Here is a 144179-nt window from a genome sequence, read left to right as displayed (position 1 = left end):
ACCCCACAGAAAAGTCAGTCCCACCCAGACTGGCACATGGTCTGAGAGAGGGGGAGAAGTGGTTTCTGAAAGACAATTGGGGAGGTATTTCCAGAAATGGGGATGTGTGCTGGGTAGGGAAAATGGACAGGTATGAACTCCACTGGGTAAGTCAGTCGGGCCCCAGGCTCCTGAGGACATCAGTAACCTGAATAGCCCTGCAGTGGATGCCTGAAAATTTAAAGAAGATAATGGAAAAGCAGTTCACGCAGTGCATTTTATAGGAGAGGAAACTGAGTTAATTAGTAGCAGGATAAAATGAAATAAGGTTTGACATGTAGGAAATACATAATCAGTGATTGAGATTTTAGTGGTTTATCATTGTCTGGATGCTTTTGCGTACACAGGGTGGGGCAAAAGTAGGTGTACAGGTGTGAGTACAGGAAACAGTTTATTCTTGTATTATTGTGTATTAAGTATTGTATTATTTTCCACATGAACAACTGTACACCTACTTTTGCCTTAGCCTGTACATATATTTTATTAAATTTATCATATAAATTTATGAACATTTCTCAAGCATAGTCTTATCCTATAAACAAATTTCTATAGGTTCAGTATGGAGTTCAAGACTATGTAGCTCACTAAAGTGAGGACTGGGAGGATGGGTGAGGGCCTATAGCTGGGAGGGGAGGGAGCTAATGGAGTTGGAGGAGGGGGCTAGGATTGAATGAGGGGTTACAGTTAAAGGGAAATAATTTCCTTTTTCCTACAGAAAGGTGTTTATTTTACAAGAAATGGTCCTTGGGGACAGAACAAAATCCCACCAGAATATAGACCTGCTTGACTCTTCCTGGAAATTGTTAGAAGGAGCAAGAGAAAGCAGGCTTTTTAAACTGATAAATGGGGAGCCAGGACCTGGACTTGTTTCTTCCTGTTATCTGCCTAGGCTTTTACTAAAGGGCAGCAGATGTTTCTGGGTGGACTTGAGTTTGGCAATTAATTTTGAAGACCCAGTAACTCCATGAAGCTCAGAACTCTTTGCAGGTGAGACAAATCTGGGACTGTTTAGGTTTTTATAAATGGCTATTTTTGTATTTACTGTTGGTAAAGCAAATTCCTAAAATCTTTCTTGTCTCAAAATCTTCCCATGCATATGCAGGCTTGCAAAGGATTGCAGAGCCAGGGCCCAGAGTTTGGATAAGAGAACAGTTGGGGGATCTTTTTCTTCCTTCCTTCATGTATTCATGTCATCTTGATGAAGCATCTTTCCTAAGGAGAGTCAGGACCCAAGTGACACAAACAAGGCTCGCAGGGCACAACATTTAAGGAGGTGTTCACTCTCAGGGTTGGTGCCTGAGAGCGATTGGCCCCTTAGATTTTATGCCCAAGGAGCCGCCATTGCTTTGGCCCAGTTCTGGCCCTGCTTTTTCAGGCCGAGTTCTGAGTAAGGTGTCAGAGAGCCAAAGACAAGTCGGGCTGTGGTGAGCAGGGGAGCATCCCCGAAAGGAGTCACTCGATGTGTGTGTCTTTCCACAATGCCAGGGATGTTAGGGAGACCTCCCCAGGAAGCCAGGAGAGTCACATGCAGCTTACACACAGTGGGGAGCTCATGTGATAGAAGCAAGCAGAGTCAGCCTCTGATGTCACTGGCGGTGTCTGCCGGTGGAGAGGTGGGGGTGGGTTTCAAGCCAAGCAGCTACAGTGGCACCACACAATCGGTGGGGTGGAGGTCTCCCAGGGCTCCGACTGTGACTTGTGGTACAGCCAAGATTGAGCACTGAATGGTTGAAAGTCTGATTTCTTATAGCCCACCAGGGGTGGAGGTCCCACTCATATCATGTTTAGAAGGAGTCCTTATCCAACTATCCAGACTTGTGGTTTGGAGCCTTCTGAGTGCCTCCTAAGGGCATTCCATTGCAGCCCATCACCCTGGTCTTGACATTGCACTTAGCATAGCTGTCAGGGCTGACAGTGACTCATGTTGGATCATCAAAGGTGTTTAAAAAGTCCACTCTTGCTCTATACAGGCTTGGTCTCTGATCCCAGCGAGTTTCCTTCCTGGCAAGTCTATGAAGGGTGAAGGTAATAAGCCCTGAGAAGTATTAGGTCTACCTGAAACTTACGTGGAAGAGATGCAAAAATGAGAAACTTCAAGTTCATGGATTCTTAGAGCCCCTGGGTGGGAGCTGCAGTTGGTAGAGAGAAGCACCGGTATCTAAAATAGCCTGGGAGCTGCTTTCCGGTACTTGCATCGAAGTTGTCCTGGCCACTGACTGCTTTTAAAGCAAAATATTAGATGTCATGCTCCCACTGCTATTATTAGAATTATTAATATTATTGTCTAACAGGACAAAGCATATCATAACAAGGGCCACAATAACCATTTTTAATAGTACTGAAAAATATAGCTGATCTTCGCTGCATGTATAATAAATGCATTATTCCGTTTAGTCCTCACAGCAACCCTTTGAGGTAGGAAGAAGTAATATTTCTGTTCTATGGAAAAAGAAATTGAAGTTCAGAGATGTCAAGTCCTCTTGTTTCAAAAACTCGACTAAGGGCAAATCAAATTTCTTTACAAAGTCTCTTGGCTCCGTGAGGTGAGGAGGGAAAGGAGAAATGCGGCCATCTGTAGTCTGGAAACCCCCGTTTCCCTCACCCCAGCCCACCTCTCACCCTTTCTCCCTCGCGCCTGCGCAGCAGGACTGACCCGGGAGAGGAAACAGAAAGGCGGTGGAAATTGCTGTCACTTCTGTGCTATCCTCAGGGAACAGGCGAGCAGTTACTGCCACGCTGGGTCAGCCAGGCAGGCCCTGGATTTCTGTTCTTCTAGGTTAATTAGAAAGCAGACTCTTAAGAGCCAATTTTGACTAAGAACTCTATGTCCAATTTTCTCCTGGCCCTGATTGTGAACAGCCTGATCAATATTAAATCTAATTTACAATGATGGCCCCTGTGAAGCTGGCAAATGTTATGTCAACATACCGTAATGACTCCGGCTTCCTGAGCACACTTGTTAGCACGGCCGCATCTGCTGCGACCGTTCTTAACCGCCGCCACCGCTAAAGCCACATCTGCGATAACGTCCCCCAAGTTCTCCTGCTTTCTTTCCATCCACAGAGGCCCCCCGTCCTGTCAATCCTTGTTCCCTCATTTCTGTCTGATAAACTCCGGAAAGGAAGGAGAACACAATTAATTTTCCTCCCACAACTGATGAACCAAAGAAAAAAATAATTGCTACTCAGTTTTAATAATGGCAAATTTTATGAAATTTCCATAAAGACAATTTGGAAAGGAGCATGGGGATTATTTCTCCATGGGGGGCCCAACTGGTTTGCATTGTTTCATAATGTTTATGTTATTACTATTCCATGTCGTCGGCATTTGCATCCCGTTGTCTCCAGGGCAAGTTCTTGCAACTAATTTTTGAGGCACCGAATAAAGGAGCTGTAACAGGAACAGGGCTCATCTTTCCTCATCTCAGGGGAGAGACTGTGCTGGAGAGAGGCACGCGGTTCCAGCGATGTTGCTGAAAGCTGGGATGCAGCTATCGCTCACGTTGCCTGCCCTCCTGCCTAACACACTTCTTAGGCTTTTATTGTTTGTGAGGAACAATCAAAACTCCTTAGTTCTTACCTCTCAGGCTGCTTCCGACAGCACACCTCTGCTGTCTGCTCCTACCAGCAGGCCTTCCACAACCTCTTATGTTTGCCACACCTCCCCCGCTGATATTTGGCGTTTGCTGGTCCCTTTGCCTGGAAGATTGTTCACTTCCCTCCTTCCCCCCCCAAAAGGCTTCCTCACTGTCCAAATATCAGCCCTCTACCTGTCTTTTTCTCAAGGCTCCCCCACCAGGTCGAGTCTTCCCTTTATGCATCCTCATTGCTGCCTCTTCTTTGTCTCACCGGCAACTCCGTATCTGTTGGTGCAATTATGTGATAAGAGTCAGCCTCTTCACTCAGCTGTGAACTATGGGAGTGGAGTGGCCTTGTCTGTCTTAGTGAACCAGTTTACCCCTTTTTGGTGGAGCCCAGCCTGGAAGTTGAGCATGATGTTGTAGTGGTAATTCTCTCTCTACTGAAAGAGAGAATTACTGTATCTATATTAGCTCAGCACTGGTTTGGCTACTCTAACAAAACAATGTAATAGTGACCTAAAGACAGTGGTTTTACCCCTCTCTGAGTTTAAGGTGATACGGGTACTTCACAGTGTCAAGGATCTGGCCTGCTTTTCTCCATTCCATTCATTCAACACAGATGAGTCATCTGCTATATTCTAGGCATTGTTTCAGGCCTGAAGAACACAGTGGTGAATGAAAGAGAAGACATCCCTGTCTTCATGGAGCTGATATTCTAGTAGGATCAACAAGGCAATTAATTGGACATTATAAAAAGTAACATGTTCAGCATGTTATACAGGGTTAAATGCTCTGTGGGGAAAAATAAAGCAAGTGTAGGGCTAGGAAGAATTGGGGGAGAGGATACTGTTGATATTCTCAACAAGGTGGTCAGAGGATATTTCACTGGAAAGGTGGTATTTGAGTAAAGACCTAGAGAGAGTGAGGGAGTGAGCCATGAGGATACGTGGGGAGAGTTTTCAGCAATGCAAAGGCCCTCTGGCAAGAGAGTGTCTGCCTTGCTGGGAACAGCAAAGAGGCCAGTGTCCTCATAGTGGAGTGGTTAATGGGAGAGAGTGGCAGCTGAGGCCAGAGAGTTTATGCAAGGCTGGATCACAGAGAGCCTCATAGGTCATTGCTGGGACCTTGGCTTGTTGCTCTGGTCTCCTTCCTCATAATTTGCATCTGATAGTCCAAGACGATCGCCCAAAATCCTGGCATTCTAGCTAATGGCAAGAAGGGAAGGGGAACAGGTGGGCCTTTCCTTCTAGGCTCAAGTTGGAAGTTGAACACATCACTTCCTCTCTTGTATCCCATCAGACAAACTAGTTACATACATGGTCACAGTTGCAAGGAAGACTGGGATGTAAGTCTCATTCTTCATGACCAGGAACCAGCTAAAGCTCAGGGATTCTTGTATTTATGAAAAAAGGGATTAGAGATCTTTGAAGACACTTATAGACATTGCCATACCCCCTTCTTTGAAAAAGAAAAATATGAAATTAGAAATTTGTTTATCCTTTTAATTATGAGATCGGCTTTCCTTCCATCAAAGGAAACATGCAAGGCAAATCTTTTTGCTGTAAAATATCTGGGGGAAATGTGCTGAAAATCCTCTCTTGTTTTGTTGTAGAAGCTCTGTTTATAGCTCAGTGAACTGAACAAAAAGTCTGGTTGGGCTAATCAGTTAATTAAGGAAAAATATGTAGGTAGGGTTAAGCGAAACTATTTTCTCCTTTATCATAAATGACATAAATTTTCATTTTTGTGTCTCTTGCTATGTGCTATAAAAATATATAAATTCTCTCATTAAGCTGTATTGCTGAAGAATCTGGCTTTACCCACCTAAAGATTTGTGTTGACACCAAGTGTTATGAACCATGTCTGACTTAGATGATGTGGAAGGTCAAAAATAAGATTAATGGGAAAAATAATGTGGTTTATAAATTGAACTTGCTGTCAATTCAGAAATAAATTAATCAACAATGAACTTACTAGGTTTTACTTCTTTGGCCCAGAACAAAGGGGCTCTTTTTTTCCTTTAAAACTACACAAATCAAGCCCTGGCTGGTATAGCTCAGTGGATTGAGCGCGGGCCTGCGAACCAGACAATTGCGGTTCCATTCCCAGTCAGGGCACATGCCTGGGTCGCAGGCCAGTTCCCAGCAGGGGCCAGTTCCCAGCAGGGGAGGCACGAGAAGCAACCATACATTGATGGTTCTCTCTCCTTCCCTTCCCCTCTGAAGATAAATTAACAAAATATTAAAATAATAATAATAATTAAAAAACTACACAAATCATAATTTAATTCCTGATGCATAAGACAGAAATTTTCTCCAGGCTTCTCCCCTGCAGTGGCTTAGAAACAAGTGCTTGTCACACCCCAAATCAAACCACAAGTTAGAGTCATGCTGTAGTTATTCTTTGGTAGTTAATGTTGAACAAACGAAGGAATGCTGCAAGGCTGACTTGTTTTCTAATCATTAGAATCTCAAAGTTGGCATGAGGCTGAAGACTAGGCAGCCGGTTCTTAACACTCAATATCTTTCTTGGCTCGAACACATTCAGTGATATGGGTGGGACTCGTCATCTTATTCAGTGGTCTGTTCCATTGGCGCATAGCAAAGACAATTAGAACATTTTTGTTTTCTTGAGCTACGCTTTTTGTTTTCCTCCAGTAAATCTTTTTCTCAGTGTGACCGATACAAGACACGCATTTATGTACTCTTTCCCATGACAACTTTTCTTCTGAGAAGGGGCAGGGAAAACAAAAGTTGGCCCCTCCAAACTCCCTGCGGTGCCATAGTAAGTAAGGACCTCCAGGAGAGAGAGGTTGTGACTTTGGATAGTGGATCCAAGCCATTGGTTCAGCTCTGAAAATGAAGCAGGGAGGGTTCATGGCTTAGGATTTCATTACACACTTGACTTTGTCTTTGGCAAAGTCACCTACCAATAATAGTTAATTGTTACAGACTGTAAATACTTAGTATGATAGAAACTGTGCTCAGATATTTATGTACATTTTCTTATTTAATCCTCATATAACACTAATGGTAATTACTGCCACTATCCTCATTTTACAGATGAAACTAAAGTTCAAAGAGATTAAAGAGCCTACCCAAGGTCATGCGACAATATATATGTGCTTTCAACTGCTATACCGAGCTTCCTCACCTCCACTTGCTCCTGAAACAATAAATAATGTGGTACATTTATTTATGTATGGGAACCACAGGAAAAGCAGGTAGTTGTGGAAGAATGTTGCCAAAATATACAGACAAACACACAAATCCCAAGACAGGTCAGAGCTCAGTTACCATCATTAGGATGTGAAGATAGCTTGTATATGGTGAAATTTTGCAGAATCAATGGAAGTTGATTGGTCACAGAAGTGAGACTGAATTTATGGAGTTGAGTACCTTCATCATAGCAGCATGCAGGGCTTGAAAATCCTGGGAGACGGTCAGACTTTTTGGTTTTGGTCCAGATGGCTCTGAAGTTAGCCAGAGGAAGGAACTGATTTTAGTGATGTTAAGATGACATGGATTATAAGACACTTCCTGATTTAATAGCAGCATTTTAGAAAAGATGGAGATGAACAATTAATGTTCACATTAATTTTTAGGCACTTTAATGATTCAGAAATGTTAAAGTATAAAAATAAAAGTAGAGTAAATGCTATAATAAGTAGCGTAAATAAGACCCTAACTCAGCTACATGGTGAATGATTAAGGTCAAAACTTTTTAAAAAGTGGGGTGGAAGAAGCCTATTTATTGAATAGAAAAAAGAAGCAGATGGTACCAACTCCCTACTTGTCATTATTCCACTTCCGTTTCCAACCAGAGCCTTCTTCTTTTTGGGGCAGGCGATGCTGATGGTGGACCGGATGGAGGATTTAACTCTTGAACATCGAGATTAATGACCCTGGGTCTGGCATTGGGTCTCAGGGCATCGTCTGAACCAGATGGATGGGTCCCGTTCTGAGGTCTGACAGAGCAGGACAGGCCCACATGATCGGGGGCTTTACTCAGAAGTGGCGTTGTCTCTTCAGCTCTTGGAGGGCATCTAGGTTTTTGACCCAGGACAGTAAGTTTGAAGCTTCCCACAAATCCTGTAGCTTACTGAGTGGAAATCACTGATACAGTGTCTCCATTTCTGAAGGCTCCGGAGGAGAGAGGGAGGCAAAGAGACCTGACAATGGGCAACTAAACCGAGACAGTGAGGCCACACCTAGAGGGCACAGTTATGGCTCCTTCCCTGTCATCTTGACCCTAAGATAAACAGTCCAATCAAGTGGAAAGTATGCCCATGAAAATACCACGCTTTGACATCATCCTGTTGCTAAGGTTACTTCAGGGATAGAGAAGTTTCAAATAGATTATTGGTACATCGGCCTGAGGACTTTAAGCTACCAATGGAAAACATAACCATTAGGATAATACTGTAATATGTTACATTTTCATTCCATGTGGTTCAGTTTTCTTAATATCAATAACAGATTTTAGTTGTCATAAACTTAATGTTTGAGTGGGCGAGAAATACATCTCTTTGCAAGAAAATGTTGATGCAATAATTGTTAACATAAGGGGGGTAGGTTTTAAGCTCTTCTGTGTAGTTACAAGTTGCCTCCCCTCAGTGATACAAATGCTGAGCTAATTTCCTTATTTTCTAATGAGAGGAGTTAAAATGGGGAAACTAAGCTTGGGCTCACGTCATGTTTAAGACAGTGGGCATGTGTGAAGGGTGCGGGGGGGGGGCAGCTGGTTTGTTTTTACTGTAGAGGGGTCAGAGACTTGCTTGATGAAGTCGAACATTTTAGTCTATCTGTAGTGTTTTCATGAACATTTTCATCAAATGGTTTCCGAATACTTGCAGCAAAGTTTCCCTCAAAACCAGGACACCGAGGAAAGACATGGATTTATGCAGAGGCGACTTTGAACTCCTGGCATTACAATCATCACAAAAGAATAAGCCAGACTTTTAATAACAAACCAATAACCTTCTGGGACCTTTAGCTTTTTAATTAAGAGAAAGAAATAAGAAGCAAAAGCTACTGAGGGAAGAGAGAATACAAAGAGAATATGTTCATGAGTTGAATTATTAGGTTTTCCTCTTTTTAAGTTAGGAGCAAAATCTATAAAAATCACAAAGTCCTTGTTTCTTGTTCTTTTTGAAAGTGCAATCAGATGTCTGTTTTTGGCTGATTAACATCACAAACATCTTACATTTCACAAGGTCCCTAAAAGTCACCCTTAATTTAAGATAAGACATGAGAGACACACAAGCTATTCCTGATAGGGACTCAGAGGACCTGTGCACCCATTCAAAAGCACAACGAGCTTAGGCAGAACACTATGCTACTGGGTCAATTATCCCCACTGAATAGCATTTCTGCCCCCCTTTTGTGTGTCTTTTTGGAATAAGAGTGTATATTGCCCTTATTAATCCTACAGAATTACTTTTTTCCTGATCCTTAGGAAATCTAGCAAATGCAGACAGTTTCAGCGAATTAACACACACAAAAAATCTAATTTCCACTTGAGCAGCTCTGAGGTTAGGTCAGCAGCAAAAAAAAAAAAAAAAAAAAAAAAAGAAAAACCAAAAAAAACACAACCCTGCAGTAGCTTGTGTTGATGAATATTTTATAAGCTTTACTATGTAATGAAAGATGCATTTAAAAACGGGCAAGATGCTAGTTAAGAAAATGTCCTATTATTTAATTATCATGCATATACAAGTTGAGTTTTGAGTATAATGAAAGAATGAACCAGACCACAGACAAGCTAGATTTTGGGTCTTTAGACTCTTTTCATTCTTTTTGCCATAGATCTTCCATCATGGCTCCAACTGCTGACTTGTACAATCGATGAGTCAATGGGGTGATTACAGAGCTTGACCTGTGTGGCGATTATTTAGTGGCCTCAATGGACAAGAGAAATCTTTAAAAAGCTTCTCATTAGCACACCCAGTCAATGAAATTGCAAACCTCATTATTTGAGTCACAGTCAGAAAAGTACAGGCCAATATAACCCCCAAATGACATCTTGGCAGTATTTGTAGCTTCTTTTACCCAGAGTTCAGAATTATATTCACCATAATCTATAATAATAATAATTAATAATAATAATAATAAACAGCAACAACAACAATTATGGTGACAACCACCCTAAAAATAGCAGCAACCATTTATTGAGCATTTACTGTGTTCCAGCATAGTACTAAGTGCCTTATATGCATCATTTCTTCCAATATTCATGATAACTCTATGAGACAGGTACTATTATTATGTTTATTTTATAGCTAGGAAACACGAGGTTTAAGGATGCTTAGCTAGCAAGTGATTGAACAGACTCCAAAGTCAGCAGGGTTTGCTGGAATGAAGGCCCATAATCCCACCTCTTGTCTTTTCTAATACAACCATAGTTTTTTAAAATTTCTTATTTATTCTTTTATTTTACTGTTGTTCTATCACAGTAATCCCAATTTCCCCCCACCCCCAACATTGTACTCCCCTGCCCCACCTACCTCCTGCTCCCACGGTAAATCCCCACCCTGTTGTCCATGTCCATTGGTCATCCATACATGTTCCTTGATTAGACCCTTCCACGATTTCCTCCATTCCCGCCCCCTCTCTGGTGACTGGCAATCTGCTCCTTGTTTCCATGCCTCTGGTTCTATTTTGCTCATCTGTTTAACAAAACCATTGTGTCCAATGGGAAGATAACAAATGCTTATAAGAGAAATTAGAACACTAATTTTGCCATCAGCTGCACCTCCCTTAGACCTTTAGGAGAGGTGACAATGGATCTTTCTAGCCAGTGGAATTATGGGAGGTCTGCTAGAAAGAAAAGCAGATTAGTTCTGTGTCCTGAGTTCTAGCACTAGTTCCACCCATAACAAGCTGTGTGACCTCATCCATCACTGCACCTTTCCTATTCTTTGTGGTTTATTCTCGAAAGCAAGGATTATAATATTTGTTCTCTCTCCTTGCAGGGTTGTGTTAAGGAACAAATGTGATAAAGTACCTGAAAGCTCTTGGAAGAGCTTCAAGTGTTATGTAAATGAAAGGTGGTAATTAAAAACCTCCAGAGGGCAGCCTATCTCAGTCATCAATTATCATGTTTTCCTCCTTGTCAGGAAACCTGTATTTTTCTCGCTTCTTATAGATAGCTCTGTGCAAAATTTTTGTTCAGAAATGTGTGAAGAAAGGATCATCCTGACAGCTCAAAGCCTGTTTATGATAAGAAATAACCACATACAAATTGATGAAACCAAAGGCAGATGCATTCTCATGTGAAATTGTGAAAATTCATACCTCTATTTATTGGATTTTATATTTAGTTATAAGAGATGGAATATTTAACTGTCATAACATACTTAAAGCCCAGCTCTCTAAATAAGAAGGTGGTATAGGAATTGACTTATTATTAGCTGGAAAGCAGAAAAAGACTTTAGGGGGAGAAATATGAACAATAGAAATGACAAAAAGCTTGGTAAGTTCCCAAACTTTGGAAATGTGGGTGTGAGGGTAAACTTGCGAAGTTTGAATTAATCTTTGCTCACATTATATTTTTTATGAAATTCAGTTATATTCTTTTTAAAATGTATTTTATTGATGACGCTATTATAGTTGTCCCATTTTCTCCTCTTTATTCTCCTCCAACCTATGCCCCCCCCCCGCCCACCCACATACCCCCTTTTAGTTCATGTCCATGGGTTGTACATATAAGTTCTTTGGCTTCTACATTTCCTATACTGTTCTTAACCTCCCCCAGTCTATTTTCTACCTACCATTTATTCTACTTATTCTCTGTACCATTTTCCCCTCTCTCCCGTTCCCCCTCCCACGCTGATAACCCTCCATGTGATCTTCATTTCTGTGATTCTGTTTCTGTTCTAATTGTTTGCTTAGTGTTTTTTTTTTTTAAGGTTTGGTTGTTAATAGCTGTAAGTTTGTTGTCATTGTACTGTTCATATTTTTTATCTTCTTTTTCTTAGATAAGTCCCTTTAACATTTCATATAATAAGGGCTGGGTGATGATGAACTCTTTTAATTTGACCTTATCTGAGAAGCACTTTATCTGCCCTTCCATTCTAAATGATAGTTTTACCGGATAGCGTAATCTTGGATGTAGGTCCTTGCCTTTCATGACTTCAAATACTTCTTTCCAGTTCCTTCTTGCCTGAAAGGTGTCTTTTGAGAAATCAGCTGGTAGTCTAATGCGAACTCCTTTGTAGGTGACTATCCCCTTATCTCTGGCTGCTTTTAAGATTCTCTCATCTTTAATCTTGGGTAATGTAATTATGATGTGGCTTGGTATGTTCTTCTTGGGTCCAACTTCTTTGGGACTCTCTGAGCTTCCTGGACTTTCTGGAAGTCTATTTCCTTTGCCAGATTGGGGAAGTTCTCCCTCATTCTTTGTTCAAATAAGTTTTCAATTTGTTGCTCTTCCTCTTCTCCTTCTGTCACCCTATAATTCGAATGTTGGAACATTTAAAGATGTCCTGGAAGTTCCTAAGCTTCTCCTCATATTTTTGAATTCTTGTTTCTTCATTCTGTTCCGATTGAATGTTTCTTTCTTCCTTCTGCTCCAAACCATTGATTTGAGTCCTGGTTTCCTTCTTGTCACTGTTGGTTCCCTGTAGATTTTTCTTTATTTCACATAATGCAAACTTTATTGCTCTCTGGGTATTTTTATGATGTTGAAATACCCAGTGAGTTCCTGGAGCATCCTTATAACCAGTGTTTTGAGCTGTGCCTCTGATAGGTTGGCTGTCTCTTCATTGCTTAGTTGTATTTTTTTCTGAAGCTTTGAACTATTGTTTCATCGGGCCATTATTTTTTGTTTGTTTTACTGTGCCTATTAGGTAGTAAGGGGCGGAGCTTTGGGTGTTCACCAGTGTGGAGCAACCCACATGGCTGGGTTGTGATGCTGTAAGTGGAGGAGGGGTCTGAGAGAACAGTGCTTCTTGCTCCACTCTCTGCTAGTTTTCTGACAATTCCCCTGCTACCCACAATCAAATTGGGCCCTTCTGGTGCTGGTTCCTGGGTGGGTGGGTTTGTATACATCCTAGGACCCTGTGGATCTCTCCAAAGAACTCTCCTGTGAGGCTGGGAGTTTCTCCCACTGCCACCCCCAACCCCCACAGGTGTTTTCAGTCAGAAGTTTTGAGGCTTTATTTCCCTGAGCTGGAACCCTGGTTTGTGTGGTTTGTCTTGCTCCCCAGTTGTTCATCCTGGTTTATCTACATAGGAATGGGGGACTGCCAGTTCTGCCAGCCACCTCCTTCCCTGCCCTGGTCCTCCAGCTGCTGCTTTGCTGTGAGTCTTCTCTGCCTGGCTGCCCATCTCCGGCCCTCCTACCGGGCTGGATGAATATTTCTTCTTTAACGCCTTTGTTGTCAGACTTCCATACAGTTCAATTTTCTATCAGTTCTGGTTGGTTTTTTTTTCAGTTTGTTGTTGTCCTTCTTTTGGTTGTGTGAGGAGGCACAGTGTGTCTACCTATGCCTCTGTCTTGGCCAGAAGTCCCCAAAATCCAGTTATATTCTTGAATGAAAGCCCAAGCCGAATTAGGGAGGATAATTACTTCCAAGATGGTGGAATGACATAGCAAAATGTCTCAAGGGCAATAATCCTAACCTGGGCAATAATCCTAACTCTGCTGCTTACAAGGTGCTAAGTAACCTCTCTGAGCTTCGGTTTCTACACAGTTACCACATATAAACCACCCAATGTCTTAGGCATTATGTTACTAGAAAGACCAGCAGTATAACCTGTGTAATGAAGACCTAGTCAATGTCATGTTGATGTGTAAGTGCCATGAAGGTTCTAAATTCTTCCTCACCTAACTTTCTTTTAGTACCAATAATTAGGGAGATGTAGCAGTTTGAGCTTTATCTCCTCGTGTTTTGAGTTTTATCTCCTCGTGTTATCTCCTCTTGCCAAAGGTGCTCAAGGAAGGCAAATTGGATTGATTGGCTTGTTGAGAAGTTGAGATTGGATAAAGGCAAAATAACAACTGGACAGTCAGGATTTCGTGGGGAAAGAAATCTGAATTCACCATTTAAAATATATCAAGGCATGTTGAATTACAGTGTAAAATAACTGGGGAGGTCAAGTCTGTCACAGATAGCATGCCACTGAAATCACAGCATGTGCATGTCCTTAATCAGACATAAGGAATTGGTATGTTCCAGGAAAGGGTCAGGAAGTATTTGATTCACAATCATCCAAAACATCAAAATCTCAATGTAAGAAATGATATTTATGAAAAGTCTAAATTCTATAATTTATTGGCAGATGTAAGTGGGTCTACCAGAGAGCCTAAATTTAGACCAGCTGGCCCCTCATAAAGTTTGCTTTTAGTGGTTCAGGTTTAGCATCTGCCATAGACCTATGGCCCTGAAGTGCACTGCCGTATTTGTGGTTGGGATCCTGTTTTTCTCGGAGCTCAGCCTGACCGTTTCCTTACAACTCTCAAATCTCTCCTCTGTGCTGTGAGCAGAGATATATTTTTAATGATTGTGTATAATCATGCTATTTCCCGACATAATAATCTTAACTGGGTCTAGATTAACTGCAGAAGCAAATCCAAGTTTTTTTTTTTCCAAGCCATCCAAATCCTTCTTCAGGCAGCCTCACGTTACCTGCCTGCCTCACCCTTTCCCTCCAGCCTCCTGAACCTTCCTCTGCTCCAGCGATGCTGAATGTGCAGACACGGCTCCTTCAGCTGCCAGTCTCCCTCCGACAGGTCCTCTACATCGTGCGTTCTTGAAGCCTCAACTCAGAATGCTGATCCTTTGTAAGATGTTGACCCACCTCCCCCGACTCCACAGCTGACTTCAGTGCTTCTTTGGGTGCCTCAGTCCCAAATGCAAGCAGCCTTCGCTGTTTCGTAATTGCTTTTTTGTTGTCCTTTTATTTCCTTTTGTCAATGTCTGCCCTCTAAACTTCAAGCCCAAGGAAGGCAGGACTGGCTTCCCATTTACATCCCAGATCCCGGAGCCCTCGGCAGCACCGGGCTCTGGTTACTGGCCCTCCTCTCTCTGTTGCCCGCAGGCTGGCACCTTTCCCTTGTTCTTTTTTTCTTCTGGTCTTCATCTTTAAAGGGGCTTGTTAACGCCTCAGCCAAGTGCTAACAACAGTTGGAAGACCAGCTCTGACACATTCTAAACTATTTTTTTTGAAGAGTGTGCAGTCTTCTGATGGAAGTACTTGTCCAAAAATTCACTTCCGGTCTGATTTTGTGTGACATTTCCCATCATGTAGAACATGATTAGCTGTCTTTTCGAGTGCTCCTTTAGGCCAAGTCTGTTGCTGAGATTTAGTTGAGTCCAATGTGAGTCAGAGTCAAGCATGTTTGCTCACACATGTGTATTCAAGGAGCAGGGTATGACTGGTAAGAGGCAGCCCAAGTTTTAGGGCTGAGGTCATTTTCCAAAGCTGATTTTCTTAGTGTTCAGCAAAGTGGAATGCAATTTTAATTTGCAAGGAGAACTTTGGCTTCCGTGAAATGTAACTATCAGCTTTTTCTCAAGCACTTCTTCACAATGAAGCCAGCGAGGTCAGAATGGAATAGTTAGAGACACAAATTTAATCAAAAGGAGGCCCCAAACAAATGAACAAGTCTGTCCTGAAATTTTATTTTACAAAAGGGGAAACAAAAAAGTAGAGCAACTGTGCTAATTTAATGACGTCCGAATACTCACTTAGTACAAATGTAAGAGGAAAATATCACAGGACTGTCCATTTAAAGATATTACAAAGCCAATTTGAATAAAGTTTTAGCTCACCAAGCAGACAAAGGTATCAAAGACATTTATCTTCTTGCATAAGATTCTTTATGTGGAAGATTCAAATTAACGAAACTTTTTAATTGGTTCACTTCTACTGTGCAACACGTAACAAGTTTATGGAGGCAGCAATTCATTAGACGCTGCAGCATCAGACCAGAGCATCAACTATTTATAATTCAGCCTGCCATTCAGACATGTGGCCACATCAGAATGAGATATGAAAATTCTCCAAGTGGGTAGATTTTCATTAACTATTCATTTCCTTGTGTAAAGCTGAGGACTATAGAAATCCTTCTTTCACCTCAGTTTTCTTATGTAAAATAATAGATATAGGTAAGACTGCTATTCAGGTACCCATTGTGATTGAGAGATAATTCCAATGCACACAACTGTACAATACAAAAGCTCAAAGATGATATGATTCTCCATCCCCTGCCCTCTTTCTCTCCGTCCTTCAATCCTCTGGTCCCTCTGAAATGTCTGGGGTAGGGTTCAAAGGGATAGAAGATAGCATAGTGTTCTCATTTCTGATTCTTTCCTGGGACATGTGTTTGTAGGTACAGAGTTGGGAGGATTAGTTGAGGAATATTTAGCCATGTATATAAATGGGTCTGTGGCAGTAAAGGACTTTATTGACACTTGGCAAATGGTAACAGAACCCAGATGAGGGAGACATTGTTTTGCTAAGGAGTAACCGTGGAAACATGAGTTTGTTGCATTTTTTCCTATGATTTGTTTTTTAATGGAGCAGAGAAACAAAATAAATAAGGCTAGCTAGAATATGAAAAGCTAGGCATTATAAAAAATCGATAGACATTCACTAGAATTTAGAAACAGTATTTCTTTTACTTAATCATTAGGACTAGCTAATGGCAGCTATTGTTATATCTTTTTTACCACGCAGGAACAAAAGTCTAAGGGTTACGACAAAGGGGGCTGGTATGATTAAGCCTGGTGGTACCATTAGCCCAAGAGGATCAAAGCTTTTCTGGAGGGATGGGGGCATGAGCAGGTCTCAGTGTGAAGGTTAATGGAAATCAGGGTCAGCATCTCCCTTAGATAACGCCAATATCCGCAGCCCACAGACTTCATCACGTGACTTTTTTCTTTGAAGGGATTGTGGTGAGTTTAGGTGAGGGTTCTTTTCTTTGTTGCACACCCAGCTCTGCAGCTTGGATTTCTCAGAGAACCGCTTACCTGTGTCAAGCACACAACGTGACGACACGTGTTATGTCCAAGAAAGGTGCCAGAAGTGATGCAGCAGGGGCTAAGAGAGTCCTGCTGCTTTCTGTCCCAGCCCACCCTTCGTGGGCACGAGGTGGTTCATGGGCAGGGCTGTCTGACTCCCCTTGGAGGTGTAGCAATTGGATAATATTTATTGTAATTAAATATTGATAAAGATTATAATAATCAGAAGCAAAATACCTAGTGTTTATTGAGTAACAACTGCATGCTGAGTCCAGTGTGGAGTTTACATAGAGTATCATGTCATTATATTGAATCCTTATCATCACCCTGGGAGAGCATCATTATCTACCTCTTTCTATAGAAAAGCGAGGTCCAGAGATCTTGGGGCATGTGTCTAGGTCACCCTGTGAGTTATGGGGAAGGAGGGATTCAAACCAGTCTGCCATCATCCTGCCTTGGAGTGCTGTAGCAGTTGCTAGCTGTCTCTGCTTAAATGCCGTTGACCCTCCAGAAACTCACCAGCACAGCTCCCCTTTACTGTTGGCTTCCATCATCTCTCTGACCTGCAGTGTTCTCTGGCTCTGCTGTTTGGTTACAACACCGGGCAGGTACTAAGGAGTTAATGCCCCCAGGGGGAAACCTCAGTCACAGAGGGTTAGAAATGGAGAGGTTAGCCCCTGTTTCCTTGCCTTTCAGCACTTCTGAGGTGTTTTCTACACGATCTCTCTGAGAGTCCTCAGTGGTATAGAAGCCAGTCACCCACAGGGTAATCTCTCATTAACTCACTTTTTTCCTGGCCTTCCTCCCCGCTTTCCCTCTCTCGCTCTTCCCCATTTGCTCCTGGTGGTTCTTGAGACCACCTCCTAAGTGGGCCTTCACCAAGGACTCAGATGAAAACAACTCCCTACCCCTTCCTTCTGCTGTTTGATGACACCATTATGCAGTACTGAGACGGATGAGAAATATTGATGGCATATCTCCGAAGATCCTGGGGACTCTGAAACCCAGCAGTCCTTTTTGGGTACAGCCAGAACAGGGAGTTTTAGAACCACACAGACATCTCCCCCTTGTCAGTACAGTGGTGATGTGGCAAACAGTATTTTCCCAAGTGTTTACACGGGCCTCTAAGCCAGTAGTTTCCAGAATTAGACCTTCAAGTTGACTCATAATGTAGGGGCAGCTTAGGAGTAATAATACAAAGTTTAAACATGACCAAGTGCTACATAAATGCTCCCCCAAATCAGCGAGACTGAGTTAGAAGTGGCATGAAGAAAAATGGGCTTGCTACATCTCATTAGGGAGGTACTGCTAGATTTGCATTTTCGTTTACTACTCAAATGCTGCCATATTATAGCTGAGTCATGACTTCGACTTCCTGTAATAAATTGAAATGGGATTGGTAAACAGACATCTAGAATACCAGGGAATTAATGAGAGTCTAAAAATGGTGCTGGTAATCAGCTAGGCCTTGCCTACGGAGCAGAGTGCTGGTAAGCCTACAATTTCCTTTTGACTCTTTGAATTTCTCTTATTTAATAAATAGAATAAATTCAGGTGGTATTTCATTAGTTGGGATAAATGGATATATCTGTAGGGAAAAAATTTGGTCAAAAACCAGAAGACCAGAGGTATATAGAAATCGCACCAGCATCCTGATGATAATGAAAACACAAATAACTTCTCTGATTCCTGGTTTTATCAGAGAAGGAACATTGTCAACGTTCAGCCTCGTATTCCAAACAGGATGTTCCTCCACTGATGAAATAATAGCTCATTTGCATTCAAGATGATAGCGCAGTTTAAAAGCATCCTTTCCTTTTCAGTTTGCTTCCCTCTTTCAATTTCATCAGGTTCACAGTTAGTTATAAATGAGATTTATGGTCTCAAAACATCATCTCATTTTCTTCCTGTCTGCCAACAAGTTGTTTAAAATAAGTATGATTTTCCTAATATTAATTTTGAGTGTCGGAAATATACAATTTGGCAAGGAACATCAAAGAAATATACAATTTAGCAATTGCACCATTAATGCTGCAATTTAGTGACAAAACACCCCTCACTCCTCAAGTGCCTTTTGCTGTATTTCTTCATTTCAAAGGATTTATTGTATTATTTCCTTGGTTGTAATGGCCAGGTTCGAGTGTAATAGGCTTATTTTGATATTTTCTCCACAGTTTAAGTTATTTCAATAACAGCTAACTCTACCTTTGTGTGATGCTCAGCAAACAAGAAAACAGTGGGTGCCCCATTTTGCCTTTTCCTCAGCACCTTCATGGGGTCATTTCATTATTGACGCGTGTGTGTGGCACCTTAATGCTGACTTGGAAGAGAGTCCGTTCTCCTTTTGTTTGAAGAAAACTGTGGAGAAACCTTGGCCATCCACTCTAGTTAAATTTTTTTTCAAACCACCATTACCACAAAAGCCTGAACTTGTGGGATGTAAATTCAGTAATGACACGGATCAGAAACAAGTCATGGAAAAATGAGCCTACGTTCAGGCTCAGGTAGCTAAGCAGACTGTGGTGCATAGAATGCCCTGGTGGTAGCTCTCTTCTGGTTGAATTGGAGTGTGGGTGGAAGTGAACATTGAACATTGCTTGCTCCAATTCCTGCTTCTTCGTCTTTTCCCAAACATCCTACTCCAGGCTCTATGAATCTTACAGAATTTGACTAGTGTGTGATAACAACCACAGGCAGAGATACCATAAACTGGACTCAGCCATTTGTAATTGGAAAACAGATGTAGTGTGTCCATGCAGGAGTCTGGTTTGGGGCTTACATGAGGGACAGAACAGAGCGATGTTAATCCTACTGCCTGGATCTATGGGCCTCTTGCTCATGCCCTGAGGAGTTTCAGTGGCAGGAGTGAACGGTGTGTGCTGAGCTCAGGAAGGCCAGTGTAAATTTCTCCGCTCCTGCTGTAGCTGGCAGACTCCTAAGGATCATTTCTATTTTTATACGTTCAAAATTTAGAGCAGTTAAAATTCTATGGGCAACAAAATTAGGTATTTAACTACCCTTTAAATAAATTGGACAGCTGTAGGATTTCTTTTTAATGTAAATAAGACCTTATGAAAGATTTTAACAAAGAAAAATTTGAATGCTCTAATACTTGTCATTTCTCCACATTCAATTTGGTTTTGAAATCAGTCATTGATTGTAAACAATAATGTTCTCAGAACCAAGGGCTAGTAACTTTGTGCGGCACTATGGCTCAGAAACATCCATTAGGAGAACCATGCAGCATCACCGAGCTGTGGGAGGAGAGCCTTCATCCCAAGAATTTCATCCCAAGAGCCTTCATCCCACTCTTTGTGGCCAGTGGAAGCAGTCTCCTGCCTTGTGTCTTGTTTCTACCCTTGACTCCCAGTGTGTTCTCCACAAAGAAGCCACGGCGATTCATCTAACAAGGTCAGATCATGCAACTCTGCTACTCAAAGCCTCCAATGGCAGTAGGCAAGTGAGTTGCCTTCCAAGTTATTGCAGGGACAATATTACCAAATGTTTTGTGGATGCAGATCCCGTGATCTACAGCTTTCCAATCAGAGTTGTTATTTTTCATCTACTCGAAACCCAACTATAAGTCAATGACATATATTTAAGTTTTTGATGACAGGATGCAACTTATTATTATATTACTTAATGTAATGCTGTATAACAATGCACTATAATGACATACATTTGCAGTATTTGTGGCCTAAAACAGTACAAGTTTATTTCTTTCAAAAAATTATTTTGTTGTCATTCAAATATGGTTGTCTGCATCTAACCCCTGCCACTGCCCCCACCCCACTCCTCCACCACCCAGCCACCCCCACCTCCCTCCCCTGATTATTTCTCGCTGCCCCAATCCTTTAAGTCTGCTCCTGGTTGGGTTGCCTTCCATGTGGTCAATCAGGAATCCAGGCTCCTTCACTTTTGTGGCTCTTCCCTGCTCTAGCTTCTTGGATCCTCTCCATTAAGTCAGGGTGTGAAGAAAGAAAAAGGGGAAATCAGGCTACAAGTTTTTCTTCCCACATTCCACAGGCCAAAACTTAGCCACTTGGTATTATACTTGACTATAAGGGATACTGAGATATGCAGTGTGTGCCTATGAGGAAGAGAAAAATGGGTTTGTCGTACCTATGTGTCCTTCTTTCTCTTACTTAGTAGCCTTTTACACTATTTCTCATTTCCCAGTTGTTTAGCCATCATGGTTGGATGTTGTAATATATTCTTGGGTAGGTAGCAAAGGGAAAGAGTAAATCTCTGGAGTCAGATACACTTGGGTTGACATCGTAACTGGGGCACTTACTAGCTGTGCACCTTCGTGTAAGTTATTTAAGCTCCCTTACAATTAATTAGCTTTTCCATCTATTCAAACGGGTATACAATACCTCTCTTGTGAGATGACTGGATGAGAGATGTGTGAGAGGTCAGAACCGCAGAGGCTAAGAGCACAGACCCTGGAGCCAGCCTGCCTAGTTTGAATCTTGGCTGTGTCCCTGATTTCCTGATGATCTTGGATGAGCTTCAGTTTCCTTAAGCTTTAAAATGAAAATTATAATACTATCTATGTGGCAGAGGTTCTGAGAGAATTAAATGAACTAATTCATGTCAGGCACTTAAGATAATGCCCCAAAACAGAGTGAGTGGTACACAAGTGTTATCTCTAACCCGATAGCATCTGGTGCACCTCATAGGATCTTGGTCAGGATAGTCTCTCTAGGCTTTGCTTGACATAGCTTTCTCTTTTCAGCAACCGTTGAAGGCTAAAAAACCCAGTGAAACTGCCTCCCACCCCGGCCAAAAAAAGGGCACTTCAAGAGTAAGACTTCAGGCATATTAGTGGGATGTCAAGGAGCTTTGTGTGGAAAGCCCTGCTGAATCACCTGCTGCTGGGTTGCTTTGGGGTCATGGAGGAAATTTCTCAAGAGAAGACATTTATCCAGGGCTTTTTAAAGTGATTTGAAAAAAAACGGGTAATGGGAGGTTAAATAGCATTGGACTCATTACCAATTTGGGTGCAAAGAGGAGAGGGGAGGCTATTTAGGGTATCAGGCTCATCTAAGTAGAAGATTACAGTCGGAGAAATTGTTTAAAGAGAAATATAATTAGAATAATGGGACAACGTAATGGGAAATCAATGCTATTAATGTTACTGCTAATTGCTGCATTAGAACACTTATCCAAATCCCTTCTCCTTTAAACTAAAAACATGAAATTAAGTCACCAGAGTAGACAGCTTGTGTAGAGGGACTCAGAGGTCTTGGATTGCTCTGGAACAAGTCTGCCTGGAACAATTTGTCATTACACCTAACATCAACCTGGACCCTCTGCATTTCAAGGAGAGAACATGCATGGGAGGACCATATTTTTACTCCGTTCATATTGGTCCTTTTAGGTCTCATGGGCTGTGGCCATTTGGAGTGTCCTAGTGCTATTCGAAAAGGACTTTTTACCTCCTGTTTTTCAAAGTGTTGGCTTGCCCAATGTGGGTGCTGTTGATAATGTCACAAAAGCTAGTATTCTTGAGTGTGGTGACTGCTTGCTTGGACCTGCTGGGGGTCGTTTGGGGTGAAATGGACAGAGCAGCAGTCCTGGCTGAGGGGATGGCAGAGGACTGACCCTGAGTCTGAGGGCATGTGACAGTGCAACCATCCTGCCGAGTGGGGTTAAAGGCTCCATGTGTGGGTTCGGGGTGTCCAGGTGCAACACAGGCTGTGTCTCCTCGGTTGCACCGCGAGTTTTAGTTGGAGCCCAGGGAGTATCATGCGGGGGAGTGAGAGCAGTCCCTAAGGACGGCGTAGAGGGGGAGAGCCAGGGACCAGGAGCAGGAGTAGGGATGGAGTTTGTTTTCTTTGTAATTGTGGGAAAACATACATAACATGAAGTTTGCCCTTTTAACTATTTGAAGTGTATAGTGGCATTACTCACATTCACAATGTTTTGTAACTATCATCACTGTTTCCAAAGCTTTCTTTATCAACCTAAATAGAATTCTAACCATTGAGCAGTAACTCCCCATTTTCTCCTCCCTCCAGCCCTTGATAACCTCTAATTTACTTTCTGTCTCTGTGAGTTTGTCCATGTTAGATATTTCAAATAAGTGGATTTATAAAATAATCTTGTCTTTTTATGTCTGGGTTATTTCACTTAGCATAATGTTTTCAAGGTTCATCACGTAGCATGTACTAGACTTTGTTTGCTTTTTAAAGATGAGTAATATTCTGTTAAAATCAATGATAAATGTAACATATTTATATGGCACATTTTATCCATTTCTTGATCAATGGACATTTGTGCGATGAACATGGGCAGACAAATGTCAGTGTCCCTGATTTTATTTGGGCGGGGGGGCATATCCCTAGGAGTGGACTTGCTGGTTCCTCTGGGAATGCTAAGCTTAGCTTTTAAAGGAATGACCAAACTGTTTTCCTGGAGTTGTTCTTGGGAATTGTGAAGCTGGTGACAGATGTGCGGAGGTATGGATGAGGACTGACACTAGGGAGTGGCCCCCAGGAACAGAGCAGAAGCCCCAGTGAGTGGCCTGTCATGCACAGAGTTTGCATCTCTAGCACATCCTCAGGGGTAGTCTGTGACCCAGCGCTGGCTTCATCTGGACACTGGTTAGACGGGTAGCACCTCGGGGCTCACCCCACAAGCATTTGCTTGTGCTTCTCTAACTCACAGGTGCATGGGTGTACCACCTGGGCGCCTTGCTGATGTGCATGTTCTGAGCGGAGTGGTCTGACAGTCTGCATTGCCAACACTCTCCCAGGTGATGCTGGGTTTGCTGGTTCCTGTACTGTAGTTACATCTTGAAGAAGTGAGTGTCATTAATGTCTGTGTATTGGAGTCACCCAATAAGCTTTTCAAACATCCCAGTACCTGGGCCCCACTCTAGCTGTTCTAATTTAATTGGCTTGGGGTGGGACCTGGGATATTTAGCATTTTAATAACATTACATATGAGATTCTCTTGTGCAGCCAGGGTTGAGAACTCCTTCTCTGGGTTTGGACATTGTCCTGTGTCTTGTACATGTGATCTCCTGCCCTCTTTCCTGTTCTCTCTTCAAACTCTTATGCTTAAAACTGACTCAGATTCCCAATTAGTAATTTCTCTGGTTCTTGTTTATCATTTACATTGCCTGCAGATTAATCTCTCAAAAGCCAGGTCTGAACGGACTGCTCTCTTGCAAAAACCTTCAATGATTTCTATTGCCCTCCATGAATAAAAAAAGAACTTGTACCTGTTTTTTTAAGGCCCTACTCGGGGTGGCTCTAAATTACTTCCCCAGCCGTATTTCCCTCTTGACTAAGTCCTATATGTTAGGAAAACTAAACTGGTTTCAGTCCTTTGAGTATACCGTGAGTTTTCCTATCTCTCTGATTTTGCTTGGGTTGACTCTCCATCTGGTTAATCTTTTCTACCTATCTACCAATCAAGGACTATCTCTATTTTAACTTTGTGAAAGCCCTCCCAATTATTGCAATTGATATAATCCTTCTTTCCCTCTAGCATTTATTTGTTGCTTGCTTATGTAATTTACTTTTTCCCCTTCTATTTCTGAAATTTGTATTCTTCTCTTACCCTCCTTACTGAATTGTAAACTCTCTGGGGGGCCAGAGCCTTTTCTTTTAAAAAAATATTTTTTTAAATTTAGTTATTGTTCAAGTACAGTTTGCCGTCCCCCACTCCTATCCCAGCCCACCCCCCATGCTCCCTCCCATTTTCACCCCCCTTAGTTGTTCTCCATGTGTCCTTTATACTAGTTTCTGTGAATCCTTTCCCTTTTCCCCTGATATTCTCTCCCCTCTGGTCCCTGTCAGCCTGTTCTGAATTTCAGTGTCTTCGGTCATATTTTACTTGCTTGTTTGTTTTGTTGTTTAGGTTCCTGATAAAGGTGAGATCATATGGTATTTGTCTTTCACCGCCTGGCTTATTTCACTCAGCATAATGCTTTCCAGTTCCACCCATGCTGTTGCAAAGGGTAGAAGCTCCTTCTTTCTTTCTGCTGCATAGAATTCCATTGTGTAAATGTACCACAGTTTTTTTTATTCATTCATTTACTGATGGGCATCTAGGTTTCTTCCAACTCTTGGTTATTGTAAATTGTGCTGCTATGAACATTGGTGTGCATAGGTTCTTTTGGATTGGTGTTTCAGGGTTCTTAGGATATATTCCTAGCAGTGGAATTGCTGGGTCAAAAGGCAGGTCCATTTTTAGTTTTCTGAGAAAATTCCATACTGTTTTCCATAGTGGTTGTACCAGTCTGCAATCCCACCAACAGTGAAGTAGGGTCCCCTTTCCCCAAAACCTCTCCAACATCTGTTGTTTGTTGCTTTGTTTATGATGGCTATTCTGACAGGTGTAAAGTGGTATCAATTTGCATCTCTCTGATAGCTAGCGATATTGAGCATCTTTTCATGCATCTCTGGCTCCTCTATATGTCCTCCTTGGAGAAGTGTTTGTTCAAGTCCTTTGCCCATTTTTTTAATTGGGTTAGTTGTCTTCTTAGAGTGGAGACGAGTAAGTTCTTTGTATGTTTTGGAGATTAAACCTTTGTCTGAGGTATCATTGGCAAATATGTTTTCCCAAACAGTTGCTTCTCTTTTTATCTTAATACTGTTTTCTTTAGCTGTGCAGAAGCTTTTAATTTTGATGAGATCCCATTTGTTTATTCTTTCCTTTATATTCCTTGCTCTAGGGGACATATTGGTAAAAATGTTGCTGCATGAAATATCTGAGATTTTCCTGCCAATGCTCTCCTCTAGGACTTTAATGGTTTCATGGCTCATATTTGTCTTTTATCCACCTTGAATTTATTTTAGTGTATGGTGTAAGTCGGTTCTCAAGTTTCATTTTTTGGCACATAGCTGTCCAGTTCTCCCAGTACCATTTGTTGAAGAGGCTATTTTTACTCCATTTTATGTTATTGCCCCCTTTGTTGAATATTAATTGATTGAAGAGAGTTGAGTTCTGGACTCTCTGTTCTATTCCATTGGTCTATGTGCCTGTTTTTATGCCAGTACCAGGCTGTTTTGATTATAGTGGCCTGGTAATACAGTTTGATGTCAGGTATTGTGATCCCTCCTACTTTGTTCTTCTTTCTCAAAATTGCAGCTGCTACTCGGGGTCTTTTATGGTTCCATATAAATTTTCAAAGTGTTTGTTCTATGTCTGTGAAATATGCCATTGGTACTTTAATAGGTATTGCATTGAATCTGTAAATTGCTTTGGGTAGTATGGACATTTCGATGATGTTAATTCTTCCAATCCATGAACACGGTATATGTTTCCATTTGTTTGTGTCTTCCTTGACTTCTTTCTTCAGTGTTGTATAGTTTTCTGCATACATGTGTTTTGCCTCCTTGGTTAGGTTTATTCCCAGATATTTTATTTTTGTTTTTGCTATATTGAATGGGATTTTTTTCATTCGTGCTTCTGCTGATTCATTGTTAGTATATAAAACTGCCTTTGATTTCTGAATATTGACTTTGTATCCTGCTGTTTTGCCAAATTCATTTATCAGGTTGAGAAGTTTTTGGGTAGAGTCTATAGGATTTTCCATATACACTATCATGTCATCTGCAAACAATGACAGTTTTGTTTCCTCCTTTCTGATTTGGATGCCTTTTATTTCCTTTTCTTGTCAGAGCCTCTTCTTGTTCATCTGTCTTTCCTGCTGGGCTTTCTGCAATGCCTTCACATAGTGGGGATCCACCCAGATTGGTTAAATTGTACTGACTCGGGCAATTTGCCTCCACGTTATTAATTCTAGTTGGACCTCTCTGTCATTCCCTGACATTTTAATTTCACTGTCTGACATTTTATAGATCCTTAGGGATTTTATTTGAATAGATGTTTCTCAGAAAGCACCAAATGTTCTTCATGAACACACGATAGAGCTTCCACAGTGTCTTCAAAAGTATTGATATATAATGTTTTTAATTGTTTACTCTTTGTTCGATTTTGTTAGCATTTTGGCTGCTTTGTGTCCCGAGACAGTGTGGTATCTGGTAGGAAGTCAGGGGGCCACATTCATTTCACTCGGAAAGACTCGTTTTGTCCCTAAAAACTTTGGGGAGCAGCCACAATGAGCCCTGGTTTCAGGAAGCCCATCCTGCTCCAACTCCTCCTCAGTGATCTGGTGAAAACCTCTGCGGTCCTTAAGTGGGTGACTGAGCTCGGAAGGTAATGACGTTTCCTGCAATTAAATTATGTCCTGTAGGAACAATTATAAGGGATCCCCTCTCATGTGGCACAATGAGATATGAACATATTCTAATGGGCTAATTATTGTAGTTATCAGTTTTAGCCAAAAATGTCAATGTGTAGGATTTAATTAGTCTGTCCTAGAACTATCCGATAGCTTCTTAGTTTAGTCAGCCTGTCAGCATTTTCAGAAGTTGGAAGGATGCCAGGAGCTATCGCCTATAGACTTGCATACACTTTTTAAGCATCCAGAACAATTACTGGAGCAGCAGGTGAAGTTTCCAGAAATAAAATCTAAGTTTGGCGGATGGCATAGTTGTGACCAAAGGGATATTTAGTCAGCAGAAAGTGTAAGAAAAGCAGGCCTTGACATCCCACTGTTCTTATTTTTCCATTGTAGGTCTAAGGTGATTCAGATGTTGTGGTCTCTGATTTAGACTTTGGTTTGTAGTAGTGGAAACTGGTTAAGGTATATGGGACACTGAGTAATGCACAGAATGCAGGACATTTTGAATAGATCAGCCATTCCAGTAGGGGCCCAGGGAAATTTCTAGGGTATAGCTGATAGGGACTAGTAGGCACCATTTTCAGAATCCTGCCGGTGGGATGAATATGTGGCAAATAGTTTCAGTTCTTTTGTTTTTTCAGGGAAAGAAAGTTGGGTCATGGAATGGGTTGGATAGTGTTTACTCAAAATTCATATCCAGTCAGAACCTGAGGATGTGTGACTTTATTTGGAATAAGGGTCTTTGCAGATGTAATTAAGGTAAAAGGTGGAGATGTGAGGCTGTACTGGAGTGGGGTGGGCCCTGCATCTGATGAGGGTGTCCTTATGGAAGAAAAGGACAAGACAAAGAAGGAGGAGGTGCTGTGACATGCCTTGTGCCTCAAGTAAAAGTGGAGCCCACCCTCAGATTTTTACCAAGTTGCAGCTGGTAACACTCCAAGTCTTTTGGGCGAGAATTGGTGGTGGTGTGGGTGACCAAAGATACAGAAAGGCAATGTGTAGGACAAAGGACTTGTGTCAACGGTCAGGACCTGTGGGTCTGAAATGAATGAACATTTACCCCTGTAAGAACTGAAAGAAGCTTGGATACAACGGTGCCGCCTCATTCCCTGACTGGTACGTTGTGACAAATGTGGACTGAAAATAATCAAAACAATAAATTCTAGCCTGTGTGAAGAGAAGTTGTACTGAGCTGAATGGAAATGGCCAATCTTACTTGGGTAATTCTGTATTCCGTTCCCTTTAAATTACTAGGCATTTGGTGGCCAGAGAGGTATCTTTGCATTTATTTCCTTTGCAGGTTTAACCATGACAACAACAACGACAACTTATTGAGGGCTTCCTGTGAGCCAAAAACCATGTTAAATGTGTTACACATGCATCATTTTATTTACTCCTCGTATAACTCAGTGTCATTGATACTGTTAGTGCCTCTCATTCTAGGGCATGCAAAGACAGGTTTAGGCATGTTATGTAACTGCTAAGTGGTGCTATCAAGACCCTGCAGTCTTGAACTCAGAGCTTAAATTCTTGAGTAATTGTTTAGCTATTAGGTATACTTTCATTGTAAGTACATATGACATTTCATTAAAGAATTAAAATTTTTCCTTGTGTTTATAATTTTCCCTTCAAAAGCCCAGAAGCCTGCTCATGTAGCATATTCCAGGGAAACTTTCGAATGTCAATGGAATGAATCAGAACTTTCTTTGTGCCATGAAGTGTACTGTCTCCTAAGCTAATCTCTTTCCTACTGGGGAATGTGTATAATACAAACTGGTTTAGCTAGACTGAAAATCAATCATCAAGGCCACTGATGACACTAAAAAGAAATCAAAAGTAGTTAGCATACAAATGAAAGTGATTCCCTATACCTCTAAGTGGGACAAATTTCCTGAACCACGCCAATAAATCAAGGCTAGGAGGCTCAGTTATAAAGGAAGATAAATTGAACAATTTTCCTGTTACAAACAAGCTGTTTTGTACTATGTATCTATCAGTTAGTTGTTCAGGTTTAATTTAGGAATGTACAAATAAACACAGCCAAATATATTTAAATAGACTTGCATTAAAAGTTGCCAAGTAATGCTCTGCATCAACACAACCAAATTAGTTCTGCAATCTTTCAAGTGCCTTTTGTGTAACTGTAATTAGGAATTCTTCCAAGTAAAAAATGTAGTCTGCAAAGGATCCCCTCCCGCTTTTTTTGTTCATTCCTTGAGGTTAAATTTTTGTTGTTGTTGTTTGTTAATCGGGGGCTTTTTGAATTTGTGGGACCCACTGATGGAGCACACTTTCTCAGTTGTGTTGAGTGACTTCCCAGCTGGCTGGGGTTTTAGAGTCAGATGAAGCCAGACAGACATTGCTGCTTCCGGTTCCCCTCCTCCCAAGAAGCTACTTGACGGATGGGCCTCTGGACTCTGTCAGGTATGGAGACAATTTGTCTCAGGACTTTGGGGCTGTAAGGCAATAGAAAGGACACTTTTCTTGACTGGCTCTAGGTTCTTTTTTAATCCACTCAGAGCTGCACCAAAACACACAAGTGTCCTGGGAAGGCCAATAACATGGTGCTTAATTTTTTAGCATAGCTTCACACTGGTAATATCAAATAATTGTTCAATATCTTTTTAGAGATATGGGGATGTTGGAAGTGGAGGACCACTGGTGGTCGCTTGGAACTTCTCTGTTGTGCCATGAGATCTAACCAAATGTGTCTCCTACACTGAGTAGGGGATGGTGCCCTGGGGCAGAGCTGAGAGCATGGGCTCTGAAATTGGAATGCCTGACTTTTAATGGTGGCTTATTTGGTTTGTGACCTTGGGCAAGTTACTTAATTTCTATGTTTTAATATCGCAGTTACCTCATCTGTAGCGTGCATATAATATATTAACTAGCTTATAAGGTTGTTTTGTAGCTTAAATGGGACAATCCATATAGAGCCATTTATATAAGTTCTGGAATACAAGGGTCTTACAAAACAAATGTTATCTATAATTATTAGCCTAACTAAGTCCTGGAGTTAGTGCACATGATTGGTTTTACCTTCCTGGTATAATTTCCCTTCTTGCAAATGTATGTCTTGCTTTTTTGCTGGGCAGTCATACCTTGCCGAAGCTTATGACTTGGTGTGGGTGGATGACTCTTCCTCTTCTTCACCCCCAATTTCAAAAGTGGCCTTCTGATGTGGATTTGAGCCCTCAGCCTATTCCATTCCATCATGGCTTCAGTGACTGGGTTAGGGGTGGGCTTGTGACCCAAGTGGACCAATGAAGCTCTGTTCTGGGACTTTGGTTGAGTGTTGGAAGGAGAAACTCATGTTGCTAGGATGCAGAATATAAGGCTGGATGTGCCAGAGGTCACTAAGGGAGTTGGGTCTACCTGAGAGAGGGAAAAATGGAGCAGAGAGATGGAGTGAGCAAGAGATGGAATCTGGGAGACATGACTGGGTTCTTGAACTCTTGAAGCTGGACTTACCACTGGACTTTTCAAACATTGACACCAGTCACTTGTTACCTCTCTGGGCCTCCATTTGCTCACCTGTGATATGGATGTAAGAGTATCTTCTATACCTATTCCATGAGGTTGTTGAACATTGAAACACAACGACGCTTTCTATTATGGTTTATAAATGGTAATATCAGTGTGGGGGAACTGAAAACTGTTGGTCAGTCATGCTATGGGTCACATGTCACATGGGGTTTAATTTGGCATCACCAGAGTTCAACAGAAAAGCCAGCAAGGTCTTTTTTTTCCACTCTGAGTCTTGGGCTTTGCAATCTATATACACATATGCAATATATACTATATAAATGTATATATATGGTGAATGGGAGCCTTATATTACTTATATGGACAGAAATTCTTGTTTAGGCAATATGTGTTAATTATAAGAACCATTGTTATCATTTCCTGAATATTCACTTTTTGTCAGGCCTAGGGCCAAGTACTTAATTGCATTATATCACTCAATCCTCATGGTGGCACAACAGAGTTTGTACCTTTAGCTTATGCATTTTTTAGATGAAGAAATTAAAGCAAGTAATTGACAGAATCAGGATTTAATCCCAAAGCCTTTGCTTCTAAAGGTGTTGTTATTCTGCTCATTTTGTGCATTGGAGCAGACATTCAACCGGAAGTCAGGAGCTCTGGTTTCCATTGTCCTATCTGCCTTTAACCAGCTGGGTGGCCTTGAACAAGTCAATTGACCAAATGGGCCTTTATTTCACTATTTGACAGGGGAGGGGCTGAAGTAGATGACTCCTGAAGTCTGTTGGAGCTCAATGATTTTATGATTCTATGTATTTGGGCTTGGGGTCAGGAGTTCAAATTTTCTGTACCATTGTAAGGTCTAAATCTTCCCTTTGGGGGGGATGTATTTTACCAAGAACATCAGTCATCAAGCTTTCCAACTGCAAATTAGGAATAAAATAGAAAGGGTAGTTTGTAGGTGGGGTGAAGGAGGAGACTATCCTCTTGTCAGATATTTATAAAATGGCAAAATTTGCATTGAAAGTATAATATTAGTAGTAAAAAATTAATGATTAATGCCATTTTATGTTTCTTTCACAAGTCATGGTAGATAATGAACAATGATAACACTATGCATGATTGCTGATCCTTGTGACATTCAAAAGATTCAAAATTTCTATTCCACATACAAGACTCAGGGCACTATATTAAATTCAGACTTAGGTATCAGATTTAAAATTCAAATGCATATCCTTTTTGCATATCTATTTTGACACAGCATCACAAATTACTGAGTGTAATATGAATTAAAGATGGACTTTTGCACAATGGGGGGAAACATTAAAGAAAATCCTATTTAAATTTAAATCCCTTTTTCTCCTTTTGAGATATTTTCCCCCATATTTATTCCTCAGTAGATCTGCTAATTATCAGAAGTATTACTGTTTAAACAATAATTTGTTTATTCCCATTTTATTATTTTCTACTGGTAGCAACTGCCAAGAAACAATGTTGGTATTTTGAATCACAATTAGTTCACTGTGATTTTCTTAAATGGGAGAATTTTTAAAGTATTTTGACCTATCTACATTATGCTGTTTACCTAACATACACAGTGTAGCCAGAACTGAAATTAAAAAGGGACAGAGTGGCAAATGTGCTTCTAAGTATATTACAATAGAGCCAATGAAATGTGCAAAATGACAAATTAAATTTAGTGTTCAGGTACACTGCCAATTTGTTTGGGGGGTAAAAAGCAGCACCCTTTGCTAACCCAATAATAACTAATCAGATTTTAATTACATGATGTGCAGCCTGCACTGCTTAGCACATTTATGCAGAATAATCATTGGGGCATCTCAAGCCAAATGGTTGAAAATTTCCATCTTCTAAACCATGGGTATGGTTCTCTGTTAATCATTTTTAGACCCTCTAATTTTTTTTTTGCAACCTCATTTCTTCTATGACACTAATAATTTCCTTTGGGTTTTTCTCTTTTAATAGAGAGGAACAATGTGCTATTTTGTGTAAATTAAGGCAATGCCAGTATTTGTGCTCAGACCCTAAAATTGTTTATCTAGTACTGTGGAAATATTCTCTCTGCTTTCATCTACCATGGAAGCTCCTTGAGGTTAGGGGGGCAGCTTGTTATTACAGAGATGGAGCCTGACATTTTGGCCTCATTAACGTGGTGCTGTAACAAATCAAGAGAACTTCAAACCTAATTTAGCAAAACAACCAAGTCTGTAGAAAAGGGCAGGAAAAGAAAATCAGAGGTGCTCTCAATAAACTTTTATTATCAAACTTTAAAATCTTTCTTAAAATTGCCAGAAGCTTCTAGCTTTTGTGCTTGTACTTAGGAAGTTCCACTCACAAATTCTAGCAACTGACCACATGAGGCTCAGTAGAAACGAACTCCAGAATTGCATTCACTTATGTGCTCCTTCAATTCCTTGAGGTCCTTGTTTAGCCTTCAATAAAATCAACCCTGAACTAATCAATGAGAAATTGCAGAGAATATGAATCTTGCAAAATCAATAATTCATATAATAATTACACAAACATATTAGAGAACATGGTAATGCATCCCAAAGCAAATCCCAGGGAGCATGCTCTTGAAATCTTTAAAACTCAGCCAGATATGAAATTTTATGTGCTTTGCCCTGGCTTAGGGTAATCCTGGAGTTTTTTTAAAAAAGGAAATTTGTAAAGTTATCTTCTAATTTATGCAAGTTAAAATATCAGCACTCATAACTCCATTTATTTATTTATTTATTTATTGTTGTTCAAGTACAGTTTTCTGCCTTTTCCCCCACCCCTCCCCACTACCGCAGTCCTCCCCACCTCCTTCCCCTGTTTCCACCTGCCTTGTTATTGTTCATGTGTCCCTTATATTTGTTCCTGTAAACTCTTAACATTTTCTCCCTGTATCCCCTCCCCTCTCCTCTCTGGTCACTGTCAGCCTGTTCTCAATTTCAATGTCTTTGGTTATATTTTGCTTGCTTGTTTGTTTTGTTGATTACCTTCCATTTAAAGGTGAGATCATACGGTATTTGTCTTTCACCACCTGGCTTATTTCACTCAGCATAATGCTTTCCAGTTCCATCCATGCTGTCACAAAGGGTGGGAGCTCCTTCCTTCTCTCTGCTGAGTAGAATTCCATTGTGTAAAGGTACCATATTGATCTACTCATTTGCTGATGGGCACTTAGGTTGGTCCCAGCACTTGGCTATTGTAAATTGTGCTGCTATGAACATTGGGGTGCATAGGTTCTTTTGGGTTGGTGTTTCAAGATTCTTAGGATATAAGAATATCCTAGCAGTGAAATTGCCAAGTCAAAAGGCAGTTCCATTTTTAGTTTTATGAGAAAATTTCACACTGTTTTCCACAGTGGTTGCACCAATCTGCAATCCCACTGACAGTGCACTAGGGTTTCCTTTTCTCCTCATCTTCTCCAACACTTGTGTATTGATTTGTTTATGATGGCCATTTTAACCTGTATGTATGAAGTAGTATCTCATTGTCATTTTGATTTGCATCTCTCTGTTGATTATTGATGCTGAGCATTCTTTCATATGTCTCTGGACCCTCTGTATGTCCTCCTTGGAAAAATGTTCAAGTTCTTTGCCCATTTTTAATTGGGTTGCTTGTCTTCTTAGAGTAGAGCCTTGTGGATTCTTTGTATATTTTGGAGATCAAAACCTTGTCTGAAGTATCATTGGCAAATATATTTTCCCATATGGTTGGTTCCCTTTTTATTTTGTTGTTTTCTTTAGCCATGCAGAATACTTTTATTTTGATGAGATCCCATTTGTTTATTCTTTCCTATATGTCTCTGTTCTAGGGGAATATCTGAGATTTTCCTGCCTATGTTCTCCTCTAGGGCTTTTATTGTGCCACAACTTATATTTAAATCTTTTATCCACCTTGAATTTATTTTTGTGTATGGTGTAAGCTGGTGCTTGAGTTTCATTTTTTTTTTGTGCATGTAGCTGTCCAGATCTCCCAACACCATTTGTTGAAGAGGCTATTTTTGCTCCATTCCATGCTTCTACCTTCGTTGTCAAATATTAATTGGCCATAGAGACTTGGGTTTATTTCTGGGCTCTCTATTCTCTTCCATTGGTCCATGTGCCTATTCTTATGCCAGTACCAGGCTGTTTTGATTACAGTAGCCTGGTAATACAGTTTGATATCAGGTATTGTGATCCCTCCCACTTTGCTCTTCCTTCTCAAAATTGCTGCAGCTATTCAGGGTAGTTTATGGTTCCATATTAATTTTTGAAGTGTTTGTTCTATGTCTGTGAGCTATGCCATTGGTACATTAATAGGTATTGAATTGAGTTTATAAATTGCTTTGGGTATTATGGACATTTTGAAGATGTTAATTCTTCTGATCCATGGACACGGTATAGGTTTCCACTTGTTTGTGTCTTCCTTAATTTCTTTCTTCAGCGTTGTGTAGTTTTCTGAGTGCAGGTCTTTTACCTCCTTGGTTAGGCTTATTCCAAGGTATTTTATTTTTCTTGTTGCTATATCAAATTAGATTTCTTTTCTTATTTCTGTTTCTGATATTTCATTGTTGGTGTACAAAAATGCCTTTGATTTCTGAATATTGACTTTGTATCCTACTGTTTTGCCAAATTTATTTATTAGGTTGAGCAGAGTCTATAGAATTTTCTTTGTACACTATCATGTCATTTGCAAACAATGACAATTTTGTTTCCTCTTTTCCAATTTGGATGCCTTTTATTTCCTTTTCTTATCTGATTGCTATGGCTAGGATTTTCAATACCATATTGAATAGAAGTGGTAAAAATGGACAACCTTGTTTGTTAACAATCTTAGTTAACGAGATCTTAGTTAACCTGATCTAATTCCTGACCTATTTATTGTTTACTAGCATGCTACTAAATCTCCATGAGTTTGAGTGTTTTTGAGTATTTTCCTTGAGGTTGGTTTCTGGTTTCAGTGCCTTGTGGTCAGAGAAAGTACTTGATATGATTTCAATTTTCTTCATTTTTGTTGAGGCTTGTTTTGTGTCCTATCATATGGTCTATCTTTGAAAATGTTCCATGTGCATTTGAAAAGAATGTGTATTTTGCTTCTTTGGGATGAAAGGCTTTATGTACTCCACTTAAGTTCATTTGATCTAGGAAATTGTTGAATGCCACACTATCTTTGTTGGTATTTTGTTTGGAAGATATATTCATTTTTGACAGTGGGGTGTTGAAATCCCCTACTGTAATTGTGTTCCTGCCAATATCTTTCTTGATGTTCTCCAAGATTTTCTTTATGTATTTAGGTGATCCTATGTTGGGTGCATATATATTTACAATGTTTATGTCTTCTTGATGGATCCTTCCCTTGAGTATTGTGAAGTGATTCTCTGGATCTCTGCTTATGGCCCTTTTTTTGAAGTCTATTTTGTCTGATATGAGTATTGCTACCCCGCTCTTGTTTTCCCATTCTTTTGCTTGGAATATTTGTTTCCAGTCCTTCACTTTCAGTCTGTGTAAGTCTTTTGTTCTGAAGTGGGTCTCTTGTAGGCAGCATGTGTGTGAGTCATTTCTTATGCATTCAGCTATTCTATGTATTTTGATCAGAGCATTTAATCTATTTATGTTTAAGGTTATTATTGATAGGTACTTATTCATTGCCATCTTTCTGTACCTATGTTCCTCTCTCTCACTCTTTTCCTTCCTTTTCTTAAAGCAGTCTCTTTAGCATTTCTTGCAGAGCTGGTGTATTCTTTTAGACTTCTTTTGTCTAGGAAGCTCCTTATTTGGATTTCCATTTTAACTGAGAGCCTTGCTGGGTAGAGTAATCTTGGTTGCAGGCCTCTGGTTTTCATTACTTGGAATATTTCTTGCCATTCTTTTCTGGCTTGGAGCCTTTCCATTGGGAAGCCAGCTGCTAGCCTTATCAGGAACATACATACCCTTGTATGTTACTTCCTGTTTTTCCCTTGCTGCCTGTAAGATTCTCTCTTTGTCTTGGAATTTTGCCATTTTAATTATGATGTGTCTTGAAGTGGGCCTCTATGAGTTCCTCTTGATTGGGACTCTCTGTGTTTCCTGTATTTGTGTGACTTTTTCTCTCATCAAATTAGGAAAGTTTTCCATCATTACTTTTTCAAACATATTTTCTATTCCTGCTCTTCTTCTTCTCCTTCTGGTATCCCTATTATATGGATATTGTTACATTTCATGTTGTCTTGCAGCTCCCTTACCACCTATTCATTCTTTCTGAGTCTCTTCTCCTTTTCACATTTTCTGTGGCTGTTTTTTTCCTACCTTGCCCTCCAACTCACTGATTTGATCCTCCGCTTCATCCAGCCTGCTTGTAATTCCTTCTAATGTCTTTTTCAAAACTCTTTTTCTTCCTTTTTAATATATTTTATTGATTATGCCATTACAGTTGTCCCATTTCCCCCCTTCATTCCCCTCTACCCTGCACACTCCCTCCCCGACAATTCCCCCACTTTAGTTTATGCCCATGTGTCACAGGTTCTTTAGATTCTATATTTCCCATACTATTCTTGCCCTCCCCCCTGTCTATTTTCTACCTACCATCTATGCTACTTATTCTCTGTACCTTCTCTCCTCCTCTCCTCCTCCCACTCCCCTGTTGCTAACTCTCCTTGTGATCTCCATTTCTGTGTCTCTGCTCAGAAATGGAGATCTAGCTGTCCTCTTGGTTTGCTTTTGTTTTAGGTGTGGTTGTTAATAACTGTGACTTTGCTGTCCTTTCACTGTGCATATTTTTCATCTTCTTTTTCTTAGATAAGTCCCTTTAACATTTCATATAATAATGGCTTGGTGATGATGAACTCCTTGAATTTGACCTTATCTGGAGAAGCACTTTATCTGCCCTTCCATTCTAAATGAAAGCTTTGCTGGATAAAGCAACCTTGGATGTAGGTCCTTACCTTTCTTGACTTGGAATACTTCTTTCCAGCCCCTTCTTGCCTGTACGGTCTCTTTTGAGAAATCAGCTGACACTCTGATGAGAACTCCTTTGTAGGTGTCTGTCCCCTTATCTCTTGCTGCTTCTAGGATTCTCTCCTTCATTTTAATCTTCAGTAATGTAATTCTGATGTGCCTTGGTGTGTTCCTTCTTGGGTCCAACTTCTTTGGGGCTTTCTGAGCTTCCTGGACTTCCTGGAACTCTATTTCCTTTGCCAGATTGGGGAAGTTCTCCTTTATTATTTGTTCAAATAAGTTTTCCACTTGTGGCTGTTTCTTTTCCCCTTCTGGTACCCCTATAATTTGGATGTTGGAATGTTTCAAGATGTCCTGGAGATTCCTAAGCCTCTCCTCATTTTTCTGAATTCTTGTTTCTTCATTCTTTTCAGTTTGGTCATTTCTTCCTCTGGTCCACTCCCTTGATTTGAGCCCTAGTTTCCTTTCCATTACTATTGGCTTCCTGTTCATTTCTCTTCATTTCACTTAGTTCAGCCTTCATTTGTTCCTCTAATTTGTGACTAAAATCAACCGGTTCTGTGAGCATCCCGATCACCAGTGTTTTGAACTATGCATTTGATAGGTTGGCTATCTCTTGGTCACTTAAAAGTATTGGCTCTGGGGCTTTGATTTGTTCTTCTGTTTGAGCCATAATGTTTTGGTCTATTTGCACCTGTTATGTATGAGGGGCAGAGCCTTAGGTGTTCATCAGGGCGGGGTGACCCAATAGCTGGGTTGTGATGCTGTATGTGGGGGCAGGGTCAGAGAGGGGCAATGGCACTTGTTCCACACTCTTGGATTTTGGTCCCCTCTGCTGTTTCTCACAAGCAAACTGGGCCCCCCTGGTACCGGCTCCCAGGCGTGTGGGCCTTTTCACCCTCCAGGAGCCTGTGGGTCTCTTCAACAAACTCTCTGTGAGCCTGGGATCCTCTCCCGGCACCTCGACCTCCAGAGTTTTTCCAATTGGTGGTTTTAGGCTTTAATTCCTGTCGCTGGAATTAAAGGTTTCTCTCACTGCTCACTTCTTCACCTCGTTTATCTGCGCGCAAATGCGTGACCACAGTCAGCCAGCCACCTTGCACCCCCACTGGGTCCGCCCATTGCCACCCCATGCCTGGGATCTGCCAACGGCCACCTGAGCACCTGGGTTGGTCCAGCCTGCTTTTTCCTGCGAGACCCATTCCACCAGCCGCTGACTCTGCCTCTCTTACTGGTCTGGCTGAATGGTTCATTGTTGTCGGACTTCTGTACAGTTCAATTTTCTGTGTTTTGGTTGCGTTTTTGTTACTAAAACTTTGTTGTCTTTAAACTTGGTTGTGCCAGGAGGCATAGTGTTTCCACCTATGCCTCCATCTTGGCCAAAAGTCCCTTCCAATGCGTTTTTTATTTCTGAGATTTTATTGTTCATTTCTTTCTGATTTTTGTTTATAGTTTCTATTTCACTTTTCATGCTGATGTAGTTCTCACTCAGTTCCTTCTAGTTGTCTGTGAGTTCCTTGAGCATCTTCATAACCATTATTTTGAATTCTGTATCTGAGAGTTTGGTTACTTCCATTTTGTTTAGCTCTTTTAGTGGGGCATCTGCCATTCCTTTTGATCGCATGTTCTTTTTTTTGTCTCCCCATTTTAGGCAACTCTTTTTGTTTGTTTCTGTGCTTCCTGATGTTTTGCTTTGCTAGCGGTCTTTGTAGGGTGAACCTTTACGGTAGGAATTCTGTGGTGGTCGGTGGTGTGGTCTCTTTGATCTCCTTGTCTGGACCCTCTAGGTTTGCCCTTTCTTCTGTTCATGTGGGCTCTTTTGTTGTGCTTTAGTTTTTGTTGTATCTTTTGATAATTTCTTCATTGGCGGGTTTTCTCCTCCAGCGAGTATGATGTTTGCAACTCCTGCCTATTTTTATATGTGATCAATGGCAGGGGGTAGGCAAAATGGATTAAGACAGTGGGAGAGTACTTTATGGGATTTAAAGTACCACCAAGTAGAGAAGAGATAGGAGATTCTTTGGATAAGTATAGCATTAACTGTGATATTTCAACCAACTAGCCACTTTTTATAAAAGGTGAGAGATAAGACTCTTGTTAGAGGGGAGGATGATTGTGAGCTGAATCCAGAAAACAGAGAGCTTGTGCAAGGTTAGATGGTGAGATATAGAGATATAGTGAGATTAAAGGATAGAAGGTAGGCATAGTGGGAGAGAGAATGGAGTTAACCACAGCAATAATAATGCTCAGGATTACAGTGAAGTGGGCTAAGATCAGGGAGGGTTGCTGTGTAGTGTGGACAATGGTATGGAACAACAATTATTTATAATAGTACTGGAACAACAATAATATAACAAGAAATATATGACTTGGATAACCAGAATAGAAAGTACCCAATGAAGAGTTGTGTGTTATTGGAACACGGGTGAACTGAAAGAAGGAAAATTAAAGCACAATAAAGAGAGAATAAGGAAAACCTGTCAAACAATGCAATTAAACAGAGAAATAAAACAAGGGAAACTACACATAAGGAAGAGAAGTTAAACAAATACTAATAAAACAAAAGTGGTAAAAATAATGAAAAAAAATAATACACATAAACAATAAAATGCCAGCTCTAGGGATGGCAAAGTAACATTTATCTGTTTCTCAGTTTTTATGCCCTCCATTTCGATCTGTCTCTGGACCCTTTGTAATTCCATGTCTTATTGTCTCACTTGGGGGAAGAGAAAAAAAGGGGAAACAAAAGAGAGAGGAACCAAACAGAAAAGAGAAAAAAAAGCCTCCTGCTGACTTCAAACCTGTTCGTTGAGTTCTGCTCGTGTTCCTAGATGCCACAGGAAGAGGGGGGCTGGGTTTCGCTTTTCTCCATTCCTATGACTTTGAGAGGTTGGGGAGAGACCAGGTCTGAGCTGCAATATTCAGTTTCTGATCTCAGGGCCAGGTCTTCCATAAGCTGCCAGGCTCAAATCAGCCACTTAGCTGCTCACAGTGTGAGACATTCTGGGTGCGTGTTTCCACACTTGGCCACTTAGTTTCTGGACGCATGCAGCTGAAATCACCCTCGGGGTGAGCCAGCTGCTGCTGGAAAGTTCCTTACAGAGTAGATGCCTGCCGTTCTTTCCAGCACATGGCTTTTCACACAGCCCAGCTTTCCAACCAGTCCAGAGACTATCCGAGTCAGGGTTCGACACGGCCCATCTCCTCCCTTTTCCAGGTGTTGCCTGGCACATCAATTTCTTGGGTGCCGGTGTCCAGTCCAAGCAGATGTGTACCACCTCCGAGTGTCTCCCACTTCATCTCTACTACCCCCAGGAATGTTGAGCATCCAGGTTCCTCCTGGTGCCGGGGTACCCTCCTTGCTCAAGTAGGGGAGGGAGCCTGCGACCTAACTCTCCTCTCTATATCCTGTGGCAGGTGCCAGGCTGGGGGCCACAGCAGCCCAGATCCCCACACAAATCCCAGGGACCCTACCATCTCAGCACAACCTCCTTACCATCTGTTTTTCAACATCCTCTGCAATTTTTGGCCTCCAAACTTCATATAAGCTGGGATCCCACTGGCTGTTCACTCTGTTCCTCAGACGATCGGCTACGTGTTCCAGCTGGGCACAGGGAGAACTGGGCTCCACTCCCACCTACCTTGCCACCATCTTCTCCTACCTCACAACTCTTTAAGAGGAAGCCAAATTGTTATTGAGTAAAAAACTTAACTGAATTTTGAAAGAGGAGACCTCTTGGTCCTAGATGTGTGGTCCTGTCGTGTACCTGAAATACCATGTCTATTCTCCTCCTAACACACTTCCTATAGACAGTCCTAGTAATTGCTCATGGCTGCATTTTAATGATCTGCTCCAAAATCCCCCTTCCTGTGGGTCTAGTGACTCACCAGCAAGAGTCACTAGACTCATTTTTTTTCTCATCTCAAAGCTGTGGTATCATGAAGAGAGAATTGAATTGGAGCCACAAGACTGGAGTTTTAATTATGACTGTATGAGAAGCCCTTCGGCTCTCTCTCTCAGACTAGTTTTCTCATGCCTAAATTGGGTACTTCAACCATGCCATGTACGTAAAGTAAAATTTTGGTANAAAATCCCCCTTCCTGTGGGTCTAGTGACTCACCAGCTCGAGTCACTAGACTCATTTTTTTTTTTCTCATCTCAAAGCTGTGGTATCATGAAGAGAGAATTGAATTGGAGCCACAAGACTGGAGTTTTAATTATGACTGTATGAGAAGCCCTTTGGCTCTCTCTCTCAGACTAGTTTTCTCATGCCTAAATTGGGTACTTCAACCATGCCATGTACGTAAAGTAAAATTTTGGTAAAAAGTGCTTTTTAAGTAGTTTACCTTCGGTACATGCAGGACAGTTTCTGCTGGAAGCCATCCTGCCTGTTTTTAGTATTTAATACTTTAAAAAATAGTATTAAAGATAATAGGCTTTAGGTGCCCTACATTACTGGCTTCTTATCAGACATCACTGAAGGATATCAGATGTCCCCTTGTTACTGGTTTGTCTTAGTTTAAACTGTCCTTACGCTCACCTGATTTTCTGTATGGCATTCAGAATATATGGATCACTGCCACTGCCAAGCAGCTGAAAATAACAACAATGGAAATCAAGTCCAGCTTAACATGCTTCTCAGGACTGGTGACCATGAATCTGCTGAAGAGCAGGTAAAAATGGACCATCAATTTTCTCTCAGTGCTTCCAGACTGCTCATGCAGTCAATGCCCTCCTCACCCATACAACTCAAGAAATGATCCAACAAACATATATTGACCAGGAGGTCCTTGTCAGGCTTTCAACTATAGGCTCTGCAGTAATATGTCTGGGAGAATGGCAGGGTGCTCTTGTCACTTGCCATCAACTCACTTGTGATCTTGGCTTCTCGAAGAGGTATGTCACCCACTTGAAGTGGAACTCCAGTCTGTACTCATGGGAGGAGGTCCAACATCACCTGTGAGGGGCCTTTTCCTCCAATCTCAAGGGACAAATCAATAAACTACAGCTTGAGCTACATCAACAACTTTAGGACATCAAATGACTCACTGAGCAGGAGGTCTTTCAGACCCTGCATGAAAACTTACAATGGCTCGATCCAAAGACTTAGTTTGAAGGACTAAATTTGTGTGTCTGGGTCATGGGGGCTATGGGATGCCTCCTAATCATTGTGGTCTTTTGTGCCTTGAAATGCATATACAAGTTGTTTTCCTGGGATCGTATATGCAAAGAGCAAGTAGCAGGCTTCATTGGACTTATTACCATGTCTGCCATAACAAACAAAAAAGGGGAGATGTTGGAAGCTGTCCTGCCTGGTTTCAGGGACTGTAGCCTCACTAATGGACAAAAGAATCCCATGGCTAGGGCTGAGTGAAAAGGCCATGGAGCCATGAGACACTAAGGGGACAGAACTATCCTACTGGCAGGGGCATAGTCCCTGCCTCCCTCACTTTTCTCTGCTTAGCCCCAGACGGATGACTGGTTAGCCAATGAGAGGTAAGATTCCTCAAGGGAGGGACAACCTAAGACAGGCACAGTTGTAAAGGGCCATTGGGGAAAGGACTTAGGGGTCTATAGAGAAGGGGCAGAAAGACCCTCACCCCTTGGCTTTGTCATAGCCTGAATTCTCATTCTATCTATAAAAACTCTCCAAATCTCTTGGCTACTTTGCCACACTCCCTTCCCCTGAGCCCCCAGCCTGACTGAGTCTGAAAAGAATGCCAGAAGCAGGGGCAGCCTTATACTGGAATGAATGGCTCCCAGGGGCAAATCTGGCCTGAGAAAGAATGTACATTTTGTCCTTTGAAGCCTGTTCTGCCTAGCATAACCTTGTTGATTACAGTGGCACTAGTACCTTTGGTTATGCCACCATAACAAACAAAAAAGGGGGAGATGTTGTGGACCATTGTGTGTGGTTTCCAAGACTGTAGCCCTATGTGAGAGATCCCTGAAAGGGGCTAGTAAGTCTCCCTGGAAAAGTAGGTAAAAACGCAGGTGGCAGACATGACCTGATGCTAACAGTGAGGGTTCCTGTGAGAACCCTCAGGCCTGATAAATTCATTGTATACTTTGAAGCTTGCTTGGTTTTGTATAACTCTGGTGATATAAACCAGATGTTTAAGTTCAAGGAATAAGGAGTAAACTTGTCACATGAAACATGTCTTAAAGACTCTCTGGCATCAGCATGACTAATACACCCTGACCTATGAGGAATGTCTCTTTTCTTTCAATTGTTATCTATAGGTAATGCCTGTTTCTGTATCGCTAGCCTTTTGACATTGATTGATGAGCTATGCATGTATACACCTACACATACCATTCCCATTAAAAAGTCATATTGGAGAGGGGCTTGGGGTATTCTCCACTAGAGGGATTGCCACCCGCTTTCCTGCTGGAACAGCAAGATTGTGTCTGGGACAATTTATTTCTCACCTGTGGTGGATGGGAATTTTCTGTGGGCCAGATTTCCTTTCACAAGTTTCCTGATCTGGAATAACTTACCCTGGAGTAGACAAGAGTCACGGTGGAGCCCTGTGATGGTTAGTCTTATGGGTTAGCTTGAATGGGCCAACAGATACTCGTGTAACTGCCTAAACATTATCTCTGTTTGAATCCATGAGGGTGCTTCTGGAAGAAACTAGCATTTGTTTTTATCCATTGAGGACCTGAAAGGAACAAAAAAGACAAAAGCAGGTGAGTCCCCTCTCTCTGCAGAAGAGAGAAATCCATATCTTCTTGCCCTTGGACAGCAGATCCCCTGGTTCTTGGGCCTTCAAGCTTGGGTTGAGTTTCCCCACCAAGTTTCCTGGTTCTCCAGCTCATTGGTGGCAGAGCATGGTCTCTGGAGAACATGCGGGCCCAACAGCATTCATTCATTCTACTGATACCTATGGAGTAGCTGTAATGCACAGGCATATACTATATACTGGGACACAATGGTGAGAAAAACCAAACACAGAACTTATAGTCTAGCAAGTGAGAAAGACTTTATCATATAACTGTGGATAAAGGCAAAATTGAAACTGTGATAAATAGAACATGAGGGAGGGATATGGTACCCTGAAGACATATAATGGCAAGTCTAAGAGATGCTATTTTACTGGAGTGTATTCCCCCTTCCTGTAAGCTCTTATTAGGGGGCAAACTCAGGCTATTGGGGAGATATAAAGTACTCTTATCCTTTAATTTAGAAATGGATAATATAAATTTGACCATTTATATATTCTGCACAGAATAATAGTTTTAGACCTCACTGATTCTGTAAAATTTTATTTTGCCTAAACATCTTTAGAGGATTATTTGAGGTTTGATGGCACAATAATTTTGAGTGAAATGGATTAAAGAAGTCATCAAAGCTTAATATATAAAAATTTAGACATAAAACACATTTTATTATTAGAGTAAAGAGATGTGCTTGGTTAGTATGTCCATCAAGGCAGGCAGTGCCTATAGTGGTCTGAGCCAGGACTTCAGGTCAGATGGTGTCTGCACTGCCATCGGCTGATACAGGAGCTAGGTATTTGCCTGTGGGCTTTTGCAAGATTGAAGTTGAATTTTCACAATGTTAAGTGCCTGAATTCTGTATACCTCCAATTATATGTGACATTTAAAGGCACTTTTGGATATTCTATTTTGGGTTATATACAAAAAATTGGGGGCATATATATCTTTTAGGGAGGGAGTGGGATCTCTTGAACTGATTTCATAGTAGGAAGACAAGAGGAAGTTTGTTCCTTTCCACCTTGCTGAAAGTATGCATCCTGAGGGGGGTGGCTGGTTTCATTGCAATTACCTTGCAGAAGGTAATACCTCAGCTTAATACTCCAAATAACGGCTTTCACAACGATGCAGGGTGGTTCTCTTAGTCTGCATACTGACTTATAGTAAGTTATATTTTACAAAGAAAGGCTTTTTGCTAGATCTTAGAGTACTGAAAGATGGTATCAAAGCAAAGTTTTTAAATATCCAGAAGGTCATTCTATTGTAAACATCCATAGTTTTAAAAAAACAACAGTAGGTACTAGGGTAATAAAGAGAAGCTTTAAAAATAAGACTAATTGAATCTTGAGCTAGAAATAAGAAGGGGTCCAAAATGTATACAACTATAAAACTAGAGCTTCTTTTTTTCTGTCAATATATGTTTTTAATTCATTTGGGACATTCTGTTTTTTTCTGTCAATATATGTTTTTAATTCATTTGGGACATTCTGACCCATTATTTTTTAAAATATTTTATTTATTTATCTTTAGAGGGGAAGGGAAGGAGAGAAATATCAATGTATGGTTGCCTTTTGTGCATCCCCTGCTGGGAATTGGCCTGTAGGGAACTGGCCTGCAACCCAGGCATGTGCCCTGACTGGGAATAGAACTGCGATCGTGTGGTTCACAGGCCCGCGCTCAATCCTCTGACCCATTATTAATTCAAATATTTCCCCCCTACACAGTTTGCTTTCTCTTCTCCACTGGGGACTAAAATTACATGTATGCTTCATATTGCTCCACAGGTAACTAAGTTTCTTTCATTTTCTCCCCCTCAGACTCTGTCCTTTAGACTGAAGACATTCTATTGATTTGTCTTCAGAATCTCTAAGCCTTGTTTTCCTTCTTGCTCCTATTTCCTGTTAAGCTCATCCAGTTAAATTTTTATTTCAGATATTTTACTTTTCATGTCCAAAATTAATGTTTGAGATTTAAAAAATATAGTTTGCACTTATCACTTAAGATTCCTCATCCTCCAACTCATTATAGCATTCTTTCCCTTTAAGTCCTTAAACATTTTTACTGTAGCTGCTCTAAAGTTCTTGTCTGCTCATTTGAACATCTGTGTCATCTTGGGGTCTATTTCCATTGACTACACTCTTTTCCTGATTATGCATCACTCTTAATCATATGTCTATTAAGTTTTAGTTCTATTCCTCACACCGAGGATGGTACATTTTAGGAAATCTGGATTATAATGTCTTCCTTTAGTAGGTGTTGAGTTTTGTTTTTGCAGGCAGTTAAAAGTATTGACTAATTCTTTTGCTCTACTATGTGTGGCTTTATTCTTTGTTATATGAGTCTATTTAATTTTGTATATAGTCATAGGGTGTGGCCTTTACTTCATGGTCTGATGCTTACTCCTAATGGGAGTTCATAGGATTTATACTGAATGCCCAGGCTCACTCAGCAAAGAATTTCCATTTTGGCTGGGCTAGACCTGCATGACCTCTGTTATCTCCATTCAGATATCTTCTTAAAAATGCCTTTCAAGTATCTCTTTAAAAATCATGGCCAGCCTCAAAGCAGGAAATCATTTCAAGGTCTCATGAAGTTTTACCCTGTACAATCTAGACATTGACCAAGAATCTACAATGAAGCCTTACTTTACTTCTGAGCCTCACATTATCTGTGTAGAGCCCTTTTTTCAGTACTCTACAAAATTGCCCCACCAATTTCAATCGTCTTAGTCACCCGGAACTCCACTTCAATCATTGCTTCCTCAGCGAGGTAGATCACCAATCTCCATTTGGTCTCACTTTGTCTTACCTTGCTCTCAAAGAAACTAGTCCTGTGCTAACAGCTGTTCAATGCCTTAAAACTGTTGCCATATATACTTTGTTCACTTTTAGAGTTGTCTTCAGCAGGAAGCAATTCTGCTACTAGTGATTCTGTAATGACTGATACAAAATTATTTATCTAGGTTCTTTTGCTTTAAATTTCACACAAATTATGTATTCCTTACAGTTTTGATACATTGAGACTCTGTCTAATATCACTGATTAAAACTATCCATCCAAATGTGAATTTTATTTGAAAAATAAATTTTGAGAAAAATGAAAATGATGATTTTGACTTATAAGTTTAGACTACTATCAAGGAGGCTGTCCAAATCTAAGTATAAAGAGAAGTCAGACAGCATTTCCACACAACAGGATTTTCAGGAATAATTAATAAATTAGCCAATATCTCTAAGGTTTTAAATTAAATTCTCCAAATTTAAGTTATGACTTCACACAAGTGGCTACATTTTGGGGATTCCATGTAATATAAACTTCAAAAGTAAAACATTGAATAGTGAATGAAGAGAAAACTCTCATCTATATCTATCTATCTATCTATCTATCTATCTATCCCCTACCTCCCTCTCTTTGTGTATCTTGGTAACATTTATTGAGCCATTGAGCCATTCAGTACTCTACATACCATCTCATAGTTAATCTACACACAAAACATTTAAGTAAAGTTTCTAGGATTGGTAATAATCTTGGCTAAGTCAAAGATCAATTCCAGACCATCAGGCTCCGAGATACTGCTGCTGTAAGTGCTTCAAGTAATAGGACAGAGGTGGATGCTTTTAAAGAAAGGTAGTGACTTCTGAAAAAAATTTCAGTTTCACAAGCTAAATTCTTGAGTTTTACCCTACCCCTGTGACGTGGTGTTTTGCGGATCCACTAGTAGGGTCACTCTCAATAGAATCAACTAAATTTATTCTCGTCTTGTGTAAAAATGACCCAAAGTGTAGGTGAGGAGGGATATTTGCCATATCACAGGTTATTGATTTCTTGAGGTTCTAATGTCCCATCTTCAACTACATCTTGCCTGTTAGGAGAATCTTTCATGGTGTAATATGTTATAAGAACATCTCGTTCGAGTACAAATATCTGGCCCTAAAACTCATGGCTGATTCCTTGTTTCTCTTACGCTTCCTCATCTTCCATGGTCTCACAGCTGTATCTTGATTCATCCTTATCTGTAATACCAATCATTTCCATAAAAAATAAAACAACACTACATTTCACTTATATACCAAACACCATTATATAATAATTTTTTCCCATCAAATGAGTCAATGAAGATTAAAACATGAATTTATTTAGGGAGTTTTGTGGCAGTTATTTCTCTGAAAAAAAAGGATGGATTCACAGTTACCATTGGGTATGATAGCAAAAAATTTTCCATCGCTCATGTCATGTGGTGAAATGGTACCCAAGAGTTCATGCTTAGGAAGTCTCCCACATATTCAGTTTACGTTTTCCTTTGTGTTTCAGATTGTTCACTTCCTTTGCTATTTCTCAAACTCAACAGCAGAAAGAAAACAGTGTTAGATGATGCTTGAAAGGTGAGCTGAGTAAATACAAATAAAGATGAAAACAAGCAAATAAAGGAGAGTTCCTGGAACAGTTTGCTGTTAATTTAATAAATAATGTGGAGTTTGTAAAAATATAAACTGTATGGTACATATTTTCCCTTAAATTAGTTAATGGAACTCTTTTTATTCAGAAGGAAGTTGGGGGTTGATATAATGTCAGCTGTAACTCTCCTGGTTTGCTCAGATTTGTCTCAGTTGGTTCTCTGGAATTCTATTAAAACCTGCTTTCTATTGAGAATCAAAGATATGATCTGATGTTGAAGCAACTTAAAAAGAATTTTGCCATTGGAGACCCTAAGAAGCAGAGGGTAGGTTTTATTCTTCCAATTGAACCTCTTCCAGGGCTGGGACCACGTCTTCTATTGCTTTTCTTATTTCCCCACAGTTCTCAGAACTGGCCCCAGTACGCACTTGGCACTTAATAAATATCTTTTTTATTGACTGACTTTCAGACTTGGAAATGTAGAATACTGTGAGATCAACAAGGGATTATGCACAATGGGAGAAACAGCTCAAAAATGAGAGTTTCTCCTTGTTCAGTTTTGTGTCTTTTATTTTCCAGTAAGTTCTTTGTTTCAGAAGAAACTTTTAACTTCAGTGTACTTTAATATATACTTTGAAGACATATTTTATACTTCAGATAGCAAACCCTGTTAGTTATTTCCTTTTAAATAACTTCCTATTTGTCCTTGGCCTGTGAAGATATCTAAATGCATTTAGATACTAGACAAATTAATCTTTTCTTGGTAGATGAGATGCTTTTTAGGTAGATATCTTTATGAATACAATAGATATCTCATAATGAGATGTTTTTGCTATTGAAAACAAAAGTTTCTGTACATTTTCAATGGGATTTGAATATTCATCAGCACATTTTTTAAATATTATTTTGTTAACCTTTATATACTAGGGGAAGGGGCATTTTTTTTTCTTTCAAGGAACATTAAATTACAGAAGAAATCAATTGAGAGTAACATCATTAAAAGCCAACACAGTATTATACTCATTAACTCCACAAGATTAAAAAGAAAAAAACTTCACATTATCAGTATAAAGAGAGAAGTGGGGGTGTAGGGGCTGAAGACTCTGTGTCCTTCTCAGTGTTTTTCAAAAATTTTCATTCAAGAAGCTCCAGTAGCAAAATAAAGCAATTAATGGTAGATCCTAAGGTCTGCTGTCCCAACTTGAATTTTGCATTGTAGACCAAATAATAAAAATAACATTTGTGAGCAGTTAAATAACATGATGTTAGTCATCAAGTTTTCAAATACAACCGATGTTGCAGTAGAGTGAACCGTGTTTACTCTGTGAATTTGGGTATTCTCTGGCATCATACCTTGCACCGCTATAGAATACAAATTCTCTATTGAAAAACATGATGCTTTATGCCTTCTGTAAACATTACGGCAGGGAATTTTAACTCTTCTTTACATTGTCTTCTCCATTACATTCTGAGCTCCTTGAGGTCAGAGATTGGATCTCATTTTTTCCTCTGCATTACCAGAAATGAGTTCACATCATAGTAAACAACACTGTGTGGTATTTGTTTGCTGGGTAGAATTAGTGCCTATTTTACACTCAGGCTGTGAAAGGTCAATTCAGACTGTGAGCATCTTTGAGGAAAATGACTCTGGTGATAATTATCAACTATTCCTCTTACTTGGTTTGTAAGAGGTGCTGTGGTTTAAGTGAGAGTGAAGTTGGAACACTTGTCAGGAAAAAGTCAGTGTGACTGAACATACATTCTTAGAGCAGTTGGCTGGGGCATGGTTGAAACCATCTGGAGGGCTGTGGGGGCCATGGCATGATCAAAAGAGGTTTGCCTTCTCATCAGTTTTATTAACAATAACACACAAATCCTTAGACTGAAAAAAATATTCCAAGAGTATATTCTGCTAGTGTAATCTGCTAGGGCTGCCATAATACAATACCACTGACTAAATAGCTTCAACAATAGAAATTCTTTCTTACAGTTCTGTAGGCTAGAAGTCCAAGATCAAGGTGTGGGCAAGTTTTCTTTTTTTCTAATGTCTCTCTCCTTGGCTTGCAGATAGCTGTTTTCTCTCTGTGTCCTTACATTGTCTTTGCTCTGTGTGTACACACATTCCTGGTACCTCTTTCTTTTCTTAGAAGGACACCAGTCCTTTTCTATTAGAGTATTACCCCTATGACTTCATTTAACTTTAATCACCTTTGGTGCTGTCTCCAAATGCAGGCACACTGGGAGTAGAGCTTCATCATAAAAATTATGAGGGGACACATTCAGTCCAGAACAAAGTGTTACTAAGAGTTATTTACAAATCAGCTCTGAATTGAATTGTTGAAGGTGGTCATGTTACTTGAGGTTCCTAGAGTCCAATTTGTATGCTATGTTGAAGCTGAGGAGCCACTTATATTGGTGTGCCTGTGGCATCTATGTTTTTACCAGCATAGACTCAATTCTCCCTTCATACTTGATGGCATTGTCCATCATAGTGCTCTGCCCTCCCCTGGCTTAGTGTAATCACGTGACCTGAGCTAGACCGGGTAGACAATGCCATCCTGAAATTGCATGCCTCAGTGTAGGGGCAAAAGTGAAAATGGCTGCATCTTATTTTTCTTGATAGCAGTTAGTCCTAAAGACACTCCATTCTTTCCCGCTGCTTATCATGAATGTTTCTGAGTTCTTTCCAAACACATTGGTTTTTCTTTTCCTTCCCTTTCAATAAATTTCCTCTCTCCCTCACTATAATTTTTGTTGAAGTTACCCAGCATTTGTTTCTGTTTAAAATAATAATAATAAGAGTTCTGACCAAGATGGAGGCATAGGTAGAAACCCTTTGCTTCCTCTCACAACCAAAAGGAGGATAACAACCAATCTAAACTCAATAAACATCCAGAAACACCAGAAAATCAAACTGCATGGAACTCCAACAACCAAGGAATTAAAGAAAAAATCAACTAGAACAACCAGACCTGTAAGGTGGACCCCGAGGGGCAGGTGATTCAGAAAAACTGCAGTGAGATGGCTGAGGGGCAGGGCTGACTGCAGAGCTCAGCAGAGCTGCGCTGGAGGGACTGACTTAAGGGGGAAACTGAGACTCAGAGCTGACTGTGGGCTGTGGCTGGGGTTCTGGGTGGGAGATACTTTCAGTCTGACCCAAGAGTCTGTTGGAAAGTGCACTGGAGATGAGCAGGCGAGCTGCATTGTTCCCTCTCTGGCCCCACCCCGACAGACAGTGTGGCAAAGAGGGTTGCTCTGCCTGAGTGAATACCTGAGGCCCCGCCCCTTACAACTCATCAGGTGTGCCAAGACAAAGAAATATGGCCCAAATGAAAGAACCTCGGCAAAATCTCGGAACTAAGTGATGAGGAGATTGCCAACCTATCTGATGAAGAATTTAAAGCCCTGGTAATCAAAATGCTCACAGAATTGATTGAGCTTGGTCAAAAAATGAAAGAACAAATGAAAGATACCCAAAGTGAAATAAAGCAAAATATTCAGGGAACCAACGGTGACAAGAAGGAAACCAGGATTTAAAGCAACAGTTTGGAACAAAAGGAAGAAATGAACATTCAGCTGGATCAGAACAAAGAAACAAGAATCAAAAAAAATGAAGAGAGGCTGAGGACTTTCTGGGACAACCTCAAACGTTCCAACATCCAAATTATAGGGGTGCCAGAAGGAGAAGAGCAAAAGCAAGAAACTGAAAACTTATTTGAACAAATAATGAAGGAAAACTTCCCCAATCTGGCAAAGGAAATAGATTTCCAGGAAGTTCAGGTAGCCCAGAGAGTTCCAAAGAAGTTGAACCCAAAGAGGAACACACCAAGACACATCATCATTAAGTTACCCAAGATTAAAGACAAAGAGAAAATCCTAAGAGCAGCTAGAGAAAAGGAGACAGTTACCTACAAAGGAATTCCCATAAGGCTATCTGCTGATTTCTCAAGAAGGGGCTGAAAAGAAGTATTTGAAGTCATGAAAGGCAAGGACCTACATCCAAGATTACTCTATCTACCCAGAAAAGCTTTCATTTAGACTGGATGGGCAGATAAAGTGCTTCCCAGATAAGGTTAAGTTAAAGGAGTTCATCATCACCTAGCTCTTACTATATGAAGCATTAAAGGGACTTATGTAAGAAAAAAGAAGATCGAACATATGAACAGTAAAATGACAACAAACTCATAACTATCAACAAATGAACCTAAAAGAAAAGAAAAACAATGAAAACAAAAACTAAGCAAACAGCCAGAGCAAGAACAGAATCAGAGAAATGGACATCACACAGAGGGAGTTCAGTGGGGAGGGGGAAGGAAGGAATAAGGGGGGGAAATACAGGGAAGAAGAAGCATAATTAGTAGGCATAAAATAGATGGGGAGAGATAAAAAATGGTGTAGGAAACAGACGACTCAAGGAACTTATATGTGCAAGCCATGGACATGAACTAGGGTGGGGGGGGATGCTGGAGGATTGGGGGGCAGAGTGGAGGGGGGATAAAGGGGAAAATTGGAAAAACTGTAATAGCATAACCAATAAAAATACTTTAAAAATAAAAAACAATAAAACTGTACTAGTTCCATGATGTTTACCATTGTTACAAAACCCTAATCTCACCTATTTAGAGGCATTTGGGGGGAATTTCTGAAATTGTAGACAAGATGCTTTGTTATCAGCGCCTCACCAGTGTGGTCTGGGATGACTCATGGTGTCTGGATGCTGCTGTTACATAAATGAATAGATAGTTTTTTAAAAAGATTTTACTTTGGTCATTTTGGAAAATTCCTGCATTGTTACTGTTTTTAATGTCATTTGGTTCTGGTCTAATTCTTAGTTTCTGTTGTTCTTTTGTGGAAATGCTCGGAATAGGAAGGTCATAGGGTCTTTTTCTTGGCCAGAGTAGGACCTGGATCAAACGTTGGAGCACCACTGTCCTAGGGGGATGGTCAGTACGTTTCCATCCTTTGGAACCTGACCCTAAATATGTTTAAGGAGGGAAGGAGTGCACCATGTCGTATACAAATTCTGACAAAGCAAGGAAAACAGAAAAACCAAGTGGCAGGTGTAAAACCATTCTACTTAATGAGTAAGCAATTTTTCTGGGGACAGTAAAGAGCTAAGGCAGTGAGATGCCTTCTTTACTTTGACACAGACAGTGTCGAAGCCCTCAAGGATGCTTCGCTTCAACAGCTGAGGAGATGGCCACATCTTAGCCAGGCAAGGCCAAGCCCCACGTGGGAAGAGAGCAGGTTCTTTGTGCGGCTCTGAGAGCAAAGGCTGCTATAGGCATTTGCAGTGGTGGGGAATACCAGTGTGGGCAGAGCTTCAAAGAGAATCAGAAACCACTAGTGTTTATTACAAACAAAAATAGAGAAATAAAGGAGGCTTTGACATTAGAAACATCTAAGCTCTAAACCGTTAGAACTTTTTATAGTTAATTTTCCCTTCAAAGCTTTACTTTGAAAATAATAGAGAGATTTTGCATAAAGTGCTTTATGGGATAATTTTGTTTCAAAGTCTTGAATGTGTGAAGATAAGACTGTGGGTCTAGTGCTGTTATAATGATACTGTTGCTACCTGAGGTCTCTAAGCAAGGTGCAGACTCCTGGGGCTTGGAAAAGCTGAGAAGAGACTACAGTTCCAAAGTGTTTAAAGCTACATATGATGGTAACAAAAGACAAAGGTTGGAATTAATCATTGTATTCTGTTTGACTTTGGGTTTCTTCTCCTTAAGACAGTCTTCTCAAAGTCGAATATTAGCTTTACTTCTTTTGTTTTCAAATTCCAAATGATGTTTTAATAGTAAGTATTTATTTCTGTGAAATTGCAAAGATTTTGCTCATGTACCAAGTACAGCTGAAATTTTAGAAATTTGCTTTTGAAGGCAGAATTTCTTAAAATGGTGAAGAAGTTTTTGAATAGACTTCTTGACTGGCAATTTCTGTTCCGTGAGAAAATAGGCCTCCTTTGTCCAGGCTATGTTTGAACATTAAATTTCTAAATCTGCACCTCCCCCACCTTCCCAGTTTCTTCAGTGTTCTAATTGAATTTATTGATTACCATTCCTCAAGCCCTTCCAATCATTTTGGAAACACCCAATTTTCAATTAAAATACAATCTACTTGAAATACCTAGAGTGGTTTCCATTTTCCTTCGTAAACCCTGGCTGACGCTGTGCATATGCGAGCATAATATAGCAGAGTATACAGCAAGAGGAAACTAGGTGTCTATGACGGGCTTGTCTTGATTTTCTATTTTGCCTAGGGATACTGTGCTTCTCTGTTATCAGATGGGGTCAAATGAAAATGATATGTGCAGAACATTTGAGTTGGGCCTGCATGTGGCTAACCCGGAACAACATTCTTAAGGGAACTACTGCCATTTTATATCTATAGGCCCAGATAATATTAGTGTTTTTGCCTTGCAGAATAATTGAAATTAAGTTTTATCCTCGAGGACTCTCCAGCATTGTGTGAGAGACAAACAACATCCAGAAATTTCCTGGCTATTTAGTAGTTGTTTTATTAGAGTTGGGTTGGTATAGGACATAGATTAATTAGAGGAATAGAATGAAAGTCTGGTCAAGGTAGGTCCCCAGGCTTGTGTTGACAGAATGGCTGGTGGGATGTCTGCTTCTATTATACCATGTTTATTCTTCTGGGGGTTGTTCATTTAGATAAAGAGGATGACTTTCAATGGTAGATACAGGGACTATTATTTTAATCAAGAGTGTACTAGTACCTATGGGAGAATAAACTGTTTTTGATTGCAAAGACTTAATATGACTTTTTTACTGCTGTATCCTTAGTAACTAACGTGCTTTTAGGTATTCAAATCATCTTACAACTGAATATTGAATAGATACTATGACCCAGACTTTAGGAAGGCTTCATGAGTTCATTGGTAGTAATAGGAAAAAAGAAGAAAATAAAACAAACAACACATCATTAGCAAGACAGTATTCCTAGAGTTATTGGGCTTTGAAAACATTTTAAAAAGTCACCATCTTTTTATTGTGCACTACGTATAAAAACCCTGTGGGAGGCTGGTAGTGTGCCAGCTATGGCTTTTATTTTACCTGTTAAAGCAGATTTATGGAGAGCGCAGAGAGGCTCAATAGCTAAACACTGTGATTTTAGTCTAATTGGAAAAGAGAATTTAATTTTACTGAAAATTAAAGGGGAATAAAGAGGGCACTTAAACTGAAATTAAAAAGTAAAATAGTAAACCACTTTAGTTTATTGTAATGTAGTTTTTCTTGATAATTTGCATTATGTGATCATATTTATAATCTCCTAGAATACATTAAATTTTATGGTTTATTAGAATACAAATATTACATGACATAAATTGATAAATAGATTTAAAAGAAGAGCGCTAGATAGATTTAAAAGAAGAATGCTTTTTAAAAAATTTGTATGTGAAAAGATTGAACTCTTTACCTTGAAAGGGCTTTAAAAATTAGGTCACCTTCTCCATTTTCTTCATATTGATGGAATACAGGTCATCGAAGTCTAACTTTGTTTAGCTCTTCTTGCTCCATTTTGACACAGTGATAAAGAACCTAATTACTAAACTACTCAGCTAACAAAGATGGGGGAATCACCTTCTTAAAAACGGAAAAGCACATTTTCAAGTGCCTTGAGAGTCCATCCAATTCTGGACTTGAAATTTATCCCACTTAGAGCCTGGCCAAGGAAGCCTGCTTCAGGGAGAGCGTGGCTCCTAATAGTTTGCCAGCCTGGGTGTTGGAGGGTAAGGAGGATAAAATCTTCTGTACTTGGCTTCCTATTTCTTGGAAAAATGCTTTACAAGAGCAGGGACAATGTCTCTGAAGCACTTATTAAATATTTACTGAATAAATGAAGAGAGCTTGGCGGCATCATCTGGTATGGGAATCCTGATCTCTCGGAGCCCATGTTTCTGTCTTCCTGTCCCTGAATTTTGCATGTCATCTGGACATGTGACTGGGACAACTTACTTAACTTCTCTCAGGTTCAGGTTCTCCATCTGCAAAACGGAGGTTCTGATATTATCTCCCTCATGGGGTTAAAGGGAATAGGGTTAAATACCTGAGGTAATTTGTCAGAAAGATTTAGTGTCGGGTCTGGCACGTCACGAGCACTCAGTGAATGTCACCCATTGGTGCTGTTATTGGAAGTGCATCTCCGTGTTCAGAGACCTGGGAACTGACATGCAGAGAGACTAAGTGACTTTATCAAGGGCATTCAGAGCCAAAAGCAGAACTCAGTTTTTTATGGCTTCTAGCCCAGTTCACCTTCCATTATATAGATGCCAACAGTTCTGGGTGCATTTCCTTGCAACCTTAATATTGTTTCTGTTAGTCCAACTGAGAGGTCCTAGACTTTCTGCTGTTCCAGCCTCTAAACCCTAAATCCCAGCACTCCTTTATTACCCAAAAGGAGTAAAAGTTGTTCATCAGAATGAGCTAACATTCTTGGTGCTAAAAATATGGTCTTTTCACTGTTCCCCAGTTTCCCTTCAATGAATGCTGGATACGTCTCTCTTAATTCCCAGCAAAAAATTCTTTTTTTTTTAATTGAATCTTTATTATTTTTTTAAATTTTATTTATTTATTTATTTATTTATTTATTTATCTTTAGAGGGGAAGGAGAGAGGGAGAGAAACATCAATGTATGGTTGCCTTTTGTGCATCCCCTGCTGGTAGTTAGCCTGCAAGGAACCGGCCTGCAACCCAGGCATGTGCCCTGACTGGGAATCGAACCGCGATCGTCTGGTTCACAGGCCCGCGCTCAATCCACTGAGCTACACCAGCCAGGGCCCCAGCAAAAAATTCTTTATTCTACTTTCTGTGTTCCTTACCTTTTCTCTGGTGGTCATCCTTCTCAGTGTGTCTTCCTTCTCTGGCCCTTTAAATTTTGTCATTCTTCAGAGCTCTTTTCTTATGATTTATACTCTCCTTATGATCTTGTGGATTTTTCTAGGTTGAAGTAGTTGACCATGTCCAGATTTTATCTTCAGCTCTGAATCATGCTCTCCTTGCCTCATATACTAGACTGGCATATTTAGCTGCCTACTCTGTGGTCACTTGGATTTCTGTGGCAGAGACAGGCTATATGCTCATCCAACCTGTTCTTCTTCCCGAACACACAGGAGGACTACAGTTGCTAGCCTCTCTCGCATTTTGTTTGGAGTCCAGTGAATGAGCATGGGGTTGTGAGAGAAGATGATGTGTGTGGATTTCACACACTTCTCCCTTCTGTCCTCATGGCTGGAGGCAAAGTTCTCCAAGCTGTTAGGGTCACAAAATGGAAGGAGCCTGGATTCCTAAATCACTCCTTCTCAGGAGAGCTGCCTAAACTGCATTGAACTGTAATATGAGCAGAGAGTAAGAGTTTGTTAAACCACTGAGATGTGGGGTCTATTTGTCACCACAGCAGAGCTTGACCTTTCTTCATTAAAACATTGTCTCTTAGGCACCTTGAGCTCTGCAGGTAAGGCTATTTTCCACCTCAGTTGGTGGTACTACCTTCTGTCAAGGCACCTGAACAACAGCTCTCTAGCTCTCAACAAAATCCAGTTAATAACCAACTCCTGTGGGTTTTAACTCTCATATTTTTTCTTGGATTTTTAAAAACCATTACCCTGATTGAGGCTTTTGCTATTTCTTACCTGCTTGTTGACTTGAATAAATTTAAAACAAACCAGGAAGCATCCTATTAGAATAGTAGGTTATCATGAAAAGGCATTCCCAGCAGGGAACATAAGAGAATGTGGTGACAGTGTAACAATACAGTGGATGTCTGGAAACAAGTCAATCTCCCAATCACTGGTGGAGGAAGCGGGGACCTCCCTGGCCTTTGCTCTGTGCCGATGATGCCCATAGTCAAAGAAGAAAGGGACCCCATGCAATGCACAGGTGGACAAGTGCGGTTTAGTGCAATTAACCAGGGACATCTGGATACTTCCTACCTACCGTCTTCCACTTTATCTTTTTATCCAGCCACACGTGCCTTTGAAAAGGGGTCGAGATGCCAGCTGCATACTGAGCGCAAATCAAAGCTGGAGCGACAGTCTGGCAGGGGTCTCCTGGCTCAGCTTAACCTTACCTGGGAGAGTCAGTTAGCTCAAAACACTTCTCATCCCCGGCGATCCGTCCTCGCGTCTCCTGCAGAGTGGGGGACTGTAGTTGACAGCTTCCACGCTCTGCTGTCCGTTCAGTGAGGCTCTCTTTACAAAAGCAGCCCTTGGTTCTATGAAGCTACATTCCATCTCCCACAGAAAGGGAGCCTCTCTTGTTTAGAAGCCTCTTCTCTGAGGACATTAAAAAGTGGTCCTGCATTTTCTTAATTTCTGTGGCAGCCCCTCTTCCTCAAAATGTCAGCCTGCATTACCTTGGAATATTTTAAAAAATGATTAGAGTAATCCGTGTGTGAACGTAGGATTCTTCTTTAAATAATTGTTCTGTAGTTCATAGCTTTGGGCTTCCTTGAAAATAAAAAATATTGTTTTTACTAAAACCTAAAATGGCAGCAAGGACCGTAGCTGCATTTTTTTTCGGTTGCATCAGTTCATGCTCAGTTCTGTAGGAGAGCTCGTGATGGCTAGGGAGCTGCCTGTCTGTGCAGTGACTATGTTTTCCCACCTTGCGTAGGCCTTTGGGGACAGCCTTTGCACCTAGAACTGTTTCCCATACAAGTATAAAGTTGGCGACATTAGTCATTCTTGCTACTGAGTTTCTGCTTCTGGACCTTTTCCTCCCTGCTTTTTTCCTAACTCAGACCTGGACCATAGCCTGGTCTTGGTTTCCATATGTGGCCTCCTTCCTTCTCTAGCCAAACTGGCCAACTCTGACAGACAATGACAACATCTACACTTCTGTGGGAATGATAGCCATTCTGCAGCCTCTTCCAAGCATATTGGTCTTTAAAGCACTATTACCAACCATGAAAGAGATGGTTTTCTCCCATCAGAGAAAATTAAGGCAAAAAGAGTACAGGCATGTGAGGACCTTTGTAAGAAGAATATTCTCTCTAAAATCTCTTCATAACCCATGACTAGGCTGGCTCCATTAGCGTTTCATTATCTGTCACAGGGAAGGTAGGTCCAACATTATCTTTCATCTCCTGAGAATTCCCTGTATGTGAAAAGAGCAAAGGCTTAAACATTGAGAATGTAAATGGTGAAGAATGTCTCTGTTTTCTTCTTTTCTTACAATCTGTATGCAGTGTGCGAGGAGGGACCCCCCAAGATGGGAATTATCTTTTGGAGGGCAAGCGTCCTATAGTACAGGCTTCCCCCTCTAGGTGAGTGTTCTAGGAACCCATGAGTGTACCAGCTGGCATTGTTGCAAGAGGCTGCATTTGGCTTCTGTGAATTTTTTTTAAGACTCTTTCAATGCGTTTGCCCATTTCATGGTGGGTGATTTACGAATGCACTTGCCCACATCATGCTGAGTGTTCAGCAGTTTTTGACCAAAAAACAGCATGACCCCAATGCCACCCTCCCAATCACCTGATCTTGCCCCGAGTGACTTTGTTGTTTGTTTGTTTGTTTCCCTGGATGAAGAAAAGTCCTCCAAGGGAAACATTTTGCTGATGTAGAAGAAGTAAAAGAAAAAATGTCAGAAACACTTAAAGGCATCAAAGTAGATGAGTTCAAAAACTGTTTTGAGCAGTGGGAAAAATGTCTCAATAAGCATATCACATCAAATGGAGAGTACTTTAAGGTAACTGAAATTTAAACATGTGAGAATAAATACACATTTTTTTTGGTAAATAAATTCCATTTTTTGGTCCCCCATATGCAGCCAGGTAGTCCCCAACTTGCACACTTTGGCACACACCATTCTCCATTCATCCCTTCAGGTACTTCCCCCATGAGGCTCACCCTGGTGCCTCCAGCTGGAATTCCTTTTTCTTTGTGTCTTGGCTACAACATTCGGCAACCCTTGCGTGTTTGTAGTCTGTAGGTCACAGGCACAACAAGGTCTTGACACTTAGCAAAACTCAGTGCAGTGGACAACTTGTGTGGTTTTACAAACTCTGGGGCATTAAAATCTTGATCACTGAAGGTAGGTGGCATCCACCTACTTTAAATTTCTCTCTATATGGCCCTGGCTGGTGTAGCTCAGTGGATTGAGCTCGGGCCTACGAACCACACGATCGCGGTTCGATTACCAGTCAGGGCAAATGCCTAGGTTGCAGGCCAGTTCCCAGCAGGGTACTCATGAGAGGCAACCATACATTGATATTTCTCTCCTTCCCTCCCCCCTCTAAAGATAAATAAATAAAATATTTATTAAAAAATAAAATAAAATAAATTTCTCTCTATATGACAATGTCTAAAAAGGTCTCTTTATCTTAGAACTTTATGAAGATAATAGAAATGTTAGCTGCTTTGGAACAATATGGGATACAAAGAAGTAAATAATAACTGAGCCCATAGTGTGCGATGAGAACTATGTGGAGCTAGCAGGCAAATTGTTTACAAATAATTCCATATTATACGTGGGATGATTCTGATGTTGGTCAGTTTTGTCCTTGCTAAAGAATTGACCAACTGCTCCGCAGTGTCGTCAACAGATTTCTATTTTGTGTGGATCATTATTTTTTCCTCTCTGTGCATCCAAGTTCTACCAGCTCTTGGATCCTTTCTGTGTGTCCCTCATTGTTTTGATCCCATATCTGCACTAAATGCTGCTTTCTGCTCTCAGAGCCCTTAATGCTCTTTGCAGAAAACCTATGGTCCTTGATTCTTTGTTTGACTTACGTTTTGCAAAATCACCTTTCTGTACTTTGTTTTTTTGCAGAGGAGGGAAGACTTCCCCTCCATGCCCTTGTATTACAAGAGCAACTTCTTGATTGGGACCTGAGCTAAAACTAGATTTTCCTTTGGGGAGACAACCCCACTTCTCGTCATCCCCCAGGAGACATTGAGGTACAGCTGCCAGGGGTGTTGTGACTTAGCTGCTCCATACCCCACCTCCTGTGGGGACCTTCTCACGATGGTACTGTGACTGTGCCTTATCTCCTCTCCTAGAATGTGACTTTTTGAAGATGTCAGCAGCGTCTCATTCAATTTGTATCCTCCACGGCTCCTACTAATCTAACATAGGGTGGGTGCTCATGAAATGTTTAGTGGATTGAATTGCATTAGCTATTACCCTAAGTGCACAAAAATGGGTGCTAGAGCTCTAAAGAGCCTTAATTCACCTCGTGGGGATACATGGAGATGCTGTCAGACTTAGTTTATACACTCCAGCACTCCATGGGTAAAGTCCATGCCAATTAACAGATGAGCTTCTCCAATGAAGAGAAATCTCATGTGCACCTTAAGGCTGATCAGTTTCTTATCTGCTGTGTCTCAGTGATCACAAAGCACGAAGACCCCTGGGACTCTGTTCTGTTGAGGCAAAGGCAGGTGTGCTGGGAAGCTGTACATTTGCATACAAACACACAAAGTAGGGCTGATTTTTGCAATTACTTGCAAAGGCTGCCCATGTTTTCCAGCATGTAAGCATCTAATTGCATTTTGCTCCAACTAATTGCCAGCTCAAAATTTTAGATTAGTGTGTACACCATACTTAATTTTTTGGGTTGTTGTTATTAATAACTCACTTAGCTCAGTATGATGAAAAATACCAAGCTGAAATTTAAGACTTGAGGGTTTCTCCATGAAGAAAATGCTTTCAGTAGGGTGGTCAGGAAAGTGTGAGGAGAGTGGCAAAGCCAAGGGCAAAATTTGAGACAAAGATTGCGTGGTTGTTGTGCTCCTCTGTTGGTTTGCTGGTAAAGGCTAGATGGAGAGGATTAGAAATGGCCTTTGGAGTCACTGCCTGTGTTTTGCCACAAGGAGGGGCCATGGTTACAACCATGGTTGTGTCCTTGACTATGATACAGCAGCCTTAACTGCATGAAAAAAGAAACCTACTTAAAAGAGCTTTTTAAAAAATGTGCTACAAGTCCAGAAAGAATGGTACTGTCTTTTGTGAGTAATGTAAACATACTGTGATATCCTTATGTTATTAAATGAACATTATAAAGCACAACAGAATCACAGTCATACACACTCACACAAGGACAAGCTACAATGTTGGCTGGAAATAAAAAGGGAGTCGCTTTTTCACATGTTGTCACGAAAAGGTAACTGGTGGCCTCAGAATTCTCCTGTTTTTCTCAGCAAGACTTATTCTCCAAAGGACACAATGAAACTTTTTGTCCTTCTAAACACAGAAGTCAAAAATATATCCTTGAAGCTCAATTTAGTCACAGCAGGCCTGCACATGTATTTACCACTGGGGAGACTTTATTCAGAGATTGTTAGAGCCTGTGTTGCTAAATGAAGGGTCAGAGGGAGACTGAGGGTCAGAGAGGGTCTTAAAAAAACATTAATTAAATAAGATGCTCCCATCATCGCATCCCTCTGCATTCAGCCCCTGCCATCGTTGGAGGGGGCATCTGTCTGTGCCAGGCACGGTACTATAGGCATTGGCCACCCCAGGGATGGCACTCAGCAAGATTCCTGCTGCTGTGGAGTTTCTTGACAGGTAGAGAGCAAATATTTGAAAAAATAGAGATGTAAGTAAATAGATACATATAAGCTATGTTAAGTGCCATGAAGGAAAAGCACAGCAATTAAGACCGCACATGCATCTCATTGAAATGGGGGAAGCTCAGCAAAGCCTCTCCAAAGAGATGACATTTAAGTGGAGAATTATAGGATGAATAGGATTTAGCCAAAGCAGGCAGAATAGATATTTCCATACCGATGAAAGAGCAGGTGAGAAGGCCCTGCAATTTGATACATTAGAGGGACGGCAAGATAGCTTTTGGGTTGGAGTTTGGTGACCAGGGGGGAGTGGCTTGAAATGGGGCTGGGAAGATTGGCAGAGGCAGGACCACACGGGGGCCCGTAGAGCATGGTAGAGAATTTAGAGGGTGTGCTGGAAGCAACAGGAAGCTGCTGAAGAAGAGAAGCGATGAAAATGAATTTACAGAGATCCCAGTGTAGAGAAAGGATAGGAGAGAGGCAGGAATAATGGTCAGGAGAAAATGTCCATGGGGTTGGTGAGTGTGCTGGTCATTTGCCTGTTTGTTGTCAAATCCATTCTCCACCCTTCCCATGGAAGACAAAGTATGTTTCCCAAATAATCTGGCCAACTTGCTTTTGGGTGGGCTGAACCCATGGGAGAGAGGGGAGGGAGACTGCAGAGCTAGAGAAAAGGAGAAGCCAGGGTGTTTTGTTTTGTCTCTCCCTGCTTGATGGGGCATCCCTAGCCAGGCTGGTCTTTTGTGGTGTCAGGGGCTCCCGGACAGCCCTGTTGGACAGACATGTTGGGCAAACTCATTGGACAGTCCTGTTGTCTGTGGGCCTGGATCCTGCAGGGTTCCTCCTCCTACCTGGCTTTCCCATCCTTAAACTTCAGGAGCATCATCTCTTCCCGTGGTTCCTCCAGTCTTGGAGGGAGGTGACAGTGGCTCCCCATGATTGCTAATCTCTGGGTTGCATTATCATCCCCCGTTGCACTTTTCAGCTCTTCCAGTACCTTTCTAATGAGCTCTATCTGTGAAATTTCTTCCAATCAGAGCTTGGACTTTGTTTCCTTGACTGGATCCTGACCTATGCAATGAGCAACAAGGGTAGCTCATTGGACCGGGGACAGCAGTGGAGAATGAGCATATATATGGACTTGAGGTGGCTCTTGCAATCCTATGTGAGATGAATAAGGACAGTGGAGAAGTAAGACAGATCAGAAGCTTTGTGGTGAGTTTCCCAGCACCTTAACCAGGATTAATTTCTGGCTGAAGTCAGCTGCTGTGGACTTGACTGAAGAAAAGAAGTGGACATTGGATCACCTCCTACACACAATGGACATGCCCTGAAGCCCTCGTTAGTGGCTGAGAGCTGGTCAGCAATCACAGACTCCCACCTTTGCAGTCTAGTTTTTAGAGCTGTGGATAATTTTCCCAGGACTATAGAACAATGTCTGACTACAGCCCATGCAAGACTCTGTTCCTTAAAATAAGGGAGGGATGATTTCCTTTTGTTAAGAAATGATTTCCCCCCAATTATTTCCTTGCTTTTCTCTCCTTTTTCTTAAAAGATCGATAGCCTTTTTTGTTTCTTTTGCTTTTTAAAAGGAGGCTGTTCTAGTGGTCACCATCTGTTCTGCTGACCCCAGCTCACTGTGGCTCCCGCTCTGGCTCCTCCTGACTGGCGGGGCTCTTGTCTGCACTGACACACTCCTCTGTCTCTCCTTCCCCTCTTGTCCAACTGAAACACTGCAGGACTCAGGGCTCTGTGTAGTCATAAGGCGTGTGGGCAACAAAGTGGGGAAGAGCAAAGCATCAGCGACATTCCTGCTGTGGCCTGTGGCAGCTGTGCCCATCAGGATGGTGACAAGTCATGCTGCTTCTGTGGGATAGTTCAGGCTGCAGAGGAAAGTATTTAGGAAGATTTGAGGAGTTTCTCTTAGACCAGATTTCTGTGGCCCCAGGAGTCTAGAAATAACTACAAGGAGATTAGTGCATGTGGGGTGGTGTAGGTGTGGGTGGTGTTAAAAGACTCCAGTGTTTCTCAGGCCTGTGGGTCTGTGAGTGGCTCCCTCCTCCCTCCCTCCCTCCATCTCTCCCTCCCCTTTCCTCCCCTCCCCCAATTCCTCCCTCTCTTCTTCCCCCCACTCCCTTTTTTCCCCTCCCTCTCTCTTCCTCCTTTTTTTTTCTTCCTGTAGCCATTCATCCAACACGAATTTTGAGCACCTATCATCTGATTATCAGGGGCGTGTGCCAGGTGCTCTGAAGTGTATGAAAGAAGTACACCGCAGAGATTTGATCTCAGAGGTTGGATGCGACACAGACACACATTTGAAAAATGAAATGGCAATAGTGGGGTAAACGTAGGATTAGGGATCAGAAGGGCTGTCCTTTCATCTTAGTGGTGCTTTTTATTACCTATGGTCTAGGGCAAGTCACACAGCCTCCCTAAGTGTCAATTCCTGTGTAACATGAAAGGGTTGAACTGAAAGATTTCTCAGTCACATGATTTTCCTGTGATTAACAGACATAGTTATAAGTGATCCAGAGCAGTTGTTCTTGAAGATTTTGGTCTCAGAATAACTTTCTATCCTTAAAAATTATTGAGAGCCCCAGAGAGCTTTTGTTTTGTGGGTTACATCTATTGATGTTTACCATATGAAACTGACATTTAATACAAAAATGGGACAATTACAAAATATTAATTCATTTCACAGTAATAATAATAATAATAAACCCATTACATGTAAACATAAAATTATTTTCATGAAAAATCACGACCAAGCACTCACAATTGCCTCTTAGGTACCCATTGAACTTGGCTTCACCAAGTTTTAATCAGGCTTGTCTCTTCTCTAGAGGCTCCTGAATTTTGACTTGCCTCCAAGTTTGAGCTCAAGTTGAAGCACTTGGGTGCAGATTGTTCCCCCCTTAGCAGCTCATTCTGAGAACTGGCCTCCTTCTCCGTCCATCAGCTTGCTTTCCCCACCACAGTCCCTGCTAGCCTTGCTCCCTGCTCCCTATGTGGGGAGCCTTTTTTTTTCTGTTTGATTTTGAAATACTTACAGGTCTCAGGGTCAAAGCGTTTCCCTCACTATCATAGCCTTTCCAGACAATATCTCTCCTTATCGAATTTAGTTTTGTTTTTATTTGGCATTTTTAAAACAGAAATATTTAATGAGAAGAGTGACATTGTTTTACATTTGTGCAAATCTTTTAAGTGTCTGGTTTACTATGCACTTCTGCAGTCCATCTGTTGTGACATGTTGCTTTGTGTGAAGTATGTGGAGAAAATCTGTCCTCACCTGCCTATGTATTTGGAGAAGGGGGACCCCCAGGACTCCCTGTCAGTGTGTCAGGACCCCCCGCGTACATGTTGAAAACTTCTCTGGGATTGAGGGGGAGTAGAGCTGGATGTTGACCTGGATTCTGGATTCTGCAGAATAGATTTTAGACTTGTAAAGACGGGGCATTCCAAGCAAAAAGAGCAGTGTGAGGAACCACCAGAAGGAGAGAGTGAGCAACGTTGGGAGAGGGTAAAAATAGAGTACGGAGAGAGAAAGTCTGAATCCACATGTCGCTCAAGTTATGGAAGGACTTAGAGCTTTAAATACCCCCTCCAGCACCAGAAAGTTTGGTCTTAATCCTTGAAGTCATAGGTGTCCACTGGAAAGTTGTATGAATATGATGACCCAAGACAATAACTACGATGATCATGTTTGGTGGGTTGGGAAAAGGAGAAATAAAAGTGAGAGGTCCAGTTAGGGTGCTGCTGCAGTAGTTCAAGTGCGAGACAGTGAAGATCTGCTGCAGAGTGGTCCTGTTGGGACACGGAGGGGAGGGTTGGCAGAATTTATGGAGAGCAAAGAATGAAGGGGCGTAAGACGTCAAGTGAAATTCTGTATGTTGGGCCAAGTGATATGCAGAATGAAGGTAAAATCTGTTTTGATAGAGACGGGAAACAACAAAAATAGTTTGAGGGAAGATGAGACTTCAGGTAATTTTGATATAAATTAGGAACTAAAATTCCAAGTCTTTCTATGGTTTATAAGATCCCTAATGTCTGGCTCCTGCCTAGCCCTGTGCCTTCCTCACTGCACTCTGCCTCATGCACTGTGCTGCAGCCACAACAACGGCTTTCTTTTTCTCCATGGCCAAGTGCACTGCAGCCCTCTCTTAGCTCTGCTGGGAGTGCTTTCCTATGCCCTGCCCTCCTTCCCCTCTCTTCCAGCTCTGTCCAGGTACTTCACAGCATCCGGGTTTATTTCAAATGTCATCTCCGACAAGACACCTTAGCTCTCCTGTTAATATCTTTTCATGCTGCTTTATTTTCCTTCTAGCTCTTACTATTATATAAGTCGATCTTGATTTTTTGTTGTATTTATCTGTTTATTTTCTGTCTCTCCCCACTAGAGTGTAAGCTCCATACAGCAGGACCTGTTATATGGTGTTCACTTTTGGATGTCCAGGTGGTACATAGCAGGTGCTCAGCAAACATTTGTAGATCATGGGAGGTACAGCAAACTGTAGAAATCTCAGGGTTTGCTCTTAAGAGTGACACCCAAACATGTGATTTTGGAAGTCATGCAGAGAGGGTAGGAACTTGGAGTGTAGCTGGGGCTAGAGGAACAGAGGACATCTGCTCTTTCTGACAAGGTGGCAGGATGCTCAGGGCTTGTGGAGTTGGTGTTGCCAGGAGACTGAGAGACACAGGAAGCACTACCATCAAACATGGAGCACAAGGATGAAGTCCTACTGATGAAGTAGAAAGGATGTCTATTCCTGTAGTCTCTTCTCATCCTACAGAAGCTCAGTTTCAATTTCAATATTTTTGATAGAAAAAGTTGGTTAGCCCCACTAAGCACACGTCTTGGATCCCCACCTCCCACATCCTGTTCCAGGTTACTTTCTGTACACACTTTTCTGGACCTTCTAGTTCATCTTTTGCCACCTTTCCCTATCTCAGCATTCCTTCTAAGATTTCCCAGGTGCCCCTTGGTGAGCAGATGGCTGTCTATACTTTTGCCATTCAGATCACCCGATTTGGGCCTGGAGCTGTTAAGAGGACAGATTGTTCCTTTTTCCGTGGAGATGTGTTCTTGCTGCTTTATTGAAGGACAAACAGAAGTTAGAGAGTAGCAATGTCTAGAAAAGAACCCAAGTTAGAAGACTATGGAGTCCAAAAAAGCTCTGACAGAAAGCAATGTCGTGAAGACTTCAAGATGGACTGAGAGCCACTGTGGACTAGCTGAGAAGCTGGCCCTTTTCAGACATATTGATTTTTCAACCAACATACTTAATGTTTCATTTTCTATTTTAACCTCCGTGATTTTCAAGTTACAGACTGTATTGTGGGGAATTGCATGCAGGAGACTGTGGCAATAGAAAGTCTTTCCACAAGATTCAAAGATTCAGCGATCTGTGGTTGGCAGAGTAAAATGACCCCTAATAACATTGGCCCTTGTATAAGTCCCTCCTGTTGAGTCTGGGTGGAACCTGTGACTACAATAAAGTATCAGTTCTATGTTTATATTATGTAGCAAAAAATATTTTTCACATGTTATCCAGATCACTAATTAGTTGACTTAATCAAGAGGGAGATTATTGGGGAGGCCTGACCTTATTGAGTGAGTCCTTAAAAGGGGGGCTTCAGGTAGCTTCTAGGAGATACAGGGGCCTCCAAGGACTCCCAACAAAATAAGCGGGGCCTCATTCTATCAGGAACTGAATTCTGCCAGTAACTCTGAGTGTGAAGTTGAATCCTGAGCCTGAGAAAGGAACGAAAGTCCAGCTGACCCTTGGTTTCAGGCTTGTGAGACTCTAACAAAGGACCCAGCTGAGCCACCCACAGAAATGGTGAGATAATAAATGCATGTTGTTTTAAGCTGCTAATTTTGTGGAAATTTATTATGAAGCAATAGGAACCTAATACCTATTCCGATAAACATTTGTATGTTTAATTGCCTATCTTAACTGAACCTTGCAACCTTCCTGGATTTCCCCATGACTGTGAATCACAATGGTAATACATAAAAGCAGGCTAACGATCAATACAGTTCTCCAGCATTCCCACGTGGGAACCCACACTGGTTGTCTCTTTCCTTAAATGACTTAAATGATATCATTTTAAAAAATCACTTAGATGTGGATAATTTATCTTCTGCTCCAATGTTATTTCGTTAATATACCAAATCTTAATCATTTTTTTAAAAAAAGCTATGCAGGTTTTTTTTTGATATCTACTTACCCCCAATTCTTTCCCCATGTTTATTCTACACAATACCACATCCACCTTGGTCAAAGTCATTGTTCTCTCTGCTCAGGACTCCTCATTGCTCTGCTTCGTCTGTTTTTCCTAATGAGCCACACTCAGCACAGTAGTCAAAGTGACCTTGAAAAAAATGTAATTAGATGATCAAATGATGTTATTTCTCACTTTAAACCTGTTAGAAACTGAATGTTTGTGTTTTCTCCAAATTCAAGGCCTAAACCACAATGTGACTTGAAGAGAGGGTCTTTATGAAAACAATTAAGGTTAAATGAGATCATAAGGGTGGGGGCTGTCTGTCCTTATAAGGTTAGTGTTCTTATAAGAAGAGACCTCAGAGAACTTGTGCTCTCTCTCTCCCTCCCTCCTTCTCTCCCTCCCTCCCTCTCTCCCTCCTTCCCTCTCTCTCCCTCCCTCTCTCCCTCCCTCTCTCCCTCTCTCCCTCCCTCCCTCTCTCCCTCCCTCCCTCCCTCCCTCCCTCCAGGAGCACATGACACAGAAAGGGCAAGTGTGCACACAGTGAGATAGTGGTGGTTTATAAGCCAGACAAAGGGCCCTCACCAGGAATCAAGTTAGGTGGCACCTTGCTCTTGAACTTTGCAGCCTTCAGAACTGGAAGAAATATATTTCTGTTTTATAAGCCACCCAGTCTGGGGTATTTTGTTGTGGCAGCCTGAAATGACTCACGCAGAGACGTTTGGTGGCTTCTCATTGCTCCCGGGGTGAAATCAGGGCTTTTCATCATGGATTCTCTCTAGTCTCATCATTAACCTTTCTTATTGCCTCCAGTCACATTTCTTATCTCCTTCTTGAACATGCCAAACTCTTTCCCACTGTGGCGCCTTTGCCTAACATTTGCCTCTTGGCAGATGTTAGTTCCTCATAGAGACTGTACCTATAACTTTTTCTTAGTAGAATTCTCTCTTTCTCCATTGTTTGCCAACACTTAAAATGATGTGATCATTTGACCATTGACTTCTTGTCTGGTTTCCCCAGTAGACTGTAAACTACATGATGATGGGGACACATCTCTTGTAGACACCATAGGATCCTAGTGCCTATCTTGGTGCCTGGTGCATAGTAGGTACTCAGCAAATATTTATCGAATGAACAAAGAGTTGACATCTGAGGGGTGTTGGTTTGGGTATATTCCACATACCCGTATTTTTTGGACTATAAGACACCCCACCCAATTTAGGAGGGAAAGAGGGGTTCATCTTATAGTCCAAATGTAACTTACCTGGCTCACTGGTTGGGGGCGGAGGTGGGCAGTGGCCTATGTTACTTACACTATGAAATATTTTACCACATTTTTTGCTTCAAATTTTTTTCCTATTTTTCTCCTCAAAAACCTAGGTGTGTCTTACGGTCCGGTGCAGCTTATAGTCTGAAAAAATCAGTAATCCCGGAAAGCCAGAGCCCTATATCCTGCCAAGTGCAGTGGGGGGTAGCCTTTGCTGTTGACATACACTCATGGTGCTACATGAGGGAAAGCGATGTTGACCCAGCTTCAGGCCCTTGGTGATGAATACAATATGTATTTCTCTTGGAATACTCACCAACTCTTTCTTTTGAAGACGAGAATGGCACAGGTGGTTTTCAAACAGTTCAGTCACCTCACCAGTGATATTTATGGTATAAAACCAGCTAGGTAACACACTGAGTAGTTTCTTCTTTCACTGCGATCTCCTTGAAAATAATTTTAACAATATGGTATGACAAGACTGTATGAAAAGGTGATTTCCATTCATCCCAATTTCTCTTCAGTTTCCCTAAGCCAGGTTTTATGGCCTTGAGTAATGTTACTATGTTTAAAACATCTTTATTTTTATGTTTTCTAATGAATGCTCCTTAAGAATTTTTTAAAGGCCCCTTGTAAGTGCATTTGTCTTTGAAAGTATTTGAGAAAAAACAGAATGCAAGTATTAGGTTTCCTCGATGGAGTATAAGAAAGTAGGGGTGGGTTGAGGTGAGGGAAGAAAAAAACCCCTAAATTGTTATAGGATAAGATTTCCAAATTTGGATATATGGAAAATTATATTTTAAGTATTCCACTTAAGCTGTTTCTGCAGAAAAGGTTGCTTTTTTTTCGTAGTGGGAACCCCACTAGAATGAAATGCAGTTGCCATTGTATATCACATGTTTTCTTTCTCTCTGATGGATGAGAAGGGGCATGTTGGGCTCTCCTTTTAAACTTTCTTTGCTGTAGGGGAAGATGTGCTCTCTCTCCTATATTACAGTTGAGAACTGCCTCGTATATTCTTTTCTCATTGGAAATTTCTCCATTCTAAGGGGGTATGTTTCCAGAGCACTCAGTGAAGCCTTGGTAGCTGTACTGAGGCTACCATATGCTGGCCCACTAACCATATGCTGCCCACTAACAGAGGTACATGAATGTTCTCCCAGGAGTCCGAGAGAGATACTGCTAAGGATGCTGTCCCACTTAGCCATTAAAGCTTAGTTTAAACTGTACCCTTTCCATAAAGTCTTCCCATGTCCATGTGTCCACTTCTGTGCATCAAATTCAAATGACTAAAGGTCCCAGGGAGAAACATAATTTGGTAATCTGGGCAGCAGGTACGAGACAATAGAGAGTGGTGGGGCAGGTGGACAGAGGGTGCTTGGCTCATCCAACAATACTCAGTTATTTTTAAAAGGTCCGATTTTATCTGAGAAGCACTTTATCTGCCCTTCCATTCTAAATGAAAACTTTGCTGGATGGAGCAATCTTGGCTGTAGGTCTTTGGATTTCATGACTTGGAATACATCTTTCCAGCCTCTTCTTGCCTGTAAGGTCTCTTTTGAGAAATCAGCTGACAATCTGATGGGAACTCCTTTGTAGGTGACTGTCCCCTTATCTCTTGCTGCTTCTAGGATTCTCTCCTTCATTTTAATCTTCAGTAATGTAATTATGATGTGCCTTGGTGTGTTCCTTCATGGGTCCAACTTCTTTGGGACTCTCTGAGCTTCCTGGTCTTCCTGGAAGTCTATTCCCTTTGCCAGACTGGGGAAGTTGTCCTCAGATAAGGTCAAGTTGAAGGAGTTCATCATCACCAAGCCCTTATTTTATGAAATGTTAAAGGGACTTATCTAAGAAAAAGAAGATAAAAAAGATGTATACTAAAATGACAGCAAACTCACAATTACTAACAACCACACCTAAAATAAAAACAAACTAAGAAAACAGCTAGAACAGGAACAGAACCACAGAAATGGAGATCACACGGAGGGTTAGCAACAGGGGAGTGAGAGGAGGAGGGGGGGGAAGGTGCAGAGAATAAGTAACATAGACGGTAGGTACGAAATAGACAGGGAGGGCAAGAATAGTATGGGAAATGTAAAAGCTAAAGGACTTGTGACACATGGACATGAACTAAAGAGGGGGAATGTGGGAGGGAGAGTGTGTGCAGGGTGGAGGGGAATGAAGGGGGAAAATGGGACAATTGTAATAACATAATCAATAAAATACATTAAAAATGGAAAAAAAAGCTCTAATTGCTGGCTGGATTGGATCATTGATGATGGATGGTTATTTCTAGTCTACAGCAGTTACTAGTCTTAACTCACTTCCCACTTAGTATTAATTCTAGCACATTAAATTTCTATGGCCTGTGCATAGGGGTGGTTTTTTCAACTGCACTGTAATAACTCCAGGGAAAGGAGTTTTGGCTCATATGCTTGTTATGTTGACTGGAATTGGCCTAGGAGCTGCCCCAATGCCTACCATACTTCCTGCAGCAGGTGCTCACTGCTATTTGTTGGTTGCTTGGTTGACATACTGGTGCCCATGAGTTCATGCTGCATGTGGCTGCCCCAGCTTGCCACGGTGCACAGTTTCCCTGAGTGTGCTCTGCTTAATGAAGGGCTGCTGGATGCAGAGTTTTATGGTCAAATAATTTTGGGAAAAGCTGAGTTCAGCAAGGTTAAAGTTTAATAGTTTTCTTTACTGCAGGTTTTTTTTTAATAGCCTTAAAATGTTAATGAGCACCATGCATTTTAAAAAGGGGTATGATTGAGACTGTAATTGGTGCTCTCAACCCCATTCTAAGAACTGCATTTCCCAGACTCCTTTCTCCTTTGCAACTAAAGTTCTGAATGAGAATTCAGTTTTGCCAATTACATCCATTCCTGTGAAATTTGGAAAGTGAAAGCGTCACTTTGGAAAGTGAAAGTGTCACAGTAGTGACAATAGCAGCTTTCAGACTTCTGTACTGTGGCAACAGCGATGGGCCCTTGAGCTGAATAACCTGGGGCAGCCTCCAATTTGGGCCGCTCTATTAGATTCTTTTTCTGCAACACTTAAGAGTGGTTCTGTCTCTTGCACTGAACCTTGGCTGATACAAGGGACATAGGTCTATGTCTGTATCTATATCTACATCATCTATATCCATATACCTCTCTATCTATATCCATGTCTGTCTATATCTATATCCATCTATACCTATATCCACATCCATATCCAGCTGTACCCATATCCATATCTATATCTACATCATCCATAAACATATCCATATCTATATAATCTATATCTATATCTATATCTACACTATATCTCTATATATTTCATAAGGCCTATGTTGCCTCATGACTTTACCATTTACTGGGTTGGGTATGTGCCATCCCCTTTGAGCCTTGAGTTACTTTTCCTCATATGAAATGTAAGACCAGTAATTCCTGCCCTCAGACCTCACAGGGTTGGCATGTGAATCAAGTGAGATGATGAATGTGGAAATGGTTTGGAAAGTGTAAATTGTTAGAGAAATGCAAAGCACCATCATTAGTCACACTGCCATCTATGAGGATGAAAGTTAGATTCATGTTGTGGGAACATCTCATAAGGATTGCCTGAGTAGTCTATGGTTCCTTGAAAACATTGGGGGTTTGCTAGATTGATCAGATGGGAGCAAAGACACCACCAGCCTTGCAAAATAGACAACAAACCAAGGGGAACAATTCCCCAGCTCCCAAGGTAGCCTCTTTAACGATGGATGAACACAGACTTCTCTCTTTCCCCTGTCTCCTCCAAATGAAAGCCTTTGGGGGAAATATTCTGAACAGAATATTTTGCAACTTCAAAATAGACCAAAGGAAGTACAGCAAAATATTTTCTTCATTTGCTTTTTCTGTTGGTAAGATGGGTCCTTTCATTAGCAGATTGAGTACAAACAGCCCCCGCAGTCTGCTCCAGTAATTTGCAAAACACGATTTACATAAATTTAAGTTTGTAATCTCGTGGTTATATTACTGCATTAAAATGACAAATAATATGACACATGATGAGGTTTCATATGTTGACATGGCAGCTGACTGTTACCGACAGCTGCTCCATTGGAGGTGTCTCTCACATATATTTTTTCCTTCCTCAGGATTCGGATATTCACAAAGTCTCCCAAATTCTGATTTTTTAAGAATAAATATATCCCTTTGCCTCAGAAACAGAAAATTTAAAGTCAGGGAGTGGATACAAATCATCTGTTTTACTTAGGACTCTGAAAAAATATGTATCTTAATGTAAGCACTTCAACTCAAGGAACACCCGCACACAACTAATGTGTGTAGGACCCTGTTAAACGGAGTTGATGAATGAAGTCCAGGATTTTAGAGAAGCAAGCAAGGGATTCTAGAAGTCATGTGGCTCAAAGTTTCCTTTATGATTTCACCACAATCTGAACTCTTATTCAGCCAGATGTCTCACCCATAATAAAAAGCACCTCCATCTTGGGGCATCACATACACTAAGTGCTTACTAAATACCTGCTGTGGGAATGAATGAATTTGACTGTTTTTTAAACTTTGCATTTTTGTCCATACCATTGGTAACATCTGAGGTATTTGGATTCATAGTTAATGTCTCTTCTCCTTTCTTCTTCCCTCCCTTTCACCTTTCTTCCTCTCCATCCTTTCAGACAGGGAGTGCCCACAGCATGTCAGGTGATGCTCAAGATAACAGGAATAGATAGGATAGAATACTCTCACACTGTACTCTTCTTTTTCTTTCATTTGCTATATTTGAAATTGCATGCTTAATGTCCATCTGCTATTCTGAACTATAAGCTCCATGAGGGCAGACAAATGTTCTATTTTGTTCACTGCTATATCTTTCATATCTAAGACAGTGCTCTGTTCATAGTAGTTGCCCATTAAGTATTTATTGAATGACTTGGACCCTTCTAGGACTGTGCACTAACCTTCACTGTCCTACCTGCCTTGTGCCTCCTTTAGCTCCTGACGCTCCCTGCTGTGCCTGTCAATTGCTCTGGCAAAATCACCACTGACCTTCACGGAGTGAATTTCAATCGTTTTTTTCACATTTAAAGGGCTGTTCTATTGCAGTTCACCCTAATACAAGGGCTCCAGATGGTAGATCCTGAAGATTCTGCCAGATGTTGGAGGGGGAAAAACCTTCATGTCCTTATAACTGATTTAGGAAGCAGGAACATATACATGACTGGGTGAATAATTATGCAAGAGAGGAAAAATAAAGAAGCATATACATGTACAGAAGTACTATAAAGGGAGTAATTGCTATGAACTGGGGTAACTGGGGAAACATTAAGAATAAATTGAACAAGGTCCTAAGAAATAGATAGATTTCATTTAAAAAAGCAGAGAGAAGTCCAAGAGGTAAGGAAAGGCTCCCAGAATCATTTTTGGTATGACTCGTGGGATGTAACATGGGAGAGATGAATTCAGAACCTGAGATCATTTACTATATATGCAAGGCTTAGGATTAAATTTTAACCTGTGCCCCATAGAGAATTGTTGAAGGTACGAGAAGTAAAGCTGGAAAACACACGCCAGCTGTGTTTTCGATAGAACACAATGGTTGTGGGGGGACATTTATCCACCATAAACACCCCCTCTCCCCTCTCCAGTTCCTGGATTTCTATATTTCATGTTGTTTTATTCCCCTTTAGTAAACAGCTTCAACTTTCCCCCCAACTTAAAAACTGCCACCCATTCAAACAATCAAATAAACAAGCCCTTCCTTACTCCTTATCTCTATTTAGCTATTTCCACCTTTGGCCAAGTTCTTAAAAAAAATAGCTCATGTACTCTGTGTCCATTTTCTTACTTCTTAATTATTCCTTAGCCCACTGCAATCTGCCTCCTGTCCTAACCCTTGAAAAGTCTCTTGTCAAGACCACTAAGGATCTTCTAGCTGTTCTTTTAAAGGGCCAGTTTTCCATCCTCACGTCACTTGATATTGCAGGTAATGCTTCTGTGCCCGTTTTCTTTCACAAAGCCTCTCTTGCCTTGGCTGCCAGGACACCCTTCACTTCTCTTTCATTATACATCTCAGTGCAACCTCAGGGTTCTTCTTCCTCCATATGCCTTCTAGATATTGCTGTTTCCCAGGCCTCTTTTCTTAGTTCTCTTTCCTTTTTTAAAGAAATGGTCTGTGAAAATGTAGGACCATCCAGTGGAGAAGTCCAGGGGCAGTTTGATAGAAAGGTCTGGGTTTTAGATAAAGATGTAGGGCCATGAGCATACAAGGCACAAGTGAAGACATAGGATTGGGGAGAAGGTGTAGAGTGAGAAGCAACCCACGGGAACCCTGTTTAAGAGGTAGGTGGAGGGAAGAGGGCTGTGAAGGAGACTGACACGGGACACCTGAAGACGTAGAGGGAAACCAGTGGACACGGGTGAAGTGGACATGGAGGAAGGAGAGTTGCCAGAAGCTGAGACTGATACAGATGCATTAAAATATATCTGTAAATGACTGTACTTTTTAAAAGATACATTAAATAAGGCCTGGAGAGTATCTGTTGGACATGGGAAAAGCTCACTGGGGAGGGAAGTTCCCATGTGGTAGAGACAGGGGCTTGTGTGTGAATGGGGGTGGGTGGAGGAAAGTAGAAACAGTGTAGACTGCCTCTTCTACAGCTGTGGCTGTGAAGAAAGGGAGGCATTGGGTGGTAGACAGAGAAAGATGTTTTGTTTAAGATGGGAGAGAATTGCTTTATGAAGTTCTTTCTTTCCAGGCAAAGTGAAAGGTAAAAAGCTATTAATTTTATACATCACCAAGTTCACACAACCAGTCAATAGAAACAGACAGGGAAGCGCAGAGATCCATATTAAGGAAAGCAGAGTATGTGAGATTCCAAATTTTCTTGTGTTGTGGGTTCATTTCTATTCTTTAAAATTAATATATGTGTGGTATTTCATTTCATTTCTTCACAGCCATATATCATAATTTAATTTTTTCCTTGATATAGGTATAAATGGAAAAGCTAAGGCATATTTATGCATAGAGGGTCATTTCTAAGTGCATGCACTAAATATTAATATCCCAATATCTTCCTAGTTTGTGAGCCAAGCAAGAAATGCATTTTTCATAGGAATTAATCTTTTTTTTCTGAAGCAGCAGGCTATTTGAGTGGGCTCTTTATGCTCAGAGAAAGCATTATTATTATTACATTTTCCTGAAGAAGAGACATTATTTAGAAAACACGAATAGCACAGGGACTGAGTTCTATATTCTATTTCTGATCCATTCAGAGAGATGGTGTCCAAATCCAACAGATGTAGACACAACAAATACTAATGGAATGAGGAGCTCAGTTTGCTTTTGTCGTTTTATATTTTTTCTTCTCGCAATAGCATTCTGGGTTTCCTCTGAAACATTGTCCTTGTCTTCCTTAGTGCCTGGAGATCAGTTGGGGCTGACTTTACCTGTGGCTCAAAGGCAGATGGCCCAAACCAGGCAAAGCAGAGTGCAAAATTACCTGTTCATAATGACTGATTTGGAGGTAGCCTCATGGCCCAATCCAGGCCAAGGAGGGTCCTGTTAAAGTTTTGGGTGGGATTATGGTGACGTTGCTCTGTAACTACGAAGATCTGAGTGTGGACCTGCCAACTGCCCCTCTGTTTCCTCAAGGGGAGGGCCCATCTGCGGATAACGTTAGCCGAGAGATGGAGAGACTGGGCTCCTGGTGACATCAGTTGAGTCTTTGCCTCCAGACATGCCTAGAGCATTAGCACTGTGCTTCTTTTTTATTCATGCAAGTCAGTAAATAACCTTTGGAGTTGGAGATCTGTCCCCTGCAGTTGCAAGAGCCCTGACAAAAATGCTCGCTTGGTGCCCCATTCACATGTGACCTTATGTAGTTCCAACCCCGCTGGGTAAGGGTTATTAACTTCATTCTATAGATAAAGGTCACAAAACTGCTGAATGACAGAATCTGGATTGGACAGTTTTAAGTTTTGTGCTTCATCTATTATACCATAACTCTTTTTCACAATGTCTCTCTTTAAGTTTTTTTTAGGAGGAATTTGCAGTGATTAATGCTATTGCCTTAATTCACCCTACTGAACTCACTATTAATGTAGTGGTGAACACTGATTTAACACTTAATTCTGTCCTCGATTCTACATTTAGTTTGTTTGCACTTCCTATGTCCTTTATTTATTTTTCTTTTCCATGTGTCAGAAACTATCTTCTAGACCCCTATTAAAGTTAATAGGCCCATAAGACAATTATTAATATAGTATCCTATTATCATTTAAAACATGTATTCTTTAAGTTGGGTGGGACTGAGTCTCAGGGGATCTTCAGGGTGGGGCAAACAGTGTTAGCCAGGTTGATGGAGTCTCAGATATGGCATCTGTCTGCCAGCTCTGTGGCTCTGTCAGGGGAGGGTTCAGAAAAGGGACAATGGACATCCTGTCTGGAAGAAAGCTGGCCCAGCTCTCACCTTGATGTCAGACCCTTCACTTTTTTCCTGTGTACCACTGGTGCCTTTCAAGCTGCTATCCTGGTATTGGAACTCAGAGAGAGTGAGTCTGAGTAGGTGAGTCTGTGTGTGGGTTCTTTAAGAGAAACTGCTTGGGACTCCAGAAGTTTCTTCCACCATCTGCATCATCACTGGATTTTCACAGCCAGAAGTTATGGGGACTTATCCTCCATCACTGGAACCCTGGGCTAGGGGGCCTAGTGTGGGGCTAGGACTCCTCATTCCTGAGATATCCCTCCTGTTGTTATCCACTACACGTGGTTGTGGAATCAGCCTGTTCTATGTCTCTGCCCCACCTACCTGCTCATGGGGAATGACAAAAAATCAGGTGTAGGAGATTGCAAAGCAGGGAGAGGAGCAAGAATCTAGGGCATGGATGTTACAAAGAAGGAGGGTAAGGACTACATAAAGAGAATATCTATAAGCATACCCAGGCTCTAAAATGGTGGACATCTTTGCCATATTGACTTTCCAAATGATCATATATATATTTTTGCTCTCGACAGTGCTTGTTACAAAAGCCACATTAAATAACCTTTACAATTCAACATTCCTCTCAATTAGCACTGCATTCCCAGGCAAAAGTATGGCAATATGATCACCACCCTATTCCACAAGTTAGGACACAGCAACTCTTGTGCCTCTTCTGTTGAGCTCTGCACTCCTTCACATTAAGCACACCATGACACCCCTGTCATGTCATCTTATTGTGTCCTTTTTTTCCTACTTAAAACCATAAGGTTTAATGGGGCACAAGCTTACAGTTTAAGTAGTTCTTTGCTGGCAAATAAACAAATACTTCAAGTTCATAACAGATGCACAAGTCCACTTTGGGAGAAATGCATTCCGGGCTCAGGTACATCCTGAGGGTTCTTATAACCACATTTGCTCATCTGTTCATGTGGTGTACACCTGTACAAATTTGGAATGGGCTTGAGTATAGTGTGAAAGAGTCCCAGGTTCAGAGCAAACTTCCAGTCTTTGTTTACTTCTCTGAATGTTGCAGATGGTTTCTTCTCAACCTATTAAAAAAATAGAATTCTTAGCATGTCTCAAAGCCTCTGGTGCCCATGGTGAAAGTATTAGAAACAGATGCAAAGAAATCAACCTTGATCAAAGAGCACGGATCTAACCTGCAAGGACATTAAAGTAGGCAGCAAAAGGTAGATAAAGGTCTTCAGCATTTTTTGTTAAAAACTGACTATTTCTATAAAATATATGTTTAAAAAAATACCTGATCATCAAGTATATGAAAGAAGGAAAGAAAATACTGGTGGCCAAAGACTGTTTGAAGGCTAAGGGCTATTTCTTGACTTTCCAAATTGTGTAGCAGAAAACACGTTAAGTAGCATAGAAAATGTGGGAAGGCTTGGGTTTTCATTGCTGTTTTTCAGCATATACGTGTGCTCTTCTTCTATATGTGGGATAGACAGCAAGTTGTTATGCATTATGCACATAAATTTGAGAGCTGAAAGATATGTATGATTGGACTTCAGTTCTGGCTTTCACTGTAAGAATAATGAATGTGGGGTTGCCAGAGCTATGCTCCCTTTCCTTCATGGAAAGACAAACAGAATTTTCCATGAATAGCCCCAGGAGTGTATCTGAGTTGCTTCCCCGTGGTGCTGTAAAGGTTTGACGCAGCAGTCCTGGGGTGTTCAAACCCTGCTCGTTCCAAAGAGAGGTCTCGCTCTCAACTGGCTATTGAGAGACATCCTCTAAGACCTTGCAATATCCTATTTGACAAGAGTGTCAGTGTTTACCTGTGGTCTTGAACCCCACCAGATGGTTTATACTAACGATGTGATTTATGGTTGAAGTCTTGGTCCCTCTCTATCAGTTTAACCTCTTGAGACCCTGGAGGCTGAGAAATAAAGGTCATCCACAAGGGTGCACCATGCCTGCCTGATTGATCCCAATGGTACCCTGAACACTAAGACTCTGTGACCGTCCCTGGTCGACACTAGTCTATATGTGTTGTCACACCTTTTGTTTTTCCTGGCAGAATTAGGTGCTGTCCATATAATTTCACTGGGAGAGGACAAGTGGAAGCTTGTGTCTGGTCTCTGCTGATTTTAATTTGTTTCGTTTTACTCTAGTTAACCATAATATTGAGTTACTGGCATGACTATTGCTCTTGCGAGTCCTTCTAATGACTCAGCAAGCCTAAGGATAGACCCTTGACAACACCCTTCTTCCAGTGGGAGGGTCTGCTCTTACACTCACCTTTGCAGCTCGTCTTTTTAATAGCTCAAACAGTGGGAACGTACATGCTGGTTATTTGGCAACCAAATCTGGCTGGTTTACCCTGCTTACAAGGCTCTTCTCATTGCTAACCCCTTCAAAAGGGAGAACAACAGAGACACAAAGTCCCGTTTTTCAGAGCGTGGCCCCACAGTGAATGTAACTGAGCTACAATCCAACCAAGGCTTTCTGCAAGATGCTGAAATATTGGGAGAGAATCCCTGGCTTTTATTCCTATGCAGTCTCTCACCATGATACATCTCCTAGCCTCTTGAAGATGGCAGCTTTCAAAAAGTCATTAATCTGCCACCAGGAAGAGACATGCATGTCTCTTTTTGTGACCTATGCATCATGTTTCTGTAGGGAGGTGTCAATCATTATCAGACTCATTAAAATCACCTTCAAAACAAATGTCAACTTTCTTCATTGTCTCCACAAACTTTCATTAGACCTAGACTCCAATGCTGAGAAATTTAATATATCTGTCCTCTTTCTTTGGGAGAGGGAGGACAGTTATATTAAAAACAAATAACAAAGCTGACAAAGCTTCACAGGTGACACCTACGCAGAGTCAGCTTTGAGACCCATGCTCTCTCTATTGTAGGTGGATGCCGACCTTGGCTCTGAAGTGTGGTGGGCTGGTAGGACCCATGTAGCCAGAGTAAGGGGACAGAAACTTAAAGAGTAAAGGGAGAGATCTAGAAAGCCCACTATAACCGGCTAAGATAATTAGTTTGATCTTATATGTAGGTTTAGGGGTTTTCAGTGGTCTCAGGAGTCTGTGTTTTGCTCAACTTTTCATACCACTTGCAAGTTCTTGCTGGTTATACAGCACGTAATGGACCATCTCCCTTGCAAGTTTTCTGCATTGTCTTCTCTCTCTTATTCTACCCACATCGCTCTGGTCCCTCAAACCCAGCTCAAGTTTAGTGCCATCCAGAAATATGATTGGCCCGACTAGATTTGGTTATGCCAAAACCCCTTATTTACTCTGTGCTCTATTCACCCCAAAGTTAACCTAAATTCTTGTAGTAAACATAGTTCTGTTCTTGAAGGTGGTCTGTGGAGTCAGTTTTGGTACAATGACCCTCTAGTTTTCTACATACTTTCAACATGAAATTGCACATATGTATTTCTGGAAAAGTTTTTAGCATACAAATCCACTCAAATCATGTTTACAAACCCAGTAGCCTTTCCGAAGCCATACATAAAAGTTACTTGAGTCAAGATTTTCCCTGATGCAAAAATGTCTTCATATAAATGCAAAACAGCTAAGATTATTTTTAAAATTACAATAACTTAAAGGTTTAAAAATTACAGCAGTAGCTTATCTGAACAGAAGTCATTGATACTTAAAAAATCCCAAATGGTTTGTGAAACCTGTAGGTGAAATGAATGTCTCTCTGGATACACAGATCTTTTTTTTCCCAGTAGAATTTTGTAGGCATGACTGGTTTTAAAAAAAATGATCAGGGATGTAGGCTTAAGGAAGGGGCAGAACTAAAGCAAAAGCAAAGACAAGGATTCAAAAGATATCAGTGAATGAACAATTGGTAACCCCCCATGTTGCTATATTTTCTTCTCTGCTTCATCCTGAGATTTTTACCCAGTTAATAAGGGGATGAGCTGGGACTCCAGCAGTGTTAGCTCTGTTCCATGGCTTTTTACAATTTACCACAACTGCCCTCAGCAGAGTTCATTAATCTTTGAAAATTTTCTTTACATGGTAGGCTACTAGATCTTTCTACTATTGCAGGCACCTCTAAACCAACCTGGCAAAAACTGAACTCATCCTGTCTCTTTGCCTCCAAACTTGCTTCTCTTTTATGACCTGTTACTAGCACAGTCATGAGCTCAGATGCTTACCATATATACTTCAGTTCCCGTTTGACCCTTCATTTTTCCCACTCCTGTATCAATTCATTCTCGCAGAGTCTGCTCTCACCATGCTTCTCAGTCTCTCCCCTTGTTTTCCATGCTGCTGCCACCTTTGCTCAAGTTTGTTTTATTTTATTTTTTATTTTACATTTTGCTTGTGCAACTGCAATAGCTCCTAACTGGTCTCCTAGCTTCTAAGTCCTTTTCTTCCAACCTCTCCTTTCCAGTAGAGAAACTATATTTCTATTCCTCTGACACCTGGACTATCCTTTTCCTGCCTGCACATTGTAAAATTCTACATCCTATGAAGACAGTGACACATAGCCTTTGTTCTTCTTTCTTCTGTGTCCTTTGTTCTGTCAGCTGATAGTTCTTTCCCTAACAGACACTGGGCTTGTTCATGTGACTTGCTTTGGACAATGGGACAGCGATAAATTTAAGCAGATGCTTAAAAAAAGCATGTGTTAATTTCTGCCTTTTTCCTCTTTTCCTTGATCCTTTGTTTATTCTCAGTGGACATGTCCGGGGAATCCTACTGGAAAATGAAACACATGAAATAGAGAAGTCAGTACACGTTGATCCAGCCAAGGCTGTCCTGGACTGGCCATCCATCATCTGACTGAGATGCATACTTTAGCCATGCTGAGACCAACAGAATCATTCAACTAACCCTGAGACATGTGAGAAATTATCCATGGTTTTGAGTCCAAGTTTGAGATACTTTGTTATGCAGCCATAGCTAACTGATACATAGGCTATCCTTCTTTCTGAAGTACTCCTGTAATACTTTGTTCATACTATTATAATAGCATTTATTATGGTCTGACTGTCCTGTAGGAATGAGTGAGTCCCTTTAAATCAGAGGCTGGATTTTTATATTTCCAGTATCTGAAACATAACCTAAGTACACATTAGGTATTCATTAAATACTTATTTAATAAATTTAGAAATATAAATAAATGTACACTAACTCTCCACTACCCAATCTGTTATGAAACAACAGATTTAAAATGTGTACTTTTGGCCATTCAGTTCAGCAAGAGCATCTTAGTCAAGTCTACGCTTATATGTGGGAGAAAAGGCTTTCTTTGTGTATTTGAAAATTAGTGTTTGTTCTTAAAAGTTATTTCCTTTCAAGCCTTTTATTTGTTTTTTTTATATTAATTTTATTTTTTCAATTACAGTTGAAAAATATTATGTTAGTTTCAGGTATACAACAGTGATTAGAGATTTATATACCTTATGAAGTGATCACCCTCATAAGCCTAGTACCCATCATAGTGATACACTTACATGGTTATTACAATATCATTGACTATATTCCCTATACTGTACATCCCTGTGACTGTTTTTGTAACTGGCCATTTGTGCTTTTTAATCCCTTTCACCTTTTTCAGCAAACCCCCCAATCCCTCCCCCATCTGGTGGTCATCAATTTTCTCTATGTTTGAATTATTTTTTGTTCAGTTATTTTGTGTTTTGAATTCCACGTTTGTGTGAAATCATATGGTATGTATCTTTCTCTGTTGGATTTATTTCAGCTAGGTCCATCTATGTTGTCACAAATGGTAAGATTTCATTCTTTTTTGTGGCCGAATAATATTTCATTACATTTATGTTTGTTCATCTATTGATGAACACTTACATGTTTATCTTGGCTATTATAAGTAATACTACAATGAACATTGGGATGCATATATCTTTTCAAATTAGTGCTTTGGATTTCTTTAGATAAATACCCAGATGTAGAATTGCTAGGTCATATGGTAGCTCTATTTTTAATTTTTTGAGGTACCACCATACTGTTTACCATAGTGGCTGTACCAATTCACAATCCCACCAACAGTGCACGAGGGTTTTCTTTTTTCCACATTCTCGCTGACATTTGTATTGTGTTTTGATTTATTGATGGTAGACATTATGACAGGTGTTAGGTAATATCTTATTGTAGTTTGTATTTGCACTTCCCTGGTGATTAGTGATGTTGAACATCTTTTTATATGTCTATTGATCATCTGTATGGATAAATTCTCTTTGGAGGATTCAGGTCCAGTTCAGGTGTCTATTCAGGTCCTCTACCCATTTTTAAATCAGATTGCTTTTTGGGGGGGTTGAGTGTAAGGTGTATGAGTTCCTTTTAAAATTGAGTGAATATTTTCTCTCATTCAGTAGGTTGTGTTTTCATTTCGTTGCTGGTTTTCTTTGCTGTGCAGAAAGTTTTTAGTTTGATGTGTCCTATTTGTTTGTTCTTTCTTTTGTTTCTCTTACCCAGTGAGACCTATCTAAAAAAATACTGCTAAGAGCAATGTCAAAGAGTTTACTACCTATGTTTTTTTTCTTCTAGGAGCTATGGTTTCCAGTCTTACATGTAAGTTTGTAATCCATTTTGAATTTATTTTTTCATATGGTATAAATAAGTGATCTAGTTTCATTTTTTCCATGTATCTGTTCAGTTTCCTCAACACCATTTATTGAAGAGATTATCTTTACCCCATTGTATATTCTCCCCTCCTTTGTCATTATTTGACCAGATAGGCATGGGCTTATTTCTGGGTCAAGCCTCTTGTTGTGAGATTAAGTGCTTTTTGTCCAAAAGAAGAAGCAGTTGGTCATTCAGGTTCAATTCACGGCTTGCGACCTACCAGTGGGAGGATGTGTGCTGGACTTCAGATTTGGAGAGGATGACTTCCAGGGTAGACAAAGTGCAGATATTTAGAGGAAAGAAAGAGGGAGGTGATAGCGTGTGAGTGATTTTTACACTGTCTTTTCTTTCCCTTCACTGTATTGGTGGTAAAATATGTATGGCTTCTTAATCTAACCATCTTTTCCCTTTTGGCAAATCCAAATTAGGTTTCGCAGAGAAAACTCTATAGGCCGTACTAGTTATTTCCATGCAGAGAGGTAAAATGACTATATTTTTGAAAAATTTTCAGCATGTTTGTGCATATATTTGTGCAAAAAATAGTTACTTTATAAAAGAAGGTATACTTGTACCTTAAATACCAGTCTTTGATTTACAAATATATTCTACAGTTATTTCCTAATCAGTGGCCACTATGTCATGTATAAAAATATACATATATTCATATTTATGTATAATATATACACTAGGCTTTTTGGGGGTTCATCCTCTCAATTTTACTCCTTCCCCCAGTCCCACAACCTGCCTAGTAGAGTGTTGTGTGCTCAGTAGACATTAAGTAAATTCATCTGCCATTTCTCCGCCACCCCCCTTTCTGCCTCTGTTTTCTGAAACGGTAGACATTCCTATCTCCAATCTCCTTGGTATCAGACTTGGCACAATATTTGCTATACATAGACACTTGGACACTGACTAATGGCATCATCTAGAGAAGAACAAGTAGCAGATTTGTGAATTCAATTTCTGTTCAGCCTTTTATTGTCAGGGCTAATTGCTTGTTTAAGTAAATGCATCTGAATTGAATAGCAGCTGAAGATGTTTTGGGATAGTAGGAGTGTTGAATTTCACGTGCGAAGAGCAGGACTAAGAAAATGCATGTTAATTTCTGGAAAAATTGTAATCCATGCAGGGGTCTTTCCTTAGAGAAAGAAATTGGTTTTGGCAACAGGCAGACAAAATCAAGGGTCAAAAACCGCAATGCCTGCCGCAATTGGACAGGTAATTGAAATGAGTCCAGTAGGTGGCGACGATGGTGAATTTACATTGGCAACGGGGCCGCCCTCCTTACTCTGATGGCTGTAAATTACCTATTGCAATGTGGGGGCTAGACGATCCACTTTTTAAAGCCAGTCTAGACATCCACATTTTATTTAAATGGGAAATGTGTGCTTTAATTGTTGACAACTAATTCCAGAATATGGATTATTCTTGTGGCTATTATTTTGCTTCTTTTCAGCGCAACAGAAACAGTCAATGGGCTTTTCGGTTGTTCTTTCCTCACTATAGAAATTAGCCATTCCCTTTTGGCCTGACAGCTACATCACAGAGTGTAATGGGAAATTATCTAGGGAACGTCTGAAGCTACATTCCGAGTGAGCAGAATCTACTGAGCAGAAAAATCTCACCATAGGACTGTCTTTGAATCTATTTGTTTCCTGTAAAAGGAAGTACTTCCTGTCAAAAATGCTGCAACCCATATTGGAAATGTCTGGGAAAACACCAGCTTTTGTGAATGGGGGCTAACTATCTAGTGACATAGGGACTCCCTTGACTCAGTGAGAACTTCTTCATGGGAACAGCTGAGGCCCAGGTAAAACAATGCCAGATCTTAGTGGCTTCACAGAACCTTGAAGGAGCCATAGCAAGGGACAGTTGAGTGAACTCACATCTCACCCCAAAGAAAATACCTACCAAATCCTTTTTGGTGAATTGTATCTACAGATTGGTACGTTCAAGATGAGCTTTGGGGTATACATTTGCACAATGTTGGTCTATCAGTTCACACTCATGCAATTTATCAGCTGGCCAATAATCATGACCCTGTGCTCCCTGAGTGTCCTTGTTAGAACTGTCACGCTGATCCTCGTTCTGGACCCCTTAGATCTCCTCCGGGACCCAGACATGAAGGCTTAATGCCTGTCCCCGTACTGCAAAGGGCAGGAATCTGTTCTCTTTGCCTATGTCCGAGCCATAACAGTTCTAAATATCTTATTATCATTTTGGAACACTTGAACCAGAATGCCAGGCCTTCATAAACAGCAGTAGACTTCGATATTGGAATATTGTATTCTTACTGCTTTCTTTCCAACAGCCATGGCTGGAGGGGAGCTCGAGGTAAGTGGGAACAAACAGCTCAAGAAACACAATGTGGATTTTACTAAAAGCTAGAAATCCTTTGTTTCAGTCCCAATATATACTGGGTGTCCTAAAGCACATTTCATGGGTTTTATCTTACATTTTTCTATTATTGGAAAATTTTGACTGTCTAATTTTAAAACAGATTTTTTTCTTCTGCAAATATGCAGGCTCATATAACCTGTGGTAGCTGAGAAGCAGTGGGAACATTCCCCATGTTCCGTGACCTCAGAGTCACACTTTAAGCCATGCAGTGGTCTCGTGTTAGTAGAATAAAACATGTATGAGTCGTGACTAGCTGCAGAGTCAGGAGTGGGTATTTTAGTGTTTTAATAACCTGGCTCTGTTAATTTTGGTCTGCTGTACACGTTTCTATTTTTGTCTCCGGTGAGAACCACCAAGAAAGGTGTCAACCAGAATACTGCAGATGTTTTTGTAAAACTGTCATTTGCAAAATTAAATGTCCAAGACAGTGATCACACTTTTACACTCATACAGGCCCGTCACGTGCCTTTCCACCAATGACCACGCAGGAGCCTGGGCAGAGAGCAAGGGTGAAGCAGGCAGTGGAAGAGAAAGGAATGAGGAGACGGAGCCTGGCTTTCACAGACAAGCCTTTTCTCTAACTGCCCCTTCTCTGGCAGCCAATGGGGCAGCAGTGGCAGGTTCTGACCTTGGCCCCTGTGGTTCTCCCGGGAAGGAGAAGCCGAGTCAGCAGAGAGAGAGGAGCAGGACCAAACGGACACAGAGAACACTTCTCATTCTGATCAGTAGCAAGATCACATAATGCAGTTTGGAGATTGTCAGCAGTTAAATTGTGTTCCCCAAAGTCATGGGTTGAAATCACATCCCCCCAAGTGCCTGAGAATGTGACCTTATTTGGAAGTAGGGTCATTTGGAAGTAGAGGTAATCAGTTAGTAAAGGTGAGGTCATACTTGGGGAAGGTGGACCTTTCATCTAATATAACTGGTCTCTTTATAGAAAGGGGAAATGTGGACTGACATGCAGGGAAACACACCTTGTGAGACTGGGCTGATGTGTCTACAGGCCAAGGAACACCAAAGACTGCAGCCAAACACCTAAGAAGAGACGAGGAAGGCGCCCCCCCTACAGATTTCAGAGGGGGCATGGCCCGGCCTACACCTCAATTGCAGACTTCTGGCCTCCAGATTTGTGAGAGAACACATTTCTGTTGTTGTAAGTCACTGACTTTGTTTCAGCAGCCCTAGAACACTAACAGAGAGACCATGTCTTTAGCACTGTGGCATGAGGCAGAATTTTCAATTCAAGGGTCTGTTACAGTCACATCTGGATTTGGGGTAAGAAAATCTGTTGACTCACTCTGATGTTTTTTCCTGCCTGTAGAACTTACATCAGAGGGGCCTGGAAGCTCAGAGATTAAGGATAGGAACCTTAGGATCATTCTGGGGTTCAGTCACTTAGGGGCTGTGTGGTCTTGGGACTGTTACTTAGTGTCTTTGCTTTTCAGGTTCCTCATCTGTAAAATGGGGATAATAATAGTGTCTATCTCATGGAAGTAGATACAATTCATAAAGACGGAGTGAAGTAAAGCATTACTCTATGTGTATTCAATAACTGTTTGCTGAGTTCATGGTGTATGGTGCATTTACAGTCAAGCAGAAAAATATGTTAAACAAGAAAAAAAGGAAAAGATAATTACAAACCCTGACAAAAACTCAGGAAGAAACCAGGGGGTCTTGAGAGAGGGAGTTGAAATGGGTGAGACCTACTTTAGATAAGAAATTCAAAGACTCCTATAAAGAGGTAAAATTTAAGCTGACACCAAAAGGATGAACAAACAGTATTAGCTGGGTGAAGAGTTGGGGGAAAAGATCACAGACAGTGGGAAGCAGCCTGTGCAAAGGCCCTGAGGTAGGGAGACTGTGGTATGTTAAAACACTGTCTGCTTTGTAATGGGTAGATGGCGGTAGCAGTTTTCTATTGCTGCAGTTGCAAGTTACCACAAACATAGGGCTCAAAACAACACCCATCTGTTACCTCACGGTTCCTGAAGGTCAGAAGTCTGGGCACAGCTGACTTCTCTGCTTAGGGTCTCCCAAGCTGAAATCAAGATGTCAGCCATCCTATAGTTCTCATCTGGGGCTCAGGGTCCCCCCCAGTGGTTGGCTGAATTCCCTTCTTTGTCACATTCTCCACATGGCTCCTTCCATCTTCAAGCCAGCACCAGCAGGTTAAGTCCTTCTCAGGTTTGGAATCTCTCCGCTCTGCCTACCTTTGATTTTAAGGGCTCGTGTGATTTTATTGGACTCACTTGGATAATCCAGGAATCTCTTTCCATTTTAAAATCAGTTGATTGGCCCTTTACAGACTCACCACAATGTATGCCTGAGCATGCTGCCTCATCGTGGAATCTTCTTCATGGTTGTCACTCTGCTTACCACATGGTATATCTGTGGAGAGGATCTGATGATGGAGGGCCTTATGGGTCATGACAGAGTTTGGAATTTAATTTAATGACAATAATTATAGCAATTACTAGTATCATATAATTACCAGGTATGGCACCTGTTTATTAGCATTAAGCATACTGCCAAACATAAGCATAATCTCGGCTGATCCTCCTAACCAGCCCTTTTGGGAAACTTACCACTGTACCCAATTTACAGAAGAGGAACTGAGGCTTATGACTTACACAAGATGGACCATCTCTCAGTGAGTCCATATTTAAACCTAGATCAGTCTGGTTCCAAATTCTATTAGTATTTTTATTTTAAATCCTCCTTATTTAGCATGCTTTTAAGGTATATTTTGTAGTGTTTCAATAGGAATTTTTCTATTGTGAAAAAAGCATAATTGCATCTAACTGGATGTTTTCCTATTTGAGTCTCTTTCTCTCTCTCTCTTTTAAATTGATTCTAGGGAGAAAGAAAATCAATTTGTTCTACTTATTTATGCATTCATTGATTCCTTCTGGTATGTGCCCTGTTAGGGATTGAACCTACAACCTTGGCATATTGGACTACTTGGCTAGGGCCCTGTTTGAGTCTCTTAACCATGCTTAAGGGAAGCTTAGTAATTCTAATCAGTAGGTTGTAGCCCAGTACTCATGAAGATATGGCTTCTTTTATAAGGTATCCAGCCAGGTGAAAAATAGAGACATTTATTGAAGAAGACACAAGATACAAGAAACTTTGTACACAGGACAATGATGCCTCAGTCCCCTTCAAAGTAGGTGCCTTGGGACCTCACACAGTTCTCCCAACTGCCATCAGCTTCCCTTGTGGTATTTTCCCGAATCTCATCAATGATCTGAGATCTCTTCCCTTTCAAAGGTGATTTTAGTTTTGGGAAAATTCAGAAGTCACAGGGCACCAAATCTGGGCTGTAGGAGGGCTGAGTCACCTGGGTGATTTGATGTTTCACCAAAAAACTGAACCAGACATGCATGAACTGGTGCATTGTCGTGATGAAGCTGCCAGTCACTAGTTGCCCATAGTTGTGGCCTTCTGAATCATCCAAATAGTTTCTGTGGAGGAAACTATTTGTGGAGGAATGTTCAAGCTTAATACAACATTTGATGCAGATTTGTTGCTCTACTTGCTCAGTCATTTTAAATGTGATGGCCACACAGTACACATGCTCACTCAATAGCATCTACTGCTCCCTGACTAGTACAGTGAAGTCATCATTGTTCACTCATAAGTATTCCACTCTCCTTGGCTGCCAGGTTAAATCATGTTGCACAAACCTATAACCATTGCTGGACCTTTTCTGGATAGACTTTGTATATGAAAGAGTTTTAAAGAATTTATAGAGTTCAAAGACAAGAACCAAAGCTCAGTTTTTACGATTTTTCTCAACATTTAGTTGGTTGATTTTTAATTTACATGGGATCAATATGTCTTTAATATTATCTCTTGGTTTGCCTTTGGGTATACCTTGATTTTTGTTGAAGGTATTGAACTTTGAAAATTTCCTTTTTTTTCTTTTTTCTCTCTCTCCCCCTCTCTTTCTTTTTATTGTTGTGCAAGTACAGTTGTCTCCATTCCCTCCCATCACTCTTTCCACCACAGCCATCCCCACCTTCCACCCTCAATTCTACCCTCCCCTTGTCCCTGTCCATGTGTCCCACACACATGCTCCTTGACAAAGGAGGCAGGAAGCATGTACCAGTAACCAGCATTTAATAATGAGGCCATTACATCCACATTCTAATTTTTTTCAGGGATGTTATTTATTACCCCTGTGTAAAAAATTATTTATTGATTTGAGAAAGAAAAATTGATTTGTTGCTCTACTTCTTTGTGTATTCATTGGCTGATTCTTTTTTTAAAAGATTTTATTTATTTATCTTTAGAGGGGAAGGGAAGGAGAGAGGGAGAGAAATATCAACGTGTGGTTGCCTTTCATGCGTCCCCTGCTGGGACCTGGCCTGCAACCCAGGCATGTGCCCTGACGGGGAATCGAACCAGCGACCCTCTGGTTCTCAGGCCAGCACTCAGTCCACTGAGGCACATCAGCCAGGGCTCATTGGTTGATTCTTGTATGTGCCCTGACCAAGATCGAACCCACACCTTGGTGTATCAGGATGATATTCTAACCAATTGAACTACCTGGTCAGGGCCCATTATCTCTATTTAGATGGCAGTTAGAAACTCAGCCATTTTTATGAATTGTTTAGAACTAGCAGAATCTCTAGTCCAGGGGATTACTTGTGGCTAGAGAATACACCTAGCTCTTATCCCATGGACCTCCTTGTTCACCTCTTGGTACACCCTGCCAAGGATGAAGTTCTAGAGATCTGACTCCATGCTGGTGACAAGAAGTGCCTGCTCACATACTCACCCCTACACCCTGTCAACTGCCCTCACATAGTGGTCCTTCTATTTAAGGGTCTTGTAGACAGGAGCTACAGAGGATTATAATCGCAGAGTCTACCTCCAGAGGCTAGATAAACCTTTTCCGAGGGCTTGGGGGAAGGTGAACTCTGCTGTTCTCTAGGAAAGCAGGTAGAGGTATTATATGGGAAGAGGGAATCAGGGAAGCCCATAGCCCACTGAATGGAGCAGCCTGGGTCCTGGGAGATTGCCTGGGGATGTACTTTGCAGAAATCATCTGGCCCTAATCCCCAGGTACCTGCTGATTCAGGACAGCTTGTCATTAGTTAATATTTCAGTGTCCTTTGGGTACTGCTTCCCTATAGCTCTGGAAACACTTGCTCGGGGATAAGCTGATAGAACTCAGGGCTCCAGGAGAGAATAAGAAACGCATGTGCCCTCGAATTGCCAAAAACGATTTCTTTGCAGCTGCAGTACAGAAACAGACATCAACACGTTTAAGCCATGCAGGAGGGGGTAGAATTCCACCCAGAATGCAACTTTGTTTGCCAAGTTTCTTGCTAGTCTTTCCTATACAGGGGGTAGGAAGCATTCCCAGAAAGAGAACGCCGAATGAAGTTATAACAACCTAAAAAAGGCAATTCGAGAGGGAGCAAGATCTTCAACAAATAAAAAAGTGTAAATGGTAACATTCCAGCAAATTAGCTCCTCGAGAAGCCCTGAGGCAGAACTGTAAGCCATTATAATTAAGGATTTGGAAAATATCAGTATTTAATTAGAGCTTCCTTTCTTGGTGAAATGCTGTTGTTTTGCTGTAACTTCAGGTGTAAACAACTAAACATACCCATTTCAAAAATGTGTTTTGTTGCAAGCCTAGAATCTATGCTAATGCTAATTTGCTTATCATGGCTTCCTGGACTGTTTTTGCTGTTTTGTTTGTTTCTTATCAGAGCTGAATTTTAAGAGCAGTTTTATCTTTAGTTCCCCAAAGCAGCCATCTCCAGTTCCCAGGCTGTTATAGACACTTATCCACAAACATTCGGGAACATCCTAATAATTCAGTCCTACTTCATAAACCTATCAACTTCCCCATAATCTAATAAGCACAGTCCCTCTAATATTTAATGCATATGGTGGCTGCTGTTTTAGGCAAGGAGTTTTAAAATCCATTTCCAAGGTAATCAAATATCTTGACAATAGCAAAACATCTCGGCTTTATCCCTTAACAATGGCTAACGGTTTAGAAATTGGTTTGTACCACTTGAAATGATGATTTAAAAAACCAAAACACAGCCATCACGTAGGTAGTACCTAAGTTGGTCTGAAGGTTGTGGGTTATTGTTAAGCTGATTAACATAGGTAGTACCTAGTGCCTGACTCACAAGCAGCCTTAGCTCTCCCTTCTGTACCCGTAATTCCTGACAACAGATAAACCTTTATTCTGTTGCCTATACAGGGATGCATGTAGCTCAAAATGTTTTCCAGCCGTGATGGAGAAGATGAGGCATTATCAAGACTAACACTACAATTTAACGCTTCAGAGGAGCAGTGTATATCATTACTCCCTCTGTAGCCAAGCACACTAATTAATATTTATTGCTCCTGTCAAGCCAGGAGCCACGGCCAATCCATTCCTGTGGCAGTTCAATGGGAGACTGGACACCATATATCTCCTTGGCAGACATGTTTGGGTCATCAGCAAAGACGGGAGCCCCATTCCCCAGTGAGACATCGTAAACTCTCTCCATTCTCTTGCAAAATTAAACCATTAATTTATTCGTGTTAATTTTTATCCTTGTTGGGGATTGCTGTAAAATAATGAGTGAGGGGAGGGTGGAGAAAGGATAAGAAACAGCTGCATGTTCAGGATCAGCTGCCTAACATATTTATTAGAACAAGGGCTTTTAGAACCCACAACCTTTGTTTTTTGTTTTTAATCAGATGTCCCTTAAAGGTTACAGATGTGTGGGGGAAAAGATGATTATAAATCCTCATGAAGTTTAATCAAAAGTGGCAGACCACCCACCGGTGAACAAATTATTAAAACTATTTGATATAAAACTTTGCTCAGCCTTGTCAACAGAAGTCCATCATCAACAGGTCGCTGGCAGTGGAATTAATTAAGTGAGGGCGAAATAATAAATTAATTCTGGTATTGCACCTACAGCAAGGAATTTGGCACCCAGAGCAGAGAAGTTTCTACTGAGGCCGTGAATCATTCTATAGTGCATCTGAGTAAACCCAGCATGCTGTGGAAGAGAGTTTACTCAAAAATTTAATTAGGAGAACATGGAAACCACACCGGAGAAAAGTAGGGCACCAAATGCTGCTTTATTTATTTTATTTTACCCTTTTGCTAATTCTACCAGGAGCACCTGTGTCATTAGAAACCACATGACCCAAGCTGCTAAGCTTTTGATTAACAGTAGGAATACCTGTGAACTTTTCACTGAAGCTCATCTAGGCCATTACACTCTTCCTTTGAAATAACCACTCTTCCCTTGAGGACGATAATATTCATGATGGTAATGGCGAAGCAACAATAGCAATAATGATACAAGAGCCAGCATATGTTGGGCCGGTATGATGCCCCGGGTACTAAGTGCTTTACATACATTATCTCATTTAATTCTTACAACCCTCTGAGGTAGGAATTATTAGTTGCATTAAACAGATGAGGAATTGAAGTGTAGAGTTCTGTAACCAAGGTTACGCCTGCATAGTCTCTTACACTCCAAAGCTGTTCTTCTGTCTACTGCTCTTTCTCCAGGACGCTGTTTGGAGGGCAATGGGGATGTTTTGTGAAGAAGTAATTTACAAGAAATAGAACCTCCACTGTTGCCTCACTGCCTGTCCCTGGCTCCCGCGTGGTTCATGTTTCACCTTGGCAGTGTTCTTCATGTCCTGATCTCTGACCTCTGCCTCCTGTCTCTTTTGACAGCCAGCATCTTCTCTCTCCAGGGCCCTTGATGCCTCAAGGTTGTCTTCACCGTAATTCACTTGTGGTGAGTCCTCTCTTCTCTGCCCATATCAGGATGCCATTGGAGCCTTCCATTCTCTTATTCAGTTTCTCTCTTACTCAGGGCCAGTCACATATATTAAGTGGTGTCTGCAACATTGTTAATTATCCCTTTTTCATGGGGTGGGTGCATTATTGCAGCACCAATAACCATAACTACCTTACAGTGTGCATGAGGGCTTACCTCTGCTATAGACTTTCCAAACCAATTTAGTGATTTAAAAACATTTTTGGGAGGATGGGAATCCATGATGACTTTTACAATTGCTAATACCCTAGTATGAAGGGCGGTTCTTAAACCTGGGTCAATGCTGGGAAGATTGGACAGGCTAGCAGCAGTTCAGGTCACTGCATTTTAGAATTACATAGAACTGCCCTGGCTGGTGTAGCTCAGTGGATTGAGCATGGGCCAGCGAACCACACGATCACAGTTCGATTCCCAGTCAGGGCACATACCTGGGTTGCAGGCCAGTTCCCGGTTCCCAGTGGGGGACACACGAGAGGCAACCATACATTGATATTTCTCTCTGTCTCTCTCCTTTCCTTCCCCTCTAAGATAAATAAATAAAATCTTAAAAAAAAAAAAGAATTACGTAGAACTTTCCACTCACTGGGCTGGCCAGCCACCTAATGCCTCAGCCTCTGTTTCCTTATTGTAAGATGAGGAGATTTATTGCCCCATTCACAGTATTGCCATAAAGATGAAATGAGACGACATAGGTAAAATGCTCCGTACTGTGTAAGCACTCATTATTATTAGACATTTTGCACGTGGTTTTCAAAGGGTGGTCTCCGGAGCAGCAGCCCCTGGGGAGGCAAATTTCTGGGCGTTTAAATAAGCCCTCTCATGATTGTGATGCTCTAACGTTTGGGGACCACTGCTCTACATACCAGTGTTTCTCCCTGGTGAGAGTTATTTTTGACTCCCGTATAGCTGTTTTTCTAATAAATGTCTCCTGCTTCCCCATGCTGTTCTGGTGAAAATTGTAGGATCCTCTGGGTAGGGGCTAATTCTATGCTCTGTGGATTGTCTGCCTCACTTTTTACTCCTAATAATTACTGCTAATAATAATAATTAGTGAACACTTTTCTTTGACTTGATTACTGCTTTATGCTGAAGAAAAAACATCCTTTCAATTTTTCTTCCCTTTTTTGAAGTCTGACAAATGACTATTACCATGTTTAATCATTCACCTGTGTGAAGCAGATTTTTATTTACATCTCTCATGTTTGTTCTTCAATATCTTAGGAGAAACATCACATTTGTATTAAATTTTAAAGAGGACTCTTACTCTAAACCAGGGTCAGTGGCTTTTTTCTTTCCCTCATTCGCCATATTTAATTCAACCCTGGAAGACTGGTGCACATGTCGTTTCCTCCTCATCCCTGCTTGAATGCTGATTGAAGCATTTTGAATTAATTTCATTAAATTATTAATAGCTCATGATTGGAAAACATTCCATATTGAAGTTTATGTTTCATCATGCGCTGTGCACTAACGTGGGAGATTTCATGCACGTGAATGGATGCGCTTCCACCGGCTAGGTGAGGTGTTGGCTCTGGACTCGCCACAGGGAATTCTCATGAAGTCAAAATTTAATAGTGAAGTGGATATTTTAGTTTTTATTAAGTCAGGACCGTTTTCTGGACATCGCATGATGAGAATTAGATCATTTATTCAACAGAAATGTGCTAGGCACTCAGAATCACCAGACTAAAGATAAAACGACAAAGGAGAAAGGCTTGTAAATGTGAGCATATGACAAGAAAATCGACCTCGTCTTCCCTGGGAAGTAGTGTTTGCCCTGAAGTGAGGCATGTCTATGGTTTGTTTCAGGAAGCTGGGGGCATGGTCATGAGAAGGTGTATTTCAGGAAGAAGGAACAACATGTGTAAACGTCCTGTGGCAGGAAGGAACATGGCATCTAAGGGGGTGCTGGGTAGAGATCCATATGGCTAGGGGTCAGAGGACAGTGGCGAGCCATAAGGAATTTAAAGCAGAGGAAGATGTGATTATACATTTAGGTCTCAGAGAGATCACTCTGGTTGTAGTTTGGGGTGTGGGTTGTCAGGAGATCAGGATGGATGTGGTCAGAGCAGCCAGTAGGCTATTTCAGAAGAGAGAGCATAGTAGGCCTGGATTGAGATGGAAGTGGCAGAATGAATGAATATTCAGATAATTATGAAGTAACACTGACAGGATGGTGATGGGTGGGGGCAGAGAGGTGATTCTCATGGTGGTACTGTTAGGTGAGTTAAGAGAGTCCTGGAAGAAAAGTAGATTTGCCAGGGATTCTCCTATCCCCCTTTGGGCTGTTGCATGTGGTGAGTCAAGGGAGTATTGGGTCTGGACGTTAGGGTCTGGAGCTCAGATGAAAGTCAAAAGGGGGGGAAGGATGGGGGGGTGTGCAGGGTGGAGGGGAATGAAGGGGGGGATAGAACAACTGTAATGGTATAATCAATAAAATATATTTTAAAAAAAGAAAGTCTAAAATGGCATATGTGCATTTGGTCTTATTTGCTTTATGTGGTGACAGAGCCACAGGCATGGATGAAAAGATGGGTCCTGGATTTCACCTTTAAGGAAAAACAACATGTAGTGCTAAATAGAGGAGAAGACAAGAAGGGGTGGCCAGAGGGAGAGGAGGAAATCAGAAGAGCGAGGTACCGCTGGAACTAAGGAAAGAAAGTATTTCAAGAGGGAAGCAGTGGCCAACGGAGTTAAAGAACACCAAGGGGAAAGGCCAGCGAAAAGGTCTGCTAGATATGGAAGAATCCATGATTTGGTATATTTGACATTGGATATTGGGAAAATAATGAGTGACCATGAATGTAACAACAGTCTCTGGAGAATAATTAAGATATTTTTGTTGAGGTTATTCCTTCCCCCCGACCCCATGACCTTTGGGCCCCAAGACAGAGGAGAACAGAGAAGAGGACCCACTGAGGTACAAGGTAGTGAAGGACATGAAAAAACAGGCTTTGGAGGCAGACATCAGGGTTTCAATTCTGACTCCGAACTACCTAGCTTTAGAGGATTCCTTTATCTCCCTAAGTTTTAGTTTCTTTATCTATAAGGTGAGTATGACTACTTGACAGGTTTTTGTGAGGATTAAAGAGAAATATATCAAAAGCTTAGCAAGGTACCTGGCCCACAGTAAAGGTTAAAAAATATTCATTCAATATATGAGTGACGGCTTTCAAGCAAGTGAATGATGAAGAGATACGCATTTCATATATTTCAGAGGATGGGATGACTCTGTGTACAGCTTCATAATCTGAAGAATGGCTAAATACAAAGGATGTTCATTTCCATTGCTTTTAAACGAGATTTTTTATAGTGTACCATAGTGCTCTGTCCTCTGCCCCAGATAGTTTAACTTTTTAATTAATGTCTCCGATGAGGCTGTAACAACAATTTTATAAAAAATAGAGATGATAGGTTGATATGAACAGGAAAGTTATAGTATGTGTTATATGTGACAATAAAGATTGAAATAAGAAGAAAACAAATGGTCTGAATAGAATCAGATAACAATGAACAAAAACATCTACTCTTAAAATTTCAATTTTTATTTTTCCATCACAATAGACGTTCAATATTATTTTATGTTCAAATATATCTACTCTTGAGTCGAGTAAAGCAACTCGAGTCTAGTGTACACATTCAGGACACTATAATTCATATGACCTTTTATAGGAGGTTGAGGATTAAATGGACAGTGAGTTTTATATAAGGCCACAGTTGAAGGCAGCTGCCGAACCAGCTGTGTGGACACTGCTGTTGTCAACACAAGTCAGCTCCTCTCTGCTTTCTGGCACCTGTCTAGTCTACGTTTCCCAGTTGCCCTTGGGATAGGTTTTTGCCAGGGGAACATGAGAAGTAATGTACTTTCCTTTTGGGCCAAGGTAGTTAAGAGTGTTAATTAAGTCATCTCCATAATTTTGCTTTTCCCTTGATGTAGGGCTGGATCGGCGAGGTTCCCTCAGGCCCCAGGAGGTGCCGAAGTCTGGGTCCATGAAAGACTAAGGGGTAGAACTTCCCCCCTTACTTCCCAACCTCATGCCACCTGCCAAGAAGCAAAAACCAAACCATTCATGAATTAAGCCAGGAAGGCTGTAACAACAATTTTATAAAAAGTACAGATGATAGGTTGTTACCATGAGCACCACTATTATTCCTGACTCAAAACAAGAACCCAAAATATAAACAAAACTGCCACAGTCTTTAGTTATAGTAATAGGAACATGGCTTCCAGATTAATGGCAAGTGATATTCTGGAAGAAATTTATGCAAGAAGATACTATATGACTTAACTAAGTTTTTTTTTGTAGTCTCTTCGTAGAGTTTTAGACAACATCTGTAACCTAATTTTTGGTTTGTGGCTTTACATGGCAGGACATGGACATATTGGACAAGTTCTTGACATGTAGTAGGCACTAAATAAATTTTTGTCAAATGAATAAATGTTGAACTGTATACATTCAGTGACATGACCACCATGGAAAGGTGGTAACCTGAATACATGACCTATTAAGAATGTTTGGGGAAGCTGGGATTGTTTGTCTGGGAGAAAAGAAGAGAGGATGGGTATCACCAACTGTTAAAGGCATTGTTTTGTATAAGAAAAATCATGTTTCTGGGACCCTATTAGATGGATCTGGAAAGAACAGGTTGAAGTTAGAGTTGGCATTTCTGTTTAGTGTACAAAAATGAAAACTGGTGGAATTTCCTCCTAAGTCAGAGAGTTCAAAGGAGAAATGATCCCTTACTATATTGGGAATGTTTAAGCAAAGAGTGAGTGATCATCCGTTGGGGGATATTATGGAAGAAAGTGAAGCACGAATGAAATGTTGGAGGACATGCTCCTTGAGACCCCTTGAAGCCATGCTTACCTGGTTCCACCTTAAACTTCATCTAGGAGTGGCGTTAACAAAGGCATTGAACGCGGAGTCCTCGGGTTGGCCACGCATAACTTGTCTACAGTGAGAGCAAAAGTCCCTTCCATCTTTTAAGGAATAGTCACTGTTCAGTTCCTCACGGAGCAGAGATTGATGGCATTCAGCTGCCATCTCCAGCTTGCCGACTGTGACTCTGCCTGATAATCTTCTCTCATGAAAAAAATATTCAGAGGAGGACTTTGTTTGATAAGTGGTCCTGAACCACTGTGGAGAATTTTTAATGGAAACTTGGTTGATGTGAAATCTATCACCACATTAAGTCATATTGTACTGAGTACCCACAGAATGCCAGGAGCTGTTTCAACTACAGGTGTCTTCCAGAAGGCTCCCTCATAAGCTGTTCAAGTCAGCTCTGCCACTGAAGTTGACAAAGAGTGTGGCCAACTTCACACACGTGCCATAGCTTGTAGGAAAACATTCACAAAACAGGGTCACTGCAGTTGGAGTTCTTGAGAGGGATATTGTAAAGGTAAAGGGGAACATGTGTGAAATTGCTTTGAGTTTTAGATGAAATAAAAGAAACCTTGGACAGTAGAGTCAACATTTACTCCACCTATTATTTTAAGAAAACACTTGGAGTATGAAGGACGGGCCTGATAGTTTCATGACCTTACCGGATAAGTCTTCAACTAAAAAGTTAATAGAGTAGAGATAAAACATCCAAGATTCCCTATCGTGCCATGCTAATATGTGAAAATTAGTGTTCATTACTAAAAAGCAATGATTTGTCTGAGGGTGAGTTGGCTGAATAGTTGGTATTTAATAAAACTCATAAGGGATAAAATTAGGAGCTTCGTTGACATTTCCATCTGGTACAATTGTGAAGAGACACAGAAGTAGGAGAACACACAGCATGTCATATATTTCCCTAAGAATGGGTGTAAATTAAAAAGAATTCATGTGTTGAAGTTTGGTGAGAATTTGTGGGAAATATTTAGATCATTTCCATGGGGCCCCTGATGCTCTGAGGGGGCTGTTAGTCTCTCCAAAACTTTGAATGCCTTAGTATGTTCTGCAGATACTTGCTGAGTAAACACGAGGAATGAATGAGTCGAAGTTTAAAGCAAATTCTTCATTTTCTTTGCAGTTGTCATGCATCCTCTTTCAAATACCACTCTGGAAGGAAAAGCTCTAATTTGAGAGAAACACCAGATAGTTAGACCTAATATAATGAGAACAGCAGGACTTGAGGCTCTCCACAGTCTCCTCATTTGCTCTGCTAACAAAGGCTTTGCCTCCGTTCAGGAAACACCTCTCACTGAATGTGTCAGGTCCTTTGCTGGGCATGAAGGACACAAGGGAGGTATGACACAGAGTCTGTGCTCCGGAGAGGAACTCACAGTTTAGAAATACTGTGGAAGATTTATCCAATGCCTTAATACTGGGCTTAGAGTAAATTGGAGTCTAGATTAACCAGGAACATCCTGCGAATAGTTACTTAGCATTGATTATCCATTTCTCAAATCTTTCTCTTTCTCAAAAATATTCCCTTGGGCTGTGAAGTCCCAAAGTTCTCATGAAGCCCTTTTAGGTACAAAAATAAAATACTTCCAAAGATGCTCTTTATTCACACTGCCCAGTGGAGGGCTCTGCATCTTGGGCTGATTTAAGTACTTTTTTTCTTCAGTGGTTGCTCTCTCCAAACTAAAAAGCATTTTCAGCTGTATAGACTGAATTGTGGCCTCTCAAAATTCATATATTGAATTTTTAACTCACAGTACTTTAAAATATTACTGAATTTGAAGGTAAGATGCTTAGCAAAGTAATCATGGCTAAATGAGGTCATATGAGTGGGCCCCAAACCAATATGACTGGTGTCCTCATAAGAAGATGAAAAAACACCAGGGATGCTCAAACTCCAAGGAAAGGCCACGTGAGAACAGAGCGGGAAGGTGGTCATCGGCAAGCCAGAGAGAGAGCTCTCAGGAGAAACCAAACCTGCCAACACTTTGATCTTGGACTTCTAGCCTCTAGACCTGTAAGGAAATATGTTTTCGTTGTTTAAGCTGACCGTGCCTGATTATAAATTGGTGCAGCCACTGTGAAAAACAGTTTGGAGATTCCTCAAAAAAACCTGAGCCTCGATCTAGCTTATGATCCAGCAATTCTACTTCTGGATTTTTGTCTGAAGAAAATGAAAACACTAACTCGAAAAGATATATGTACCTCTATGATCATTGCAGAATTATTTACAATACCCAAGATATGGAAACAACCTAGGGGTCCATCAATAAATGAATGGGTAGATAAGATGTGACACATGCACACACAATGGAATATTATGCAGCAATAACAAAGAATGAAATCTTGACATTCATTTATGACAACATGGATGGATCTAGAGGGTACTATGCTAAGTAAAATAAGTCAGACAGAGAAAGACAAATATGGTTTTACTTATATGTGGGATCTAAAAACAAAATAAACAAACAGAAATAACAAATGAAAACAGACCAAAGGAATGGTTGTCAGCTGGGAGGATGTGAGAATGGGTGGAAAAGATTAAGGGAAATATAGTCAATTATACTGTGGTAAGTGTACATGGTAACTGATGATTGCTAGAATTAGTGGGGTCATCACCCTGTAAGGTATAAACATGTCAAATCACTATCTTGTGCACCTGAAATTTATATAACCAATATAGGGTTGTATACCAACTATATTTAAATTTAAAAAAGACTCGAATCATTAAACAAAAAAAAGCCACACAGTCTGTGGTATTTTTCTATGGCAGCCTGAGCTGGATATGAGAGCAGCTGTTTCTGATACTGCTTCTTTTTAGGTCAAATTAGCAGTGATTCCCAAATTCCAGGCTCTGCACATAGGCCCTCTGAGTCCCAACCATTTTTTTGTGCCACTATGATCAAAATTCTTTAATTTTTTTCCAGACTTGCCATAAGATTTGAAACATTTCAAAACTTAAGAAGAAGAGAAAATCCATTTTTCTGTCTGAATGCTGCAAATGTCAACTGTAAGAAAAGGCTTGATTGTCACATTGTTCTCTCCCCAGGAGACAAGGATGGAGAACTTGACCGAGATATAATGCTGAATCCCTGCAGTGATTTTCAAGTCTCAAAATGTGGTAAAGAAAGTGCACTGGTGGGAGCAGTGATGGGGCAATATTGGGTTAACTTAAAAACTCTGGCATTAGGAATGGCCCTGCAGGAACTTCCTAACGACAGGTGTAGTCTGAGGCAGAAACACTGATAGGCGTGCAAATGAAAGAAATGACATGAAATTGCATTTCTTAAGGAGGAAGATAACACTTAGGAACATTAAATGATTTAATTATGCTTGAAAGAACTTTTTGAGCTAAAAATGTAGCAAAAGCAAAGTGTGTCAGGATATAAGTTAGAGAAAGCAGCCGTAGGAAAAGTTCTGAAAGCAAAGTATGAAAAGTCTGTAATCATCCATGGCCTTAGTGAGGGTGAAGAGGACTGTCCATTTTGCTTTTTCTAGGGCAAGGGCCTGGAAAAANTGAAAGAAATGACATGAAATTGCACTTCTTAAGGAGGAAGATAACACTTAGGAACATTAAATGATTTAATTATGCTTGAAAGAACTTTTTGGGCTAAAAATGTAGCAAAAGCAAAGTGTGTCAGGATATAAGTTAGAGAAAGCAGCCGTAGGAAAAGTTCTGAAAGCAAAGTATGAAAAGTCTGTAATCATCCATGGCCTTAGTGAGGGTGAAGAGGACTGTCCATTTTGCTTTTTCTAGGGCAAGGGCCTGGAAAAAGAGAACAGTAATTTTGTGTATGATTGAGGCTTAACTCTCTTTATGGAAAGAAATACTGCAAGTTCTAAAGATTACTCAGCTTAAGAATTCTGAAATACATTAATATATAGCATTAAAGTTAATCAATACTCATTCTGCTTTCCTTAAAGACACACAGATAAAAATGACCACTATCAGAACCCAGACATTGTTGATATGGTAGCAAATACTTTCTGTTATTAACACCTGAAAGATTCATATAATATAACATGTCTCTCACATATATGTGGACATTCCGTATATACCAGTTAGGTACTGTATCTTGACTTTGTTTGGATAAAGGTCATGGGCATATTCACCTCCAAACATTTTTCTAGCAGTGAACTAACATGATGAACAGAAACTGTGATGTAAATAGATTCTTAAACCATGTCTACACCCTGCAGTTTCAGTTCAAAACTAAACAGAATACTAAATTGTCTATGTGGAAGGGATGCAGAGTCCCCCTGCCCGAACAGTTCCTGGTATGGTACACATTTTCTTTTATGGTGCCAACCAGCGTCTGACTTGTCTTTTTGCCATGTGATGAATTAAAAATGCATGATCGGGATGCTGGAAAGCTCACTAGCTTCTGGAAAGAATCCCCTGGACACTGCCATTCTTCCAGTTGATCCTTTTGCCTTCCCCGGGTTGGCAAGTTCCAGCTCTGTCGCCCACTGCTTCCATCCATCCCTAACAGATGGTTCTTTTTCCTAGTCAAGATCCAATCTGGCGATTTACTTTAATACGCTTTGGCCTAAAGAATACCCTTGACAGACGAGCTAGCACTGCCTCCTGAAGCAAAATTTTGCAGAGAAGAAGTTAAGGAGACATGTGCCATCTAGACTGCGTTCCCTTTTATGCTCCCCATAAATCAGAGTATTTGTCAACAACAATTAAAATGTAGTTTCCCTGGTAATAAACATTGCAGGGAGGGACAAATCAAGTTTCATTTATTCTGTCAGAAACTGAAGGCGAGCGCTTCATATCATTTTGTGGATAATCTCGGAGGAGTTAACTAAGCACAATTACAGTCTTGATTTTAATTAAAACTCTGGGTACCTTTCAAGTTCCGTTAGGGAGATGTCTTGGGTCTGCTTAGCTGAGGTCTGCACCACGAAGTTAATTTGACACAGAACATATTTTTTCAGGAGGTAACTGTCGCAGGAAGCTGTTTGTTAAGAGCAGCCTCTCCAGGGCCTGAGGGCCCCACAAAAAGTAATGGCTGCTTCTGAAGCAGCAGCTTCGCCAGGAAGTACATCTGCATAACCGTCCCGGAGGCCCTCCCAATAATGTCATTAAGATGGAAAAATCAAAGGAAAAGGCGCCCAAAAGGTGCCGTTAAATATGTTTCATTACTCACTGTACACAGAACAACAACAGAACGGAGCCATGGAATCATTTCAAATCACAATAAAAAGCAAAACCATCCCCAAATACTCGAAAGGGTGGCAGAGGCAGAAGTTCGGAGCTGGGAGCTGGTGCCCCAACTCAGGGAGGCCGCCGTGGAAGGGCCTCGTTCTCACTGCTGCCCGTGACCCTGTGCTTCACGAGTGGGCCAGAGTCTCTACTGTGAGCTGTTTGTTTTTATGTTACTTGACCGGGGGTTGGCTTCTACGCTGCTGCTTTCTCCTTGGCCTGTTTCTCTTTCTGCATCGTGACTACAAACCAGGCTGGAATTTGGCCACACTTCAGTTTACAGAGTGATATATTGTCTTGCTTTTCTAGAAAGTCTGTATTTTGGCTGAGAGGGGTTTCAACTTATTTTTGCAAAGTAATGAGCAGGACAGCTGCGCGGGTGCTGATGTGTGTGGGACATGCACGTGTGTGCCTGCGTGTGCATGTGCGGTGGGTCTCGTAGGGGAGACGTCACATCCACGGCTCCTCTTTTTGATCCGCACTATACTTCTCCCCATGCGTCCTAACCTGGATTTCCCCCTGCTTGAGTCTGAAAGGCAGATGGGCGTTTTGAAAAATCATAGCAAACCTGAGCTGCTGTTGGTTGGCCTTTGGAGACCATCTGGTCCAGCTGGTCTGTTAACTCACAGATGGTGAGGCTAAAGTGGAGAAGACAAGTCACGGAGCCTCTCTGGACCCTGTAGTCACACGTACTCATTGTCACCTTTGACTCTGACCGGTGCTGGACTTAGATGTCCATGTTGAAGCTTTTCACTTCTAAGCCAGTTTTTGTCCATTCAGTCCGGGTCTGTAAAGTTTGCACGTTTGCTGGGTGCTGGGTCCTTTGCATGGTGGTGCCCCTTTATCCCCATGGCGCTCTTATAAGATAAACCCTGTTATTAATTACGTTCCAGTTGAGGAAACTGAGGTTGGGAGACGTTCTAGGATGTGTTCAAGGCCCTCCATCATGTGCATGGAATGGCAGGGGTTCAAATCCACGCAGCCTGACCTTGGCCCAGAGCTCACAACGGCCCTGCGTGCTGTCCTTGGTGCACCGAGCCACTTGTGTGAAGGTGCTACCGAACCTAGAGCCAACAGGAGCATGGGAGAGGGTGCAGCTGTGTCTCCCAAGTAAAGCCCCATTTTCTTAAGGTGGACAGAGTGTGTTTTGCAGTAAATAGTAATAATATTTGTTTTAAATTTTTTTATTGAATCAATCTGACATGTAACCTCGTGTGAGTTTTAGGTGTACAGCTTTTCACCTAGATACATTCATGTATTGTAATATGATTGCTGTTGCAGTCATATTTATCACATTACGGGATTATAGTACAATGTTATTTTCTAGATTCACTGTACTGCGCATTCGATTTCTGTGGCTCACTACTCATTACAAGTCTGCACCCTTCAACACGAGCACCCTCATCCCCCTCCCACCCCCAGTCACCACCATTCTACTCTCTGCTTTTGACCTTTTTTGGATTCTACATATAAGTGACACCATATAGTACTTGTCTTTCTCTGTCCAACTTAGCTCACTTAGCACAATGTGCTCGGGGTGCATCGATGTTACCACAAATGGCAGGATGTCCTTTTTCATGGCTGCGCAATATTTCAAGTAATGGTATTTGTTGTTAATAACTCAAAAGTCAGCTACAATGGACATCTTAAAGAGTGTACCTACCGTGCATTGACCATTTAGTATATATAGCCAATACTGTTCTAAACTCTTGCCATAAACCATCTTGAATGCTCATAAAAATCTTCTGAAGAAGTGAGTGTTATAAACCCTGCTTTTCAGATGAGGACATGGAAATAGAGTGAGTGTAAGCAGGTTGCTCGAAGTCACAGAGCTACTGAATGGCAAAATCAGCACTGCAGCCCAGGTCGTGCCCAAGTCAGTGTGACCTCATGGAGGAGAGCAAGGGGCACGGTTTGTATGAGTAAAGCCTAGGGAGGAACTGAGAACTAGTGGGCTAGTACGGGGTTATAAACGGGAAGGGTAGGACTCTATGTAACAGGTCCTCCCTCAAGGAGACCCATTCTCCTCCTTCAGCTCTCTGCTCATTCCTGTCCTCGTGATACCCTCACAGCATGGGGTCTCAGAGAGTAGGAGGTCAATAATCACCTGTTTAATTAAAAACCAAACCACACAAAACTGGACTACAGATTGGCAGCCCAATGTGTACCTCATCCCTCCAAGCCTTGACATTGGTCCCTCATTGCTAGCCCTCCCTCTCACCTTGCTGCCAACATCCCAAAGGGGATTTTTTTAAAAGCCACAAATAATGTGTCTCTCCTAACTTTCCCAAGCTTCCACAGATTTATTTATGTTGCTATCTACCCAAGACTTACTTGGAAATGGTGGATGACTTCTGCAGATATGGAACTGCCCAGTAAAGCGCCAGCGTCAGTACCCTCTGAGTTGGTTTTGACAATGATAAAGAAAATACAATACCAAAAACAAAGATGAGACAGACCAGGTCCAATTCAGGCCACCCACAATACAACCACTGCCATACCTTTTAGGTTTTCCCTGGTTAATTTGATAGTCAGAGAACAGGGGGCCAGATATCAAGATGGGTAGGTGAAAAAAATAGATTTTAAATGTCATCAATGCCCACACATACACACATGCACACACAGTGGTAATTCTGTGAGGGAATGGAGGCATGAATAACCTTACTGTTGTCATCATTTAGCAATATATCCATGTATCAAATTACCACATGGCGCCCTGGCTGGTGTAGCTCAGTGGATTGGGCGTGGGCCTGTGAACCACACGATCGTGGTTCGATTCCCAGTCAGGGCACATGCCTGGGTTGCAGGCCAGTTCCCGGCAGGGGACACACCAAAGGCAACCATACATTGATATTTCTCTCCCTCTCTCCTTCCCTTCCCCTCTAAAGATAAATAAATAGAAATCTTTAAATAAATAAATGTATAAATCATCATGTGGCTCAACTTGAACTTACACTTGTCCTATGGCAATGCTCTCTCAATGAAGTTGGAAAAAAAGTACCACAATAGGTATACACTGCCACCTTTTGAGGGACATTTAAGCTACTTCTTAGTGTCTATGTGTTTGTTGTTATTATTAGAAAGCTACCAGGGATATCCTGTATACACACCTTTGCAAATTGATGTGACTTTATCTATGAAGTAAATTCATACAAGTAAAAAAAAACAGGTAGGTCACACTCCAGGTATTAACATGCAAGAGTTTTCTTTAACTTGTTACATTCATCAAATTAACTAGGCCTTAGTGAGTAGCAGAAACTGCACATAGCCAACAAAAGGAAAATTTTACAAAACATCACCTAAGCAGTGATTCTGGAATATTCAACAACCTTTGGCCTTTCGGCAAAGTCCTTCATTCTTTTGAAGGCCTCTTTTTGTCCTTTGCACTTACAACAAATGGCTTGAAAGAGTTCGTGTAATTCCCTGTCAATCTCTCCCTCTGAGGCTCAGTTTTCTCACTTGTAAAGGGGCTGCTATTGTCTGAATGCTTGTACTCTTCCCGTGGCCCAAACTTAAATGTGGAAATCCTGGCAGCCTATGTGGTGGTATTAGGAGGGGTGTCTCTGGGAGGTGCTGAGATCACGAGGGTGGAGGCCTTGTGGAGTGAATGAGAACCTTTGTAAGAGACCTCAGAGAGCTCCTTCCCCACTGTTGTGGTGTAAGGCTACAGTGAAAAGATAACCCACTAGAAAGCAGGTCTTTACCAGACACCAAATCTGCTAGCAACTTAATCTTGGACTTCCTAACTTTCAGAACTGTGAGCAATAAATCTCTGTTGCTTATAAGCCACCAAGTCTGTGGTATTTTGTTATAGCAGTTTGAACAAATTAAGACATGAGCATAACAAAGCCTGTCTTCAATGTTGCAAGAATTAATAGCAACAGCCATAATAAATAATAGCTCATGCTACTATGCTGATATATTTATATACCTATTTTTAATAAAGATTTTATTTACTTATTTTTAGAGAGAGGGTAAGTAAGGGAGAAAGAGAGGGAGATAAACATCAGTCTGTGGTTCTTAGGTGGTCCTTACTGGGTTGCAGGGCATATGCCTGCAACCTAGGCATGTGCCCTGACTGGGAATCAAACCTGCAACCCTTTGGTTCACAGGCCTATGCTCAATCCAATGAGCTACACCAGCCAGGATGATATATTTATATCTATTAATACCAGTGTTTATTATCTATCTGTCTATCTAGCTAATCATTTAATCCTTATAATAAACCTGTGAGGTAGAAATAATTTCCTCTCTCACAGATAAGCAAACCCAGTTCATTAATTCCTGGCCGTCATACACTGAGGCAGATCTGTGAACCCCTAGGGACCAACCATCGCTGCAGCCCATAAAGGCCTTTGGGGCCCAGACTCGCGCTCAGGATAGAGTGGCACCTGCAGACATTCCTTGACTCTGAATCTGGATGCCAGTGTGGTTTCCCCTGAAAAGTTGGGATCTGGAAAATCAATCCGCGTTTAAGAAGAGCATATGATTAGTAGTGTTATATTGTGGCTTTACCTTCTTCAGCTTGGCTTGTGATTACCTAGTCACAGTGATGAAAATGTCTATGGGCAGCCTGTTAACTCTTGCTCAACTTCTTTTCTAAAACTGATTTTAGAGAGAGGAAAGCAGAGAGAGAATGGGAGAGAGAGAGAGAGAGAGACATCATTTTGTTGTTCCACTTATTTACACATTCATTTGTTGATTCCTGTACGTGCCCTGCGGGGGGATCGAACCCAAAACCTTGGAGCATTGAGACAATGCTCTAACCAACTTTACTAACTGATATACCTGGCCGGGGCTTACCCTTTTTCAACTTCTGGCATTCCGTAGCTGCTCATCTGTTGAAATAATGCCCCACCCTGGCGTTTGGATGAGCCCAGTGTGGTTTTAAGAGCAGAGGATGTAAAAAATAATCCAGGCTGACATGGTGTGCCAGACGACCATGATAGATGATATCATTGTCATCAACACGGTACTTGGTTAGACTTGAAAAATCCCCTAGCTTCCTGCTACATACAGTCGAGGTTTGCCATTTCACCTCTGCAGTGTTTATCTGTATAGCCACAGGATAGCTTCCGTCACAGGCGTATAAATCTCTGGCCTCAAAGGTCAAAAACCACCTCACCATCACTTTAGATCCCTCCTCCAGCATTCCTCTCCCTCCCCATGAGTTCCTGGGCCCTCATCATTTCAAATCCCCCGAAGAAATGGAACATGCAGCCATTCCAAAGAAAAAAAATATGTATCGTTGCAAAGGTCAAAGCAGTAAACTCCAATTCAAGAGAATCTAAGAAGGATTACAATTCTGATCCCCCTGTCTGGTGACAAACCCCATCTACGGAGGAGAAAAAGGCAGGGTGCCATCAATCCACTCTAGTAGAGAAGGCAGGAGGAGTCATGAACTTAACTATTTTGGTCCCAGAAGGACTCACTCCAGGAAATCTCTAAAGGATGCACTGTGAGCTGACATGGCCACAGCTTTGCAGAATTTTTTTTTTTTTTTGTCTCAGTCCATTGGTATAGCCCAGAGCCTGGCAGTAGCTAATGAGCCTCTTTGAAATGACTTCTTTGCATTGTGGAAAGAAGCTCACTGTGGATGGAATGCCATCTCCATTTCTGAACAGAGATGAGAAAGTACCGCTGAGTAATAGTGAGTTGTATGAGACGGGGGAACTCAAAGTGGAGCATACATTCCATTGCCCTCAGTGGGTGTGGATTGAAATTTTAAAATCGAACTAACCATCATGGCTTTTCTTATAGGGCAGGTTGATTATTCTTGCCCTTAAATAATACCTATGTACAATATATCTGAAAGTGCCCCTTTATTCTTATAAGAAATGAAGAGAACTTTGTTAGGAAAGCTATGATGAAAAGAATAAAGTATTACTACACTTTCAGGAAGAATTGCAAATTCATATTGAATTTGAGTATGAGGCAAATTAGAATATATAATATAATGTGAGGTTCATAGCTTATGCAACATGAGGTTGGAATTTGAAACTCAGGAACAAAAAATGTGGGGATGATGGATTGAAGAGGACATTCTTTGTAACTGCTAATTTTCACAGTCTGAAGTCTCAAAAAATTGGGGTGTGAGGGATGTGTGTCAAAGTTTTTGAAAAGGGAAAGTGTTCTAAGCTGAACATTTTATAATGCATTGGGTGGATCAGAACTCGTTACTTAGGTTCTTGATACTTGTAGCAGCTCCATGTGGGAGCTTGTTAAAAATGCGGGCTCTCAGACCTACTCCTGAATCAGAATCTAAATTTTCAGCAAACTCTCCTAGTGACTTGTATGCCCATTAAAGTTTGTGAAGTACTGATATGGTCAGTACTTTGTACGAGTACTTCGGAATTGTTAAGTGATCATCTCTTCCTCCAACTACTTATCAAATCCATCTTGTAGCAAAACCACAAAGAGAATGAAGGCCCATATTATCTGCAAATAGTTTTCTTCGAAAGAAGAAAGACAAAGGCCGAGGCGCTCTAATAAAGCTTTCCCTTGATGTTTCACCTAAGACTTCACCCTGTGTCAGCAAGTCTAGTCCTAAATAGAAATTGCATTGTCAAAACACAGAGGCCGTGCCAAAGCTGCAGCAGTTACATCCACCGAAAGCTGTTAATTGTACAACAGGCTAGTTAGGTTCGTTGTGACCTGGAGGCCAGCTGTTGGCTCTGTCAAGGCAGGGTTCCTTGGGAACATATCTTTCCAAATGACAAAATATAATTAACATTTAAACTATTAAATGAACTGTCAAGAACACAGTTATCATTATTACCATCTCTCTCTAATATATATATATATATATATATATATATATATATATATATATATATATATCTTTTAAAAACAAAGTTGGGCTACTTTAAAGGCCAAATTCAGATATTCGATCTCTATGGTGTTTCTGGCCTGGGTTTTTTCCAGTAAAAGGGCTTTTCTAAGTTTCTGTTTCCTAGAATCTGTTAGAAGCATGTGGAGAATATGGTCTGTCTGTGGGGAATTGCTGAGAGCAAGTTTTCGTTAAGAGTTTCCGATATGTCCCTTGACTGCACCCAGTGTGGCTCAGTTGGTTGGGGTCATTCCATGAAGCCAAAGGTCACTGGTTTTGTTCCCAGCTAGGGAATATGCTAGGGATGCAGGTTCGGTCCCTGCTAGGGCTGCCTCTAAGAGGTAGCTGATGGGTTTCTCACATACATTGATGTTTCTCTCTTTCTCCCTCCCTTCCTCTCTTTCTAAAAATAAATAAAAACTTTTTTTTAAAAAAGAGTTACCAATTTGCTTACAAGTTCAACTTTTAGAGTGTATTTTTTCAGATTCTCGTTCTCAGATAATAAGAAATATAGAGGAAGAATCCATAGTGCCATCATCACAGTGTACATGGAAAGCTGTTTGGCCTTGTGGATTGTCTTGTTTCTAAAATTTTGATACTTGAGTGTTTATGTCTCTGATATAAAACTGGGCCAGGCTAAAGCTAAGAACAACAAAAAGTGAATAAAGGAGAACAATGACCAGGGAGAGGTAAAAATAGTTGCAAAGAGGAAGGAATGACCTGATCTAAAAACTTGGCATAGTTTAAAAATTTATTCATTTTTCTAATTGTTTATTAAGGACCCTCTATCCTACATAGTCTGCTAGCCATTGAGGGTATTGTAATACATAAAAGATATGGTCCCCACTCTCATAGATGTAACAGTCTAGTGAGCCCTGGTGGAAGCCCATTAGTAAAATATGTATTGAGTTCTTACTCTGTGTTCTGCACTGACTTGTTCCTAGGTACTCAGGAGGAATGCCAGAGAAGTAAGACACAGTAAGGCTTCTTAAGAATTCTTATCATTTACCCTTTTTCTCTTTTTGTTCCTCAGCATCGGTTTCCCTTTTTTCTAGTAGCAGCACACCCCTTTTAAATTTTGAGCAAATTTTACCCATTGGGTACAATATGGAAGGATTGTGGATTGAGGCTCTCTGATTTCCCTTATAAAGAGTAGGTGCTGGTTAAAGCACAGCCAGTTGGATGTTTTCTGTCTGGAATTTCACTCATGAGCAAAATTGGAAAAAACCTGATTTGCTGATTCCTTCTCACTGATGGTAGCCTGAAGAGCTAGTTGTCAGGGTGCTGGCCTTATGTATGCTCTTGGAATGTTTCCAGTTTCTGGCCTTTCCAAGCCAAGTCCTCCATCTGGGAGTTCCTCCATATATTTCAAATACAATCTCTTTTGCTTAAGTTAGCAGAGTTGGTTTCTGTTTTTATAATCAAAGAAGCTTATCAGATGAAGAAATTAGTATCAGAGCAGGGAAATAGATTTTGGGTAGGGAAGAAAATCCTAGTGTGTTTTGACCATAGTCCTAGCCCTGAGGGCTTCTGGTTTACCAAAATTAACTCTACAAATGCTAACATTAATACACTACTCTATTTTCCTTATTTCCATAGGATGTTTCCATAGGGTTTCAGAGGTCAATAAACTTGAAAGGGGAAAGATATTAATAGAAAAATAGAAGGAGAGAGAGAGACAGGAAGAGAGAGGAACATTGTTGTGTGTCTTAATTTTTATTTTTCATACTGAAACTGTTTTTGAAGTTTTGTAGGAAAAAGACATGCCTCTGGCATAATGTATCTTGTCAACTGTGAAGAGCATTATCAAAGAATGAAAAAAGCACCCCTCTGCTCCCTCCCAATTTATAGCCTGTAGCTTCTGGGTGATGGCTCACCTATGAGAGACTTAAAAAATAGAGTCAGTTTCAAGACTCTTCAGCCAGTAAATGACATTTCATACAGAGGGATTTCAATCACCCAAAGGCATCTGTCTTGATGGCTCTATTAGTGGACAGTAAAATTATCAATGTTTATCAGGGGATGAAATATTGGCAAGTCTATTCTGTGTCTTACTGCCTGAAAATTTCTATTTTTTCAAGCAAAAAATATCTGACAAGCAAATCACATATAATGACATATAGAGAGATTTCGTTGCACAATCTCTGTTTCTAGATAGTTTAAATCAGATTTCAGCAGGGAAAGCTAGATGCTGGTAAGAACATTAGTCAGTGTTTTTAAACAATGAGCTTGACCTTCTCTCTCCAAAGATGCACAGTCATTAAAGCACAATTAGCCAGGAACACTGCCCAAAGCTAACATGTTGCTTCACGAGTGCACACCAATGCACACTGCACTGTTGAAAACTCGTCTTCTCAGCCTGATCTCTGGACATGCTGCTTTGTCTTTATCTTGTTTTCTATGGAAATAAAACACAGGTGTTTCAAAGGCCTGATGTTCCTTTCTATATTGCTGGATACCTTACCTGAGAATGTCATGCCTGGGACCCACTGTCCCCCTCCCCCATGCCCCACTTCTTAACCTATAGAAGTTTCCCATTAGGGCCCAGAATATGGGAGGACTAACATCATGTTGTAATCACTAATTTTAACTTTTCTCAGAAAGGTAGCTTCGGGCAGTGTCCTAGTCAAGTAGAGCTGTTATAACACCATAGTAGACACTAGATGGCTTATAAACAACACAACTTATTCCTCCCTGTTCTGGAGGCTGAGAAGTCCAAGATCAAGTCACTGGCAGATTCAGTGTCTGGTGAGAGTCTGCTTCTTCATAGACAGCTATATTTTCTCTGTGTCCACACATGGTAGAGAGGGAAAAGGAGCTTGCTGGGGGGTCTCTTTATAAAGCACTGATCCTATTCATGAGGGCTCCACTCATCTGACCAAATCATCCCCCAAGACCACACCTCACAATATAGTCACAAGCCACACGAGGACAGCTCAGTCAAAGATGAATCACATACATGGATACACAATGGCGGTATACCATACAGGTGGAGGTGTTTAGTAGGCTATACCGCTTAGGTTTGTGTAAGTGCACTCTAGGATGTTTTCACAGTGATGACATTGCCCATAAAGCATTTCTCAGAAGGTATCCCATTGTTAAGCAGCATGTGACTGCACCATCACAGTGGGGGTCAGGCTTCAACATATGAAATTGCAGGGGGGAGAGATGCAAACGTTCAGTTCTTAACAGGGACATAAAAACATTAATAGCTTCTTGTGGTGGAGTTATATGAGAAAAGCAGCCTGAATGATCAAGAAAGATGGGTGTGAAGCAGCTTTTTGTATTTTGGGTGACAGGGAAGAGACCTTATCCTTTGAGAGATATAGAAATTATTTTAGGTGTAGCTTTTAGGCCTCATCTCCTTGAGGAGAAGGGTTGGATTTAGGTTTGCTTATGTCAATTTGTGTCTCAAGGACTGGGATTATGGGAAATGAACAAAGATGTCCACTGCCAGTACATCCTTAGAGCATTGAGGGGCGGGACTATGGGAGGTGAGTGATATTGCTGAGGCCAGGTGGTGGCGAGGAGCAGTGGTGATGGGACACGCAAAGTTCTCTGCACCTGGAAAAGGAAGAAAAGGAATTCACCTCTGGAGGTTCTCAGCAGTCCTTGGACAATTGGCAGGGATATTTTAATGGGGAAACACTGGGCTTTCCATCTATAGAGCAGGTGTAATCTTGAGTGATTATTTGCAACAATGAAAGAGACGAGGTTTTACTTGTACTGTTATTCGTTTGGAGCATTTCCTACCAGTGATATTGAATATTTAGAAATTATATTTCAACTGATAACTTACATGTTCTTCCAAGTAGGCTAAAACTTTTAACATCTTTATGACAATTACATTATAATTCACATATAGTAGGTAATTCAGGAAATAGTATGTATTGCCTAATTTGATAAAGCTCTGACTAGGCAGTTTAGAATTGGGTTCTATCCTTTCACAAGTCTTCTTGGTGATTCACACAATATTGGCAAGGGGAGGAATTCAACCATCGTCAAATTGAAGTCTTGGTAGGCACCATATTCTTACCAAGTATATGTCATTCATTGGTCGACACTTATTTATTCATTGATTAAGCATTTATTGAGCACCTAGCATATATCAAGCACTGTGTAGGATGCTGGAGTTTCAAATATAAAGATGGTGTGATTTCTTTTCTTCAAGAATTTTCAAATTATTAGGATGGAGAGCCACCTAAATTGAAAAATCACATTACTTTGTGGTCAGTGCTTTTGTGGGAGTATGTGTAACATGTTGATGGAGGAAAAAGACTCAAGAAACTCTGGCTGTTGTAGGATGGGCTTCACCAGGGAGGTCAGATTTCAGCTCAGTATTTTTTTCAGAATGGGTCATTTGTTAGGGAGATGAAGAATAGGGCAAGTTAGGACTAATGGCTATAAAATAACCAAAAAGCAAATACTAGGCCACTACAGTCAGTGAGGCGGCGTGATGGTGCAGCTCTGAGGTTGTGCCTGTAGAGTAATGGCAGAGAAACACACTTAGGCAGGGCTCACCCAGGCAGTTCTATTGCCACAGAGTCTGAGCAGGCAACAAGACTTTTGATTCAGGAGGGAATACAAGGTGTTTCTCTGCACTTCTAGTGGCCAAAGTTTTTGGAGTGATCAGTAAAGGAAACATGCATTACCTGAAGTTCCCAAATGTGCACCTCTCTGTAGTGACTAACAGCAACAGATGTGGTTACAGTTAGTTTGACAAATGCTATTTCCAGGTGTTCTCAAAGAGATGCCTCAAGCAAAAGAATATAACTAAGGATTGCAGTCAAGATTCTGGCACCATGGACAGGCTTGATAATGATATACATATTATATGCATTACATAAAGTCATAGATTTGGGAATATTATTTATTTTAGTGTCTTTGAAGGGATGGAAGTGAGGGACATACATGGAAAATAGCGGCTTGTATGCCACATAGGGAGATAAAGTTCATTTGCACCTCATTATTTTCCAAACAGTGCTCCGCATCTGTGAGATGTTTGTGTTTATTAGGATTGCATCCAGCTACAAGTAACAGAACACCTACAACACAGTAGCTTGATGATAAAGGAGCTTAATTTTCTCATGGGAAGTCCCAGTTTGGTTCATGGGTCAACGATGTCAGCAAGGAAAACAGGCTCCTGCCTTCTTCTCATTCTGCCATCATTAGCAGGGGAGTAGGTTGGCTGCCTTTCCTCCAGCATTTGTCTTTGTTATAGGCAAAAGAGAAGAAGGGAAACTTTGGTCTGTTCCACATTGACCGGATTGTTCCTTAGGCACACCTGGCAGCCAGGAGTCTAGGAAATGAGTATTTTTATTTTTCCAACTTCTACGATGGTGGAACACAGGGGATAAAAGGACTGGCATTGATGATGAGTGAGCCAACCTATAACATCAGAGTCAGTTCTCCAGGAAAAAAGTGAAATCTTGTGTGTTGGTCAAATGCTCACTTCCTCACGGAGACTTCCATGTACACTGGGGTAGGAAAGTCTCTGAGAGATCCTGCAGCAGGGAAACCTGTTCAAATATATTTAAGCAAATGGTGCTCCAAGCTATTTAGCCACAGGACATATTCTCAATGAAATGCCTTTTTACAGTGTAATTTGGGAGTCACTGAGGATTGTTGTGAGAGTAACCTAAAGCACAGGTGGCAAACACAAGGCCCACAGGTCGAATCCATTTCTCTATCTTGTTTTATCTGGCCTGGCTCCTTGTTTCTACCTGGCAGCAGCACTGAGATCTTGCTTAACTGTTAAGGAGTAGTTACATTTGTACAATCCAAAAATTACACTCGGCCCTTTGAAGGCAACCGTGAGGCTGATGTGGCTCTTGGTAAAAATGAGTTTCACACCCCTGACCTAAAGTGTGTGAAAGGTGAAATTGAGGATGGTAAAGAATGTTGACAGAGAGCTTATTGGGAGCTACGTCAATAATTCAAGCAAGAGAGAATTGGGCTTTCTAAGGCAGTAGCAATAGAGATGGAGGGAAAAAGAAAGATACAAGTGATGGAATTAATTTCCTGAGGGAGAATGAAACTGATCAGTACTGGAGAGTATAGAAACAAACAAATAAAAAAAGATGGTAAATGAAGGTCTGAAGTTTCTAATCTGAGCAACTAGGAGGATTTCAGTGCCATCAAATTATAGAGGGATTGTTCTTTATTTCAATATCTGACAGTAACCAGAGAGGAGTGGGGACAGGGATAACAGAGGATAATGGGAGGGGGGCATCAAGGAACATGTATGAAGGACATATGGACAAAGCCAGAGGGGATGGGTTCAAGAGTGGGAGGCAGGGATGGGTGGGGTGGTGGGGCACGTCGGGGTGAAAATGGAGACAATTGTACTTGAAAAGCTGCACACACACACACACACACACACACATATATATGGAAAGCAATAGGAGGAGTAGGTTTTGGGAAAAAAGTACAAAGTTCAATTTTGACTGTTGATTTTGGGAAGACTTGTCAAATATAATTGACATTAATATTATTATACAGCAAGCAGGTTGAAACTTTCACCATAAAAATAATTTTTTTAAATTTATTTATTTACCTTTAGAGGGGAAGGGGAGAGGGAGAGAAACATCAATGTATGGTTGCCTTTTGTGCATCCCCTGCTGGGAGTTGGCCTGCAGGGAACCGGCCTGCAACCCAGGCATGTGCCCTGACTGGGAATCGAACCGTGATCCTCTGGTTCGCAGGCCTGTGCTCAATCCACTGAGCTACACCAGCCAGGGCCATAAAAATAATTTTATTTAAGAACTGGAGGAGCAGAGTATCCATCTAATTCAACTCTCCTTTAGGAAGGGAAAATGCTGAACTATTTGGATATTTATTTATCCTTTCATTTACATCTGCTTAATTGAAGAAGGATTTATCAAGGCTGTGCCATATATGAGGTGCTGTGTTAGGAGATGGACAGGGGGGTGTAATCTATATCGGGTTTAGAACATAAATACAACACAAAGCATAAAGCCCTCTGAGTCAGCAAGATATGAGGGGGTGCAGAGGTGGGGGAATGGCCAGCTTGGTGTTTGCACCGCGTCTTCGCAAAAGACTCAAGGGCACTGTTTCAACAGGCCAAAGTGGAGAAAAGGGCACTCAGAGGCCTATTTTCCTAAGTTTTTGACTATCTTACTAAATCATACTATTTAATCTTTCTAAAAGTAAGTAGTTGACACTCATCCCTAGAATGTTAAGCTCTGGTAGAACGGGCATGTTACCTGTTTTGTTAACTGCTCTATCCCACCACATAGGAAAGTGCCTGTCACACAGTAAATCCTCCAAAAGAAGAGTGTTTTTAAAGAGTGAATGAATTAATAGATGGATGAAATACCCACCTTTTGTCTTTTTTTACTGCACTTGGTTATATATCTATTATGTCCTTTTTGGAAGACATGTACATGTCTCCTTTCTTTTTAATGAAGTTGAAAGAATATGAAAAGTAAAAGAATGTGGACCTGGAAGTTTTACTAGTCCTTGTTGACAGGTTTTCAGGGAAATTTCAATTTTCTTTCCATTTTCACATGAAGGCCAAGGAAGCCACCGAGTCTGTCTTGTCTATCGCAGCATTGCTAGCATAGAGCACCGTGTTTTTGTAACGAACTGTTGAATGAATGAATGTGTGAGTGAGTGAATGAATGAATTAATAAAATAAATCAACCACATGAAGAGTCACTCTTTACCTTTTAGTTCAATAATGGAGAGTGAAGTATTTAAAATCTTGTTGACCAATTCAATACCCCAGTACCATTTCCCCTGATAATATTAGACTAGCCATGGAACATGATTACTTTAATTTCCCAAAGTTGGAAGAAATCATCAGAAACCTGTCAGAGGCACCACCCAGTGTCAAATTGGAAATGTAAGAGGCAGCTGTAGAACTTGCATATCTGCATAATACATGTTAATGAATTTGGTTTACTCAAAAGAGGCACATTGACTCAAACAGTTCGACCAAATGCCTAGCTCCTACTTTTGCTGTATTTTCTCATTGTTATAGAGTAACCCATGGGCTCTCTGTACCACTCAAGAAAGAACTACATTGCTAATTTTATGGCAATCTTATTCACTGTGGGAAAACACAATAGAAATTATTGTGTCTGTAAACATATTTATAGTCTTCGGCTTTCAGGATGTTGTTTTTTTTCCTTTCTCCTTATAGTTGTAAGCCCTAGTCCTGGGTCTGGGTTGAGGATAGGCACGTTGACTACGCCATGGTTCTAGCTTCTCTGAAACAAATATATTCCAGAGAGAGCTGAGAGATAATGGCCAAATGTTTATCAGTAGCTGAATTGTTTTGTTGAAAATTAAAACAGCTTTTAATTTTTTTAATGATAGACATAATTTATACTTATACAAAATTTGGGCAATGCAGAAAAAGCAAAAGTGAGAAAGAAGGTGAGTTTTCTTACATCTAACACTCAAGCCAAAGAATGTGAGAGTTTCCATTTCTCCATACCTTTGCCCACACTGAGTAGTGTCAAATTTAAAATCTTTGCTTAGGTGATAGGTTAAATCATTCTTGAAAACTTGAGAAAGCTGCTGACTACAAAAACACTGAAAGGTACAGAATTTTCTGGTAATGTGGTTTAAAAGTACAGGATCTATGTTTGCGTCATGGGTTTTCTGAAATAGGCTTGTTATCAATATTCTTTCCTATTGGATGCATTAATAATAATAGTAGCTAACATTTATGGAATATTTATTTATTATTACTTCTAAGTGTCTGGAAGAGAGTGAACTATTATTATGGAATATACTTTATAGATAAGGAAACAGGCACAGAAAGGTTGAATAACTTTTCCAAAGTTATGCAGTTAGGAAATATAACTATATTGTTCATTTCATTGTTCTTTTTTGGTTAAAATACGGTTGTCATGTTTGATAGCTAATGTATAGACAGGAAATGGAAGATGTGCTTGTTGAGTGTTGAGAAAGAAAGGAATGCAATCTTATGATTATATTGACAAAAGAATAGCTCCAAATTACTAAGAAAGTTAAAGGGAAAATCAGGAAGGGTGGTATACCTAGAACACAGGTGTATAAGCATATTCATTTTCTATTGCTTCTATAACAAATTATCACAAGTTTGGTTGCTTGAAACAACACAAATTGTCATATCTGCAGTTCTGTTGATTAGAAATCTGACATGACTTTTACTGGGTGAAATCAAGGTGTTGGCAGGGCTGTTTCCTTCTGGAAGCTCTAAGGGAGAATCTGTCTCCTTGACTTTTGCAGCTTCTAGAGGGTGCTGGGATTCTTTGGCTCATGGTCCCCTTTTTTCATCTTCAAAGCCATCAATGCTACATTCAGTTCTTCCCACATCACATCACTTTGATGTCTTTTCTGCCTCTTTCTTATACTTTTGAGGACCTTTGCAATTGCAAGGGGCTAGCCTGAATAAATCAGGGTGAGATCCCTATTTTAAAGGTCATTTTATTAGCAACTTTAATTCCATCCATAATATATTCACAGGATCCAGGGAATAGGTTGTGAATATTTTTGAGGGGCAATAATTTTACTTACCACAATGGGTTCTAGAGCCCGTCCTTCCTTCCCTCCTTCCTTCCTTCCTTCCTTTCTTCCTTCCTTCCTTCCTTCCTTTTTTCCTTCCTTCCTTCCTTCCTTCCTTCCTTCCTTCCTTCCTTCCTTCCTTCCTTCCTTCCTTCCTTTCTTCTTCTTTTGCTAATTAAACAATTCTTATGCATTCCTGTATGGTTGAACTTTGGTTCTAGGTGCTGGGGACTTAACCAATCAAGGCCCTGCTCTCATGAAGTTTACATTCCAGTAAAGAAAATGAACAATGATCAAGGGAATATACCTGTGACAAGATCAGGTAGTGGAAAGTATTCAGAGGTAAAGGGAAGTAAGGAAGAGGATAGAGAGTAATGGGGGCTGGAGTAATGGGGCAATTTTTCTGAGGGGTCAGGGAAGGCTGATCTCTGTGGTCAGAGATCTCAGACATGAGCATTCTAGGAAGAAGGAATGGCAGGAGCTGTGGCCATGCTGTGAGCAATATTGGCATTTTGTAGACAGAGTACTATGGTCAGTGGGTCTAGGAGTCTAGGATGCAGTGAATGAGGCAGAACTGGGTAAGAGATGAAAACAGTGAAGGAGCAGTAACGAGGCCCTGGAGAGGGCAAGAAACTGGTTCTGGGAGGTATAGAAATCTTGATCAAAAGAATGACTGATATGAAATGATTTTGAAAAGCTTGCTCTGTCTACTGTATGCTTAAATACCTTTCAGAGAGTCCGAATGGATACAGGAAGACCTGCCAAAAGACTCGTGTAATAATCTAAACGGAGATAATGATGTGTTGAACTATGATGGTGAGTCGTGGAGCTGGTAGGATTTCAGATTCAAGGCAGGGCTTCCTTTGGGTAATCGTGGGGTACGGAAGAAAAACAAGTATCAAGAATGTATCATATGTTTTTGGCTGAAGCATCATGTTAAATATGTTTGGCATGCTCCTACATGCCAACATAGAGATGGGAAACATTAGGAAGGAACATATTTTGGGTGGTGACAGAATTGAGAGAAATCTGGATGAATTAGCTGGGGATTGTAACAATTCTTCACTTCTATGCTATAGCCTGCTGCTTTCCTCAGCGTCACTTCCCTGACAATGGGGACAATAGCAACCAATGCCCATTTCTAATGACTGCAGAGGGCTTAGTTGAGCATCTTGAGCAAGGTGAGAGCTTAATGGTTGGCAACAGGAGTTTTGGTATTTATCACCATCATCATCATTGTCATCAGGTTAAATAACCGTGCATCAGAGTGTCCCGAAGTATTCAACTTACTTCCAAGGAATAACATGGTGGGAATATGTTTCTAAAAAGGACAAATGATAATGTGGAGCAACTGGGCTTAATGTTGATAACACAATACCTCCTGATATAACATTTTTTAGACATCCAGATGAGCTTACACTCCTTTTCCTGTGTTTTAACCAATGTTTGTATTTTACACTCATTTCCAATGAATCTTCCTGACTTCTATCATGGTGTCCATCCTCTCTGCCCATCCTCTAGGTGCTGTTAATTAGATACTTTGAGTCCCTTTCTTGTGATGACTTTTAGGTCTTTCATATGTCACCTTATTCTGAAGCAGTTCTTTTTTTGTGTGTTTTTTTTTTTGTTGTTGTTGTTGTTTTTACATTCAATTCTCATAGAGAACACCCTGAAGGAATGTGATGATCGAGTGTCAAAAGATGATCGAATTCACGTGATGGTATTAGGCGGTGAGACCTTTGGGAAGTTATTAAGTAATGAGGGCAGAACACTCATGGATAAGACTAGTGCCCTTATGAAAGAGGCTCCATAGTTGTTATCAAAAAGCCAGGAGAGAGCAAATGTTGCCAAGGACGTGAAAAAAAGGGAAGCTGTGGGAATTGTTGATGGGAATGTAAACTGGTGCAGCCACTATGGAAAACAGAAGTTTCCTAAAGAAATTAAAACTAGAACTACCATATGATCTAGCAATACTGCTTCTGGATATATATCCAAAAGGAAGCAAAAGCATTATCTCAAAGAGATAGCTGTACACCCATGTTCATTGCAATGTTATTCACAGTAGCCAAGATAGAAAAACAGCCTAAGTGTCTGTCAATGGATGAATGGATCAAGAAAATATGCTGTATACAGGGTCTGGCAGAAGTAACGGCTGCCTGAGTGTGGTTGGTAGGGTAATAATATGGGTATAATAATTTATAGTTTTAATTTGAACATTTCACCTAAAATGTCATATAGTGTTCTTGAGTGTTATATTATTATGTTAGAGAACTACATGCTTATGCTTTTTTAATAAAAGACATTGTAATAAAAAAGAGGTGTTATTTTTGCCAGACCCTGGAAATTCAGTGGAATAGTATTCAGAATAAAAAATAACAAGGGAATCTTTTCACTTGCAACAACATGGATGAATCTGAAGGGCATTATACTGTGAAATAAGCTAGACAGAGAAAGTCAAATGCTACATGGATCACTAATATTTGGAATCTTAAAACTAACAAAAAAATCTAACAACAAAAAAAGGGAGTTACCAGGAACTCAGGGTGGGAAAACAGGGGAAAGTTGATAAAAGGGTACCAATTTTCAATTATAAAATAAATAAGGTCTGAGTTGGATCTAATGTATAATGTGACTATAGTTGATAACATTGTATTGCTTAATTGAAATTTGCTGTGAGAGTAGAACTTACTTGCTCTCACCAAAAAAAAAAAAAAAGAAGTAAATGTGAAGGATGGATGTGTTAATTAACTTGATGGGGGGTTTCTTTCACAATATGCTCATGTCAAATATCATGCTGTATACTTTAAATATCTTAGAATTTTATTTGTCAGTGATACATCAGTGAATCTGAAAAAAACAAAATAACAAAACAAATCAGAGAAATCTCTTGCCACTTCTGCCATGTGAGGACACAGAGAAAAGATGTCTTTTATGAAGCAAGAAATAGGCTTCTCACCCCCAGACACTGAGTCTGCCAGTGCCTTGATCTTGGACTTCTCAACTTCCAAAGCTTCTAGAAATGTGTCCACTGTTTATAAGCCACCCAATCTACGGTATTGTGTTAGAGTGTCCTGAATGGACTAACACAAGGTCTATTGGCTACAGATTCTAGCACCAGAATACCAAGAAGAAATACATAACACAAATGAGATCAATTTAAACACAGGCTTGAGTAAGGTGTGGGAACCACAAGAAGTAGTGCAGTAACCTTGTGCTATTCATAGTGTCTTTGTTAAGACCCCCAGGTCTGAAGAGGTTAGGAGGGGAGATCAATTGTTGGTTTCAGCCCATGAATACTGAGCAGTCAAGAAACCAGGGAAATAAATGTCCTGACCTCACCAGCCTCCCACCCCTACATCACACATGTCCTGTCCAGACTCCCCACTGACTCACCCAGCTGGAAACCAGAGGGTGCAGGAGTGCACTGATGGGGTCTGTACCACAAAACTATAGCATTACCAGGCAGGGAGCAATGTGGAGGAGGATTTAGTGTGTCTGGAGGGACTCAGTCATTCAGTAAAGATCTCTGGCACAATGCCTGCTTTGGGATTTCTTTACTGAACACCTGCTCTCAATACGAGCATCTGCTGCAGGAAGAAGCTCTTTCTATCTTCCATCCCCCCACCTGAACACCTGGACTACTACCACTATAACATTGGCCTTCAGCCCTCATTTATCTTTTCTCCTCTTCCCTCCATCCCTCTTTAAAATGGATTTCTTTTTTTATAATGTATTTTATTGATTATGCCATTACAGTTGTCCCATTCCCCCCCCCCCCTTCATTCCCCTCCACCTGGCACACCCTGTCCTGCCCACATTCCTCCCCTTTAGTTCATGTCCATGTGTCATAAGTTCTTTAGCTTATACATTTCCCATTCTACTCTTACCCTCCCCCTGTCTAATTTCTCCCCACTGTCTATGCTACTTATTTTCTGTACCTTCTCCTTCCTTTTCCTCCTCCCACTCCCCTGTTGGCTAACCCTCCATGTGATCTCCATTTCTGTGGCTCAACTCCTGTTTTAGCTATCCTCTTAGTTTGCTTTTGTTTTAGGTGTGGTTGTTAATAGCTGTGAGTTTGCTATCCTTTCACTGTTCATATTTTTTATCTTCTTTTTCTTAGATAAGTACCTTTAACATTCCATATAATAAGGGCTTGGTGATGATGAACTCCTTGAACTTGACCTTATCTGAGAAGCACTTTACCTGCCCTTCCATTCTAAATGAAAGCTTTGCTGGATAGAGCAATCTTGGGTGTAGGTCTTTGGATTTCATGACTTGGAATACTTCTTTCCAGCCCCTTCTTGCCTGTAAGGTCTCTTTTGAGAAACCAGCTGACAGTCTGATGAGAACTCCTTTGTAGGTGACTGTCCCCTTATCTCTTGCTGCTTCTAGAATCATCTCCTTCATTTTAATCTTGGCTAATGTAATTATGATGTGCCTTGGTGTGTTCCTTCTTGGGTCCAACTTTTTTGGGGCTCTCTGAGCTTCCTGGAATTCCTGGAAGTCTATTTCCTTTGCCAGACTGGGGAAGTTCTCCTTTATTATTTGTTCAAATAGGTTTTCCACTCGTTGCTGTTCCTCTCTCTCTGGTACCCCTGTAATTTGGGCATTGGAATGTTTAAAGATGTCCTGGAGGTTCCTAAGCCTTTCCTCATTTTTTTGAATTCTTATTTCTTCATTCTTTTCTCTTTGGTTTCTTCCTTCTGGGTCACTCCATTGATTTGAGTCCCAGGTTTCTTTCCATCACTATTGGTTCCCTGTGCATTTTCCTTTATTTCACTTAGTGTAGCCTTCATTTTTTCATCTAATTTGTGACCAAAATCAACCAGTTCTGTGAGCATCCCTATCACCAGTGTTTTGAACTATGCATTTGATAGGTTGGCTATCTCTTGGTCGCTTTAAAGTATTGGCTCTGGGGCTTTGATTTGTTTTTCTGTTTGAGCCATAATGTTTTGGTCTGTTCAAGCCTGTTACATATGAGTGGTGGAGCCTTATGTGTTCACCAGGGCAGGGCGACCTAGTGGCTGGGTTGTGATGCTTATGTGGGGGAGGGGTCAGAGAGGCAACAATGGTGCTTGCTCCAATCTCCCTCGAATTTCAGTCCCCTCTGCTGCTTCTCACAAGCAAATTGGGCCCTTCTGGTGCCGGTTTGCTGGGTGGGTAGGCTTGTGTATGTTCTAGGACCCTGTGGGTCTCTCCAACAAACTCTCCTGTGAGGCTAGGAGCCTCTCCCGGCACCTCAACCCCCGAAAGTTTTTCCAGTCAGTGCTTTTAGGCTTTATTTCCTGGTGCTGGGGCCCTGGGCTGCATAGTCTGTCTTGCTGACCATTTTTGTCTGGTTTATCTGCATGCAAATGTGTGACTGCAGTCAGCCAGCCACCTTGCACGTCTCACTGGGTCTGCTCATTTCCTCTCTGCACCCAGGGTCTGCTAGCTCTGTGCTGCCTATACTCCAGGGTCTGGCAGCCACTGTCTTTTCCTTCCTCAACCCCTCTCTGTAGGCCCCTGACTCTGCCCCTCTTACTGATCTGGTTAAATAGTTATCGAACTTTCATGCAGTTCAATTTTCTGTCTGTTCTGATTGTATTTTTGTTCCTAATTCTTTGTTGTTCTTAATTTTGGTTGTGTGAGGAGGCACAGTATTTCCACCTATGCCTCCATCTTGGCCAGAAGTCCTAAAATGGATTTGTTTAATTAAGCCTTCAAACGAAACCCTTTCATCGACTGTCTCCATTCAAGTATCTAAGTAAATAAATAAAACTAGGAAATTCAATACATTCAACTCCCTGCATCTTTGTTTCCATGTACTTTGTCTTTCGATTATACTGTCTCTACGTAATCCCCCAAGAGTGCCTGGGTGAGGTCTGGTACCGTCTCTGATACTGTATTCAGAAGTTAGTATTCCATAGAAGCTAATGAGAAATAAATGAATCTTAAAGGTGTGCCATAAAAAGCCATTTTAAAATGTGAGCTTCAAGTGCACTTCTAAAGCAGTTACTTAAGAAGATAGCATTTTTAAAGGAACACTGCCATGTTAGTTCAGTTGAGCATAATCCATAGACCTTTAAATTGTGCTGTTAACAACAATAGTTGTTAACAGTGTCCCTGATATAAAAATACCCTTAAGAAATTTCCAACATATGCAGTGGCTATGGCTATGTAAAAATCATTTCCAGCCTTCTCACTCCAGTGTTATGAACTTAATAAAATGCTGACATTCTTCTGAGAGGGACCTGTCGAGTCTCCAAAATAACAAGAAACAAGCATTGCTATTTTAACTCCAAAAGGAAATCAGGATTATTTCTAGGGCTTTTCCAGATGGAGACAGTGTGAAAAGAATTTGTTTTGGAGATGGAATTTTGTTTGGAGTGGGCCCCCTGAACAACTCTAGGGGAAAGAGAGAGAATGGCATCTGAGTGTCACATTGTGGCAGAAATAACAAATGCAGTCTCAGAGGTAAAATTGGTTTTGTGGTCAGACAGAGGATGTCACTGAGTATGGTGTTTGAGAGGGGGAAGATTTAGCCCCTCACTGACTTCTGGCTTCAGAGTTTTTTGGGGGGAGGGAGGAATGACCTTGGGAGTAGATGAGATTGACATTCTTTTTTTTTTTAGATTTTCCCCCTTATATATTTATTGATTCCAGAGAAGGGAGGGGGAGGGAGGGAGAGAGAAAGAGAGAAAGCAGGGAGAGAGAGAGAGAGAGAGAGATGGATGTGAGAGAAACACCAATTGGTTGCTTCCTGCATTCTCTCCAACCCAGGACTGAATTGCTGCCTAGGTATGTGCCCTGACTGGTAATTAAACCCATGACCTTTCAGTGCATGGGATGACGCTCCAACCAACTGAGCCACACTGGCTGGGCGGGACTGCCATTCTTGATTCTCTTTCCTGAATATAGGAAATGTGGGGAACAAGGATATTGGAGACAGAGACCCAGCTGTGCAGACTGACAGTTCAAAAATAATAAGGATAAAGAACACCACACTCAACAAGGACGATGTTTTAATCTCAGGTGTCTGCACTCTCCTAGTGTTGTATAAAAGAGAGTGAGCAGAAATAATGGAAGAGAAATAATAAAATGAATGGGTACCCCTCTTGCAGTTCCTTCTGGTACCAAACCTTGAATCAACTACTCAAGAGAAAGCCCACGAAATAAAGTGAAAAAGAATAAGTAGGTAGCTAGCTGTGGAATTTAGAGGGTGTAGAAGAATCTAATGACAGTTAATGCCTTTTCCTTATATTATGCAACATGGCAGTGAGTTTAAAGGGACTATGTGAGAAAAGGGAGATGTTATCTCTTGGGGAAAAATGAAGGAGGTAAGTATGTATTTCCTTCTGTTCCCTTCTCCCCTTCCCGCACTCTCTCTCTTGTCTCTCTGCCTTTTCCCTTTACACCATGTTAGAAATAATTCCAGAGCCTGAACAGCTTAGAAGCTGCCCACAAATGTGTTTGAGGAGCTGGAATCACGGGCATTAAAAATAAGTCAGACTATTCTCTTCATGTGTAATAGACACAGCTTGAACGACAGAACAAACTTCCTACAGAAATGCAGATCCATTTTGTCTAGTTGCTTTAGTAGTTAAAGTTTGGCTGGTTACATCATGCACTATTTTTAGTAAGACTTCAGTGTAACCATGGAAACTGCTTTTGCTGAAAACTCACACTATTTCCTTAGAAATTAGCCATAGAGAAGAAAACCTTTGCAGAAAACTAATAAGGAATAAATGAGTTAGATTCAAGGAGGGGAAAACCCAACTTAATATGTCACGATAACATTTACATATATGTAGACACCTACACATGTGTTTGGGGCAGAGTTACCAATAATAGGCTTATGTTTATAAGTAAAAACACTTGAATTTTTATATTCTTTTTTGACTGGCAACATCCTGATCACATGACAAAGTATGGTTTATTACAATGGTATAGCGCTGCATATAAACCTGGAGCAGAGTCTGCCACTGAGGGGTGGGGAACATGGTTTTCTAGCAATGAGAGATACTGGAAAGTTTTGCAAGACAATCCTTTTGGGATTCCAACTTTGAGAATCCAAAATTGGACTCTCAAGTCCAGTTCTCTGGACACCTACTGTAAGTCCCCCCGTGAGTACTGGGTAAGTAAGTACTTGCTGGGGGACTTACAGTACGTGTGCAGAGAACACTTCTCCAGCCCATGTTTGAAAAGACTGCACCAGTCCCCCCAAACATTGCCGTGGGAGGATGGCTAGTCTGGTGACTCTGGATTGTAGAGTTATGTAGTGCAGTTTTGTGGCTCTACAGTGTGGTAGGCAGGATGGCCATCCCCCAAAGTCCCCCAATGCTCTAAACCCTGGAAACTGCCACTACATCACATTACCTGCCTAGAAGGACTCTGCATGTATAAGTAAAGTTATGGACCTTAAAATAGGGTTGCTATTTGTGATTATTGGGTGGAGCCAATACCATCACATGAGCCCTTGCCAGCAGAGAACTTTCTAGGTGGGAGGCAGAGAGGTATAGCAGAAGGAAGATGAGAGACACTCTGAGCATAAGGTTACCACCTGCAAAGTTTTTGGCTTGATGATGGAGGGAGTCACACTGGAGACTATGAGAAGGAGGTGAATTCTGCTAATGGCCGAAGGAGCCTGGAATTTCTCGCAGAACATCCAGATGAGAGCCAGGCCAACTGACACCTTGATTTGTAGTCACGTGAGACCCATCCCAGAATGCCAGACTTCTTACCTTCAGAGCAGAGACAGTAAATGGGTGGTATGAGCTATGAAGTGTGTGGCAATATGTTATTATAATAACGGGAAACTAATATATACCCTCAAATTATGTGAGGAATGCCAGGTAACAGTGAATCTTCTTTCTCATTGCCACCAGAAGGGCCAAGAGAGAAGTTCTGTGGGTGTCTTTTAAAAATTTGTAAAAACCTTGAAAAGTTCATACCATTTCATAAGCAACTATATCTTAAGATATAATAACATATATCTTAAGAATGAAGATGTCTGTAAAATTTCTAATGTTATGTATCCCAGTACAATCCTGGAAACAACTTGGCAGTGGGGTTGTAGTTAAATAAATTACTGCACATCTGTTGGGTAGAATGTTATGCTTCATTAAAGTTACACTGCACTAAAATATTAACTGATCTGGGAAAACGTTCATGTTGTATATAAGTTAAAAAGGAGGAGAATAATTTAAAAAGATATATATAGAGAGAGATTAAAAGGGCTGGAAGTATGTTGAAGTATTCAAAGCTGTTTCCCTCTGGGTGGTGGAAACATATACATTTTTTATTTTCAACACTTTCAATGATAAAATATACAGCTTTTATAATTAAAATCTCTAATAAATGTCATTAAAATAATAAAAACGAATAGAAGAGCTGGATACTGAGCAGGGTTGCTGGTAAGATAGCAGTTTGAGGCTGTGCATTAAAATGAGCTTCTGTCAAAGGCTCCCAGTATTGCTGGCTTGGCAATGGGACTCTGTGACTTTGGCTCCCTCTCGCTTCTTGATTATTTCTCATAAAGCCCGATGTAGGAGTGTACCTGGAACATCCTTTGTTTTGTATTAAATACAAAGTTGTGAGTACAGAAAGCAGACAAGAATTAAGTAGTAAAAAGTACAGAAGTAGAATCTGTCTGCAGCTAAGGTTCAATCCAAGAGTTCCAGAAATTTTCATGGCTCCACATTTCTGTCTGACTCTTGGACAGGCTTTGTCTCTAGTCTAGCTGAAAGAGTGCTCTCACAGTAAAGGCTGGGGTTCTGATTAATCTGGTTGCAGAAACCAGGGAGTTGGGTATTCTGAATGGTCAGTCCTAATGCAGAGTTAGCCTCACCTGAATCACATAGAATGGCTTTTCTAGAAGGAATGAGAGTTCTTTTAGGAGGAAAAGGGAGATGAGGTCTTGGAAAGGAAAAAATAAGAGCCATGCTTCAGAAGATCTGTGCAGGACCCAGGCTTGAGACAATGGGACATCCAGAGTCCTTATTTTGGCAAGAACTTAGTGTACTTCTCATACTTCCAAAGCAGGCACATACTTCTAGGGGATGCTGGACTCTTCCTTATCTCCTGCCACTGCCTGGGCCATTGTCACCATCTCTTCCATAGCCTCTGGCGTTGCCCTCATGTCTCACCACTTCTGAAACTTGAGGAAAATTCTTTCCACCTTTGAGGAACACCATGCATTGTCACATGAACATGGTTCATTCTGTAACAAAGGCTGAATCTTTGGGTTCCTTCCTGACCCAAACTGAGTTCCTTGCCTTTCTAGCCTGGGGTCTGGCTCATGGCAGAAAGTTTGTAAGTACTTGTTGAATGAATGGTCGTTTCCGAAGACTTCTGAAGTTGGGGTATTTGTCTCCCTTCTTTGTTCTGGTCTTTCTTTCTTTCTTTCAAGAATTTATTTATTTATTTTTCAGAGAGAGGGGAAGGAAGGAGAAAGAGAGGGAGAGAAATATCATGTGTGTTTGCCCCTTGAGTGCCCCCTACTGGGAACCTGGCCTGCAACCCAGGTATGTGGCGTGGATGGGAATCAAACCAACGACCCTTCAGTTCACAGGCCCGTGCTCAATCCACTGAGCTACACCAGACAGGGCACTCAAGTCTTTCTTATTGTCCCAGAATCTTTACTGCCAAGCCTAAAGACTTCTTTGTGAAGGACTTCAGACAGTTGAGGCACTTCTTCATTCCATGAAACTTTGAGTTCGTATGTGGTCATCAGCTTATGGTCTCCATTCAAACCTTACAATAAATAAGTCAATCATTATTATGAATTGTCTAATTTTCTACAAAATGGCAACCTATTTTTCATATCTCCTTCCTCTGTATAATCCTCAGCGATCAAATCTATCTGTGGAATTTTGAAGAAAACATTTTAAACTACAATAAACCTTACCGGTTTTGAAGGCAAAAAGCAGGGTCTGTGGGGTGTGAAGGGGAGAGGCTAAGAGATCTCTCTGATGGCCTTTAGATTTCCTGTTTTTCTAACCATATTTATATTTCTTTACAAGTGTCATTGTATTTCTGGATATTCTCTACTAGGAAAAAAATTGGGCACTATGGAACCTCATATGTAATGTGATAAACAAACAGAAAAAAATGAGGAGCTGAGGGTTTGTTGTGTGGAACACATATCCAATAATGACCCACACTGTTGCAGAGAGCAGGGCCGGGTGACCTCTGGTCTTGTCTACTTAAAATTTCTCTGCTTCTGATGCTCCCTGAGGATCTTTGCACAAAATCTTCTTGGACTGGAAGCAACTGTCTTGCACTTTTTTGAACACTCTTGAAAAATACTCTTGAGGGTATGAAAAGTCCTAGAAATCAGAGGCAGTGTGTACTTGCAGATTATTACCCATTCCTTGAATTCTCTTTGGAGGGTACTTGCTAGATAATTACCAGAACAAATCACTGAGTGCCTGGAGGACCCACAAGGCAGAAGCTGTCCCTAGACAGAATGGCAAAGTAGGCAAAGTTGTCATTTGGTGCATTGGCTGCCCTACCTCATCCCCACTTTCTAGCTCTAGTTTTCCCATGGCTTCATGCTATCCTTGCCCCCAACCCCTGGCCCTCTAGGATCATCAGCTTATGAAACATAAGCTATCCTTGCCTGATGTCTTTCCTAGACAAACACAGATTCATGCTATATTCCAGTCCCCCAGGCACACTTCTTGAGTGATAGCTCTTCTTGTGTGACAATTTGCTCATCTGGTGAACATATTTATGCTATGAATTACTGTTTCCCATATCATTTCTAGGTTAGCCGGGGATCTTTGTGGGTAGTGTGTTAATTTGCTGAAGGCTGATCAAAGTCTAGAGCACACTTTCTTCATACTGCTTTACTATGTTATATTTTACATATTACCCCTTTTTTATACGAATAATCTTAAGGCAGTACATTACATGTAATATGTCCATTTCATTTCTTATTCTTTTACAAAGTGTATCACTGTCTTGTTATATCACAGGTACTTGGCTCCTGAAAACCACCCTCAGTTGCTTAGTCACCAAACAAACTCTTTGTTAAATCTGTTGCCCACAAGGCCAGATACTGCCCTCTACTCCAGTCTCCAGCCTCCTTTGGTACTTCACTAGTTTTCTCTCTCCTTCTCTGATGAAACACTGCTCTTTTTTGCTGGCCTCTTTTCCTATGTTTGAACACTCAGGCTTCCACAAGAATTGCTTAGACTTCCCTTCCCTTCCCCCTAACCCAGCCAACTAATCACAAAATCCTCCACCCAACGTCTGCTAGATCTCACCTCCATTGCCACTATTTCCATTGACTTTTGTTATTCCTTCTGGAAGTTTTTGTGATAGTTTCCTGTCTCTAATCTTTTCCCCTGAATGCCTGTCTCACATGCAACCTTAATTGGCTAGTCTGGGTACTCCTACTATGTCTCCAATACTTTTGTTTTTCCATTCCATGAACCTTTCTTTGGAGTCTAATCCTTTCATTATTTTCTTTCCTGAGTCTCCATTTCTCCAATAAGTACCACTCAGGAGATAGCCATGTGGGCCCCATCATATTCCTGTCCTGAATACATCCTCTTTGTTAGTTCTCTGAGGCTTCCATAACAAATTACCATAAACCAGGTGGCCAACACCTGCAGAAATCTATTCTCTCAAAGTTCTGAAAGCCACAAGTTCCAAATCAAGCTGTTGAGAGGCTCCCCTTTGAAGGCTCTATGAAACACTTCTTCCTTGCCCCTTCCAGCTTCTTATCACTTCTGGCGTTCCTTGGCTTTGGCTGCATCACCCTAACCCCTGCCTCCATCATCACATGGCCCTTTCCCCTTTGTCTATCCGTGTCTTCTCCTTTTTTATCTCTTAGAAGGGTAGTGTCATTGGATTTAGGTTTCACCCTAAGCCTAAAATGATATCATCTTGAGATCCTCAACTTAATCACATTTGTAAAGACTCTGTTTCTGAAGGTCATTTTCATAGATGTCAGAAGTTAGAGCAGGGGCATATCTTTGGGGGTGGGGACACTGTTAAACTCATTACACCTCCTTCCTCTGAATCTATTTATTTATGATAGCAGCCTTTCCTCCTAAAATACCCTGCCAACTCATTTCAACTTCTCTAACTTCCTTCCAAATTCCAGCTTCTCTGTGGCATGTCCCCAGAGTGCCCTAGAATTGCTGTCTTTCTCAAGCTCTTAGATTACCTTGTATCTTTCCAATAGGATTTAGCAGTCTTGAGGCAGAAGTATTTGTGAACCTGTATATCTTTCTTCTCAGCGTTTGAGGGCAAGACCATGTCTGTGGAGCCCAGCAGAAAGTGGTTGGTTGGAGCCATTTATCCATAGTTGAATTGAATGGGCTGCCAAGGCATGGCTCTGGGGTAGGGGACTTCACCTCCCCGGGCGAGCAGTGGGGATCTTTATGGGCTGACAGGCTGTGGATTTTTTTCTGCCTTAATCCAGGCAGGGACTTTTGGGAGAGGGGAGAAATTTAAATAAGGTAAAGTAGCAAAACAATATCTGTGCCCAGTACCAGGATTTCTTTTAAAACCAAATGGAGCATTCCTATAATTCATAGACTGGTCGGCACTGAAGGGGCTCAGTGGCCTTGCAGTCCAATTGTAAAAATAAATGCATGCTCTGCTTGAAGCCATATAGCAGCTCCAGGACACAGTCAGGGATGAAGCATCCGGGTTTTCTCACTCAAATACTGAAGAGTAGTTTCTTCCAGTATTTTTTTGTTTGAGATCCAGCCAGGTTAATAATTTTCCACAAACCCCTCCACAGTCTAATAGCATGGATGACAAAATCTGCTTTAGAGGAGCTTTGGATTCTCAAATGTCTTGGGCATGAAATATCCTAAATTGGAAAATAACTCAGTACAAATAACATTCAGATGTGTTTTTCATATTTTTAGTGTATAAAATAGCCAGTTTGTTTTCATCTCATCTCTTCACATTCTCACTAATAAGTAAAAGCCAGTCGATCATGTGTTCGGTGGGTCTTGTGGTCATTAGTGTGAATCAGAAAGGTTGTGCTCTAATTGCTTGCACCCTGCATAAAGCACTCTGTTGGCCAAGCTGCAAACCAGCTTCCTTAGTGACAAAGCGAATCTCTAGGTCAAAAGCCTTCACCACTTAAAGAAAAAAATTCTTAGATGTGTTGTTACTGACATGGGAATCATTAGAGCCTATTGTTTTAAAATTACATATGCTTGTTGTAACCACTTTTCAGAATGAAAAGTCAAGACCAAAAGATTTCTGCTTGATTTATAAAATTATGTATTTGAAAATCTTGCAGTGATACAAAATTAAATCTCATTAAGCTATGATTTAGCAAATCAAGGCCTTTCATGAATAAAGAATAAAATTGGGTTATCCCAGAAAAAACTTAGACATGTGGCTACTGAGTTATGCTTTATCAGCCTTACCAAAAGCCATAGATAAATAATGTATGTACAGATATTCAAGGGTATCCTACGTATGAGGGCTATCATAGAATTAAGTGAGACCAGATAATGATGGATGAAAACAATAGTCAGAGTGCAGGGATGGGAGAGTTTCATATGATCCGTAACAATTTTGTGATATTAAATTGTTAATAATAATAATGATGATGACTAATAGTTATTGAGCTCTAACTATATGCCTATCCATGCAACTGCATTAGTGGAATCTGGTGTTTTAATCGCTTTATGTCTATTCACTTAGTCCTCAAAGTGTTGATGATGTAGGTTGTAATAATAAAGTAGGTACTAATATTATCCACATTTTATGATTTTACAGGTGAGGGAACTGAGGCACAGGGAAACTAAGAAACATGCTCAAAGTCATACAACTTAATAATAGGAAAGCAGGATGGACTGTGGTAGTTAGGCTCCAGCACCGATTTTCTTAACCCCTATGTCATCATCAAAATGTACCTAAATGTCACCATGCATGTGGCTGTCTATAATGTAATGAAATTTAAGGTTCTCTGGAGGATTGGTAAAAATGTCTCTGGAATAGAATGTGTGGGTGTGTGTATTGATTTTTTTTTTGGCAAGTTATTGGGAAAGGCACACGAGGGGGAAATCATTTTCTTTTCCCTTGTTTTTTTTCTAATTCTCTAGAATGACTGGGTCATTTGACAACAGCTCATGGAAACACCACATGCAGAGTTTGGCATGAAGCCTCTGGCATCATGCAGGTGGGACATAATGATGACAGTGTTGTCCCACTGAAGCTAGGTGCTCTGGCACCATGTAGGAGCAGTAAGACAGGGACCCTGGGGTTTTGGTCCCTCTCTAGTTGCTTATTCTTGCCCTTCCTTTTCTCTCCCTAATCCCCTCTACTTCCAGCATATTCTGGGATGTCCTCATCATGGAGAACAGGACAAGAAGACTAGGGAGTTCATGATCAAGTGTGACATGATCGTGCTTCTTCTTCCGGAAGAGAACTCTGTCTCTTTCCTTTCCTCTTAATCTTCTTATACTTAAAGATCCAAGAAGAGGACTTACGACACTGCTTAATTATTTCTTTCTTTCTTAGTGTCCAGCAGGTTGATATTTTTTCTTCGATGGTGTACAAGATCCAGGTGAGCAAAGAGCTATCTCATCAAGGATTAGTTATCAGCAAAGTCATCATTTAGAGTTGTCTGGAGATCTGGTGAGGCAAATCCCTTTGTAGGTCGGGCATGTTATTTTCACCTCTTGCCTTTACACACGGTTTTCTTTTGTTCCCTCAGAGAGGGGACAAGGGGATGGGGGACTGCTATTTGTTCAAGGCTATGTGCTGTGTGGTCTATATACATTGTTTCTTTTATTTCTTATAACAACTGTAAAAATAGACATTATTGCCCCATTTTACAGATGTGTAAATAGAGGCTTTAGGAGGCAAGCTCAAAAAGGTAATATAGAAAAATTGGGATTTGACTTCCAGTCTCCTATCAAAGCAAGGTCTTTCTCCCAAACAGCCCATCTGCTGGTAATATAACAGTGCTAGTCATCCTTGCTCTGGATTTTTCACAATTCATTTCTCTTCTTTATCTTTTACTTTTCTATCTAAGTAAAACTTTTTGGACACATTTCTTCTTCCTAATTGCCACAACACCACTTTGCCCTGAGATGACCTGAGTCCTGCCCTGGTATTCATCCCTAATTCTCCAGCCCATGCAGGCTAAGTTCTATTTTCAAAATCTGGAACTCGTCCCATTTCTAGACTGAGAAAAATAAAAGAACACTGGGTTAATTGTTTTCCTCCCCCTCAGAAGCGAGCATCGTAATTTTAATCATGCATTTAAAATATTTAAATTAAATTTTTATTAGGTAAGTAATATGTGAATAGTTTCCTTGTAATAATTAAAACATTAACATTAGCATTAAAGCTAAAGTCTCTATTGACCTTTCCTACTATGCCCCCAGTGTACTTCTAGCTTGTGTTTTTCCAGATTTTCTCCTAAGCATTAGTATACATACATGTATTCATAGAAAATACTACTGTTTTTCTTTTTTCCAATACAAATGATCACATATAAAAGTATAGTGTAGGCCCTGGCTGGTGTAGCTCAGTGGTTTGAGTGCAGGCCTGCAAACCAAATAACCATGGTTCGATTCCCAGTCAGGGCACATGCCTGGGATGCAGGCCAGTTCCCAGCAGGGGATGCACGAGAGGCAACCATACATTGATATTTCTATCCCTCTCTCCTTCCCTTCCCTTCTAAAGGTAAATAAATAAAAACTTTAAAAAAAAAGTATAGTGTACATATTTTGTAACATGCTTTTTTACTCAGCTTCCATTTATTCAATATGTATTTATTGGGTGGTTGCTAGGTGCCAGACACTGTCCTTAATTACTAGGAGAACACTGGACAACAAACAGAAGAAATCAAAACTCCTGAATTCATGGAGTTTACACAGGCAATCTATTCATGTGGTACAAACACATATATCTGATGCATTTCACAGACTAGTAGTCCATATTTGGGGCACAGAGGAGGTCCCACTCAGTGTGGGGTGGTGAATGAATTGCCATGAGTGGCTCAATGTACTAAAGTTTAAAGTAGGAAGCAGAGAGAAGAGGGAGTAAGGGCAGAGAAAAGGGCAGAAACCTGAGCACAAAGAATGTAATATAACCCACTAAGGGTTTGGCCTTGACCTTGTGAGCTATGGGGAGCCCTTCTCCCCCTATGTTTATTAGAACTCACCTATAATACTGTTGCTTGGGTTTTATTGTTAAAGTGAAAAAAATAAAAAAAAATAAGCACTTTCCAGAGAAATCTCCTCTTGGCATTAAAATCACTGAATTAGGGCTGTAGGGTAGTTTGATGAACCCAGAATTGGAGCAAAAGAATAAGGATGGTGTATCATGAGAGCTCCCTGAGTCTTTGCTGAAGCAATGTACATATAATTCGAATTCATGCCAGAGTCCACTCCGAAGGTTGGGAGGAGCATCCCATACTGTTCCTCCAAGCAAAGGCTAAGAGAGTGGGAGCAGCTAATGGAAGAATATCAGGCTGGAGGGTCCTTTTTGGGGATAGGTCTTTGGACTTCTCCCCCATTCCGATATGAGTAGATAACTAGCCTTTCAGACCACCCCTCCCTGAAACCCCATCCTCAGAGAAACTAATCCTTCACTACGAGGACAAGCAGGGGAGGACCTAGGCTCTGATCAAGATATCAACCACACAGGCCTTGACACATAACCTTTCTCCCTTATTTCCCCACTGATGGGGAAGTGTGGCTTTGGGTTGGAAGGCCAGACAAGGTGGCTATTGAGCACAGCCTTATTTTCACAGGAGGCCTCTTACTTCTTCAGGAAGTGGCTACTGTAAATCACTGTGAGAGCTTGAAGGACCCCTAACCTTTCAAGCTCTCGGTTGTAATTTTAATGGTCTTCCTGGCTCTGTTTATCCTTATGATCATGGCTGGAAATTTTACTTGAAAGAAAGAAATAAGGAAGGAAGGAAGGAAGGAAGGAAAGAAGGAAGGAAGGAAGGAAGGAAGGGAGGAAGGAGAAAAAGAAATATAATTGTTCCAACAGATGACTGACTGGCTTGCCACTGAGAAGTAATCAGGGTATGAGGCTTGTGTGTTTTTGATTTGCTCTCTTTTACGATGAGGCCATGTCTTGCTTGCAGCAGCGATTGCCATTTCTCTGGGCTTACCCCAGAGTGTCTGTGAGGTTGTTTCATTCCAGTTAACAGCTCAGTAATTGGAAGTGTTCTGGGTGAGAGGAACTAGTGACAGGAGGAAGGGATTAGCCATTGAGAGATAACTGGGGCAAAGGAAGGGTGGGAAGGTTATTAAAAATATCACAAAGAAGGATGTTTTTAAAGAAGTGGCTCCACTCTAGATGGTCCCACAACAACGCTAAAACAGCCCGTCTAAGTCAGCTAGCTTTCGGCTGTGAAATGCTTGTGCTGTCAGTGTGCTTTCTTGTGTGTAGATGCATTGGTAGGCCCTGATACCTGAATGTGTCTACATTGCATCACTCTGCAGGCAGTCCCTAATGATGAGTGAAGTACACTCCCAAAGATAGGTCTCAGGTTACTTGGTGACCTTTGTTTGGTTGCTTGGTTGAACTCGGTGAGCTCTGTCAAAGAGGATGCCCTTACAACTTCAGTGTACACAGTAGAGGCAGATTTCCTGATTTCAAATCACACCCTCATTTAGTGCTTGTGTACCTGGGAGTGAGTCATTTTGTTAAAGTGTTAGTTTCCTCATGGGTAAAATGGGAATAATAGTAGCAATTCTTACCTCTCGGGATTGTGTGGGGGTAATAGGATCCAGGAGAAGTGCTTCCTGTCAGGCACTTAGATGAGCCCATTTGGGCCTATCACTGCATCCTTCTGCCCCTATTTTGTCAATTTTCCCCTCCTTCCCTCTCTGTCTGGCCATTGCACATGGGACTTTTGCATTTGGAGGAGTCATCGCCAACATTCATCTATTTCAGGCGACAAAGCCGTTGAGAATCTTGCTATAGGTTGTACAACATTAAGCAACCCAGATTGTCTTTCCACTTCTCAAATTTTGTTAGCGTGCTCATTGGTAAAACCCCTGTGAAGATGCTCATGACCTTATGCCTGACCAGGTATGGACCGTTAACAGAACTGGCTCCTAGTCAGTCTGTAGCAGCAGTTGGTGTTACTGAGACATGGGCTGCAGCCCCTCTCTCGAAGCACTGAAGGTCCGTTTAGTCCCCCTCTCATTTCCAGGAGGCCCAATGACATTATGTGGGCATGTTGACTTATCTTAGGACCAGACTCATTAGGAAGAAACTTGGCCATCTAGGACTGAGCTATGCATTTCGTGCACACAGCGGACAATGGTTTTTACTACAGAAACTGGGCACCTTTTGAGCTCAAAGGAAGATCTAGAATTTACGGTGTGGGAGGTGTTAGGGGAAGGTTTCTTCTAATCATCTTTTCAATTTCTCATACCCGACTCATGTCTTTTACTTTTTCTTTTTTTTTCCTCCACAGAAACAGGCTAACCATATCTATAGAATTATTGAGCTTTGTTGTTTGAATTCATTTTCAAGAATTATCGACCCAATAGAACATAATGACACTTCAGAGTTGAGACCCTTTGTGTAAATCCTTCATCTTTTGCATATTAGCAGCCAGATGGGATCTGAAAGGGCTTCAATGTCCGAGTGCAAAAATCTATACCAGACTTTCAGCTGAAAGAAAGTTATTGTTCCTGCATACTAGCCTGATTTTTTAAAAAGCTGAAACATCAAAACCAAAAATAACACAATTTAATTAATATCCCTTTCTTTTCTAAAAAATAATTTTAAGCCAACAGACTGATCAAATGAAAACCAGAAACACAAAATCCACAGCTTTCTCTCATAGATTTCTTGTTCATGACCTGTAAAATCTGACTTCCAATGTCAAATTAATTGTTTATAGAGCAGTCACAGCCACTCAAAGCAGACTCTATTTTAATTTCATCCATGGAAAATAGGGAACAGTGTGCTCCTAGGTTCTTCATAATAAGCCACCTCTCTATTCTTAGATTCTGAGTGTAATTTTAGTTTGAATATTTTACTAGAGACCCCTTTATCACCCCCCGCCCCCCCAGGTCCTCAGAGAAGTATGATGTGCTGAATTCACTTGCTTTCAGCCAGCTTCTGATGACAGCATGAGATGACTAGCTCAGTGCCTGGCTCCTGTGGGATTAGAAGGCACTGGTAGTTGGAGGAAGGGGTACAGTACTACTGTGGGAGCCCCTTTCTCTTTAAAATGAGCCCAAATACACAGCCTGGGCCCTGTCTGACATGCACAGCTTGGGCTGGTGCCGTTATTACACAATCAAGGCATCTGCCCATTTCTAATCCTTCAACGTAGAAGAGACGATTCCACCGTCCCACATAATGTGTACCAGCTAGATGGATCCCAATTTATCAGGAAAACTATAAACTGCAGAACACAAGGCAGAAGCTAAAGTAATAAACACTGTGATCTCTGTACCATACATTTTAGGCTGTTATTTAAGGTCTCCAAGGAGATCGATGCCATAAAAACCGTTTCTCAGGAATTCAGCCAGCTATAGGAGCATGCTGCAACCGTTCATGCTAATCTATTACAACTTGTTTCTCGCCCTCCCCAAGCAGCAGGCTTCAGCAGCATTACCAGGGGAGCAGAAGCGATGCGTGTACCCTCTCAATAGGCAGCCAAATTTTTGTTTCCTATGTATACACGAACAAGAATCCTTTTGTTTTTCTCATCCTCTTACTGTTCTTGCATCCCTTCCCCAGAAATAGTCCCCACGCTCAGAGGAGCCAGAAGAAGGCCTGTGTTAATAGTCACACCTCCTTGGGGGACTTATACCACTATCAGCACAAAGATAACAGGCAGCTGCGTGGAGAATCTCTTGCTGAATTTTGGTGTTAATTTCACAAGGTATCGTCCATATGGCCTCCGGCAGGGTAGGTGACTGCTTTAAGCCTTAGTTTCCTCACCTGTTCTTTTGTTTTATGGAATAACAATGTCTCCTGTGAGGATTACATGAGATAACAGATGTAAAGAACCTCTTACAGTGCCTGGTGTATAGCAAGCATTTGAAAAATATTGGTTCCTTTCACCTAATTAGTTGGTGCAATGAACAGAACTCAGGATATCAGTTTGCTACTTTTATAAAAGTAGAATATGTGGGAAACAAGGTCTTAGTGCATTAATTCTGGCTATCCACTGAGTAGAGAAATCTTTCAAGGGTGCTGATAAAGATAATCCCCCTGTATTAATTTGAAAGGGTTGTCATGACAAAGAACCATAGACTGGGTGGTTTAAAGAACAGAAATTTGTTTTCTCAGTTCTAGAAGCAAGAAGTTCAACATCAAGATGTCACTACGATGAGGTGTTCTGGGTGTCCCGGTAGTTGAGGATCCATGACACACTGTTGATGTTACCTTGGTGCAGGATAGAATTCAGATACAAACCAGTATAGAGTTTAAAGTGAGTGAGTTTATTGGTGAGGCAGAGAGACAGAGAATGGGCTACTCCACAGGCAGACCAGCCCCACTTTGGTGGAATTTGCTTGCTTTATTGAGGTTTGTCTTACTGGGGCAAAGGGTATTCAATAGGAGAGGCATATTCAGGATCTTCTTGGGAAAGCGGTGGAGAGTTCTTGGAGGAGCTTGGTTGGCTCTTTGTGTCTTTAAGTGTGCTGTCCATTTCTTACCATGGGGGTGAGGGGTGTGTCGTTTAGCATGCTTGCGTATTACAATGAGCAGGTAATGGGACTAGGGGTTGCCACAAAGTGGAATTTGTTGCCATGTTGGATTGAGCTGAAATCTGGCTGTTTTAAGCCATAAATCCAGTGGTGGGGTGGTCTTGCTTCTTGAAAGCTCCTGTAGCTTTTATCATGTGCAGCTGTTCTCCGACATAACCTATCTCAGCTGGTTTTCTTTCTTTTGAGGCCTCCCTCCCTGGCTTGTAGATGGCTGTCTCCTGCCTGCATCTTCCCACGGTCTCCCCCGTGTGCATGTCTGTGTCCTGATTTCCTTTTCTTATAAGGACACCAGTCATAATGTATTAAAGCCTTCTCTGATAAGCCTATTTTAACTTAATTATCTCTGTAAAGATCCTATCTCCAAATACAGTCACATTTTGATGTACTGGGGGTTAGGACTTAAACTTACAAAATTTGCAGCATGAATTCCACCTATAACATCTCCTGCCTTGCCAC

The sequence above is a fragment of the Sturnira hondurensis genome, unplaced genomic scaffold, assembly GCF_014824575.4.
Source record: "Sturnira hondurensis isolate 20B ecotype Veracruz unplaced genomic scaffold, ASM1482457v3 Scaffold0017436, whole genome shotgun sequence".
Lineage (NCBI taxonomy): Eukaryota > Metazoa > Chordata > Mammalia > Chiroptera > Phyllostomidae > Sturnira > Sturnira hondurensis.
This window is presented reverse-complemented; position numbering follows the sequence as displayed.